Source organism: Bombyx mandarina, chromosome 26 (assembly GCF_030267445.1).
Source record: "Bombyx mandarina strain Sakado chromosome 26, ASM3026744v2".
Taxonomy (NCBI): Eukaryota; Metazoa; Arthropoda; class Insecta; order Lepidoptera; family Bombycidae; genus Bombyx; species Bombyx mandarina.
Window position 1 is genome coordinate 2,360,902 of NC_143232.1, and position 144,179 is coordinate 2,505,080.

Here is a 144,179-nt window from a genome sequence, read left to right on the forward strand (position 1 = left end):
CTGGGGACCGGCGAGGGGGACCTAAGAAAACGTCGTGCAAGCTGCTCTGCACGCGTTTTACGCAAGAGCATCCGGGTGATGGAAGGCCGGCTATCCTCGACCCACGCTGGTTCTGACCCAGCGGGGTATTCCGTAGGATAGCTCACTCTAACCGGCGCCATCTAGGCGGGCTCCGGATAGCCTGCCGACCGAGAGGGCTGGTGGTCGTGGCGCCGACGACCGCCAGTCCGGCGTCCCGAGGGGGAGGGTGATGGGAGAGATGTGCTCCGCACTAAACACTTCACTTTCCCCCCTTTGCCTTTTCATGAGTTCTGTCTCATGTGAGGTTTGGACGTTGGTTGTTGAGCGACAGGAGGTTTTAGTCGGTTCGACTCCGACATGCTCCGCCCGCCGTCCCCAGTGGAGGGCGGAAGTCCGGCGATTTCCTCCTGACCAAAAAAAAAAAAAAAAAAAAAAAAGGGCTATCCAATAAACCTACACATGTTAGTTGCAGAATTTAATAGCAAAAAGTTAAAAAAAACACCTACTTAAACTAAAGTAAAAATATAGGCGAATGTTTCAACAACGGGCTAAACTAAATATATTATTATTCTAACTTATAATTCAGTGCAATTACTGGTGGTAGGACGTCTTGTGAGTCCGCACGGGTAGGTACCACCACCCTGCCTATTTCTGCCGTGAAGCAGTAATGCGTTGCGGCTTGAAGGGTGGGGCAGCCGTTGTAACCATACTGAGACCTTAGAACTTATATCTCAATATGGGTGGTGCATTTACGTTGTAGATGTCTATGGGCTCCAGTAACCACTTAACACTAGGTGGCCTGTGAGCTCATTCACTCATCTAAGCAATATATAAATAAAAAAATAGAATGTAGACTCTAAAACAGGTCGCCTATAAATACTAAATACCTAAGACATTGGATAAATACATTTCGGAGGAAGCCAGGTAAGTTTCCCTCTACCCTATTTATTTACTTTCACCTTTAAAACATTCCTTGTTAAAACCAATACACGATTTGTTCATTTAATTGTTATTTCGGTAGGCAGCGGCTTGGCTCTGCCCCTAGCATTGCTGAAGTCCATGGGCGACGGTAACCACTCACCATCAGGTGGGCCGTGTGCTCGTCTGCCTACAAGGGCAATAAAAACAAAACATTTTGTACGAGAATTCTATTGAATGTTAATTTACAACTTTAAAAAGTGCAACCAAAGCGCTCAGTGAACTTATTTCAGCAGATAGATTAGTTCAATAGCCAAGCTTCCAGCGGTTATTCTTATATATTATATATCTTAGTATATTATGAAAAACTTATGATCACAGGGAAGGCAACAGATCTAGAGGCCGCAGCCATACTCGTTGGTCCGATCAGATCCGCACCGCTTTGGACAGTACAGTGTACAGCGCGCTGCATGACGCCGTGGACAGGGGAAAGTGGAAAAAGATCCTAAGATTGAAGCTCATGGGTGATGGTGGTCACGACCCTCAGACATGAGGAGCACGACTCGAGGAGGAGGAGTATATTAAGTTCTTCGCGGCGGAAATAAGTAATACACACTGGGCGAGAAGATACTAAATGGTTAAGGAAGCTATAGTTCGGTAACCGTACTCGTCGAACTCGACAAAGAGTTCGCCGTGCAACCTAACCCATGAATCAGCTCGCTGAGTTTCTCGCCGGATCTTCTCAGCGGGTCGCGATTCCGATCCGGTAGTAGATTCATTCGCGAAGCAGCTACTCTTGAGCTGTTAGGTCTCCTTCGGAGGCGCTCGGGTAGCTGTTAGCAAATCCCACCCCTCCTGGCTGAGCCTTTGCTCGCCCACCTGTCCTGGTGAAAGTGGAAAGGCCACCGGGCCACCAGTAATCCTTCAATCATAAAAAAAAGGAAGCTATAGCCCCTCCCACTGTTATGTCATATCGATGTGGGATCGGAATTCAAACCCATTTCAACATAAAAGACACATGAAAATTCAAGCGAAACCTGCGGCGAAATATAAACTTTAAGTTACATATAATAAGTGTTACAGACTAATTCCATGAAACTTTCATCTAAACCGCAAATCTGTGTATATTTTTTTTATTCTTTCTTATACAAAACGTCGGAAAGAGAAAGCTACTTTGATTTTTTTTTTTGCTTTTTTACACGTCTAGCACTCCATCACCGTGACCGTGACCCACAAATGAAAGTTTAGTCGTTCTTGAGGCTTGAGATCGACGTCTCAATCGTACTGTACAATCGCTGGGCCAACCCTCTTTTTTTCCCTACATTTTCTAGTTACCTCGAGGGGTTATTATAGATTCACTGAACTAGTAGGTGAGCTCACGGGGCTCAAACCTGACGGCGTTGCTAACACTGGCCCTAGCAAGAGCAGTGCTTCGGAGAATCTACCACCGGATCGAAATCGCGACCCACTGAGAAGATCCGGCGAGAAACTCAGTAGGCTGTGTCTATGGGTTAGTTTACTCGTCGAGCCCTTCGTCGCAAGCGACGGGTTCGGCGAGGACGGTGACCGGTGCTTGAGGTACCTAAAAGCACCGTTAATAGATCGGGAGGATCCGTAATGATGTGTTTAGTTCGACGTCGACGGTTTATCATTCAGTCCAGAGGTTCCGGTATGGGCCAACTCTCACGACGCGACCCACTACACCCATCTTCGCTGCATTAAGAGGCCGGCGAGTAAATTAACCCATAAACACAGCCCACGGAGTTTCTCTCCGGATCTTCTCAGCGGGTCGCGATTCCAATCCGGTAGTATGTAGATTCATTCGCGAAGCAGTCACTCTTGAGTGGTTAGGTCTCCTTTGGAGGCGCTCGGGTAGCTGTTAGCAAATCCCTCCCCACCTGGCTGAGCCCTTGCTGGCCCACCTGCCCTTGTAAAACTGGAAAAGCCTCCGGGCCACCAGTACTCTCTCAAACATAAAAAAGTATAAATATTACTAATAATATTAACGACAATTGCTATGCACTATCGAAACAGGATAACCTTTATTGTAATGTTTATACGTGGACTGGCTCTCGGCCCGCCTAATTTTTACTAGTCATCACAGCATGTTAACAGTAACGTCAATCCCTGGATTGAAAGGATAACCGATAACAATGTAACTGAAAACCTGACGTAATGTTTCGAGATGGATAAATTATTCACATTAAGATATCTATTTATCATCAGGTGAGCTGCGAGCTTACTGATGATAAAAATAAGTTGACAGTATAGTCTCTATACCATTGTGTTAATTTTACATATTTTTTTATCATTATCAATACCAAAATTAGTAACAATATTCCCATTCATTCCAGACTCTAACCAACGCGACCTAGATCAGATAAGACTGTTACTAATAATTAATATAATAAAATGAAAAACCAAACTAATTTATTTTTCACCGTCTCATCATTATACCATCAGTTCTTAATTAAATATCGATACCAAATTACATAATTCGAAACGATTCAACTCGATCAAATATCCGTATCGATTCGAGACACTTTCGACTTTTCACTTGACTCGTTTATTTGTTTGAAAGTTCTACGATTTAACGTCAACAAATCGATTTTTATTTATTTATTTTGTTGTCTTCAAGACTATCTCGTTTTTATTTGAAATCGATCGCTATAAAATAAATCGGGGACCGGCATCCAACATCAGTCCCTTCGAACAATCTGTTCCGTGACTAGTGAAACGAAAATGTTTATAAAATGCATCGTATTAGTGCTGTGCTGTGCTAAAATATCGATAGCCGTTATCGATGAAACGGAAGCTAATATAGTGAGTGAAGATGTCAAGAACCGAACCTCGGACAGGACCTCCAGGTCCGGCCTTAAAGAATGCACTAATCTACTCAGTGCTAAATGCTTGAAAATGCACGCTCTATCTTTCTTAGAAGACTTGAGTTCGCGGGAGGAACTGCATCTTCTACCCGGATTGAGTATCATCAGAGAGAACCAGACTAATGCCACTACGGCCGAGGAAATAGCTGCTGAATTATCGAAGCAGTACCCAGGAAAACCTGAGGAGAAACTAAATAGGTTCTTGCTGTACCGTCTCCAAGACTACCTGGATGGGCACTCGTTGAAGTACAAATTGCTAGATCCTCAGACCACGAAGCAGGCTATGGATATGGCGAAAGGGGACCCGGAATCAATTGGAAGGAAATCCGGTGGTGGTGGTGGTGGGGGTGGCTTTGGAGGTGGTAAAGGCGGTGGCGGCGGAGCTCTTCTGGCTGCTGCTTTGATGATGAAAGGTAACACTATATTTATTGTTTTTTTTTTTCGGTAAATCTAATTTTACTGGTGGTAGGGCCTCTTGTGAGTCCGCACGGGTAGGTATCACCACCCCGCCTATTTCTGCCGTGAAGCAGTAATGCGTTTCGGGTTGAAGGGTAGGGCAGCCGTTGTTACTATACTGAGACCTTAGAACTTATATCTCAAGGTGAGTGGCGCACTTACGTTGTAGATGTCTATGGGCTCCAGTAACCACTTAACACCAGGTGGGCTGTGAGCTCGTCCACCCATCTAAGCAATAAAACAAAATAAAAAACATAGTGGCGACCATGACACAAACAAACAAAAATCTGTTATATTATATGTATCGGAAGCACACATGGGAGACAAGTACATTCCGGAGCGATACAACGGAGATACTATCATGGAAATTCAGACCAGCACCCCATAGTTTCCATGGTAGTCTCGTGTCACAGTTTTATTGATTGCTATTAAATTCTTTCAGGAGTTTTAAATTTACAATAATAATTTTCATTCGTAATTTTTATGTAAAATACACTTAATAGGAGCAAAAACATGTATCAGCGTTTTCAAACAATCTCTTGTAATTTGGTTCTGTCAAATACTACTGTAACTTATTACAATAAACCATTTTACATAGTCTTTTTAGAGGACTGACAAAGCAGGCAGCTGCGTATATGATTTTGATCTTTCGATTATCTCTATATATAAAAATGAATTGCTGTTCGTTAGTCTCGCTAAAACTCGAGAACGGCTCGACCGATTTGGCCAATTTTGGTCTTGAATTATTTGTGGAAGTCCAGAGAAGGTTTAAAAGGTAGATAAACATGAAAATGCTCGGAACTAAATAAAAATATCAATTTTGTTTTTCGTTTGGTGGGTGCCCCGTCGGACGGATTCCTTTTGTTTGTTTTAAGTTTTTTTTATACAAAAGTTTAAGTATTTTATTTGTCGATTGAGGCACTACGAAGTCTGGTCAGCTAGTATGTCATAAAAATATGTCGTAAATTTTAAATCTTAAATGAGTATCTTGAGTTAAAGTGTTTTCACGGGTCGTAGACGTACTAAAAAAAAATAGGTACCCTTAATTTTTTGTCAGATCTGTCAAAATTAGATACCCGCTGAAGAAAATAACTTAACTCCACATATAGCGCGCGAGAGTACTGAAATAAATAAATAAATCAGTGGCCCATCGAAAACTGTTATGTATTCGAAACGAAATTAAATCATAAGAGCAGTTTTAATTATCTTTATTTTAATAAATACACAAATATTACCTGATAAATTATAACAGCAATACATAGTTCAGAAATTTGCAACAATAAATTGTGCAGGTTCAATAAAATCGATGCCTTAATGAAACTTGGACTTATATGAAATATTGAAAGTTTAGGTAGATTACATTAAAGTCAAACAAGATTATAGATCTCCACCATTCATTTTGAAGATTTTTGGAGTTTACTCCTTTAGAATCGATTTACATATATAGGCCCGGGGTATGAAAATTATGGGGACCAAAATCGTACTAGCATGTCACACGAAATGCGTTATGCGCCTAGCATGTCACACGAAATGCGTTATGCGCCTGATTGGCTCCTGATTGCGTGATGCGTGCGCGCGCCAATCAGGAGCCAACGCGCGGCCGCGTTATCGCAGGTGACGCCGGGCTGCTGCGCCGGCAGTCCGCCACAAAGCCTCGTACTGATCGCGCGTTTCTCTCATTATTGTATTTTCATATATTTGTTAGTCGTTTGTTTTGTGTCTCGTTAATTTGTTAATAATCTGTTGTGTATCGTGTTGTCGTAATATAGAACTATTTCTCGTATTGTTTCGTTTAATTTTTTATATCCAGTAAACTCCAGTCGTGCGTCGGAGCGGACACACACACTTTTTTTTTTTTATTGCCTTTGTAGGCAGACGGGCATACGGCCCACCTGATGGTGAGTGGTTACCGTCGCCCATGGACTTCAGCAATGCTAGGGGCAGAGCCAAGCCGCTGCCTACCGCTTAATACTCTCCACAAGCCTCGTTTGAAGAAGGACATGTCATAGCGCTCGGGAAACACCGTGGAGGGGAGCTCATTCCATAGCCGGATGGTACGTGGCAAAAAAGATCTCTGGAAACGCACTGTGGATGACCGCAGTGGCTCCAGGTAGTATGGATGAGCTCTACTCCGGTGGCGGGCGGTGCGATGGTAAAAACGAGATGCTGGTATCATCTCGAACAATTCCTCAGAGCACTCCCCATGGAACATACGGTACAAAATACAGAGAGAACCGAAGTCCCTCCGCAGACCCAGAGGCTCCAAACGATCCGAGAGAATAACCAGATGATCTTCAAATCTTAAATCCTCATTCGCTGTCGCCAAATCTATACTTAATATTACATTGGTAGAGTTAACATTGTTATTTATATTTTGACATTCAACAAGTGTGTCATACTGACATCTAAGTTGAAATAAATGATTTTGAATTTGAATTTTATAAAGCTGAAAAGTTTGTTTGTTTGTTTGAACCCGCTAATCTCAGGAGCTACTGGTTCGATTTGAAAATGTCTTTCAGTGTTAGATAGCCCATTTACTGAGGAAGGCTATAGGCAGTGTGCGGCAAAAAATAATTGTCAAAACAATTAACAACTAACAATTAAATTGCCAGATTTAGTTACGACTAACAATTGGAATAGTTAATTGTAATTGCAATATAACACAATTAACACTTCATCAACTGTGTTTGTTAAGTTTTGCAATTACAATTAATTAATTGTGCTTGTGTAATATAAATCTAATTACTGAATAAGTTGAGTGAATAATTTTCATAAAAATCTAAATATTATTAAATGTTTGTTTAACATAGTAAATCAAATCAAATCAAATCAAATCATAAAAAAAAATATTCAACATAAATGAAAGTACACACTTGTTGAACGTCAAAAGAACTACCGCCAATTCACAAGAACTAGCCTCCGTCCTGAAAAGAATTGGCAAGAAACTCAGCGGGCATGTCTTTTTATTTTTAAATATTAGATTGTTTTTAAATATTCATTTTTACAAGATGTACTATAACGTAACAATTATTACAATATTGAAATGCCCGGAGCGAGCAACTCATTCCCACTTTGTACAATCTTCTAGATAATCATTAACTTTATAATAAGCTTTATTGCACAGATGTTCTTTAATAGTTTTTTTTAAACCTATGTATATGTAGGTTCTGAATATATTGTGGGATTTTGTTGTACAGGCGCACAGACAAACACCCGTCAAATCCAGTTTCAAATTAATTAACTAAAACACATATTAATATCTTCAGGAACCTTAGCTGCAGCAGCGTTGGGAGCCTTAGCGCTGTTGGCGGGCAAGGCATTGATGACAGCACTGATGTCGTTACTGCTCTCGGCTCTGGTCGGTCTCAAGGGACACGGCGGCCACAAGTCCACGACATACGAGATCATCACCAAGCCAGAGGTCTCCCATCATCACTCCCACAGCCACGAGGAGCATCATGAACATGAGCACGGACATCATGGCGGTTATAGAAGAGCATATGATATGGGCTACAATAATTATATGCCGTATGACGTTGCCACTACAAAATAGAAAAAAAAACCGATAGCTTAATTTGTAGGAAGCTCAAATATTTATTCGCAATTTATATTATAAATACATTATCTTAAGTGTTGCTTATTTTTTTACATAATTTATTGTAAGGTCTGGTGGTAGGACCTCTTGTGAGTCCGCGCAAGTAGGTACCACCACTCGGCCTATTTCTGCCGTGAAGCATAATGCGTGTCGGTTTGAAGGATGGGGCAGCCGTTGTAACTATACTGAGATTTTAGAACTTATATCACAAGATGGATAGCGTATTTACGTTGTAGATGTCTATGGGCTCCTGTACCCACTTAACACCAGGTGGGCTGTGAGCTCGTCCACCCATCTAAGCAATAAAAAAAGGTCCTAGTTATGTTACAATCGTATTACCTACAAACTTCTGATTATTTATATTCATGTGTCCTCTTTCGTTATGATTCGATTAAATCAGATAGCTTTGTTTATTAACGCATAGATTGTAAGATATTTATTTAAATTATTTATTAGCAAAAACGAGTACATACATCGTTATAAATATACGCTACATAATTACTTATGAGTATAGTATTTTGCACCATATAAACAATTTTCTAGTGCATATTTTTATATAACACTTTTCTCATATATTACTTTTAATACCCACCGTATTTATTAATTTATTAATAATAATATAATAATTATTATTTTTTTGCTTTATTTTTGTTTGTGTTCGTTGTTGCTCTGCGTTATTATTGTTATTAAATAGCTTACATATAATATATTAATGTTAAATGTATATTTGTTTTTTTCAACGCAAGCAGTATTCGTGAATGTGATAATTTTATTTTGTAAAACCAAAAAGTACTTATAGTGTATTATTTAATTAAATATTTATTTCATGTCTTTATAATATCCGATAGCGATATTTTAGTACATCCGTTGTTTTATTTATCCTATATTTCATACATAAACACATAATTTCACATTTAAAATTAAAATAATAAATATTTTAATTTAAAAGTATAAAAAATTAATAATTAAAATTTTAAGTTTAAAATAAAATAAAATTCTCGAATGGCACGGTTTTTTAATGGTTTTCCGTCCTTATATTAGTTACAAGTTTAATGTTATGTATTTTTTTATGTAGATTCATAGATAACTAGCTGTACCCGTCCGCTTCGCTGGGCATTTAAAATTAACATTATTATTTCTCACCCCCACGAAGATTCTCATCATTAACGCCCCCGCAACTGGTGTAGGGAGTCCAACCCTCATATAAATATATAGCCTATCCATTAAGTACATGTATTTTCTACATGGATACCAAGTTTCAAGTCAATCGGATGCTTGGTTCAGTAGTTATAACGGAACTTCACCACTGTAAATTTATATATTAGTATAGATTTTCGTTAAGCTTGTCTATTTCTGTAGTGTAGCGGTAATGCGTTTCAGTTTGAAGAATTTAAAACTCATGTCTCAAGACGGGTGGCCGTATTAAGGTTGATGATGTCCGTAGGCCCCGGTAATCATTTAACATCAATAGGGCCATGACCTCGACCACCCATGTAAAGTATAAAAAAAAATTAAATAGCCACGATTACGTTTGATAAGGAGATAGCGGGACTTATACACAAAGATACGTATTTGCAGCGACTTTGAGATTAAGAACTTGAAGTATTTATTATGAAGTCGTCGTGGCCTAAAGGATAAGACGTCCAGTGCATTCGTATGTAGCGATGCACCGGTGTTCGAATCCCGCAGGCGGGTACCAATTGTTCTAATGAAATACGTACTTAACAAATGTTCACGATTGACTTCCACGGTGAAGGAATAACATCGTGTAATAAAAATCAAACCTGCAAAGTTATAATTTGCGTAATTACTGGTAGTAGGACGTCTTATGAGTCCGCACGGGTAGGTACCACCACACTGCTTAGTTTCTATCTTGTAGCAGTAATGCGTTTGGGTTCGAAGGGTGGGGCAGCCGTTGTACTGTTAAACTGAGACCTTAGAACTCATATCTCAAGGTGGGTGACTGCATTTACATTGTAGATGTCTATGGGCTGCGGCAACCACTTAACACCAGGTGGGCCGTGAGCTCGTCCACCCGTCTAAGCAATAAAAAACAAGAAATAAAAACTTACGATTTTTTTTATCAAGTTTATTATTTGTTCACCATTTGTATTGCTTCGTAGGATACAAATAGGCAATAGTTTGTATTGTACCGTTACATTGAAAAACAAAATTTTACAATAACTAGTGGTCCCGCAGTAGTCGAGATTCGACTATAATTAATTGAAATTATAGTTTGAACGTTATTATGGTTCTATTGTCAAAGACTATTATACTTCTATGATCACAGATTTCGCCAAGACTACACTATAGACAAATAAACAATATTAACCTATTCTCAATTTGATCACAGACTAACAGAGCAACAAAAGTTTGACAATAAACATAGAGTATTCATATGCGTGTGTGTCAAATACACGGTAGTGTGTGTAACGTTTTTTTTATTGATTTAATGTATTATTAATGCATAATTAAAAAAAAATTACCATTCGCCACTTCTTCGTTATATTCTCTATAAGCGTGGGAAATTTCATACTCCTCCGTCCGCGCAATTTTCGTAAAAAGGGGTACAAAGTTTTTGCTTCACGTATTAATAGATAGTACGAACGTTATCCGATGGTAGATTGAGCACTGCTCTTGTTAGGGCAGATGTTAGCATAGTCTCTCAAGCTGAGCCCATGAGCTGGCCTACAAACCCGGTGAAGTTGGAATAGACCCTCAAAGCTGCTGGCCAATTAGGTGAGAAAAAAATAACTATCATGTTCCGGAATAAAATGAGGCTTTCAAACCATTCGATGATTTGCCTTTAATGTATTTTATTATACGTAGTCTATTCTATTTGGTATTAAAGCTTGGGGTACGCGCTGTCCCAAAAAACATGGTATACTCATACAGTTCTGTGCATCATGAATTACAATTATTCTTATGTTATATGCCCGTCTTGTGAGCCCGGTTGAGTAGCAAGTTACCGAATGGTAAATAGTCGACGCGACGTCGCCCTAAGCACGTCATTACGGATCCTCCCGATCCATTAACGGTGCTTTTAGGTACCACAAGCACCGGTCACCGTCCCCGTCGAACCCGTCGCTTGCGACGAAGGGCTCAACGAGCGAATTAACCCATAGACACAGCCCACTGAGTTTCTCGCCGGATCTTCTCAGTGGGTCGCGATTCCGATCCAGTGGTAGAGTCTACGAAGCACTGCTCTTGCTAGGGCTAGTGTTAGCAAATTCACGCAGGTTGAGCTCGTGAGCTCACGCACCCGTCCGGGCATAGCTGGGCATAGCTTTAGCAGTAGGCAGCGGCTTGGCTCTACCCCTGGCATTGCTGAAATCCATGGGCGACGGTAACCACTCACCATCAGGTGGGCCGTATGCTTGTCTGCCTACAAAGGCTATAAAAAAAAGCCCCTAAGGCTACCTATAGGTAGAAAAAAAATTAAAGATTACAACCTCATGTCTCAAAGCGCTACGATAACATACAATCAATTCGTAAGACTTTCGAGCTAACATCATCTCGATCCGACGAGAAACCGCGAACCAACTAAATTATGAGTTTTCGAATCACCGAGCCGTTACAACCTAAAGCCCTATTAACATAAAGAATAAATACGATGAACAAAACGATAAAAGCTCATTACAACGCGATGGATCTCAAAACGACGCTCGTTCTCTTTGCCGTCGTCTCGACCACAAGTTCGCAGCTTAAAAGCCCCGATAGGATCTTCGAAAGTGCATATTCCGAATGCCTAACGAAATTTTCGTATGTATGCCTGCAGAGGAAGACTCTGTCGTATCTAAAAGTGTTAAATGGACTCAGTGAAGTGTCTGTCTTCGGGGACTATGTGAAGTTCGGTGAGTTCCTGTAGTTGTCACAGAGCTGTAGGGTACTGCAGGCGTGAAGTCTTCATACGTTGCAGTGTGGGCAGTCACACTGCACAGCCCACTGAGTTTCTCGCCGGGTCTCAGTGGGTCGCGATTCCGATCCGGTGGTAGATTCAGCGAAGCACTGCTCTTACTAGGGTTGAGCTGGTGCAGCGAAGCACTGCTCTTGCCAGACCTGGTGCTCCTAGGTTGAGCCCGTGAGCTCATCTACCCGTCAGGGCTGAAATAGCCTTCTAAGCTACCCGCGAATAGATAGAGAAAAAGCCACACTGTTACTACTGGCAGTGGGGGTCATATAAATGCCATCTCGGTTTGAAGGTTGGGACGCCGTGATGTCTAAGGGCTCTAGCAAACATTAACATCAGGTGGAACCTGAGTTAGCTAACCCACCTAGCGCAATAATAGTAATAAAATATCATTGACTGTTTGCATGTTCTTCTAAAGTTAATTTAAAAATGATTCTCTTTAGCGACAATTGGCTACACCCCTATCAGTATGGGGGTCATTAGCGACGGTGACCACTTACCGTCAGTCAGACCATATGCTCGTTGTTAACGTACGAGGAAATAAATCTGCGAACTACTTGTGTTATTGTTAGTTGTCGAATTATGTTGTGAAAGTTCAAGTACCGCTATAATAATGGTAAGACATTCACAGTTTATTAGCACAGCAGATTATACACGCATTACAGAAGCTCTCGGTATAAGTACGTGTGGTTTGCAGAATAGTTAGCGCGCGTAACCAGTGCCTTGGTTTGAATCCGGACAGCTCCTTAGAAATCCTCAATTCGTTAATCCCCAAGGCTGCATTAATATCCGATGTTTATATACTTTTTTTTAATTCATATTTGTTTAATATCTATTCTTCAATCTAACATCGATCGACTTTGTCTACGAGGTGGAGATTACTTAAATGTGTGGACGAGCTCACAGCCCACCTGGTGTTAAGTGGTTACTGGAGCCTATAGACATCTACAACGTAAATGCGCCACCCACCTTGAGATATAAGTTCTAAGGTCTCAGTATAGTTACAACGGCTGCCCCACCCTTCAACCGAAACGCATTACTGCTTCACGGCAGAAATAGGCAGGGTGATGGTACCTACCCGTGCGGACTCACAAGAGGTCCTAGCACCAGTAAACCCATATTGCACTAACAATATAGAATTTTAAGAAGTTTATTTAATGAGATTTTATAAGTACTGATTTGTTTTCAAACAATGTATTGCGGTAATAAGATAAATTGCAAGTTAAGAAGAAAGGAAAAACATTAAATATTTACGGTAAGGTCTTGTTTTTCTTTTTCTTTATTACCGCTTTTGTTTAACTGATGGGACTTCGTTAACGAGATACTTACCGAATTAAAAACACTAGTATTCGTCTAATGATTGAAATTTTATGTATTAAAGTATGACCAGAATCATTTTATGTATTAAATTCTCTCTTACATTGAGATTTTTAAAAAGAAGATATATACAAAGAAATGCATACATAAAAGTCGACAACAATGACATTTTATAATAAAGTAGCTGACCCGGCAGACTTCGTAGTGCCTAAATCGATAAATAAAAGACCTCAACTTTTGTATAAAATAAACTTAAAACAAACAAAAGGAATCCGTCCTACGGGTGACATACCATTGTTATTTTTATTTAATACCGAGCATTTTCTTATTTATCTACCTTTTAAACCTTCTCTGGACTTCCACAAATAATTCGAGAACAAAATTAGCCAAATCGGTCCAGCCGTTCTCGAGTTTTAGCGAGACGAACGAACAGCAATTCATTTTTATAGATATAGATTAAAAGCATGATGAGCACAAGAGAGAGAGAGAGAACTGTTTACTTTTCCTGCTTATATAATAATATGAATTACATAACTCTCATAATAACCATAATAACCATACATAAAAACAGATAAGAAACGGGAAAGCCAAACACCAAAAATCTATATTACGGCTCATGACGTCACTGATGTCTGACGTCACGTATGAGGATGAGCTAGACATGTATACTGCATCCACTCTTCGTTATTCTTTTCAACGTCAATTATAACTAATTTATTAGAAGTAGCGGTATACCGTTTTTGACCGCATTCATGTACCAGTGGCTCATTACTCCACTCTTTGTTTCCAGTGAAGTTCAATTCATTCAAGCTGGAGGAAGATAAACCCCCGGTCAACACTACAGACACAGCCCAATTAGCTTCGCTGATAGATGAAGCAGTTGATGATTTCTTCGCAACCCACACCTTAAGGGTCAAGGCCCTAGGACGCGAGCTCTCCATGACAAGGGGTGGTAAGATGTTTTCACGATTGTAAACTTCATCAGTGGACATCCAGTAGGTCAAGTGACGATGGTGATTCAGTATTGTTCGACAGTGAATGAGTTCGTGGGCAGAAAGAAAAGGAAAGGCGGCGGCGGCGGCGGGGACCACGGCGGCGACCACGACGGCAAGAAGAAAATGATGATGATGGCCATGATGTGTATGAAGATGAAGATGATGATGGTGAGATCATTTATTCATTAAATTAACAAACTTTTGTCAATATTTCGGGTTTTGTTCGCGGTTGGCTGAATGGTTACCGTTGCTCACGAAGACAGACACCATGTAAACGTCCAGTGCTGGACATAGGTCTTCCTTAAAGATAACCACATTAAAGGGCCCCACGTTCCCACGTTCATTCGGTCGTGTGTGAGTGTAAAAGATGTCATGTATCCCTGGAAATCGCGATAACATTTTATAATTTAAGAACTTTCATTCCAGATGATCCCGGCCATGATGGGTATGATGGGGATGATGTCTTTCAAAGGAATGATGTTCAGCATGATGTCATTTATGATTTCAAAGGTAATATTTAATTCGGTTTGGAAAATAGATTGGATACTTTTAATGTATTTGATTAGCCATGCCATTGTGGACTGAGCGTTAGATCTTTATATCCTGTATATGAGTACAGTGTGTGCCTACAGAATGGTCGGAAGATGACCTCACCGAATTCTATACCGAATATATAAAACCTAAAACTAATTTCGCTCGGTGCTTTTTTTTTTTTTTTTTTTTTTTTTTTCCTACCTAAGCTGAGAGCCTTGAGAGGCTATATCAGCGTAACCCTAACTTTAGTAGGTGAGCTCACGGGGCTCAAACCTGACGATGTTGCTAACACGAACCCTAGCAAGAGTCGTGCTTCGCAGAATATACCACCGGATCGGAAACGCGACCCACTGAGAAGATCCGGCGAGAAACTCAGTGGGCTGTGTCTGAGAGTTAATTTACTCGTCGAGCCCTTCGTCGCAAGCGACGGGTTCGACGAGAACGGTGACCGGTGCTTGAATTACCTAAAAGCACCGTTAGTGGATCGGGTGGATCCGAGATGACGTGTTTTGGGCGACGTCGACTGCTTTCCATTCTGTCCGCAGGATCGGGAATGTAGTTACCGGCGGCCACGATGAGAGGGTTCTCGTGTCGTGCCGCTTTATCGAAGTGGCGCATGGACGCCGACTGCAGATACTTACTGATGGACTCTAAGTCCAGGTCGTCATGGAGGTCGACGTTCCTGACGAACCACGGGGCTCCGACGGCTATCCTGCAAAAACGGGATTGAATAATTTGGAATGATTTCAAGTGTATGCGGGCCGCGTGAGCGAACACTACACTTGCATAGGTCATGACGGGGCGTATGCAAGTTTTGTAGAGTGTCACCTTATTTCTAAGGGACATTTTACTTCGCCTACATATCATCGGGTAGAGACGTCCTAGAATGAAGGCGGCACGATCGCGTACCGTCTTGATGTGGGGGCGGAATGTCATCCTACTGTCGAGGGTGACGCCTAAATATTTGACCTTCGGGGCCCACGGTATGGGCTGGTCGAACATCGTGATCGGGCGAACGGCGGGGGCGGGGGTATTGACGCGCCTAGTCGGGAGGGGGATGCTCAGCGTGGTGTTCGGAGGGCGACCCCTTTTGAAGAGCACCGCTGTGCTTTTCGTGGGGTTAATGTCGATGCGCCACTTCCGGAACCACTGTCCCATGGTGGTAGCTGCGGTCTGAAGTCGTCGATGAAGCAACGCCTTCTTCCTACACGAGTAGTAGATGGCGGTGTCATCGGCGAAGAGCGCCAGATGGGTCTCCGGAGACCGGGGTATATCGTTGATATACAAACTGAATAGTAACGGGGAGAGGGCGGAGCCTTGCGGGACTCCGGCTGTGACGTGACGGGGTCGGGAACGCGTTCCCTCGACTCGATATCGGAACGAACGGTTCGACAAGTAGTCTCGTATGATGAGCACGAGTCTGTTTGGCACTCCCATGTTATACAGTTTGAATATCAAACCGTTGTGCCAGACTTTGTCGAACGCCTTCGCTATATCGAAGAAGAGGGCTCCTGTCGGAATGGGTTTCCGCCTGTTCAGCCCTAGTAAGATGTGCTCCGTGAGGCGGTGCACTTGATGGACGCACGAGTGTCTGGCGCGGAATCCAAACTGCTCGTCTATAAGAATTTTATTCGCGGATACGAAATCCCAGAGGCGTTTACGAAGGAGCCGTTCGTATAATTTGCCTATCGCCGGGAGGAGACTGATGGGGCGGTAACTCGCGGTTTCGTTATTCGGTTTGCCCGGCTTGTGTATGCCGATAACGTCCGCTTCTTTCCACGCCGCGGGAAAGATGCAGTTCGTCATAGCAGCATTTAATATCGTGGCCAACATCGTTATCAGTTGGGCTGGTAACAGTTTTAGCGCGCGGTTGCGGATGCCGTCGGAGCCGGGAGCTTTCCGTGGTTGTAGGCTATCGATCGCCTCCTTAACCTCGGAAGTGGTAATGGGGGGTAACGCGTCCGAGGGCGGCAGGGAAGCTCTGCGCTCGACCTCCCTGTCGACGAACTCGGTGTGTTCGGGGTCCGCGTGTTGAGTGCTGGTGGTGCACTGTTCTTGCAGTGCATCGGCCAGCAACTCTGCCTTGTCATCGTCATCGTAAGCCGGTGGTTGGCCTGAGGGGCGTACGAGAGGCGGCATAGTGACGATAGTTTCGGACTTGAGGGTCCTAGCTAGTCGCCAGTATGCTTGGTGAGTGGGCGCGAGTTCTTCTAAATAACTATCCCAGTTTTCGTTTCGGGCGTCGCTCAAGCGGGATTTGACCTCCCGCTGTAAGCGACGCATCCGAGTCCGGTTTGAATCCGTGGGATATCGATCGTAGGCCCGGATTGCCGCGTTCCTAACTCTTACGAGGTCCCTAAGATCGGGGGAAAGTCTGATGCGGTGGAAGCAGTCCTCCACATCGACTTGCTTAGAAGATCTTATGATCGCCGTCGAGACGTGATCAGTGAAGATGTTTATGGATTCGACGGTATCCTCGGGGGATGGAGTTGAATCCGGGCCGCAAGGGAGGATTGGTGGAGCGGTGTCAGCTAAGCACGTGCCCAGCTTCTTCCAATCCACCATGGTCCTCGTATCTGGTTCGCGGTTGAGGGGGCGACCGAGCTGCATGACGACAGGTCGGTGGTCTGAGTCGAGTTCTGACATTGCCTCGATGGAGCGCAAGCGCAGAGTTACGTTCCTCAGCAGTGCCAGATCTATTGTGCTCGGACGACGCGCGGCGTTGTACGGATAGCACGTGGGGGTCGGGGGGTTGAATATCTCGAATGTGAGGTCGTCTATGAACGCGTCGAGACGCCTACCGTTCACATTCGTACGATGGCAGTTCCACCTAGTGTGGTGGCAATTTAAATCGCCTGCCAGAATGACCGCGTCCCCCATACCGAGCAGTGTCTCGAGGTCACTGCTCAGGAGGGGTTTGTCAGGAGGGAGATATACGGATGCGATGACGATCGGCTGGTGTCCCGTCAGCGCGATGCGGCACACTGACGCCTCGATATGTAAGAGCGAGGGAGTATCGAGAGGGACGCAGTGCAGGGCCCTCCTATAGTAAATGACAGTCCCGCCCTTGCGGGTGGAGAGTCTGTCATTCCTAACCATGACGTAATTCGCGACTTTGGGGTCGCGACGCGAGGGCTTTAGGAAGGTCTCCTGCACCAGAAGGATGTCGATGAGATTGTCACGTAGAAACTCATAAACCTGGTCGCGCTGACGCGCGAGTCCGTTAGCATTGTAGAATGCTAACTTCAAAGCATGGGGTTTTAATCTCGCGTTGCACGCCATTGATTACCGGTAATCAAACCAGCGTGCGCTGGACGGACTCGATGACGTCGATGTATTCGAACGTCGCGTTTAGGCGGTCTTCGGCCGTGACCGCTCTGCGCATGGCGTCGGCGAATGCACGCATGCGGTCAATATTTATCGCGGCGATGTAGTCGCGAATAATTGTAAAGTCGTTTGAGTGCGCGGGGCCGGGGCGAGGCGCGGGACCGGGCGCGGGGGCGGGGCGCGGCGCGAGCAGGGGCTGGGGTGCCGGTGGTTTCCCTGCCAACGTGAGCGGCAGCGGTTTTGCCCACGCGGAGACGGTGGGCACCGGTGCCGGCACGAAGGCAGGTTTCGGCGCGCGGGGCGCCGAAGTCTTTGGGCCGACGGTTTTCAGTGGCGCGTTGGCCAGACGCTTCCGCGGGGCCTTGGGGCATCCGCGGTAGTTGGCCGTGTGACCCTGCTTTTGGCAGAGCACACAGCTCGGCGGTTCGGTCGCGGTCTCCTTGACCCGCGAGCAGTCGGCTGTCGCGTGGTCACCGAGGCACTTTACGCACCGCGGACGCGCGTGGCAATTGCGCGCGGAGTGGCCATAAAGTTGGCACCTATGGCACTGCCCGGGAGTGCCTTTTTTGTGTGGGGCCTCGACGGTGACCCCTGATAAACCGCAAACGGTGCGGAGACTTGAGGCGATCCGTTTGCCTTCCGGAGTAGGTTCTAGCGCGACGAGAACCATGTTATACGGGAACTTGTCCCGACCGCTGTGCATACGGTGCACACTTACTATCGGGTACGCCTGCCCGATTAGGTTTTCCTTAATTAGCTCGACGTCGAGCTCCTTTGGTACTCCGCGTATTACTACGCGGAGCTCGCGGTCCTCCTGGAGTGCATAGGTGTGGTAACCTATGCTCTCTTTTCGGAGGTAAGATGTGAGGGCCCTATGGTCGCCCGGCGTTGCGACCTTAATTTGAATCCCGTGCGCGAGATTACGCGCTTGGGAGTAATTTATTTTATTGGCCGTAAGGGCCTGGGATACCCGGTTCCACGCTGATTTTTCCCGTAGGATTACGGGCGGGGGCGCGGTAATTTTATTGACGGGCGCGGGTTTCGGCGACGGGGTTGCGCGGCGAGGGGAGTCGGGTGAGACCACGACTTTAGGTCGCGACGCGTTCGCGGCCTTGGGCTGTTTTGGCGCTGTGGACGGTTCCACGGCACGGGCGCGTTTTTTGCCGCGCGTGACGGTTTTGAACCCATCGGAGGTTCCGGGCTGCGGGCTCGTCGCGGACTCGAAGTCCATCTCCGATCCGGTATCGGAGTCTGAACCGGAGTTGGCGATTGACGACGCGACGGACGAGATCGGTGTAAACGTCGCGGGTGCGTTAGGCGCCTCGCTGGCGCTAGGCGCAAGTAACCCGAGAAACCCTAATAATTCTTCTTCCATGGTTTCTTTTGCCCGGGGGGGGCGTCCCCGGGACTTAAGGCACACTCGCCGAAAGGCGAGTCCCCTGAGTAGGAGTTCACCCCCTGCGCTTTACCAGCTACAAGGGGGGGAGTGCCTATGCCGTGAGAACGGCAGTCAGCTGGGATTGGGGTGGATAGTTGGGAAGGTGGGACTCCACTGGGTTGTGAGAATGCCACAACAAGCGGTGATCTCAGTGGAGTTTTAGTCTCGAAAGAGACTGTTTTTCACGCCGAATAAATAATTAAATTTAATAAATGAGATGAGTGAAATGATAGTGTGAAGTTGTCGTTGCGAGTGCACAATCAACAAGCTCGAATCGCTTTTACGACACAAGGTCGCGACGCCAGCGATAGTGCGTCAAGAATTCGCAACAATGCCGCGATCGGTGCGACAACGACAATGCAACGAAACTCGAGACACAAGATCGCGACGGCAGCGACAATTTTTCGTAAAAACGCGTCCGGACTGTACGGCGATGCAATCGGAACTGTCGCTCGGTGCGTATCTATACTAATATTATAAAGCTGAAGAGTTTGTTTGTAGAACGCGCTAATCTCAGGAACTACTGATCCGATTTGAAAAATTATTTCAGTGTTAGATAGTTCATTTATCGAGGAAGGCTATATAACATCAGCTAAGACCAACGCAAGCGGAGCACCAATAAATAATGTATCAAAATCGGGGTTTTTACCGCAGAAACGGTTAAAGTTTCGCTAAAATAATGTATGACAGAATTGTTCCCCTTTAAAAGATCTAAAAAAAAAAAAAAAGTCCGCCACAGCATATGTCTATATGTTAAGGTTGGCTCACTATAACGTTTTTTATGCTAACCAAATTTGTTCTAAAATAAAGCATTATTTGTGAACTATTCCACGCGAACGAAGTCGCGGGCAAAAGCTAGTTTAGTATATTTCGCTTGGTTACGGAACATGCAATTTTGTCTATATCATGTACATGATCTTTTGTAGTTCTATGGATTAGTGTTGCATGATTTTAAGGTCCTCGTCTATGTTGGTTACAGATGATGCTGATAATGAAACTATTGGAGAAGCGTGGCGGTCTTGGTGGCGGAGGGGCAGGAGGGAACGATGGTGTAAGTATTCACTAGACTCAATATAAATTAACTGTCTTACAATAAAACCGATATTAGGTTTTTCCTTTGATATTAGGTTTTGCCTTTGAAGTTTTTTCTTTTTTCATAGTTTAGATGGATGGACGAGCTCACGACCCACCTAGTATTAAGTGGTTACCGGAACCCATAGATATCTACAACGTAAATGCCGCTACCTACCTTGAGAGATGAGTTTTAAGGTCTCAGTTTCGACTCACAAAGCGTCCTACCACCAGTAATTACGCAATTTATAATTTTACGGGTTTGATTTTTATTACGTGGTGTTATTTTTTCCCCGTGGAAGTCAATCGTGAACATTTGTTAAGTACGTATTTCATTAGAAAAATTGGTACCCGCCTGGGGCGTTCGAACACCATCGCTAAATACGAATGCACCGGACGTCTTATCCTTTAATTGAAGCCCTAAAATCAAACCTGCACGAATTATAATTATAATAATTTGCGTAATTACTTGTGGTAAATCGCCTTGTTGGCCCGCAAGGGCCGGTGCCACCACCCTGACTATTTCTGCACTTGTACTACAGAAAAACTTAGAGCTTATGTGTCAAGGTGGGTGGCGACATTTACGCTATTGATGTCCATGGGCTCCGGTGACCAATTAACACCGTGAGGTCGTTAAACTGTCTAAGATAAAAAGTCATTTTCAATTCAGATAATCTTTCATCATTAATATCCCAAAGCTTTAAACCAAATGTTAAGTTCTCCAAGCTCACCACGGCTCCTCAATATGCGCCAGACTGTAACCTAGTCTTTCAAAATCATGAATGATGAATGTACTAGATTAAAATAAGTGTGTTTTGTTTTTAAATTTCAAATTGTAGTCAATGTTCAAGTGAAATGAATATATTTAGAAAACATTTGTTTTCAACAACCAACGACAACATGAGATAGTCTATCACCATTAGTGTGCTTAGTGCCAGTTTTTTAACGTTCTCGATAGCGTAAAAGTTAACTCAAATTTGTATGCAGTTGGAACAGCGCCCCTAGCGGCAAACGTAGGCAAACATTCCAACTCCATACAAATATGAGTTAACTTTTACGCTATCGAGAACGTTAAAAAACTCGCACTAAAGGTCCATATATACTAAAAAACAATTCCGAAACTATTTAAAATGCTAACTATATATAATTTTGTTATTTATTGTATTTCCTTAACTTTGTGTTCAGGGCTGGGCCACCAGTGGCGGGGGCGGTGGAGCTTGGATGCCGGCAGGTATATTCCCCATATAGACCTCTAATATGGGTATCTCATATGAATACTTAACCAACAAAACCTTCTGAATCCAGGTAGTCAAGACTACGCAGGTGGGGGAGGCTACGACGCTAACGGACAGTGGCAGAGTCGATCCATACTTGAGAAAGAGAAAAGAAAGCCGATCGTAACTTCCATTGCTTCTACTGTAAGAATCAACGGTAAAACTACGAATGTCAATGAGATTAGCAAAGAAAATGGTATGAATGAGATTAAACATAGATTAGCGAAAAGGAATGTAGACGCGCATGAAATTGTGGCTGGTAAAAAAGAAATTGCAGAAGATGTCTCCTCGAAAATTCCAGGAACTGATGATAGAGAAATATTTAAAGTGAAATCCGGAGTCGATACAGATAACCCACAGGTGAACAGATTCGATAATGATATTATCGAAGACATTACACTCGACAATGTTTTTAATATGAAAAATTCCCTATTCATTGGAAAACTTTTGAAAAAATCAGCAGTAAATGAACTGAAAACAGAAAGAAACAGTCGAAATGACGATGCATCTACAGATGATAATGTTAAATGCAATACGCAGTACAACCCTGATGGAAAATCAGCGGTCTGTAGGGAGTATAGGAGGAAGAAAAGGGACATAATAGATATATTTCAAAATTCCTACCGGTATATTCTGAGCAAACTATTCGGTACGAGTATAAACAGGCGAACAGTGGCGAATCCTAAATATAAAATTGTAAACGGTGTTAAATATGTCTATCAACCCTTTAGGGCAAGTCAGAAAGTGAAGGTCAGTAAAGATATGAATAGTAACAAATTAAAAGAGGACACCTTTAAGATAATAGCGGCTGAGGATTTTAATAAGGGTGAGATTATGGAAGGGGCCGTGGAAAGCAGAATGAACAGAAAGAAATTCAATAGAATTAAAGATAATGTTAACGAGACCATGGATGATAATCCGTGAGAATGACTATATTATGTGATGAAGTTTTACGTACTGGACAATATTGTTTCGCCTGATTTCAAATCATTTTTGTTTATGTGATTTGTGGCGTTATACTAATAGAGTGATTATTTAAGTAATTGAAAGTAGGACATAATGTAATTTCGTTTAACATACTTATAGACGTAAATCTTCACATACGTTTTTTTTTGCTATATGTTTTCCATTTAATATGCTTTACATTAGTAAGATTACGGTTGTAGAGTAGATTTTTTTATGAAAACGCCATCTATCTGGTACATATAGAACTACGTTTAAGAGTTTAAGTTTAAACATTTATTGCGCCAAATATTTTAATCTACTATAATTTTTTTACCATGGTAAAAATTATTCATTAAATAAATTAATATTTTTCTAATAATGAAGAATTTACTAAGCTTTTTGCGAAATAGCCCTCTGGTTGCTATAAATGCCACTTGTGGCTTTTTTCTCAATAGATGGCGTTGATCTAGAGTTCAACTCTAGATTTGGAAGTATAATATTATTTATTTCTTACGTCAAAAATACATAACTTCGTTTGTCGATTGAGAAATTGTTGTGTTATCTTGGGCTTAGTCACACGATTTAAATTAATTCAAGATGTCATACCGTAGATTAGGGGGAATCGGGACTCTTTCCAAATCCAACACAAATTTTCAATGGTTTTTCTTAGGGTAATACCAATAAAATTGAAATTAAAATGGTTCCAAAGGCTTAAATTTTTATATACGATGTGTTATTGTTATACATAGCTCATTACAAAATATACATAAAAACTGAAAAAACTAGTTGGACCCGATTCACCTTGACTTTGGGGTGAATCAGGTTACATATGGGGTCAATAGTTTTTTGATAGGGTTGGCACTATTTAGTTGTTTGTTTGGTATTAACTTTTTAATATCTTTGATTAGTTACAACACTTTAAAGACTAAATTAAACTATTTGAAGTCGTCGTGGCCTAAAGGATAAGACGTCCGGTGCATTCGTTGTTGCGATGCATTTGGAAGGTTATAGGCTATTTATAACATCACGCTAAGACCAATACGAGTGGAGCACTAATAACCTCCTCTTTTGAAGTCGGCTAAAAAGCATGATTTTGGTACCTTAAATGGCTCCTTAACATTCTATTATTCAAAAATATACTTACTTCTACGTAAATAAAGTCGTTATACCAAAATAACTATTCCACGCGGACGAAGTTGCGGGCAAGAGCTAGTAAGATTATATTTGAAATATATTAAATAATTCCTTGGTTAGTATTTTTATATCCATTGACTTCAGCTGAATAATTGACGCTTTCAAACTGAAAGTCCAATTAATGCATGTTTGAAGCCGTCCAATTATTTTTAATGTTGTAGGTTTTCCTACCTAAGCTGATGGTGGAGACCATATCAGCGTCACCGGGCATTATTTAATGTGGTTAAGTTATTTGTATTCAACGACAGCGCTGAACTAACTTGATTATCGCTTTCGAATGCACGACGGATTGAGTTAACGATGGTAGTTAACCAATGATCGTAACACAGGCCATTTAACCACTGGTTAAGTACGCGCGTTCTTAAATTTTCACAATTCTAAACTATGTAATAGTCCTTCGTCTATTTTCATGAGCACAAACTTTAAAACTAAATTACCCATTCACTTGGTGTTAAGTGGTAGCAGTGATCACAACATGAAGCAAAGATCGGAATGTTTTTATTTGGTATTGCCTCAAAATATTGGGATAATGATACCAACCGGTATGAGCTCATAGTATTGTATCAATCCTAGTATTGTGCCAGCCAAAAATGTGTTACTCGATATAGGAATGAGAGCTAAAGCATTTAAATGTATTATTATGGTAGTTTATAAGTGCCAACAACTACTCCGGACCCGCCAGGTAAAAGAGCCGGCGAAAACTAACTTCGTAATTTGCACTAAATGTTTTCGTGGTAGTCTAGTAATTCATCCCTATCCAATGTTAGAAAAATATGAAAAAACCGTCGACCTTCCAGGAAGGTGCTGTCTAGCACAAAATTAGTGCGCCGAATTACTTCCACCGCGCGTCAGAAAATTTCTCGACTGAAACAAGCATACAATTTCAGCTTAGACTAATAGTTCAATCACAGCATACAGTTTCAGCTTTGTCTAATATCTTCATCATCTTTGATATAATTAAATCAGTGTCTTGATTCAAATCGCAGTACTGTTTCAATCATACTGATTACTTCCTTTACTTTCCAACCTTCCTCTTAATGGCATATTTCAAAAGAGAGCCTCCCCAGCGCTAACCACAAATTAACATTAGTTTAATTGAACTGTTCGGTTAAATTTGTATTTCAACCAGCCATCCCCGACGGCCACTCGAGTCGGTCAAAGACCCAGATCTTCACCTTGCTCTTGAACGCGGTTTGACAAATCATAGTGTTGTAAGCTACGTTATATCGATGTATTTTTTGTAGTTTAAAATTTATGTTTGACAGATCAATTTTATTAATGGAAACAGAAAGTAAAAAGGTATTTCTTTTTTTTTTGCTTAGATGGGTGGACGAGCTCCCAGCCTACCTGGTCTTAAGTGGTTACTGGAGCCCATAGACATCTACAACGTAAATGAGATATAAGTTCTAAGGTCTCAGTATAAGTTGTAAGTACCACCGCCCTGCCTATTTCTGCCGTGAAGCAGTAATGCGTTTCGGTTTGAAGGGTGGGGCAGCCGTTGTAACTATACTGAGACCTTAGAACTTGTATCTCAAGGTGCGTGACGCGTCTACGTTGTATATGTCTATGAGCTCCGGTAACCACTTGACTCTATGTGGGCTGTGAGCTCGTCCACGATTGATCTCCTATTTTATATCTGCATAAACTATTGTTATGCAAGATCTTTAGCTGAGTTTATCACACCGTAAATATCCAAGACCAAACTATCGACACCCAAAAATTATCGATAAAAAACAATCGACAGCCTCTAAGCTCTAGGGCACGCGCGAAAGAGAAGTTTCGCGCCTCTCACCGGAGCCCAAGTCCTCAATCTTAGTGAGTCTGTGCGATCGCCGCTGAGTACATGTGTGCGTGCCAAAATAGTAAATGTGACGTGACCTTTTTAGCCGATTTCAAAACTACGAAGGTTTTAAATTAAGGACTTATGTTTTTTTTTGTGTTGTCGAAAATTTTTCACTTTTTCTACTCTATATTGAATGGTAAATATATTTTTGTTGCTCATTATTTCCACAACCAAATGCTTTTTTAGCGAACGTGCATGTGTTTATCATTTGTGATTAGCGTTATGGACATTGGCAATGACAGGAACACGGGTGGTTTAATGATAAGGGCTCTTAAACCTCGATTTAAAGTGAAAACTGCATACGTGAGATTTTTTGTTGAAGTCAATAATAAAAATACAGCAATACTATTTATTACACCAAGTATAACAAAAGCCTACGAGATTTAATGAGTTTCCTACACCTTTAGATGCTTCAGGGCTACACTGACTTCAATGACGGGGGTCGTGATGACGGTCCATGCGATGACAAGTATTTATCAGACCTCATAAACACACAGAAGTGAACCCCGCAGTCCAAATAATCTCACACCATACGACTATGAATATACATTTTAGTGTTATTTTGAAGAAAATGTTCATACACATTCCCTTTCAGTGACGGATATCTTAAAAACGAACATGAAGAGTTTTACACAAATATCTAGATCTGTAGGCTCAATGATGTCTTTAGATTATGGAAGGCTCTTCATTGTATTGTATTGTTGTCATAATTGAATCATGAAATAATTGAACCATACCCGAAAACGAAGGTTAAGGATGGTCTAACGTGACTGGTAGGCTGTACATTGCGTGCCACAAATAAACACTTCTTTAACAATAAGTAATTATGCTTAGAAATATCGTTTACCACATTGTTTACACTAGGCAGTAGGCTGGCTCTGTTCTGGCCTTGCTGGCGTCCATGGGCGACGGTAGCCACTCACCATCAGGTGGGGTATGCTCGTCTGCCTGCAATGCTAATAAAAAAATTATAGCGTTTCTTGTGAGCCCGCACGGGTAGGTACCACTACCCTGCCTATTTCTGCGGTAAAGCACTAATTTTGATTTGATGGTACAGTCCGTGTACTGTAAAAAGCTGAGACTTAAGTTTTAAGTCTCAAAGTCGGCGGCCGACATTCGCGTCAGTGATGGCAGAGCATCGACCACCACTTAACAACAGGTGGGCCGTGAGCTCGTCCACCCATCTTAGCAATAAAAAGGGGGCATTACTCTCTTTAGCAACCCATTATCAGCAGCCGAACATGGCTTACATTCCAATGGCCATATACATTATTGAAGTAATTGGTATTCTGGTAACGCGATATAACGTGATTCATTCGCGAAGAATTTTAATCAGTGAAAGTTTAAGGAAAACGCTTTATTGAAGAATAAAAGCGACGTTTTCATGCTTTTTGTATTTTTTTAACAAAATGTTGCAACGTTGTCTTGCTGTGATAAGACGAATGCATGTGAAGGACTCTTAGAAGTAGGAGTAACAGAATATTGATCACACATTCCTAGGTAAATTCCTGTGCTCTATCTTTCTGTCTTTTTCGTATTTTGGATCAAGGGCTTAAGTATGTAAGCGGCCTGGATGGAGATATCAGCACATGACGTCTCGGATAAGCCCTGAATTTTACTGCAACCGTATGGGATCGTGTATACGTATGGCGAACGATGTAGTACTGCATTACTCCATAGGGACACTTTCCGTGTCTATGGGTTACTAGCGGTGGAGCTTGCTCTAATCAGTACAGGGTGCGTACCACCATATGTGGGTGACGATATTCACGATATAATATCCATGGTATCTGACCCAAAACTCGTTCATATAATATTACGCAATAGAAATAAATAATGATATTTAAGTAATTTACTTTCGCAATGATATTCTATTCGATCCTAGAGTGAATACATTACCCTTCTATGGTAATGGACCAGCTGGTGCGGGGTGACGTTTGGATGATTTAAGGACCCAAGTGACATAAGTGTGACATAAGTGAAAGCCACAGCCTAACGCAATGGATTCTGTTTCAACTCTCGATTGAAAAAGACGTGTCTTAGCTAGCTAAATGGCAAAGCAGATCTATAAAGAGACGGTGCTGAATCGATGATGGGTCAATGTGCTGATAAAAAAATGTGAGGACTAGGTCAATCCCTGGGAAATGCGCTTACGTCTCGGTACCAATAACCAATCAATAAATATCTATAAACACACGTATTGCTAGAAAGTTGTGAATCACAAATACAGTCAGACAAAACGAGATGAAAGTCTTATGCCATTGAGAATTTTAATAAAAAAATTGTCGCGTGACTATCGAACGGCATTGCCTGAGACAGACAGGGACGTTAGAGAAAACGAAACGAGCACAATATTGCATGATCGATACATCATGTTATACTGATTGAATTTTCTTTATTCATGTTATGCTAGACGACGTTATGTATTAACTAAAAAAAAACTAAACTACTAAATTAACTATACACTTTTTTTTTTTTTTTTTTTTTATTGCTTAGATGTGTGGACGAGCTCACAGCCCATCTGGTGTTAAGTGGTTACTGGAGCCCATATACATCTACAACGTAAATGCGCCACACACCTTGAGATATAGTTCTAAGGTCTCAGTATAGTCACAACGGCTGCCCCACCCTTCAAACCGAAACGCATTACTGCTTCACGGCAGAAATAGGCGGGGCGGTGGTACCTACCCGTGCGGACTCACAACAGGTCCTACCACCAGTAATTACGCAAATTATAATTTTGCGGGTTTGATTTTTACTGCACGATGTTATTCCTTCACCGTGGAAGTCAATCGTGAACATTTGTTGAGTACGTATTTCATTAGAAAAATTGGTACCCGCCAGCGAGATTCGAACACCGGTGCATCGCTCGATACGAATGCACCGGACGTCTTATCCTTTAGGCCACGACGACTTCTCTTTAGGCCACGACGACTTCTTATACCAAACTAAAAATAATACTAGATTATGTAAAAAATCGACCCCAAATCGTTGCGCTCACACGGTAGGACGCCCATCAGGCTGGCGGCATTTCCCCGTTGAATGGCCAGGCTCAACCTTTGTCCGAAGTGCGCGCCAGCCCTTGGATCCCACGAGGCGTCGATGAGGCGTGCGGAAATCTCCTTGAACAGCTAACGGGCTTCCGCACCTCAATGCCCCAAGGTCCCCACGGCAAAAGGCGCAAATATATACGGCTCTCCTAAGGCCGCATATTTACGCCTTTTATTAGTTTCGACTGTTGCTGCAGCCGCTGCCGGGCGATCGCTCTCACGTGGGATGGGGCAACAGTGTCCACGCATGTGGCATCCCACAAAAGTGACCGCCCGTTTTTCCACGGGATGAGCGCCATACCATGGGCCTCTTGCCATCGTCCCGGGCGATACCAATAGGCTCAAGCACTGCTGGCACCCCGGAAGAGACAAGGGCGCGACGGATGACGTCATTTAAGGCGGCATGGCGCGGAATGAACTGCGACGACATGTTAAACCATGATGACCTATATGGGTGGCGCATTTACGTTGTAGATGTCTATGGGCTCCAGTAACCACTTAACACCAGGTGGGCTGTGAACTCGTCCAACCATCTAAGCAATAAAAAATAAATAAAAAAAACTACAAGTCCGACGTCTACCCCACTACGACGACATTAATATTTGGCACCCACTTGACGTTTAAGTGGGTACCGAAGCCCATAGACATATCAACCTGAAGGACATCTCCCATTCTAAGACATGAGGTCAGAACCTCAAATTTACTAAAAATGGTTCCTTCAGACGGATAGATGCTGATAGGTACACGTGTGGTCAGTGATTATGCAAATTTTACAACTATTTAAAGGACATTTGCTGCAGACCACCAGTACTTTTTTATTTATTTATTCCTACCTAAGCTAAAAGCCTTCAGAGGCTATTTCAGCGTAACCTTAACTAGTAGGTGAGCTCACGAGGCTCAAACCTGAGTGATGTTAACACTGACCCTGGCAAGAGCAGTGCTTCGCTGAATCTACCACCGGATCGGAAACGCGACCCACTGAGAAGATCTGACGAGAAACTCAGTGGGCTGTGTCTATGAGTTAATTCGCTCTATGGGTTATGTCTATGGGTTAATTCATCTTAAACGTCCTCCTTCTCCTTCCCGCGTCGTTTTCTCATTGCTGAGGGTCGTGCGTGACCATCATGCTTAGACAAGATTTTATTTTTGTCATGTCTTTCCAGCGTTTCCGATCATTGGCCGCGTGAACGTCCCCGAGAATAAAATATACGAAGATATAAACACTATTATATAATGGGCCTTTACCACGAGATATAATTTCAATGAGTTCCCGGTATTCCGAGATTGTGGCAAATGCCATGATGACAGGTAGACTGAAGTCAACGATTAGGATCCTAGGAGCTTAATATTTACTATATAGATGGCCGCGAAATTTTAAAATAATTAACAAGATGACTTCTCTTCATGCTTTATTTATGAGCTCACTGTCATTTCCAAGCTCAAACAATACTCTATGTTTTTTTTGTAAGACATGAACCTTATGTTCTAACTTCTCATTCTACAATCTGTTAGTATTACTGTCATCTATACTAATATTATAAAGAGGAAAGATTTGTTTGTTTGTTTGTATTGAATTGGCTCCGAAATTACTGAACCGATTTGAAAAACTCTTTCACTGTTTGGAAGCTACACTATTCCCGAGTGACAAAGGCTATAATCTTTTTTGAAAAAAATTTGGGGTCCTTACTAAAACTCCAGCAATGTAACCCAAGGTGTAAAAAAATCACGTAAAATATTCTTTACATCGCGTGGCTTGTGAAAACTATTGATGATAGAATAAAATAATGTACTACCACATTATTATTTACAAAAAGTGTCGTGACAGCATATTTTATGTCTAACTATTATATTTATGCCGCAATAAGTGTTATTTTATTTAAGAAAATAAAACAACATCGAATATCATTGAAATTTTTGTTAAAGACCCGAGCGGAGCCTGAGCTGGTTGCTTAATAACTTGGTTAGCAATCCTCAAGAACGCCCAAGCCAACATAAGATAATAAATAACAAACATAAAATTTCACTGGCAATGAATGGAAAATTTTACGACGGAGACCGAGTTGTTTCGTGTCGTACATACTTATTGACCTGGAAAACATAAACATTTTAAGGTTCCACTAAAGAAGTCGGGAGTCGATGCAATTCTTATTTGATATTTAGTGCCATTGACTTCCACTGTGAAGGAATAACATCGTGTAATAAAAATCAAAACCCGCAAAATTATAATTTGCGTAATTACTGGTGGTAGGACCTCTTGTGAGTCCGCAAGGGTAGGTACCACGACCATGCCCATTTCTGCCGTGAAGCAGTAATGCGTTTCGGTTTGAAGGGTGGCGCAGCCCTTGCAACTATACTGAGACCTTAGAACTCTCATCTCAAGGTGGGTGGCGGCATTTACGTTTTAGATGTCTATGGGCTTCAGTAACCACTTAACACCAGGTGGGCTGTGAGCTCGTCCACCCATCTAAGCAATAAAATTCTGGTATCGGTATTCTCCGGTTCAAATGGATTAAGTTGGTGACGTTAGCATACTCAGTGCGGACATGCTTATGGACTAACAAGCTAGGGTTTATGAATTCGATTGAAGAAGAACTTTTAAGCTCTCTATCATCTAAACTATCATCATTCAAATCAAATCAAATCAAGTCAAAAAAAAAAAATTCAACATAAATGAAAGTATATACTTGTTGAACGTCAAAAGAACTACCGCCAATTCACAAGAACTAGCCTCCGTCCCGAGAAGAATTGGCAAGAAACTCAGCGGGCATGTCTTTTTTATTTTTTTTATTATTAGATTTTTTTTTAAATATTAGATTGTTTTTAAATATTCATTTTTACAAGATGTACTATAACCTAACAATTATTACAATATTGAAATGCCCGGAGCGAGCAACTCATTCCCACTTTGTGCAATCTTCTAGATAATCATTGACTTTATAGTAAGCTTTATTGCACAGATGTTCTTTAATAGTTTTCTTAAACCTATGTATATGTAGGTTCTGAACATCTTGTGGGATTTTGTTGTACAGGCGCACAGACAAACACCCGAATGAATTTCGTATCCTATGTAACCTAGTCATCGGCACAACAAACTTGTGTTTGTTAAAATCTTCTGTTCATTCTATCGCGACGTAGTCAAAAAATTCGTTAGTTCGTGTTAACCAAACAAACAAAACACAATCTGTTCAAACTTCATGTTTTCCATCACTTCGCTTATCACTTGCCGAATGTGGCGACATGTCAATGTTTGTGAAAGTTTTGTCAAACAGAACCATTCAACTTGTTCAATGAAGATAAATTATTTTGTTTAGAAAACCTATTAGTGTATTTTCGACTCGTGAAATTTACTATTCTATGAACTTAGCTGTGGTTTCTCAATGTGTGGTTTTTTTTATTATGATTTTTAATTACGATTCCGTAGTCAGATATCGTAAAACCTTACTTAATAATGAACAATTTCATCTTTCTGTATGTCACAAACATTTTAGTACCGATATTAGGAGTATTATGTTCTTTGAGCCAAATAACAAATATATATTTGTGGAGTGATACTTTTGAAAACAGGGCAACCATTACAATATTTTGGTGTCGGTTGATCGGAGAGTGGTTAATGTGAGTTCTGTGCACTTAAATTTAGCAGGATGTTGGTGCAAAAGTGAAAATAGCAACTAATTTATACTGATATTATAAAGCTGAAGAGTTTGTTTGTTTGAACGCGCTAACCTCAGGAACTTGTGGTTCGATTTGAAAAATTCTTTCAGTGTTAGATAGCCCAGTTATTGAGGAAGGCTATATAACATATGACGGTAAGGCAAATACAAGTGGACCGCACCAATAAAGAATATTTCAAAATAGGGGTTTAAATAGCTCCTTAACATTCTATAATTCAAAAATATTTTCACTTTCTACATAAATGAAGTGGGGGTAAAATTTAACGTTATGCTAAAATAACTATTCCACGCGGATGGAGTCACGGGCAAATGCTAGTTATACATAATGCGGTAATACATTGAACTGTTCAATAAACACAGAAGATGCATTCCGTTGTTGTTCACGTGGCGGATCTGATGGCGTACCGAGCGCACGTGCTCCAAGTAAATAACAATCATTTTATTGTAAGACCGGATGTGGTTAACCACGCCTTTAAACTAACTTCAAAAACAACAATTCCTTCCTTCCAAAAATTTCTATTATCATCCGCTGAATTATATTCTTTCAATCACATTGCGCAATATTTTAAATAATAAGAGATTGATTATATTACGTTTTATGATTAAATAATGAACTTAAGCATGTGCTTAAGTTGAAATATGGTGGGCTGTGAGTTCGTCCACCCATCTAAACAATAAAAAAATAATTACGAAACAAAGTAGTATGAAAGGTGACCAGTAACATTACTGGTCACCATTTTTCTGAGATAATATTTCCTCCCATATCATCTCATCTCATCTCGTTTCATTTCATTTCATTTGATCCCAGTTGATTAATGTCTCAAATTAATCATCTTCATTTCATTTCATTTATTTCCATATTATCATTTTTCATCAAAATAAGATTATAAATTATAATAAGACATGACTTAAAGGTCTCTGTTACCAGGTCATAAAATCCTTTTAAAAAAAATGTTTTTAAAGGTCAGCTTAGTCATTGAGGAGAATGAAACCTACTTATTACTTTGTTTCGTAATTTTTTTTTTATTGTTTAGATGGGTGGACGAGCTCACAGCCCACCTGGTGTTAAGTGGTAACTGGAGCCCATAGACATCTACAACGTAAATGCGCCACCCACCTTGAGATATAAGCTCTAAGATCTCAGTATAGTTACAACGGCTGCCCTTCCCTTCAGACCGAAACACATTACTGCTTCACGGCAGACATAGGCAGGGTGGTGGTACCTACCCGCGCGGACTCACAAGAGGTCCTACCACCAGTAATAGTGTTTATATCTTCGTATATTTTATTCTCGTGAACGTTCACGCGGCCAGTGATTGGAAAGCCTGGAGAGACATAAAAAAAATTCTGTCCTACCACCAGTAATTATGCAAATTATAATTTTGTGGGTTTTTGATTTGTTATTACACGATGATATTCCTTCACCGTGGAAGTCAATCGTGAACATTTGTTGAGTACGTATTTCATTAGAAAAATTGGTACCCGCCTGCGGGATTCGAGCACCGGTGCATCGCTACATACGAATGCACCGGACGTCTTATCCTTTAGGCCACGACGACTTCAAAGTATTCGTATGAAGTAGCTATTTGAGGAACACAGAATTAGATTAGGAAGAGATACCTAGCCTTGTTCAGTCTTCACCTAGCATCATTTTGACTGCAAACCCAATGGTTTGTAAGCTCAGTAGCTCCGCCCAAAAATTGTCATCACAATTACAATACATTTTTTTTTTCCTACCTAATCTGGTAGCCTGGAGCGGCTATTCCAGCGTAACCGTAACTAGTAGGTGAGCTCACGGGGCTCAAACCTGACGACGTTGCTAACACGAACCCTAACAAGAGTCGTGCTTCGCAGAATCTACCACCGGATCAGAAACGCGACCCACTGAGAAGATCCGGCGAGAAACTCAGTGGGCTGTGTCTGAGAGTTAATTTACTCGTCGAGCACTTCGTCGCAAGCGACGGGTTCGACGAGAACGGTGACCGGTGCTTGAAGTACCTAGAAGCACCGTTAGTGGATCGGGAGGATCCGAGATGACGTGTTTTGGGCGACGTCGACTGCTTTCCATTCTGTCCGAAGGATCGGGATTTCAATACTATAACCAATAGCATAATCACAAAATTTGGTTGTTTCTAGAATTCCATCAGCGCATTTTAAGTGATATACAACTGATATAAATACCGAAATCATTTGTTCATTCAGCAAAACATTCTCGCTCACGACTCGGTCGTGCGCGGACGTGCTTTCCGATCCGTGGCCCGCTTGCGAGCTGCGTCTCTGAACTCACAGCTGTGCTCGACAGTGTAGTGACCGTGAATACATCGTGCTTACAATTCAGTAGTGCGGACGTGCCGATCCGTTGGTCGCTTGCGATCTGCGTATCGAGGTCCATTTTTGTGCGCTAAAGTTTTGTAACCGCGAACCCACCCTTACCAACTGCCTTTTTCAAGGCAAAACCAATCGCTACGTTCAGGCTTCCTGTGGCACTCACAGGCTAGCGATTTCCTAACCCTTCCCAAAAAAACAGTCTTTTTCAAGACTAGACCCCCGCTCGCGATTCTGCCTGCTGTAGCACTATACAGCCCGAGCGGGTTCCTTTCCTTTTCCCCGCCGATTGCCGTTTTCACGGCATAGGCATTCCCCCCCCCTGCTCCTTGCTGTCCTGCAGCACAGGGGGGTTACAAATCCTATCCGGGGCCTCGCCTTTCGGCGAGTTCAACAAAAGTCCCGGGGCCGCCCCCCCGGGCAAGAAGCAAGAAGAAACATGGAAGAAAGTGCAAGTGTTTGTGACAGTGATCTTGTCGGGTTCCTCCGGGATAGGTACCCGACAATTAGGGCCGAATATTTAGCATTTAGGGCCTCTCGTGGCAATCCCTCCCCCCCCGCGTCCGTCGCCGCGTATTTCAACCGTGCCTCGGAGGCACGCCGCGCGCCCCCCGCCGCCGCGTTAAGTTCGAGCGCACGTTCCGACGATGCGACTCACGAAGCGCCTAGCGCCACCCCCACCCCCGCGCCCGCGTCGATTACGTCATCGCTCGTATCGTCCGTCGCGACCTCCGTAGTCTCAAGTTCAGGCTCCGATACGGAATCGGAGATGGACTTTGAATCCGCGTCCAGCCCTCAGCCCGGAACCTCGGATGGTTTCCAAACAGTGACACGTGGAAAGAAGCGTACTCGCGCCGTGGAGTCCCGGAACTCCACGACAAAACAGACGAAATCCGCGTCCGCCTCTCGACCGAAAGTAGTAGTTACACCGGAGTCGGACTCCGCGCGCCGCGTAACCCCACCGCCGCGTCCCAAGCCCGCGCCCGCTCCCAAAGTAGCTGCCCCGCCCCCGCTGATACTTCAAGAGAAGACAGCGTGGAAACGCGTGTCCCAGGCCCTTCAGGCAAATAAAATTAACTACACCCATGCGCGTAACGTCGCGCATGGGATTCAGATCAAGGTCGCAACGCCGGGCGACCATAGGGCCCTCTCAGCATACCTCCGAAAGGAGAACATAGGTTTCCACACCTATGCTCTTCAGGAGGACCGCGAGCTCCGCGTAGTAATACGCGGAGTCCCTAAGGAGCTAGAAATAGACTACGTTAAGGAGGATCTGATCGCTCAGTCACTCCCTATAGTTAGTGTGCATCGGATGCACAGTGGGCGGGGCAAGCAGCCCTATAATATGATTCTTGTCGCGTTGGAGCCAACCCCGGAGGCCAAAAAGAAAATTTCATGCCTCTCGAAAGTTTGCGGCTTATCCGGGGTCTCCATCGAAGCCCCCCATAAACGTGGCACTCCCGGGCAGTGCTACAGATGCCAGCTATATGGCCACTCGGCGCGTAATTGCCACGCGCGTCCCCGCTGCGTGAAGTGCCTCGGCGATCACGCTACGTTAGATTGCGTTAGAGATAGGGAAACCGCGACCGAACCCCCAAGTTGTGTCCTATGCCTTAAGCAAGGGCACCCCGCGAACTACCGTGGATGTCCTAGGGCTCCGCGCAAGCGTTCAACCCTCCCAGCTCCGCGAACCGTCGGCCCAAAGACTTCGGCACCCTCAGTGCCGAAACCTGCCTTCGTGCCGGCTGCAGTTCCCACGGTCTCAGCGTGGAAAAAGCCGCTGCCGTATACGAAGGCGGGAACGCAAACCGCACCCCCGCCCCCGCTCGCGACACGCCCCGCGCCCCAGCCCCTGCTCGCACCTCGCCCCGCGCCCGCGTTCCGCCCCCCGCAACCCTCTGCCGTCAACGACTTCGCGCTCGTGCGCGACTTCGTCACCGCTGTTAACTTCGACCGTCTGCGATCGTTCGCAGACGCGATACGTAGGTCGGTAACCCCCGAACAGAGACTCGCGGCCGCGTTCGATCACATGGACGTATACGAGTCCGTGTCCCGCACTTTATAAAAATCTTTACCGGTAATCAATGGCGCAAAAAGGTAGAGAAAAACCGTATTCCCTTACGTTAGCATTCTACAATGCTAACGGACTCGCGCGGCAACGCGATCAAATTTTCGAATTCCTCCGCGATAATCTTGTAGATATTCTACTAGTGCAGGAAACCTGTCTGAAGCCCTCGCGTCGCGACCCGAAAGTCGCGAATTACGTCATGGTTAGGAATGACAGACTCACCGCCTCCAAAGGCGGGACTGCCATTTACTATAGGCGGGCCCTGCACGTTGTCCCTCTCGATACTCCCTCGCTCTCACATATCGAGGCGTCAGTGTGCCGTATCTCGCTGACGGGACACCAGCCGATCGTCATCGCATCCGTTTATCTCCCCCCGGACAAGCCCCTTCTGAGCAGTGACATCGAGTCACTGTTCGGCATGGGAGACTCCGTCATCCTGGCAGGCGATTTAAATTGCCACCACACTAGGTGGAACTGCCATCGTACTAACGTTAACGGTAGGCGTCTCGACGCGTTTATAGACGACCTCACCTTTGAAATAGTCGGTCCCCCAACTCCAACATGTTATCCGTATAACATCGCGCTCCGTCCGAGCACTATAGACCTGGCATTGCTTAGGAACGTAACTCTGCGCTTGCGTTCCATCGAAGCAATGTCAGAGCTCGACTCAGACCACCGACCTGTCGTTATGCAGCTCGGTCGCCCCCACAACCCAGTCACTGTTACGAGGACCATGGTGGATTGGAATAAGCTGGGCACGTGCCTAGCCGACACCGCTCCGCCAATCCTCCCTTACGGCCCGGATTCGAATCTATCCCCCGAGGACACCGTCGAATCCATAAACATCATTACCGATCACATATCTTCCGCGATCATTAGATCTTCTAAAGAAGTCGATGTGGAGGACAGCTTCCACCGCATCAGACTGTCCCCCGATCTTAGGAATCTCTTAAGAGTTAGGAACGCGGCAATCCGGGCCTACGATCGTCTTCCCACGCATTCAAACCGGATTCGGATGCGTCGTCTACAACGCGAAGTCCACTCCCGCTTAAGCGACGCGCGTAACGATAATTGGCATAGTTATTTAGAACAACTCGCGCCCTCCCACCAAGCATACTGGCGACTAGCTAGGACTCTCAAATCCGAAACTACCGCTACTATGCCTCCCCTCGTACGCCCTTCAGGCCAACCACCGGCATTCGATGACGATGACAAGGCTGAGCTGCTGGCCGATGCACTGCAAGAGCAGTGCACCACCAGCACTCAACACGCGGACCCCGAACACACCGAGTTAGTCGACAGGGAGGTCGAGCGCAGAGCTTCCCTGCCGCCCTCGGACGCGTTACCCCCCATTACCACTGACGAAGTTAGAGACGCGATCCACAACCTACAACCTAGGAAGGCACCCGGCTCCGACGGCATCCACAACCGCGCGCTAAAATTTTTGCCAGTCCAACTGATAGCAATGTTGGCTACAATTTTAAATGCCGCTATGACGCACTGCATCTTTCCCGCGGTGTGGAAAGAAGCGGACGTTATCGGTATACATAAGCCGGGCAAACCGACAAACGAAACTTCGAGTTACCGTCCGATTAGTCTCCTCTCGACGATAGGAAAAATTTACGAACGGCTCCTTAGGAAACGCCTCTGGGATTTTGTTACCGCGAACAAAATTCTCATTGACGAACAGTTCGGATTCCGCTCAAAACACTCGTGCGTACAACAAGTGCACCGCCTCACGGAGCACATTCTGATAGGACTAAATAGGCGTAAACAAATCCCGACCGGCGCCCTCTTCTTCGGCATCGCGAAGGCGTTCGACAAAGTCTGGCACAACGGGTTAATTTATAAACTGTACAACATGGGAGTGCCAGACAGACTCGTGCTCATCATACGAGACTTCTTGTCGAACCGTTCGTTTCGATATCGAGTAGAGGGAACTCGTTCTCGTCCCCGTCAACTGACCGCCGGAGTCCCGCAAGGCTCCGCGCTCTCCCCGTTATTATTTAGTTTGTATATCAATGATATACCCCGGTCTCCGGAGACCCATCTAGCGCTCTTCGCCGATGACACGGCTATCTACTACTCGTGTAGGAAGATGTCGCTGCTTCATCGGCGACTCCAGATCGCAGTAGCCACCCTGGGACAGTGGTTCCGGAAGTGGCGAATAGACATCAACCCCACGAAAAGCGCAGCGGTGCTCTTCAAAAGGGGTCGCCCTCCGAACATCACTTCGAGCATCCCACTCCGTAGTAGGCGCGCAAACACCTCCGCCGTTAGTCCCATCACTCTCTTTGGCCAGCCCATTCCGTGGGTCTCGAAGGTCAAATATCTAGGCGTCACCCTCGACAGAGGGATGACATTCCGTCCCCATATAAAAACGGTACGCGACCGCGCCGCGTTTATTCTAGGACGACTCTATCCAATGCTTTGTAGTCGAAGCAAACTGTCCCTCCGTAATAAGGTAACTCTCTACAAAACTTGTATACGCCCCGTCATGACGTATGCAAGCGTAGTGTTCGCTCACGCAGCCCGCACCAACTTGAAATCCCTTCAGGTTATTCAATCACGATTCTGCAGGATAGCCGTCGGAGCGCCTTGGTTCCTTAGGAATGTGGATCTCCACGACGACCTGGAGCTCGACTCCCTTAGTAAGTATCTACAGTCGGCATCGCTGCGCCATTTTGAGAAGGCGGCACGACATGAGAACCCTCTCATCGTAGCCGCTGGAAATTACATACCCGACCCAGTAGACCGAATGGTAAACCGTCGACGTCGCCCAAAGCACGTCATTACGGATCCTCCTGATCCATTAACGGTGCTTTTAGGCACCACAAGCACCGGTCACCGTCCTCGTCGAACCCGTCACTTGCGACGAAGGGTTCGACGAGTGAACTAACCCATAGACACAGCCCACTGAGTTTCTCGCCGGATCTTCTCAGTGGGTCGCGTTTCCGATCCGGTGGTAGATTCTGCGAAGCACTGCTCTTGCTAGGGTCAGTGTTAGCAACTCTCCGGTTGAGCCCCGCGAGCTCACCTACTAACGTTAGGGCGAAGCTGAAATAGCCTCTCAAGGCTATCAGCATAGGTAGGAAAAAAAAAAAATCATTCAGTATGTTGTTCTGCTTTATTGCTATGTGGGTTAATCTAGCTCAGAAGTACTCGATCTACATAATATTTTAGATTAATCACTTAACTGAGTAGTGGTAATCCTAATCGCGGTGTGGGGTCTGCTTACGTTGGTCGTTTACAATCAGTGTGCTTAGTGCGAGTTTCTTAACGTTCTCGATAGCGTAAAAGTTAACTCAATTTTGTATGCAGTTGGAACAGCGCCCCTAGCGGCAAACTTAGGCAAACGACAATTCCATACAAATATGAGTTAACTTTTACGATATCGACAACGTTAAAAAACTCGCACGAAACACACAGTACAGTTTTTAAAAATAGTTGCCCTTGGAGCCTGTGCTTATGTTCAATTTTCGTATGTGTGACAATGTTTAACTTTTACCTAATGATTAAAGGAAGATGTGGGTATTGAAATTAGGTGAGAACTGTTAAGTAATATTTACTGATTAAGAACTAGACTCACTTTTATCTGATAAGAGCCCAGCAAGGAATGCAACAGGTCGCATGACACAACTGATGAATAACCAAACGCGTATTAAAACACGCAATACATCACGAATGAGAGTGAAACCGTACAAATCTATAAAACCTAATTTCTCAGTCTACAACAACGGCTGTGGCGCGAGCGAGTTACGAGATGGCCCAGTGAAAGCGAACATCATAATGAAACAAAAATAAAAGTTTGACGAAATCAGTGCGGAACTCTCGTCATTTTTACTGGTGGTAGGATCTCTTGTGAGGCCGCGCGGGTGGGTACTACCACTCTGCCTATTTCTGCCGTGAAGCAGTAATGCGTTTCGGCTTGAAGGGTGGGGCAGCCGTTGTAACTATACTTGAGACCTTAAACTTATCTCAAGGTGGGTGGCGCATTTACGCTGTATATGTCTATGGGCTCCAGTAACAACCTAACACCAAGTAGGCTGTGAGCTCGTCCACCCATCTAAGCAATAAAAAAAATCTAGAATGAAACGAGTAGAGTAAGTACACTGCGATATAGTAATAGTTCCAGTAGGATCTATAAGCCACAACACCACCACCACGGCCCATTTCATCATATACCTAGTAACTGTCTTTAGTCTTCAATGCCCTGCCACCTACTAACCTGTTCCAAAAATAAGTGAGTTCCTTCCTACAATGAAAAGCACTTTTACTATTAGATATCTAAGACTCTTCGCTATCAAAACTAATCAAGCAAAAAAGTGTTTGTTCTCATTAGTGCACATTTCGTTTGGTCACATCCGTGCTTTAATAAGTTTTCTATTTGTACACTGCTCGAGTGTTTTGAGTCGTTTTGACCTTGTATCGCTAAAGCGTGTTGGTTTGGCCTTGATTTGTAAAAGCACTCGTCTGACATCTTTTTGTTTGTATGGAAGAATGATGGTGCATTTTAGCGATCAGACGGCACGTGTCTGATTTTTTCAATTCTTCCGGCTTTATCGGGCGTTGAAATTGTTTTGCAGCAAAAGAAGATCAAAATAATATTTAAAAGAATTCAAGTTAAATAATCGTTTGATTAAGAAATTTCGCACAGTACCCAATGAAATGTTACTAAAATATGCTGACGCGCCGAGCTCATTCATATTCGCGCGTGGAAAGCTACCTTCGTATGAGATATCATGTAAACAAAAAAAAACAGTTTCTAAAACATATATTACTATTTTTCCTGGGCTTAGTAAGTCACTTTTTGTTTGTAGTACTGGAGGATCCCTCGAGTGATATTCGAGGTCACACGAAGACTTACATACCTAGATTTTTATAAAAACTAAGTACTCAATACTTATATTCGAAAGAGCCCACTGAGTTTCTCGCCGAATCTTCTCAGTGGGTCGCGATGCCGATTCGGAGGTAGATTAGAGGTACCACCACCCGCCTCTTTCCGCCGTGAAGCAGTAATGCGTTTCGGTTCGAAGGGTGGGATAGCCGTTGTAACTATACTGAGATCTTAGAACTTATATCTCGAGGTGGGTGGCGCATTTACGTCGTAGATGTCTATGGGCTCCAGTAACCACTTAACACCAGGCGGGCTGTGAGCTCGTCCATCCATCGAAGCCATAAAAAAAAAAAAAAAAATTCAGCAAAGCACTGCTCTTACCATGGCTGATGTTATCAAATTCATCAGCTGGTATAACCCCTCGAGGCTACCAGCACAAGGTAGGCAGAAATAATCAAAAGCAGACGTCTATACGGCTTGTCTGATCGTAGATGTATATCGTAGATAAGTCTTCTAGTCGATCCCACGTATTCCACATCATTATTACATCATTTATTATTAGCCTTATAACTTGAATTGAGCTAACTGAAGCCTAGAGACACACCCATTTGACTTGGCATGAGGTCGGAGTCTCCGTTTTATGGAACAACAGCTGCATCGCTTTTGGAACAGCAACGGACGACTGCTTTCCCGGGTTTGCAAAAGACATTTATATTACCACTATTCAAAATAAACTTTATCTTTATCTAACTTTTTTTTATTGCCTTATAGGCAGACGAGCATACGGCCTACTTGATGGTGAGTGGTTACCGTCGCTCATGGACGTCAGCAATGCCAGGGGCAGAGCCAAGCAGCTTGTTTCCAATTTCACTAATCATGAAAAATATATTAGTTCCCAATTAATATTCATAATCTACGTTCTTATTAAAAGAGGTACTTATTCAAATAAATTAAAGAAATTTTGAGGTTTTTAGGTCAAACGACGCGTGTACCAAGCGAAACGAACCCACTTCCGAATGAACGTTTTTTATGAAAACAAAATCGAACAAAACCTAAAAGATTAGTGAAATAGATACATTTTTAAATAAAGATTTGTTGTAATATTTTCTTTCTGAACCACACTAATTTCTGTTAAGTTACTCAGTGTGCTGATGTGGTTAGAACACTTGAGGGTTGAGACTAGTATCTCGTGTCTCAAAGTTGGCTCCAGGTATTCGTTAATTGACCTTGATGGTTGAACGAGGTCATTGTGTGGCTGGCTTGGATTGGTCACTGGAATCCATGGAATCATTAAATTTCAAGACACAATATTACTTCTTCATTTTTTTCCGGCTACCTATTCATTGGTAGCCTCAGAGGCTATTCCAGCTACGACGAGGACGGGTGGGTGAGCTCACGGGTTCAGCCTGAGAGAAATTGCTAACACTAGCCCTAGCAAAAGCAGTGCTTCGCAGAATCTGGGCTGTGTCTATGGGTTAGTTCGTTCGCCGTACACTTCGTCGTAATCGACGAGCTTGGCGAGGACGGTGATCGGTGCTTGAAGGGCCTAAAAGCGAAGAGAGTAAAGCCGGGGGATCCGACAAGACGTGTTTTTTTTTATTGCTTAGATGGGTGGATGAGCTCACAGCCCACCTGGTGTTAAGTGGTTACTGGAGCCTATAAACATCTACAACGTAAATCCGCCACCCACCTTGAGATACGAGCTCTAAGGTCTCAGTATAGTTACAACGGCTGCCCCACCCTTTAAACCGAAACGCATTACTGCTTCACGGCAGAAATAAGCAGGGTGGTGGTACCTACCCGCGCGGACTCACAAGTGGTCCTACCAACAGTGTTTCGGGCGACGCGGCGACGGTAGCTTTGCGTTGCCCGGTCGCCTGGGTTGGATATGTAATTATTTGACGAACGGGATTAGATGATTAAGAGAGTTTATACTCATGCGGGCTGCGTGAGCGAACACTCCAGTCGCACAGGTGACGACGGGACGTATACAAGTGTCACCTTGCTATAAAGACTCCTTTACTTCGTATGTTATCCGTGAACGTCTGCTAAGTACGTGTTTCATTACAAAAATTTGTATCTGTATACGGCATTTGAACAACACATAGTTTTTTACATTTTATCCCACGGTAACATCAAATCGTCTCAAAAAGGGTGGTCGCATTCATGCTGTGATGCTCCGGAAACCCGTTTGATCCAAGCAATCAAAAAAAGTAACAAAAATCAAGTACAACTAATGGAAATGAGTTTCTATGCTCATTCGCGAAGCAGCTACTCTTGAGTTGTTAGGTCTCCTTCGGAGGCGCTCGGGTAGCTGTTAGCAAATCTCACCCCACCTAGCTGAGCCCTTGCTCACCTGCCCTTGTGAAACTGGAAAGGCCTCCGGGCCACCAGTAAGCTCTCAAACATAAAAAAAAAAAAAAGTTCTTACGGTTTATGAATTAAATGTTTAAATGTTTTAATAATTTTGTTAATTTTAATTTTAATTTTACTAACATAGTTATAAGTATTACTCTACTAACAACATAATACGGACTTACAATGGTCTGAATTTAATGATTTTTTTATTTTATTTAAAGTCACCTAATATTATTTCTGAAGTCACGCACAACTGAAGCGTCATTCGTCAATATTTGCATATAGTGATAAATACCATCTTTTTTTTTAAATACCTATAGTGTCCATTAAGTTTTTTTTTTTTTTTTTATTGCCCTTGTAGGCAGACGAGCATACGGCCCACCTGATGGTGAGTGGTTACCGTCGCCCATGGACTTCAGCAATGCCAGGGGCAGAGCCAAGCCGCTGCCTACCGTTTAATACTCTCCACAAGCCTCGTTTGAAGAAGGACATGTCATAGCGCTCGGGAAACACCGTGGAGGGGAGCTCATTCCATAGCCGGATGGTACGTGGCAAAAAAGACCTCTGGAAACGCACTGTGGATGACCGCAGTGGCTCCAGGTAGTATGGATGAACTCTACTCCGGTGGCGGGCGGTGCGATGGTAAAAACGAGATGCCGGTATCATCTCGAACAATTCCTCAGAGCACTCCCCATGGACAGACGGTACAAAATACAGAGGGAACCGAAGTCCCTCCGCAGACCCAGAGGCTCCAAACGATCCGTGAATCGTAAAAGTAGCTTTAATTATGTTTATAGGAGTCGCCAAAACTGAAATAAATATTAGGGTTGAATAAAAATAAGAAGTTCTTATTTCGTTAGATACCATTGAAATCTGGTCTCGCTCCGCTATGACTAACACATGATGTATTGAAACCACTCCAGCGCCACCTACTGTACGTTGATAGTACTATAACATAAACCTTCCATACATGCCTATGACTTATACATACAGACGATGATAATATCTAGGTAGGTTATCCCATACTTCAAAAGAGAACGCATGACTGTCCCGTGGCATTAATAGGCAGGATAATGGTACAACCTACCTATACGGGTCCACGACACTTGTGCCCACCAATAAAGTAACATCCGTGCTGTAGGAATGTTAACGGGCAACCAGTGGTCGTGACGTCACTCCACACTTTCACTACGAAAGTCAATTTCACTGTTTCAACATTAGCGCAGAGTTATTAATGGCATTGTCAATAAATTTAGAAGACTTGTGAGATATCGTGCCTTCGTGTGACGAGTTTGTTTGCTTTTTTTCGATCCTGCAACTTCACGGTCGTTCAGAAGTGGACGTTCAGAGCTTAAGACCAAATAGAAGAGGGATGTGTTCTCGAGTACATTTTGGGATACTTAACTTCGACTGTCAATGACTTGCTTTTATCTGCGAGAATGCGGGAATTGTGGTAGCCGAAGTTCTTGATGCGCTGATGATGAAGTGTGAGGGCTGCAATTGTTCCGTCGCAGATCACCAGTTTGGGAGGCTTTAACGACGAAAGGAAAGATCTTCCACCGAGCGGGTGATATTTGCTCGGTAGACCGACGGTCCAAATATTGTTCTTCGGAACTTGTATATATGCAAGCTTATCTTGAAAATGTCGTAAGCGAGATTCAGGCATCTCTCAAATATCTTGTGTTCTGTGATGGCTACCCGCCACAGCATGATTGGACAAGCTCACGGCCCACCTGGTGCTAAGTCGTTACCGGAGCCCACAGATATTCTACAACGTAAATGTCGCCACTCACCTGGAGTCATGAGTTTGAAGGTCTAAGTTTTACAGTACAACGGCTGCCCCACCCTTCAAGCCGATACGCATTGCTGCTTCACGGCTGAAATAGGCAGGCCGGTGGTACCGGATTCACAAGACGTCCTACCACCTGTAATTACACAAATTATATTTTCTCGGGGTTGATTTTTATTACACAATATTATTCCTTCACCATGGCATTCAATCGTCAACATTTGTTAAGTACGTATTGCATTAAAAAAGTTGGTACCCGCCGGCGGGATTCGAACACCAGTGCATCGCTCAACACGAATGCACCGGACGTCTTATCCTTTAGGCCACGACGACTTCAGTCGAAAAATGTTATTATCCCTCGAACAACATTTCAAATCCAAGATGGCCGTAAAGATGGAAGATATGACGACACGCGTCATCACCGCGCGTGGCAGAAAGCGTGACAGCATTACTCAGATGTGACAGATCCTATATCTCTCATCATTATGGCATTCGTGCCAGCAGAGTAATCAAGTGACAGTGATTAGAAATGTTCTTAATGCGGTTGAGAGAGAAAGAAAGAGTGTTTTTTTTAACGCTTATTTCGTAAATAGTGGAGCGAGATCCATGTGTTTGCTTAGAAAATGACTTGGGATGGTGCGCATGCTGTAGAAATATATTTGGAGACGCTGTTGACAAGTCAAAAGTCACAACCCACCTCATGTTCCTCGTCCTCTTCAGCGGTAGGACTCCTAAAAGGTTTTACGGCACAGAGCCGGTGTGAGAATTGTATAATGTTAAAAGAATCGGCGTAGTGCGAGGGTAGTACAAATAGGCAATGTTAGGATAGGAAATATTGAAATAGGAAACATTGCATTCACGGTTATGTCCATGAGCCGTTAAATACTTAATACACCTTCTAGAGCAAAAAACGACCACTACTTTATTACTGGTGGTAGGACCTCTCGTGAGTCCGCACGGGTAGGCACCGCCACCCTGCCTATTTCTGCCGTGAAGCAGTAATGCGTTTCGGTTTGAAGGGTGGGGCAGCCGTTGTATCTATACTGAGACCTGAACTTATATCTCAAAGTGGGCGGCGCATTTACGTTGTAGATGTCTATGGGCTCCAGTACCACTTAACACCAGGTGGCCTGTGAGCTCGGCCACACACCTAAGATTTAAAAAGAAAAAAAAACTACAAACTAATAAGAGCAACGTTTTTTAAAGTAGATCAAGCAAGGTTTGATTAAAACAAGTGTTCCACATGTCTAGATTAAATCTAGGTGATTCCGGGAAATTATGAAGTTCCCTTTTGATATGAACTGGTAATACACGTTGCACGATGTCCTGGATACCGCATACGTTCTTAGAGTTAGACAGGCTTCCTAATCCAATACCTTCCGATATTTGTAGTACATATTATCTGAGGAAATAGTCACACACACTTGACCTTATTAGGTGGCGAGGTGCGTTTTTTTTGAGCCAGTTTTGCGTGTTTTTTTGTATCTGTCTAATGTGTATATTTCAAGGCTTATATGATGTTGAATGAACATCCTCTGTGTGCATCGATGTCAAACATTGAATATTCTTCTTCGTCAAGCCGCCCAATGCTAAAATCTATCATATGCCTCTATCTCTTTAACTCATCATTGGTTCGTGATGGATGTGAATCTGGTCATGGGCTCGGAAAACTGTCGTGTCATATAGCTTGTCTTGAGAGCCGACCCGTCATTAAAAAAAACCTAAGCTCGTAAGTAAAAAATGTAAGTCTTGGAGCTATTCGCCCCAGTGGATTTTCTCTTCGTCTTAGTCGGACCCTCTTGTCAGAGTGGTCGTGGTTGCGCTGACGATGTACATACACGCAGAAGCATTCGTTAGGTCGGCCATGCTCCCGAGGATTGCCTTCCTGGCGATGCAATTTTTTTTTTATTGCTTAGATAGGTGGACGAGCTCACAGCCCACCTGGTGTTAAGTGGTTACTGGAGCCCAAAGACATCTACGACGTAAATGTGCCACCCACCTTGAGATATAAGTTCTAAGGTCTCAGTATAGTTACGACGGCTGCCTCACCCTTCAAACCGAAACGCATTACTGCTTCACGGCAGAAATAGGCAGGGTGGTGGTACCTACCTACCCGTGCGGACTCACAAGAGGTCCTACCACCAGCTTTAGATCTGGTGGTTCGAAGCGTTTCGAGTACATTGGACGGTGGTGGACTCAGCTGCCTTCTTTATTCCTTTGGCGTTTGAGACATGCTGTCAAACTCGCAATTCTGTTGAATTAACAGCATTCATGGGATGTTCTTCCCTTCAAAATTAAAAGTATCTGTGTCCATGGTAGTAGACCAGTGGTACCAGATGACCAGTGGTATCCAGACAGAAATGCCCTGTTACAATTTACAGCATTTACCACAATGCCCAATTTTATTGACAACATGAATAACACTTATATTTCAAAGTCGATATTCGGTTCCAAGATTTAATTTACAGATAAGCTTTACTCGTATTAAGGTCATCGAACTCTTCAATATTTTAATGCGGAGAAAATAAGCTGCGTCATTCGGTGCACACAGACGCGATATTGACCCTAAAAGCTCTAAATCAAATGAATAGGTGCACAAAAAATAGTAGACAAAATAAAATTTGTAAACATTGTTCCTTTTAATTTTTATGTTAGTTAAGTGAACGAGCTCACGGCTCGTCTGGTGTTAAGTGGCTATATTATTATATGTATGCCATAAAAAATGGATTCTACGACCTACTTCGAGATTTCAGGTCTAAAGGTCAAATCTTAACCAACTTTTGCGGAAGAAATAGGAACAATGATGGTAGATACTGTTACTTTGCAATACCATTACTTACAAAAAATTATAATATTTATCATTGGATTCTTTTCTGACTAGCGACTGGGTACCACCGCCCCGCCTATTTCTGCTGTGAAGCAGTAATGCGTTTCGGTTTGAAGGGTGGGGCAGCCGTTGTAACTATACTGAGACCTTAGAACTTATATCTCAAGGTGTGTGGCGCGTTTACGTTGTAGATGTCTATGGGTTCCAGTAACCACTTAACACCAGGTGGGCTGTGAGCTCGTCCACACATTTAGGCAATAAAAAAAAAAAAGATTTCTGACAAGATTCTTATGTGATAATTATTCATTTCTCGTGGGAGTAATTCGTAAGAAAGTACTAAATTTTTATTAGAAATTTTGGTACTTGCCTACAGGACTTGAGCACCGGCATAGGTAGATTCGACGACACCACGACAAATGATTGAGATGTCTATTCGCTACATGCAATATCATTTATTGAAATACGCAGGTTAAAGGTGACCTTGAGTCAGCTTCTGTTTACCACCGACCATCCAACAGGTCACTAGAACGTCAGCAAAAAATAAACAATTAGTCATCATGATTCAATATCTTTGCACATTTTGTAGAACATAATTGAATTTCAATAGATATTATTTCAGCAAGGGTGAAGTATTCTAAAAAATAATGAATGAAGTGTGTGAATGAGAATAATCAAGAGAATGTTACGAGAGCAGAGATGATGTATGATAGAAATGAATGAAGAAAGGAGACGTACTGTGCCGAGATATTTTTCAGCACATCTCTGTATGACCCCACTTGCGTGAAAGTTCAAATATTGATGCCATTATATTGTCAGCTTAAGATCGATCCATTGGTGAGACGTTCTAAAAACACAGTTTTAGTGTGACATACAGTTTTGTCTAAACTTAATGACTCGGTGAAGTCGTCGTGGCCTAAAGGATAAGACGTCCGGTGCATTAATATCATGCGATGCACTGGTGTTCGAATCCCGCAGGCGGATACCAATTTTTCTAATGAAATACGTACTTAACAAATGTTCACGATTGATTTCCACGGTGAACGAATAACATCGTGTTATAAAAGTCAAACCCGCAAAATTATAATTTGCGTAATTACTGGTGGTAGGACGTGTTGTGAGTCCGCACGGGTAGGTACCGCCACCCTGCCTATTTCTATCGTGAAGTGGTAATGCGTTTCGGTTTGAAGGGCAGGGGAGCCGTTGTACTGTTAAAAGCGAGACCTCACAACTCATGTCTCAAAGTGAGTGGTGAAATTTACGATGTAGATATCTATGAGCTCCAGTAACCACTTAACATCAAGTGGGCCGTGACCTTGTCCACCCATTTAAGCAATTATATATATTAGATATTATAATTTTAGGTTCTTTTTATTGTCATTAATGGTAGCCCACTGCTACGGCCGTGTATGAAGATAATATTATACCTTGATACTTCACATGTCTGTCACTCTAGTTTTGTGACTTTAATTAATTTGTGCTCTAATTTCGTCAATGTTAACACCCATCCATATTGACAGATCAGAGAGCGAAATCTCAATTACATTATACAACAATTTTCTCACATGTCAGAGCGTAACGACTGATGACTTAACAGAATGTTGGTATTTACCCGGGTGGGCTCACGTTAGGCCCATTAATAACGATGTTTTTAAAACTTTAAATGATATACCTTAAAATGGGTACCTGTTGTAGAATTTGAACCACGACATTGACACGTTAATGACACTATTTGTAAATTATGAAGAAATATAGCTGGGTTTGGTCCATTTACAAACATAAAACAAGAATGATTTCCAATTTTAAACTCTACAATGAAAATCCTTCTTCAAACAATCTTTGAAAAGAATGGCAAGTGATTGACAATTCATTCCGAGGAGATACATTTTTTTTTTGTTTTTTTTTATTGCTTACATGGGTGGACGAGCTCACAGCCCACCTGGTGTTAAGTGATTACTGGAGCACATAGAAAGAACTCTACAACGTAAATGCGCCACCCACCTTGAGATATAAGTTCTAAGATCTCAGTATAGTTACAACGGATGCTCCGCCCTTCAAACCGAAACGCATTACTGCTTCACGGTAGAAATAGGCAGGGTGGTGGTGCCTACCCGTGCGGACTCACAACGCGTCCTACCACCAGTAATTACGCAAATTATAATTTTGCGGGTTTGACTTTTATAACACGATGTTATTCCTTCACCGTGGAAATCAATCGTGAACATTTGTTAAGTACGTATTTCATTAGAAAAATTCGAACACCGGTGCATCGCATGATATTAATGCACCGGACGTTTTATCCTTTAGGCCACGACGACTTCGACGACTTTTTAAGTAAAAATATTTCAAAACTCTCTTCCATTATGTAAACTACCAGCTATATACATAGAATTGTGACGAGTAATAGTTTTTGAGTAGCTGAATTTAGGTACGAATTAATAAGTGAAATCGCAGTTTTTGTCATTTTGACGAAATTTATTCAAGAGCAAGAGCAAGTAGCGTTCTGATTTATGTACGAGCGTGTACAACATACGAACAAGAATTTCTTCGACCTGATATTTAACTTTTACTTTTTATTATTCAACTTTACAGCTTTCTTTTGAGTAACCTCAGCTTACGATGAACTTTATATAATAAATATGGTTCGTTTCGATTTGAAATTATCGAAGCATTGTTATGCAAGCTCTCAGTTCGAAAATTCAAATCCTTCTGCAAGATCGCAACATCAGCTAGGATATTTTATTATAATTTAAATAATCTGGTTTTGGCGAATTGTAGAGTAGATAAAACTACTTTTTAAGCTTCACACCATTTGTAAATTGTTGTACATTCGAAATGTGAGCTTTATTAAATATAACAAAAATAAACACAAGATTAAACCATATAATTATTATAATTTTAATTAATTAATATGGTTATTTAGTATCAATTTCCGTGAGTCGTACCGATTACTATTTCAAGAACACTTAAAGAAGCCGATACTAGTATATCTTTGATTTCATATAATACATTAATGTGTTTTTCGATATGATTAATATCAAATCCGGAATAGACCGCCACTGGCTTTCGAAAGAAATATTAGAATTTCGGACTCACCAATTGAAAAACCTGTGAGTCAGATAAACTTAAGCTCGTTTACTATAATCAAAACAATTTTTTACAATTGTTTTAGCTGTCTTCATTCATAGAGGGAACCACACATTACAACTTATCAAAACTACATGCTCTAATCAACAAACACAAACACCATTGTAAATATTAGATTATTAGAATTATCCAACAGTTTCACGGAATCAAAAGTTTCTCCGAGCATCAATCAGTGGTTTCTATCCAAACCGCGTCTGCTCAATGAACTAGCGGTCCTAGGTCACACGACAGTAGGCAGCGGTTTAGCTTTGTTCCTGGAATTGCTGGCTTCTATGAGCCACGCTGACCACTCGTCATCATTGGGCCATATGCCCATTTGCTCATCAATAAAAACTGACTTTGCTAGTGCGATTTGCTCATAATATAGAAATATATAGGCCACCGTGGCTCTACACATATTTTTTTTATTTAGCGATTCCTATACCCGCTATGCAACTAATTTCCGGACCAGGCGTCTGATATGAGTCTATGGTATGCACCCGTACGCCAAGACTTATATAACGCAAGTAATAATAACTTGGTATTCAACACGTGGTATACAATTGGCGATGAAAACAGTCAGCAGGGTTTTCTAAACGCTAAAAATCACAGCTGAATGCATCAGTCGGTTTGTCAAAACTAGCGCTTACTAATTATTGATTTAAATAACCCAGGATACATGGTCGGTCGCAATTTCAATGGGTGAAATTTTGAGAATGAGAGAATCTGTCTGGGTATGGTTACTAGAGCATAATATTTTTTGTTTTATGTTATCACAATACTGAAATGAATGAAATTTCGAATAAGGTATATATTTTTTAAACGTGTAATGTAGGGTACGAATTTCCATAGATAATATCTAAAGATACGACTTTAATTTTAATAAAATGTTTTAAGATCTTAATTAATTGATTATTCACATTAAAAGTTGCGATAACTCAGTAACTTTAAGCTCATTATTAAATTTGATAAATTATTTTCATCTTGATATCAAAAATCGTAAACAAATTTCAATCTACGCAAATGCTTTTTTTATCGCGTCGATTACGAAACTCCATACACATAACCTTGAGTCATGACTTTGAACTCACGAGTTACAAAGCCCAGAATATTCCATTACAGTTAGAATTACAATTGAAATATCAACCTTTGTTTCAGATGACACCACCACAAAGTAGACAAAGACTAATAACCACTAACAGCTGACCACGATTGTAAAATGGCATTGAAGACTTGAAAAGACTCAAGGAACAATGAAGCCGATAAAATTAGACACAATGGTGAAAGTAATTGCGGTGACGACGCTCGTGTTGCTGTCCACGGGCCGGACGGACGCCGAGTCCGCCTACAAAACGGGACTGAGACTTGTCGAGAAGCTTTCCGGGGGATATTTTAATGACGTTTATCGAAACGGGACGTTTAGGACCGGTCACCAACTGTGGGACAACGTACTGAACCAATGCACAGCGGAGCCCAGCGTGAGCTGCTTGCAAAAAAACTTTTTTTGGTACTTAGACGATCGCTTCCGGATGAACAATGATTTGAAAGTGAGTGACAGTGTGTGCTTTAAGCGGAACAATGTGGACCTGGACAGGGTGAGTGCGGATGACGGGGTTGATGGTGCAAGGAGTGCGGACGATAATGAAGTGGAGGAGGATGAACCAGGTAAGTCTATTACAGTTTTGTGTATCAAACCGGGCAATTGTGTGGACGAGCTCACAGCCCACCTGGTGTTAAGTGGTTACTGGAGCCCATAGACATCTACGACGTAAATACGCCACCCACCTTGAGATATAAGTTCCAAGGTCTCAAGTATAGTTACAACGGCTGCCCCGCCCTTCAAACCGAAACGCACTACTGCTTCACGGCAGAAATAGGCAGGGTGGTGGTACCCACCCGCGCGGACTCACAAGAGGTCGATATGAATATACGTGACGCAAAATGAAGATGCTCAAGCAAATAGCAAGCCGGTGTGGGTCGGTACCACCATCCTACCAGAGTGACCATTTTTACATAATTAATTATCTCTAAAAGCTTTTAAAACAAAAAATATATATAACATCAGTAAATTTATATATTTGAGGATTTTTACATTAAAACCCGTAACATAATTTATGCTGGTGAATATAATTTTAATCCTTATGTGGCTATTATATATAACAGTTACACAATAAGCTATTGTATTTTCAAAAGCTTCGCATCCAAATGTAATCTTTAAATCTCACTCGACAAAAACGACATTAGCATATCAAATTAGCTGTTTTGCTTTCTCCGGGCGTATCAATACTTTCCATTTCTAGAATGTAGTTTATATTAAAAACAACAACAACTTGGTAATAAAATTACAATTAATTTTGCAAGACCATTAGTGAGTCAAATCTACAGTTACTGCTCCGTACTAGTCCGTACTGATAGAGGTTTGAAAGCACGGCCGTTATACAATAACAATGGGACGACAACCTCATGTCTCAAGGTCAGTGGCTGCATTCATGTTGCGATGCCCATGGACCCCAACAACAAGTTAACAACGGGCCGGCCGTGAGCTTTTATTATCTTACATCGTTAATATGTAAAGTGGGGGAAGAAAGTCCTCGAATGGAGGCCACGGATGGGTACAAGGAGCGTGGGGCGTCCTCCAACCAGGTGGACTGACGACTTAGTGCGCACGGCGGGAAGTCGTTGGATGCGGAAGGCGGAGGACCGCATTATGTGGAAGGCATTGGGGAAGGCCTGTGTCCAGCAGTGGGCAGATAAAGGCTGATGATGATGATGATGATGATGATGTTAATATCCATTTTCAACATTGATATACATATTATTGTTACCTATACATTTATATTAACTAGTGGTTGTCCAGTGGTCGAAATTTTTACTATAATTAATTAAAATTATTAGTCTGAAGATCATTATAGTTCTATTGTCACATTTCTATAATAATTATTGTTTTTATTATAGCAGTTTTCTAATAATCATCTATAGACAAATAATATCAAAGATAAACAATATTAACAATAGTAATCTATACTCAATTTGATCACATATTGATAAGCAATATAGTGTGTTTAATGTTTTTTTTATTGATTTAACGTATTGTTCATGCATAATTAAAAAAAAAAAAAAAAAAAAAAAAAAAAAAAAAAAAAAAAAACTATTCTGCACTACCTCTTTATATTCTCTATAAGTGTGCGAAATTTCATACTCCTCCGTCCGCGCAATTTTCGTTAAAAGGGGTCAAAGTTTTTACTTCATATATTAAATATATAGATTTTATAATTTTATATAATAGGCCAATCAACAAAAAATATTTGTATGACGTCTATTAGAGCACTATGTTATTACTTATTTGCATCTAAATCTAGTAAAAACTCATGCAACCAAACAAGCCAACTGCTTCCCTTTCGTCCCAAACTCTTCTTCTTCTTTCTTTCCTATTACCCTCTGCTGGGGTGTAGGGCTCGCGTGAATTCCTTCTATTTACATCGGCCTTGGGCAGTCTGTTCTAGCTTTTTTTTTAATTGCTTATATGGTTTCACGAGCTCACCGCCCACCTGGTGTTAAGAGGTTACTGGAGCCCATAGACATCTACGACGTAAATGTGCCACCCGCCTTAACATATAAGTTCTAAGGTCTCAGTATAGTTACAACGGCTACCCCACCCTTCAAACTGAAACGCATTACTGCTTCACGGCAGAAATAGACAGGGTGGTGGTACCTACCCGCGCAGACCCACAAGAGGTCCTACCACGTCATGCCCAAGACGCCTACCTCCTGCTCCACCGAGCGACGCCAAGTCGTCCCAAACTCTAGGCCACTGCTAAATGATCCGGCGAGAATATTTCGTGTATAATACACACATTTGATATGCCCGATCTATTAGAGAGCTTGGCCCTCATGTCCTCCGCATCCTCTCGTCCGCATTCCTCGAGTCTTCGCTTTACCTAAGGTTGACATCGGCCAAACCACAACACATATCGTACGTTCGAAAGCGTCTTACTTGGAACGTCTGACATAAAATATTATTTATGACGGCCCTCGCGTATAATTTATGTGTGGTTTTGCAAGTTGCATTGTTGAAACAGGTTGGCTTACTGGCCTAGAAGTAGAATTGAGGATTTTATTGGTTTTTTTTTCGCAGTAGATGAGTGGAAAACTATAAAGACGTCTGCTGTTGCATACTGTGTACGTCGCAACATTCCCTGAAGCATTACAAATTCTTAATTGTATTCTTTAAAAGTTGTTCCACGACTAAAACCAGAACGCATGACTGTTTTGCGACTTTTGCTCAAGGCAGTTATACCCACCTACCGAACTCACGATACCACCAGTAATTAAACTTAATAATAATTTTATTAATTGTGGACAAACCCCAAACGATGATTTGGCTCTTAGCTAAGATCCTCTATACTACCGAAACCGGAGATTGTTTTATTTTTATTTTATTGTTTGATGTTTGGACGAGCCCACCTGGTGTTAAGTAGCTACCGGAGCCCATAGACATCTACAAAGTAAATGCCGCCACCTACCTTGAGATATACGTTCTAAGGTCTCAGTATAGTTACAACGGCTGCCACATCGAATGAATCGTGTAAGAATGTGAATAGACACAAAAAACATTGATTTTCAATTATATGTAAACGGATATATGAGTCGACTATTATCAAAGCCGGCAATGTGACTTTTGGACAATTATTGGTAAATCAGAAAAACGAATTATTGACTTTGTATTCCATTGGCAGTCACAAAACTCTTCTGAACGACATCTTAGATAAATAACAGGTTAAGTATTAACCTTTATTTAATGCAGGTTTTGAACCGTATTTTTTGAAGGAAACGATTATATTCAAATCAGTCTGTATTGACATATCAATAACATTTTTTTGTCCAAATGCACAGATTGCCACCTTTGATAATAGACGACTCATATAGTAGTGGTAAATAGGAACAATGCGCTCGCGTCGTTTCCGTAACATCAAAGATGCAATATTCTCATAATCATTATAGAAACTGCATGATTTCTCGTAACGTGGGATGCAACGTTGATAAGCAAAAAACACGAAGCCTTATTACTATAATTCTGAAATGCTTCTATGAAATATATCACTACATCTTGCTCTTAGTGAGGCCCAATGCACTAACACAACCAAGAAGCTGCAATAAATCCAGGTTTCTAGAACCTGGAACTCCCTATACAGAATGGGCTGTAATACAGCCATTATACGACACCATTAAAAAGTAGACCTTATGTGTCAATGTGGGTCAATAAGAAAAGGTGATTACTCCTGACATCGGAAGCCAATTTTTTTTATTTATTGCTTAAATGGGTGGACGAGCTCACATCCCACCTGGTGTTAAGTGGTTACTGGAGCCCATAGATATCTACAACGTAAATGCGCCACCCACCTTGAGATATACGTTCTAAGGTCTCAGTATAGTTACAACAGCTGCCCCACCCTTCAAACCGAAACGCATTACTGCTTCACGGCAGAAATAGGCCGTATGTTACCTACGCGTGAGGACTCACAAGAGATCCTACCACAACCGAACCTTTTATGAAAAGTTTAATGTTAAAAGTTTAAAAAAAAAGTTTAATAGTTTTTCATATGACTTATATGATTACTTTTCAATGATGTTGATCATAATGACAACCTGAACTATAATTTTTAAAACGACTTTATTAAAATCAAAAATGTCTCATCCCAAAATGCTCTCATCTATATCAATATTGGAACTGATTAGGTACAATTTGAAATACTGCAATATCACAAGTCTAATGTTGTGAAAGCTACTACAGACTATGTATCAGAGTTCATTAACAATATCAGCACTAATTATCGTGTAGTAATTGAAATTACTCCTCTGCATATTGTCGCTTAGAACAATCGAAAAAGTGGATCGTGAGCACATACGTCACTAAACAGAAAAAAAACAGGTGAGATGTATCGGAAGTCGCAGCGCTATGGTGTCAAATGTATAAGCGCATTGTGCCACTTCGCTTTGGAAAGTGAGTGGATATATGCGATAAAAATTCACGCTGAGACGCTCTCACTGTTTTTAATTTCCCAAAAAAACCGGGAAAGAAGCTTCCTTACTCTAATAAGTCATATTATTATGGTGAGACCTTGTCTTAGCAATAGTTCTATTTATTATACTATATGTGTACTGATTTAAAGACGTTATATGGTACATATTTGTAATGTAAATAACGTGCTCACTATACTTGAATTTTTTTTAAGACAAACCCTAAACATCTTGGTGGTTCTTCTCAGTAGTTAAACTGCATTCCGAATCGGTGGCAAAGTCATGACGATTCAAAAGCAGCTGCGAAGCTTTCACAGGCGTTTTTAAAGTTTGAATAAAAAACTTATTTATTTATATCGTGAACTGATACTGATTTGAACCGGTTCTAAATCAGGATAAGTTTATTTAATGTTTGTTACGTCTGAACTTGGAAATTACTCCGTCACTTGGAAAATTTCGGGGGATGCGCGATATATCGGCCATCAGAGTCTTTCTCGGAGCGTGGTGCAAGAGAGACGATCAAAACTTGTGTCTGAAGTGGAGAACTCTCTGGGGCGAGTCTCCGAATGGGGTGAATTGAACTTGGTTCAATTCAACCCGATAAAGACACAAGTTTGCGCGTTCACTGCGAAGAAGGACCCCTTTGTCATGGCGCCGCAATTCCAAGGAGTATCCCTGCAACCTTCCGAGAGTATCGGGATACTTGGGGTCGACATTTCGAGCGATGTCCAGTTTCGGAGTCATTTGGAAGGCAAAGCCAAGTTGGCGTCCAAAATGCTGGGAGTTCTCAACAGAGCGAAGCGGTACTTCACGCCTGGACAAAGACTTTTGCTTTATAAACCACAAGTCCGGCCTCGCGTGGAGTACTGCTCCCATCTCTGGGCCGGGGCTCCCAAATACCAGCTTTTTCCATTTGACTCCATACAGAGGAGGGCCGTTCGGATTGTCGATAATCCCATTCTCTCGGATCGTTTGGAGCCTCTGGGTCTGCGGAGGGACTTCGGTTCCCTCTGTATTTTGTACCGTATGTTCCATGGGGAGTGCTCTGAGGAATTGTTCGAGATGATACCAGCATCTCGTTTTTACCATCGCACCGCCCGCCACCGGAGTAGAGTTCATCCATACTACCTGGAGCCACTGCGGTCATCCACAGTGCGTTTCCAGAGATCTTTTTTGCCACGTACCATCCGGCTATGGAATGAGCTCCCCTCCACGGTGTTTCCCGAGCGCTATGACATGTCCTTCTTCAAACGAGGCTTATGGAGAGTATTAAGCGGTAGGCAGCGGCTTGGCTCTGCCCCTGGCATTGCTGAAGTCCATGGGCGACGGTAACCACTCACCATCAGGTGGGCCGTATGCCCGTCTGCCTACAAAGGCAATAAAAAAAAAAAAAAATTTTTTATTTGAAAATGGATACTTTCAGTATTGGTCCTTATGAAATAATAATATATATTTCAAATAAATGCACACTTTGGTTTTCAGTGACTTCATTGATGTATTTTACTGTCGAATAGGGTTTTAAAAATTTTTCATTATTCTAAACATATATATAATATGTGTACATTTAAATTTAAGAAATTAGCACCATTTAAGACTATCACATCCATACCGTTATTGCATTAAGTGCAATTGATTTGTTAGTTTTTTATTTGCAAAGCTTTACATGGGTGAAAGACTGTAGAGCCCATTGGCATCATAAGAAGACAAACAAAGATGTTTCAATTAACACAAATTCTCGTTGGAAATGGCGAACTTGATTATTTATGAGGTCTGTCTCATGGATATTGAAACTTCGACTTCGTGTCTCAAGGTGAGATGCGGCACACGTGCGTGATATGTATCGCTTTAGGTAATCACTTATAATAAGATAGGTCGTGAGCTCGATCAACTTTTATTAATACTGTTATTTCAATTCACAGATTCTCCATTCGAAGAAGTCACAAATGGCTTATACGATAAAGGAGTCAACTTTTTCATGACTCACGACATGACCTTGACCTTACCGGAGTACTTCTTCCAAGGGGCTACATTAAAGATAGCCCCCAGAGCTTTGACCAAGTCTGGGGCTCTAATCCATGTAGATTTAGAGCCGAGAGAAAACAAGAATGGCGAGGGAAGGATATTCTTGCAGAAGATCAGTAAGTAAAAGTTTTTGCTGGGCATTGACGGATGATTCCACGGCTCGGCCGCCAATTGCGGTAGGCAGCGGCTTGGCTCTGCCCCTGGCATTGCAGAAGTCCATGGGCGACGGTATCCACTCACGAAGCCTACAGGGGCAATAAAAAAAAATTGGTCTACCATAGACATAAAATAGATGATTAAAGGTGGTATAAGCTGTACTTACTCTGAAGGTATCATCAGAAGACACACAATCGCGGTTCATAAGAAAGAAACACGTTTAATAAAGAATCAAATGTGTTTTTATTTATTTAAAGCACAGTATAGACTAGTCTTTACGAAGTTATTTATTTTAGTTCATTAGTTCGAAACGACCTCTTTCAATTGTAATCCAATTTTGGTGGACAGTTTTACTTAATTAAAAAACTTTTTTTTTTCTTAATTTTTTTATAAGTTAGAATCTCAAAGCTTTCCAGATTTTTATGTTGATTCCCCACTTATATCCTGAACTGTTACAACTACAAAAAAATAATAAATAAGTTCAATGACATATTTTGGCTCAATTTTTATTTTTTAACATATTTCATAGATTTTATAAGATCCCAAAATTTTCAGTACACCGTTTTTTTTTTCAACAATATTTTTTGAGCCTTGGAAAAGAAAATAATCGTCACGTTAAGTAAAACCTAGCAATTATGCAAGTTTGAACAGTAAAAATTTCGATTAATCATAAAAAAATTAAAAACAAAATCCAGTTTTTTTTTTAGTCAGGTTTAAATTAGCATATTACATTTTAGAGAAAATAGCTCCATTAGAATTTCAAGGAATGTTATGAATGTAACTAAAGAGAAAAAAATAATTACAGAAAAAGCAATTAAGAAGAAACTACTGACAGCCCTGATAGCCATAGTGCTAGTGGTCAAGCTGATAGCATTGAAATTAGTGTTTGTCCTACCTCTGATACTGGGAGTGACCACAGCCAAAAAGATGTTCCTGAAGCTTCTGCTATTCCTGTTTCCTGCCCTAAGTCACATCTTCAAATTGTGCTCGTGGTATCACCAAAACTACCACACTACGAAATATCATCACCACCATCATTTGATCACGCATCATCACAAGGTAAGGCTTTTTGTTGCCTATTTTCAATACTCAATATATATTTTTCAAATAGGTAGTGTTTTTTATGGATTGTTGTCGCTAAGCATAACCTAATAGAGTGATACAAGATAACACAGCCATTTCAGAGTGACATACTCGGCAGTCGCGTTTTTTTATATTATAATAGTTCGGAATTGGGTAGCAACTCATAAAAAGGTAATTGTTTGAAAGTGGTGTTTAAAAGTCCGTAAGAACGACGCTCTTGTCTTCGACGAAAGACTTCATAATATCAGTAGATACTATTGAAGAAAATTGGTGCGAGGATTTTGTCGTACAGAGAACATTCGCAATCTCCACTCATGTTGGGCGATTGCGCATTGTTTTTTTAGTTGAAGATTCTATTGCTTCCATGCCTGCCGAGCACACAATTCTCCTCTCAAGGTAGTTCCAATTAAGTAAAGTCTGCTATTGAACACTGGACCACTGGTTGTCTAGTGTGTCCCTGTCCTCATACGACGTAGAGATGCCGGTGCCATATAATACGGTCACGCTCCACGGCATTTTAATTGCTGCCACATTTTCTTTTCATTATCATATGGAACGAACGTTGCGTGATTAACATAAGCATGCCGATCTGTGATTTGTTGCGTATTCCTCATTACTAACTTTCTTGTTAATCTTACAATAATGTACTCGGAGTATATTTACTTTCTGGTGATAATGAATACTGTGAACGAGCATGAGAAGCTTCGAAATGGTTTTACAATCAAAGCAAAATAGAAAAAGGTCAATGCCAATTGTTTTGTCATTTTTTTTTACTGGTGTTAGGACGTCTTGTGAGTCCGCATGGGTCGGTACCACCACCCTGCCTATCTCTGCCGTGAAGCAGTAATGCGTTTCGGTTTGAAGGGTGGGGCAGCCGTTGTAACTATACTGAGACCTTAAAACTCATATCTCAAGGTGGCTGGTGACATTTACGTTGTGGATGTCTATGGGCTCCGGTAACCACTTACTTAATTTTTTTGGTTTTAGGTACATCTACAATATTTCAGTAGTTCTGCGTTACGGCTCCAGCTTCGTTCATCTGCTTAGCTTGTCATTACGGATAAAGCTAGTCGCCTGATAGATTTTCATATTTACTTCATATCAGCCATTGCCTTACTTACTTGTTACAACTTAAATAAAAAATATTTAATACGTTTTACAGGTACCACATGCTCCAGTTTATGGCCATCAAACCCACGGGTCAGTGCTGGTGAAGAATCATGGGCAGAATAGCGCGCCTGGCTTCGAGCACTACCCACAGGACTGGGAACTGTCTGGACCAGGGCTCGGCAGCGAGTAAGTGCGCTCAAATTCACTGTAATATACATGTGGAGTTTTCTATTCGCGTTGGGCCAGTTAAATAGTTGATGACTTCACACAAACTTGGTTTCTATTACGTCTTTCTTAATTGATGTAAGTAAAAAACAAACGTCTTACGTCTTCAAAGTTACACCACGTTTGTCCGCCGTCACGTCCAGTAACTAGACTCCTCTCGAATAAAAAATTAAGCTATGTGTTCAGCATTCATTCGCAGTATTCTTCTTACTTCCTAACACGACATCTCCTATCTCTCTCACTCAGTCATGCTCTATATCTGTCATTCATCCATACCGTTCCGTGCCATTCCCACATACATATTGGGGCGTCGCGTCGTAACTCCGGGTCATATTTACGAGATATTAGTGATAATTATCTGTTCGACTATTGATTAGAAGAGACGAGTACTCCACCCCGGCTTCTTCAAGCTACTACTGACCTTTCATCATCATCATTTCGCCTCATTAGTACTCTTATCATCTACCTATAATTCCTAAGCCTACGATCCTACCATCATTACAATCCAACACAGCGGTGCTACCTATTTCTGCGCCATATCTGTATTATGTTCAAGTTTACATAGTAATAGAGATACAGCCTCTCTGACACTGCCTCTAAAGCGTCAGTTTTTGGTTTCCAAATAGTCACCATCAGTCGTGGGCGACCTACGTGGGCTCGACTGCTTGTGTTATTCATCGCCGACGTCACCGATGAATCTATATTTATTATATATAAATTTACGAGTACGTCTGTTCGATCTGAACCCAGCCCCCTTGTAGCAGCCTAGGGCTCCAGCACGAGGGGCCAGTCGAAAACTTGCCGCAATCCGCGATGCCATATGTATTTTCTTAACAAAATATTGGCTTATCACTCACGAGAATCGATGATCTCGTCGAATCATGCCGTATCAGTTAGGATAGGAGGCTTCAGGGTGTAGATGTGGTAGGAAAAAGATGGGATGGCAAAAACCGTAGCGAGACCGACCCGCGCATGTTTCTTTCCGTCCGAAAAGAAGTGACAGATGTCAAGTCGCGAATGCTCCGTCACATCGCGATCAGTGTTGCCATGGTAAAAACTCAAAACCCCCAGATTGGTTTCGAACAACATCAATGTGAATATTTATTATCTTACTTTGACAGACAACGAACGATTACTTGATGCCTTTAAACAACAATATAATAACTACGATGTCAACAATTTGTACACAGTAAGCATTACGAGTAAGCAAACTTTACAAAACTTACCGTTAGTACGGTACGGCACGTGTCCCGCCTGTGGCTACATTGTGTGTGAGTGATTGTATTCACAATAGCTCACGGCTATGACGGGCTTGTTCACGAACGTGGTATAATATTTGAGAGTAGCTATTACGTTATGTCATTTGTTTCAAAGCGATCGAAATATTCCACACTAGCTTTTGCCCGCGACTCCGTCCGCGTGGAATAGTTACTTTGGCATAACGCTAAATTTTACCCCCACTTCATTTACGTAGAAAGTGATAATATTTTTGAATTATAGAATGCTAAGTAGTTATTTAAACCCCTATTTTGAAACATTCTTTATTGGTGCTTCACTTGTATTGGCCTTACCGTGATGTTATAAAATATAGCCTATAACCTTCCTCATTAAATGGGTTATCTAACACTGAAAGAATTTTTCAAATCGGACCAGTAGTTCCTGAGATTAGCGCGTTCAAACAAACAAACTCTTCAGCTTTATAATATTAGTATAGATGTATAGCCCCGGATAAGTACGTTAGAAGACTAAAATGCTACGTGAAAAAACACAATAGGCCTTAGTTCTTGGCTGCTTTCCCAATAATCAACATAAAACTATTTTGGATTTCAATTCCCAATTTGGATTTCATTTCCAATTCTCCAATCTGGGGTCGTATTGTCAATATTTCGACACACTTCAACGCGTTAACGTCAGCCATTGAATTTTCAACCGCGTCATCTAGAATCAGTAAGGGGAAACTGGTTGATACCATCAGCACCTTATATTGTTAACGGTTCTAAGTATTAACGCGATCAAAACTGCGATCTGTTGAGCACAAGCAGGATCACACAGCAGCTCCTAGACATTGAAAATTAGCTGAGTTTAATTATAGCTTTTGTTTTTAGGTATCTCGGATCGGATATACACCGCAATGCCATAGCCAGCTTTAAACCTCACGTGAACGACGCTAATGATATCAATGCGTGGGGCCTCGGACTCCCTCCAGGTGAAGTACTCATTGGTTTATTATTGTAACATCGCCATGTCTTCACAAGACTGCGCAAGTTCGAACAAAAAACCAAATGCCCAACCGCGTAAGCACCTAATTAAGAAAGAGGTCAAATATTCCATAGATATCCAAAGTGGTTTATAAGAAGGGCTTCTGGTTTTTAGTACCATGGGTTTTAATGAGATCTTGTCATTTCAAGACCATTGGAACTACGATTTTAAGATTAGCAGCAACCAGTTCTGACGTATATTTGCTAGCCTCTTCAGTAACAAAAACAAATCACGTTAAATCTCCAGGTCAATCAATGAATGTTGGTGAATACAGCAGCAGCAACCTGATGCCGAAAGTGGTGGCTCCAAATATACCGCAGAAAGTGCCAATCGCTAATATTGGAAATGTCGCTAGGTAAGGTAACTCGCACAGTTATTAAATTAATACAACTAATTAATCTATATATATAAAAATGAATTGCTGTTCGTTAGTCTGGACCAATTTGACTAATTTTGGTCTTAAATTATTTGTGGAAGTCCAGAGAAAGTTTAAAATGTAGATAAATATGAAAATGCTCGGAATTAAATAAAAATAACAATTTTGTTTTTCCTTTGATGTGTCCCCGTCGGACGGATTCCTTTTGTTTGTTTTAAGTTTATTTTATACAAAAACTTAGGTATTTTATGTATCGATCGAGGTACTACGAAGTTTGCCGGGTCAGCTAGTAATCTATTAAAATTTTAGCTTGGGCCAATGTTTGACAAGTTTCTTTCACAATTATTTGTTAGCTAAAAGCATATATTGGCCGCTACTTCAGTCGTACCGTTTAATCGTCGTAAGATATTTAATATAAACAGCCAATCAAATAAATTTCTGATAGAATACGTTACCGTCACACCAACTGTGTGCTTAGTGTGAGTTTTTCCACGTTCTCGAAATCGTAATAGTTAGCTCATATTTGTATTGAATAGGATCGTTTGCGTACGTTTGCCGCTAGGGGCGCTGTTCCAACTGCATACAAAATTGGGTTAACTTTTACGCTATCGTGAACGTTAAAAAACACGCACTAAGCACACTGAAGTATATCTAAGTGAAACAAAGGAATTTGTAGAATTTCGTATAAATTCTGACGAGTGTAATGTTATATGAGTGACTCACGTGTCATTTCGACAAATGCCCTTGTTCCACTACACTGCACTACTACGAATATAATTATCATTGATTACCGGTAAAATCACGGAATAGATAAATAAGGTAGGAATAAGGTAGGTAAAATAGTAGCGTACAGAACTAACGAAATAACATTTATTCCATTAATCTAAAGAAACTTTATCGCTTAAACACGATTTCATACCATAATAAATCTTTTTTATTGGTCCTTACGTATCACTTTTGCCCGAGAGTGCGACAGTCTAGTAGTACAGCGGTAGGCAGCGGCTTGGCTCTGCCCCTGGCATTGCTGCAGTCCATGGGCGACGTTAACCACTCACCATCAGGTGGGCCGTATGCTCGTTTTTTACTGGTGGTAGGACCTCTTGTGAGTCCGCACGGGTAGGTACCACCACCCCGCCTATTTCTGCCGTGAAGTAGTAATGCGTTTCGGTTTGAAGGGTGGGGCAGCCGTTGTAACTATACTGAGACCTTAGAACTTATATCTCAAGATGTGTGGCGCATTTACGTTGTAGATGTCTATGGGCTCCAGTAACCACTTAACACCAGGTGGGCTGTGAGCTCGTCCACAAATCTAAGCAATAAAAAATAAAAAAATCGTCTGCCTACATGGGCAATAAAAAAAAAACTTAAAAAAGTTATAAATTTGATAATTCACTCAGCTTATTTCCCATGTTTCAGGCCGGTGGGACCGCCAAACATAAACCCGTACAATCGAAATAAGAAAACCACAACGAAAGACCCATTCCAAGCGGAAAAGGAAGCTTTGGTATGAACTTATTTTATAAATCTTTTAACCGGGTAAGGACTAGAAGGCTAAATATTCCGTTTCTTCAAATCCAGATGTCACTGATCTATCAATCTTTTAAAATTATATTGGTAAAGAAAAATGAACTGAAAGTCCTCTCTAAAATGATCTCCAGATACGAGCAGCCGCCCTTGCAGCTAGAGCTCCACCATCGCCAGTCAGAGACGAGCTACTCAGAGTCTCGGCGGTGAAGCTGAAAGAGACCAATAGAGTGCAGACTGAAACTGACTTGGTGAAGCAACAACAGCAGATCTTGGCTGCGAATGATCCGGTAAATTCATTAACGTACCCTACGAAACGAGCTGAATAGGCTGTAAAGTGCTGACGGCACTATAGATATATGCCAACAAACCGTCCAGGACGTGGTGAACTTTTAAAAGTCTGTGTTCTTAATGAGGCGGCGCCGCGGTGCCTGGTGAATCACTAGTCTCGGATGATCCACTCTTAAACTTCCTAGTACATTTTTTTTATTGCTTAGATGGGTGGACGAGCTCACAGCCAACCTGGTGTAAAGTGTTTACTGGAGCCCTACACATAGACATCTACAACGTAAATGCCGCCACCCATCTTGAGATATAAGTTCTAAGGTCTCAGTATAGTTACAACGGCTGCCCCACCCTTCAAGCCGAAATGCATTACGCAGAAATAGGCAGGGCGGTGGTACCTACCGGTGCGGACTCTCAAGAGGTCCTACCACCAGTAAAAGAGACTCACAAGAGCTCCGGTGATGGCTTAGCACCAGATGTCCTGACACCTCGAAATAAATAAATAAATAAATAACGACCTTTTCTGTCTAACCTTTCATTAGATCGACAGCAAAAGCTACAGAGATCATCTGTGACTAAATCATTCTGATTTATCGAGCGCAACCCTGTGTTTTGATTTAATATCTTATTTATTACAGGATACCATAGCAGCAGAGAAGTTCTACGGCTTCCTTTTGGACCGAGTGGATGCCGTCCTTGCCACGATTGGAGCAAGCGAAACTGCGTGTAAGGAAAGAGCTGTTTGTACTCTCTACGGGGACCCGTTCAAGCACGCCCCGTTCAGTAACTTGGTGTCGAATGAACTCAGCAAGTAGGTATCTCTTGTTACCACGTTTACTTTATGGCGGCGCACTGTGAGCTCGAACCTGCGGAAACTAAAACCTGATGCTGCATTCGAAGCTGTCATGTACTCCGTTTTGAAGAGTAGGACAGCTGTGGCACTTTATAAATCGGACTTCGAATCATTTCCATGATTCAGTGTAGGCAACGTAATTCACACTTTTTTTTTCTTTCCTATGCTGATTGCCTTGAGCAGCTATTTTAGCTTCTCCTTGACGTGTAGGTGAGATCACAGGGCTCAAACCGGAGTGTTGCTACTGGCCCTAGCAAAAGTAGTGCTTCGCAGAATCTACCAGATCGGAAACGCGACCCAATGAGAAGATCCGGCCAGAAACTCAGTGGGCTATGTCTATGAGTTAATTTTCTAGTCGAGCCCTTCGTCGCAAAGACGGGTTCGACAAGGACGGTGAACGGTGCTTGAGGTACCTAAAAGCGCCGTTAATGGATTCGGAGGATCCGTAATGATGTGTTTAGGGCAAATTCACACAATGGGCTGTTTGAGCTTTGTAAATGAATTAATATCAAAGGGGCCGTGGGTTCGTTTACCAATCTAAACGCTCTGACTGAATGTGTAGTGGCCATGAGATTTGCACGTTTAGACAAAGTGGATAGGCTTATGGACAGCAGGCACACAGTGAAATATATCATTTAGCAGTATATACCTACATTTTAGTAACCAGTATTATTATCAAATAGGTAAACCGGCAGTGGTAATTTTGCAAAAAAAACCCTTCGACATAATATCTTTAATAGCATAGCCTCAAAGCAAATGTGACAAGTGCATTATTTAACAGGGACTCCAACGAACTCCTCCCCGCGGCAGACAGCAAGCAGGCCCTGCGCTACTACCGCTACGTGCAGGCAGCTAGAGACGGGCAGGAACAGAAGGACTGCAATACGGAGTATCCTCACTGCGATATAGATTACAATATCGAATAATACCTGCAAAAACAAGCTGTTGGATTTAAAAGAAATCTCTGTAGAGAAGGACAAAAATGAAACAAAGCTTCATCCTGGAAGCTTTGCAAATTTCCACAACAGTCAAATTTCAACACTGTCCGCCGCATCTCTGACTTAACTAAACTACATCCCTCAACTAATTTGACACCGATTGTCAATTTATTTACTAAAAAAAATTGATTTGTTCTCTGTCAATAATGCGAGAGAAAAATATTGGAAGAATAAGGAAGCACGGCATCAATTGCTCTTCCGACCACATCCCGAGTCCTTCTAGAACGAACCAGGCACGGTCTGGTCACTTCACATAAGACTATATATAATGCATTTACTAAATTACGATCCTCGTATCATTTAAAAGCGTTTCCCAAAACATAGGATTAAATAATTTATTTGTTTAGTTTTAAATTTGCACCTATTTCTAACGAGACTCTCTTTGATTGATTCATGTTTGTGTATTTCGCCAGTAACAAATCGAGTACATTTTGTTTTTACTGTTTCGCGTTACGTGTTTAAGGCAAATTATTAACGTACTTGACAAATGTTCACGATTGACTTCCGCGGTGAAGGAATAACATCGTGTAATAAAAATCAAACCCGCAAAATTATAATTTGCGTAATTATTGGTGGTAGGACCTCTTGTGAGTCCGCGCGGGTAGGTACCACCGCCCTGCCGATTTCTGCCGTGAAGCAGTAAAGTGTTTCGGCTTGAAGGGTGTGACAGCCGTTGTAACTATACTGAGACCTTAGAACTTATATCTTCATAGATGTAAATGGGCTCCAGTAACCACTCAACACCAGGTGGGCTGTGAGCTAGTCCACCCATGTAAGCAATAAAAAAATATATTACATTCGAAAAAAATGCAAATCATGAAAAACTTGAAGTCAGTCATATTAAGCACAAATAAATGAGGTAAATTAAATTTGTTTATTATATTTTATTATTTGCTAATTGTAATTACTTTCACTATAGGAATTCTAAGGGTTAATATTTAATTGTGAAATCGTTAAGTATTTATTGTTAAATTAACAATTTAGTTGTAAAACGTCAAGTCACTAGGACGCTAGTTTTATTTTTATTTTAACTTTTATTGTTTACTATTTTAAATTAAATCAACCCCAGTTTATAGTTAATTTATTTGAAACCATATTAATTTATTTTGTATTTTTTTGTAAATTGACATTGTAAATGTGTTTATAAAATAAAATCGAAAAATATATACTTTTTGGATTTTTGTTGAAATTAACATGAAGGTTTGAAGTTATTCGATCGCTTCGTTTGTCTGTTGTTTAGCGATCCTGACCGTTGTACCATTGGATCCGGGATCGGTTCCCGGCTATAATCACTGTTTAGAAAAAATGGTTCGTGTGAAAGAAGTGTGTTTTTTTTTTTCATTTTTCATCTTTAAATCAAATTTCTCTTGTAATATGGAATGCTGTGTATAAGAGAAACGATCTGGCTCGCTTTTTCCTTTCCCTTTCTCTAGGGTCGAGTGGTTCGCGAGACGCCCTATCTATTTTCTTACTCTCGCTCGTGCAAAACTGTATATTTTCTCTCTAGCCGTAACAAGTCTGTCGCGAGTTAAATTCTACTCTCAAGGCTCTTAAAGAAGTTTCACTTAAAAAATATAAATTTGGTCATAATTGTTATTGATGTCCTACCCTTCAAACTGCAGATAATGATTACATACGATTTATTTTTATACATAACCTCCAAAACAATACTGCCGTTCTTGCCAAACACAAGGTTAAGTCGGTTGGAATCTTTTACTAGAGGTACTTTTAGACGAAGCAAAAATGATACTTCGTTTACTAAAAAGCTCCTGATTGTTGAGTATTCGTTACCTGAATAGTACAGTCTGTAAGTTATTGAATTTTTTTCCTCAATAATCAAATCGTGCCCAACCACTTGATAAATGAACAATAACATCCTGACTTACGGTGATTATAGACAACTTTTTATATTACTATAGATATTACTTAAATTTTAATACAACTATTAAGTCTGTGTGAAGAAGCAGATCCGGCCGCGGTCTCGTGGCTGATACACCAGCTGAACTCCGAGTAACGTGACTATACCCTAGATCGAATATTGGAGGTGCTCTATCTGTCTGTAATTAAAATAGTCTGCAATCACAATGCAGCCCAAAAACATTACCACTTACACCTCCATCGAAGTACTCACACGTTCCGAGGTTAAGTCTAAAACAGCTGTAATTACAATGCAAATGAGTCTTCCAATTCCAGTTATCAAGGTTGTAGGTAACTTTACACATCAGACCATCTCAAAGTGGGTGGTGCATTTACGCCGTAGATGTCTATGGGCTCCGGTAACCACTTAACACCAGGTGGACTGTGAACTCATCCACCCATCTAAACAATAAAAATAAAAAAGGGAATTAGAAGAAACAATACCTGGACTGTATTGAAATTGTCAATATCACAGTACAACTTTATCGCACCTCTCATACCAAAGCGTCAATCATACGCAACGTTCCGATTTCTGTGGATGTCTCCAACGTGCTACGAATATAATTGCATACAGAATGTATTGGAAAAGTTTAATAGATGGTTCCGTGAATATTGAGTGGATACTACTTAGTAATATTTATATTTAACCGACGCCGAAGAGTAGGTATTGCGATGTCATTAAGCCCACCGAAAGGTTTCTTCTAATTTCGCTAAAACTGACTGTATTATTTTAGGCTAGTTTTTTATTTTCATTGATAGTAGACAAGCCTATTCTCTCGTGGACAAAAAGGACAGAACACAGTCTGAATGTCAGCGTCAGAGGACTGGCGGGGACTCCAGTAACCGTATTCGTCGAACTCGACAAAGAGGTCGACGTGCAACCTAACCCATGCATCAGCTCGTTGAGTTTCTCGTCGGATCTTCTCAGCGGGTAGCAATTCCGATCCGGTGGTAGATTCATTTGCGAAGCAGTTGCTCTTGAGTTCTCGTTTGAGGTCTCCTTTGGAGGCGCTCGGGCAATTGTTAGCAAATACCACCTCTCCTGGCTGAATCTTTGCTCGCCTACCTATGCTGGTGATACAGGAAAGGCCTCTTCGCCATCAGTAATCCCTCATTCATAAAAAAAGGACTGGCGCCTAAGGAGTCAATTGCCAATCCAAGAGGTTCAATAGAATTTCGTCCAAATTGTAAATAAGTGCTTATTGATTGCACCAGCCAGTACACACCATACAACCTTAAAATTTATTGTAAAAGAAAACCAAAAAATAATGACGACATTCCCTGAACCTATCCAAAGACATTACCTTAAACAGCATAACACTTACAAAAATCCACGTTGCAATCTTGTAGGAATCAAAATAAGCAACATCCATTGAAAGAACAGTTGTAGCCACAGCTACGGGGATACTCAAAAGTCAGCATGAATTAAAATAAAAAGAAGGAAGTCATAATTCAAACCTAATTACAGTTAAGGCAGGTCCTAATGCAGTTTCACTAACCTACTGTAGATTCACTTTCTATATGAGTGGCTACGACTTTTCTTCTAGTAATAGATCGACAAACGCCTATGCGTTTGTCGATTTTTTTATATATTTATTGATGCACAAAACAAATTACAATCATTACAGTACATATTAGCTAAATCGTACAAGTAGTACCTAGATCTAACCTGGATTGCAATCTAAATAGTATGTGCACTCAGCAAAACCATATTAATGTGCATAGCTTTGGCTATTGAAAACACAATTGAAATTACAAATATTAATAACTAGCCATTGTTAAATAGGATATCCTTCACACATTTGACAAATCCCCTGAGTCTAGGTTCAAAGATATCAAGGTTACCGTGACATTTAGCCAAATCATTATACTGCCTGACCATTCTTACCATAGGATTATAGTATGATATATTATTTTTATATGTCCAATGGCAATTCGCCATATGTAGCTACAGTGTACTAAAATTCTTCTATTATAAGTTGGCAGATAGTAGGCAGCACAAAGTAACCTATTTGCATTTTAATTAAAGCTTTTGACGTTAGAATTGATACTGTCTATTGACTTTTGGCACTTTATGTAAATATGATCTACGACAGAGAGCCCACGACGCTTATTAATGAATAAGTGTGCTTCATAAATTTAGAATCTCAGCGAAGAGTGCTCGGAATTCATAACTTACTTATAAAAATAGAATTACCGCAAAATAGAATAGAATAAAAGTGTGACATATATAATGCGTTATACATGTCGACGGTTTGTGAGTCCGCACGGGTAGGTACCACCACCCTGCCTATTTCTGCCGTGAAGCAGTAATGCGTTTCGGTTTGAAGGGTGGGGCAGCCGTTGTAACTATACTGAGACCTTAGAACTTATATCTCAAGGTGGCTGGCGCATTTACATTGTAGATGTATATGGGCTCCAGTAACCACTTAACACCAGGTGGGCTGTGAGCTCGTCCACCCATCTAAGCAATAAAAAAAAAAACCTACGTACAAAGCGTCATGTCAAAAATAGTGGTTTACAGTTTTACAGGAGAGCGTTTTAAAGTTTCAATCTGGTCTGTAATTAAATCTTAAAAGTAGCTTCTATATTTTAGTATTGATTTAAAGTATGCAATTTAGGCGGGTTCTAATGGTATAATAATTATTTATAATTTCATAGATTTTCCCGGAAAAGTATTTATCTGACTGTGTCCACCACAAATATGAAATAGGATCATGAGCGAAATCTTTATACACTTACGAAATTAAATCAGGACTATCTAAACGGAAGCAATTTTTTTTTGCAACAAATTGTATATTGATCTTCCCGATTTTCACCAAGGTACCAAGTATCTCTTCTTCTTTTTTCTCTTGTCCAACCAGGTAGAACTAATTCAGAATGTTAACGGGATATTATCGTTTCATATTTCATTTCATATGCCAAACTTTTGACTTCCTGAATTCAAGCCTCCTTCAGAAGTTGTAAATTCGATGTGAATGCTGTTAGTACCATCACGACGTTCTCGTCTGTTAAGATACTACCCAGAGCAAATGTTGGAAAGTATCAATGGTAACTCAAGGAGGCCCTAAACATCTGTCATAAGGCAAGATCTTCTGATCACTATGCATGTACGCCAATAGAAAGTTGACTATTTAAAAAAACCCAACTCACAACTCGTGACCACTGCAGTTGTTTAGTAAACACAATGTGATAACGTTCCCTTCACGTCGGAAAGAACAATGCATTACGGTTTCTGGGCAGTCGCCGTGCTTCTGGTGAGTTGAGAACTCACTCACTACTCACACATACTTTTGTATTATAACTATACGAAAAGCTAAAAAACCAAATAATTCATAACCTTCACCAACATAACTTAGCTTCAATAATATGTTCAAAAACGTACTACGTACATCTAAATTCAAAGCAAAGAAATTTAGGTGGTATGTTTTACTGTTTTTTTAACGTAAGTAATGTCTTTTTTTCAATTTTAGTTGAGCGAAAATGCATCCGGCAACAGAGTCAAGCGAACCAACGCAGAAAATTTCAACGCACTTTTAAACTTATACAAGATAAATCCTTTAAAGAAATCTAAAATATTCCGTACCTACGCCGATCAAATTCTATTGTCAAACAAACAAGACACTCAAAGTGGCGTCTTGAATATTGATTCGAATGAAAGCACAAGAATGAAACAAGCGAAAACCGATTTGCATATGAAAGAAATCGACGAATACATCCACGTGACGAACTTCACTAAGACGGCAATTGCGAATCCTGATTTCGATGTACAAGATGTCGGAGCAGAAAAATTCAATTTAAGCTTTGATGGAAATCAAATATTTGAAGCTAAGAACGAAGTGAAAGCCAAAGAAAATAGTTTAGATAACATATTAGGGCATTTAAATAGCGGTGAAATAAACGCACGTCCTGTTGCAGCATTGGATGTCGTCACTCAAGCTAATGATTTGAGTGATCTTAGAAATGAGAAAGGTTCATTTAAGTACGAAGATATAAAAGCTAAAGATGACTTAAGTAACGAAGTGCACAGTTATCCTAATAGTGAAGTGATAGTATTCAGGTAAAAGGGGTCTTAATAAAGCAACTTTTTAAATTTGAAACTTATTTTTAAATGATTTTATTTACAACATAACAATAAATAAATTAATAATTTAAATAAATTAATCAGAGGTCCGTCGTTTTAAAGCTATTTTTTTTTGTGTTTTTATATTTGTGCGGAGTATGCGATTTCGTAAGCGTCTTCGTAGGATCTCGCTTGGTAGGGGCCGTGTGCGTCCCAGGCAGGGGCGTGGTGGTCTACGTGGTGCTCCACATGGTGTTGAGGATAGTGGATTACTTCGTAGTTCACGACCTTGGGCTTCGTGAATTTGAAGATGACCATGGCACCTAAAATAAATAACAAAGACCGATTAGCAAATGTTTTAATGTAGTTTTCTTTGTTCGTCAAAATTTTAAAATACGTACCAGATAAAACAAGGGAAATGAGACCAAGAGTAAGAGCCTTCCAGGTCTTCAGAGCGATGAGGGCTAGCGCCAAGGGAACGAGAACAGAAGCTTTGAATTTAAGACCCAGCAGGAAAGGCAGGATAACCTTCTTGATGAAACCGTGTTCTGAAAACCAAAGAAAATTAGAATCCAAATTTTACATGTATTACACTAAGAAGCTAATTCTGCTACTGACTGCTCTTGATCCTCAAAGGCTTAGGGAGCTTGATCTTCTTCTTCCTGCCCTCAACGACTTCAGCCTCATCTTCTCCATCTAAGGGCATGTCCAGCTCAGAAGGTAAGTCAGTCAAGAGAGACCTTGGCACGTACTCTGAAGCAGCACTTTTCGTTATCTCCTCTGGAACTTTCACCCTAAGAGTATGACTTTGGAGAAACTTGTCCACTTTGTCGAACATTTCGTAGGCCGGATCCTTGGCCAGTCTAGGGTCGGTAGATTCATCATCCTCAACTGTTCCGGTCTTCACGATAGAAAGATCTTCAGTGATCTTAATTTCGTCGTCGTTGGCAACCGATGACATCCACTGCAGGGTCCTCGGCTTCACGCATTCCACCGAATACTGGCTAAGGCATTCGTTATAAATGTTCTTGACTAGTTTCGATGCCGGATACGTGGCACTTGCGAAGGCGACGATCGATAACAACACTATTATTCTGGCCATTTTCACTGTTGCTCACTGTTCCTGTTTTGTTTGACGGCAGAGGCGACTGACTGCCGTCGGATGCACTACCACACTGTACTTCTACCGAACCGAAGGTATGGTTTATATACGAGCATTAAGACGTGACCGTTATCAGAATGCGAAACGCGGCTATCTTTGGCTGTACAGGCGCGAAGCTACATTTTAATTAAATGAGCTGCGCGTTGGAAAATCGTCGCTGCGTTGCGAAGTGGTGGCCCTTTGTACGAGGGAGCGCCTCAACCATTAATGCTTAACAGTTTAAGAGTTAGATGTTAAACATTAATATCAAAAATGTTACTTTGGCCATTGAAGTTTTGTTCGATTATTATTAATCAAGTTACACAGAATTAAGCAAGTTATAAGATCGAATTTTCCTGATAAGCTGTGCAACTGTGCCAGTTATTGAGATAGGTACCGAAACGCAGGGAAATCGCAACGTGGCATAATATCCATGCAAAATTGTCGGAATAACACTTATTTAAGCAACAGCAGTATAAATACACGAAAAAAATTCACAAAGTTTGGGTTTGAAGGGTGGGGCAGCCGTTGTGACTATACTGAGACCTTAGAACTCATATCTCAAGGTGGGTGTCGGTATTTACGTTGCAGATGTCTCCGGTAACCGCTTAACACTAGGTAGGCTGTGAGCTCGTCCATAAATCTATGAAAAAAAAAAAAAAAAACCGGGCCTCGACTTTATGATTCTTATTTCTTAAAATATTAATAAAATAATAACAGACGTTATAATATGTTATCGGTAATGGAACACACACATAGAAACTGGTCTATAGAGCAGTCGGTCACTAGCTAAAAGACCAAACAGCCGAGTTTATGGTTTTTTTTTTTTTTTTTCTATAAAGAAAATTATACGAGGTGTCTGACGTTCGCGCATTACACAAAAATTATATTTAAATAACTACTTTTTTTTCATGTTTATTCCGTAGACTCTCAGTGGTGCAGTAGCTATCCCCATGAACACAGCCCACTGAGTTTCTCACCGGATCTTCTCAGTGGATCGCCTTTCCGGTGGTAGATTCTGCGAAGCACTGTTCTTGCTAAGGCCAGTGTTAGCAATACTTTCCGATTTGAGCCCCGAGAGCTCAGCTACACATTAGGGTTACGCTGACATAGCCTCTCAAGGCTACCAGAATAGGTAAAAAAAAGGTCACCATGAATAAAGCACAGTTAGGTTCTGACTTAAGTACTATTTTTTCTGACCACAGCTAGCTCTGTTGGCAAGGAACCTCTACTTTGAACGAGCAATATTATGCCATTCTTGGCAAATTTTCGTACTAAACAATAATGCGTTCCAGTTTGAAAAGTAACGATTACTTATCTATATATTAATACGTGAAGCAAAAACTTTGTATCCCTTTTTACGAAAATTGCGCGGACGGGGGAATATGAATTTTCCACACTTATAGAGAATATAGAGAAGAAGTGCACAATGCTAATATATTTTTTAAATAATGCATAAAAGATACATTAAATCAATAAAGAAAACATTACACACACTACATACCATGTATTTGACGCACACACGCATGCATACTATTTATTGTCAAACTTTTGTTCTTGACGTCTGTTGTCAAATTGAGAATAGATTAATTAATATTGATTGTCTTTATTAATATTTTTTTATAGTATAGTTTTGGCGAAATTTGTGATTATAGAAGTATAAAATACAATCATAATAGTGTACAAACTTACAAATTCCAATTAATTATTATAGTCGAATTTCGACTACTGCGGGACCTCTAGTCTAATAAAATGAGCCTCGTGTTTTTGAGTGGATTCATTTCGTAATGGTTTCCATAGGTATTCTAGTTAGATGTTACGCACATTTAAAAAATCAATCAGTCGTTCTTTACACATAATAAATAATAATAAATATAAATATTTACTAACAATCACGCCACGTTAACTGGTCCCGTGGTAAGTTCGTAAAGAACTTGTGTCACAGGTACCAGATAACGGAAATAAATGTAAGATTTTTACTATACACATAAATATATTTAATATACATCCATAACCCTGGAAAAGACATTTATATTTATCATACATTTTCCCTTGGCGGGATTCGAACCCGCGACCCCCTTATGTAGTAACTATGTCACTGACCACTACACCAGACGGCCGCTATACACACATAATAACCAATACTAATTAGTTTGCATTGAAGAGTGCCAGTTACATTTACAGCCGTGCTCAAAAACTACAACATGAACAAGAGTTGGTAAACCTAGGAAAGGAGATTATACAAACAAAGCGATTTGTAATTTTTTTTATGCTTAGATGGGTGGACGAGCTCACAGCCCACCTGGCGTTAAGTGGTTACTGGAGCCCATAGACATCTACAACGTAAATGCGCCACCCACTTTGAGATATAAGTTCTAAGGTCTCAGTATAGTTACAACGGCTACCCCATCCTTCAAACCGTAACGCATTACTGCTTCACGGCAGAAAATTACGACCAGTCAACTGAACCGGGGGAACTAGTAGAACTAGAGTTCATTCAGTCAGCCGATTGCAATTGGAATTTCGGGTTCACTAAACATGAAACTATGATCAATGAATGCATTCACGCTCGATCTAATAAATGTATTTTTTTCTCTTTACTTTAGATAAAGAAATTTAATTCTGTTTTATGATTCGGCAATGATCTCATTCACTTCTGTCATGTACGCCGCCTTATTATGCTAATGTGGAAGGTAAAATTTTCTGTGAAATTATTGTAGTGTGTAAGCATTCAAGTATGTATACAGCCTTATTTAAAGTGCTTTTTCAGCACTACTGTCTTACTGTCTTTAAACTAAGCACACCTTTTACACAATAAGCCGGACTTACAAACTGAATGGACGTATTATTTACTCTCTTCTAATCCATCGTGACCAGACCACACCACATTATACTTAGTGTTGAAATCTGGATGTATAGAAATCCTGATATAAGAAAAACCCTCGCAGAGCTCAGTATCAGGATACACCTGCCGATAGCGGCTTGCTATTAAAGCATCACTCAAACCCGGATTCGCAGCGTCGTTAATATAATTTAATTAATTATTATACGTTTATAATTCCGCACGTGACCGTCACAACAAAACGTTGGAAGACGAAAGTTTACGAATCGGGTCAGTGGATGGGCGCGTATCATCGCGACTCTTACTCCTTATAGGGCAGACAGACACATCACTTTTATATCTAGTTCAATAGTTAGAGTATTCAGTCAGAACACATTAACAGACATCCTCACAGCATCCTGAAGGCTTTAACAGACCGTTATGACTGTCAGTACTTGAACCATTGTACCATGATTCACTTGCGGACTAAACAATAATAATAATAATGGTTGGTTCGAAGTAAGTATCAGTTGAATGGAATATTTTAGTAATGTACGCAACTGATAATTATTTTTAATAAATCTATCTTTTTTATTTGATTGGTTTTGTTAATTTTAAGTATGTTTCAATGATACTATGTACACATATGGACTTATTGTTGTCTGAAATAAAATAAATCATTCATTCATTAGATTTGCCAGTTCATACGCAGTCTCTATCTTATTTTTCCGAAGAAAGCGTTTTATTCGATGTACTTTTTCTTCCAAATACGATAATCCGCGGAAATACGAAACATAGGTCAACTAGAATTCCTTTGACCCAGAATTGAGTTCCAAGACCTCGTAAAGTCAGACAGACAAAGACTTCAGGTTAAATCGATGCAACCATTATGTCTAACCTTGACAATAACGATCTCTTTCAGAATAGAAATAGTGCTGTTCAAGCGATCGTTATATAAAAGAAAGTGACGGACACAGTCCGTACATGTCCTTACGTAACGCCGCGGTATTTTATTGTGTTTTTCATTCCTGGCGCGGTCAACAGTGAAAGATATCGGTGCAAAACGGATGCGAGGTGTAGTGACTTGAATTGAAATTAGTGTGGACTTTGTCCAAGAGCTGGAAATGTTGTTAGCAACGTTCGTAAAAAACTCACTGGGCATTCAATAATCGCTGGGTCTCATAGACAACACAACGCGAATGTTGTTACCCACCTTGAGACCCGCAGTCGAAATTCCAATTGATTTATATAGCGACTGCGTGCTCTAACTTGCCGTCAGTCTGACCGATTTGTAAAAAAAGTAAAATGGTTCTTATTAATCCTGAAATGAACGTCCATAATGCCCCATCGCTAGTTACTACTAAATTATCTATGTTACTATTATTATTACTAGCGGTCCCCCGGTAGTCGAAATTCGACATATTTAATTAAAATTATAAGTTTGAACATCAACATGGTTCTATTGTCAAAAACTATTATGAAAAACATATTATACCTCTATTATCACAGATTTCGCCAAGACTACACTATAGACAAATAATATTAAAGACAAAAATTACATATTAAGCTATTCTCAATTTGACCAGACTTTAAACAATAACAAAAGTTTGACAGTAAATATATGCGTGTGTGTATGCATGTGTGTGAAATACACGGTAGTGTGTGTAATGTTTCATTAATGATTTAATGTATTTTTTACGCATAATTTGGAAAAATATTATACATTCTACACTCCTTCTCTATATTCTCTATAAGTGTGGGAAATTTCACACACTTTCGTCCGCCCAATTTTCGTAAAAAGGGATACAAAGTTTTTGCTTCATGTATTAACATATAGATATTGCTATATTACTAATTAATTGATCTTCTTTATTTGAAATTCTCCTACCGAATGGATTTGAACTCCGGCATAGTGATCAAGCGATGGGAATGATGCGGGGTTTTAGTGGAATTATCGGCTATCATAGTTAGGCTATAATTCGTTTTACACATGGGTGTTTTAAATAGGAAATCATGATTAAGCGGATAAACACTGATGCTGTCAGTCCGTATCTGCACTCAAAAATCTGCACTCTTTACGTAGTGGTAGTAAAATTAGCAGTGCCTTTGTACATAATTTTCCTATTACTCTGTACTGTATCTTGTTTTCTGTGTGTACATAAATAAATAAATAAAATTAATGTTCTGGGCATTTGAGTACTTTGAGTAAATGTTTAGGACGAGTCCGTCATTTTCTTTTGTCATCGCAGTAACTGCACCAGCACCTCTTAGCAAAACTCAACCACAATCCGTTCTAGAATTAATTTTTGACACGTACGTATCATTAGACTCCGCATTGAACTTCCTACCAAAGTTTAACACGCTTGTTGAAACCTGCCACTTTAAAAACTTCGTTCCCTGCGCTCAACAGCCTGACGGCGTCTGTGGAATTGCTGATGTCCATTAGTTACAAGGACCACTTATTATAAGGGCGTACGCCTTCGTATTCGTTTAACTTTGAAAATTATCAGATATACAGACGTTTTCGAATTTTCATCTTAACATCACTATGAGCTACTTAATGTCACTGGACACACAACGGGAATAAATGCATTCCCAGCTCTCCGACTACTAAGGCAGTGGGTTACTATCTAGCATTATAATTTGTTCATGTTCGAATTCATAGTAAAGAACAGCTGACCGTAAGGCGCATTTGACTGGTTTCATTATGACACTTGTTTTGTATTAACATATATGTATAATGTAGAACCTACTTTGTTGCGTGGTGATAAGGTGCAAACTTAGAATGATGCAATTTCACACTTCAAAATTAAGTTTTACATTATCGAGACATTTTACATTATGAAGTCGTCGTGGCCTAAAGGATAAGACGTCCGGTGCATTCGTGTTGAGCGATGCACCGATGTTCGAATCCCGCAGGCGGGTACCAATTTTTCTAATGAAATATGTACTCGACAAATGTTCACGATTCACTTCCACGGTGAAGGAATAACATCGTGTAATAAAAATGAAACCCGCAAAATTATAATTTGCGTAATTACTGGTGGTAGGACCTCTTGTGAGTCCGCGCGGATAGGTACCACCGCCCTGCTTATTTCTGCCGTGAAGCAGTAATGCGTTTCGGTTTGAAGGGCGGGGCAGCCGTTGTAACTATACTGAGACTTTAGAACTTGTATCTCAAGGTGGGTGGCGCGTCTACGTTGTAGATGTCTATGGGCTCCAGTAACCACTTAACATCAGGTGGGCTGTGAGCTCGTTCACCCATATAAGCAATAAAAAAAAAAGTTATCGAGACTACTTTTACGGACCAGTATCTACTTCCGCGTCTTCGTTTTAAAGTTTTGGACTTTCGAGTACAATATACAGATGCCTACATACTAACAATTTGTATATTTACTATGAGCATTTCAGACAAGGCCTAATGACACCTAACAACAACAACAAGTCATGGTCATATTTTTTAATTGGATTTTCTATAAAAGCGTATTTTGTTAGTTTTTTTAAACTATTACTTATTTAATACGTTATTTCATTATTGTCAGCATATTGCAAAGCGTATTTCATTTAAAATATTTATGTATTGTCAAGATAGGTTTTACTACTGCAATTTGAAATTATAATCTCGCTGAAATCCAATAATAATGTATTTATAATTTATCTCTCAATTCCAGACTAATCCAATGGTTGAATGCGGGTTTAAGTATGATATCTAATTTGGCTTCCATCCTGGTGATATCAGCGGTCACCCGGTACTTGCGCAGCAGATGCGCGAGGGTCGTCTTCATAGACATCATGGCGAAGGTCTTACCTGGACGCACAAGAGAAAAAACAAAGCCATGTCATTTAACGCATTGAAACATGAAAAATAGAACAGAATGTTGCTTCATCGCCAAAATAGTAGCAACACACTTTGGATATGTTCGACGGTTTTGGAACGACGTTCCTTATGAGACGATGCGAAGGGGTACCCTAACCGGGAAAAAAACGTCCGTAACGTAAGATTTTTCTATTTTATTTGTTATCAACAGATGTCGCAGCACGTAAATTCAACAATTCCTGAATCGCGGTGACGAGATGTTACACAGTTGATAGACGTTCTCGTATTTATCTTGCTAAATCACACTTACCTGGCGTTGGGGATACCGTAATCATGCAGGCGGTTCCCCCAGGGCGAGGCTGCTCCATTGCACTGCGGAGTGGTTGACCCTTGCGATTATTTTTATTTTTATCAATAAAAAAATCAAAATAAAAAACGTATACCCGAATAATTATTTTCTTTATACCTCGAATAGAACTTAAAATTAATATTTTTATAATAAGGAACTTCGTTCTTATCCGGTGTCCCACGACACCACACGTCTTTTTTACTAGACTGGAGTGAGCTTACACTAATCTTCATTTAATATTCATGACCTACCTATGCAATTTCTTTTTCCCGTACTGAAGCCAGCAAAAGCATTTTCAGGTAACGTGGTCGGATCCAACCATCGTTCAGGTTTGAAGTGCTCCACGTCGGAGCCCCACGCAGCGTGGTGGTGGAGACCCCAATAGCACAGAGCGACACTGGCCCCTGATGGTATTGTGTAATTTCCTGTGAATTAAAAATGGAAATCAATATTTGAATATTTTTAACCGACTTAAAAAAAGGAGAAGATTCTCAATTCAACTGTATTTTTTTATGTTTGTTACCTCATAACTTTTGACTGCGTGAATCGATTTTGATGATTTTTTTTTTTTTAGATTTTAGTCCAGTTCTGATAATGGTATCCATGAGAAAACCATATAAGTCTTAAATTTGATGTTAAGTATGATGAAGATATGTAATCATCCAATGGTACGAATCCAAAAAACCTTAATAGGAGTTGAGAAGCGCGCAGTTGATGAGGAAGTAGCAGAAATAGGTCGAGGAGGTTGGATTATTTTTTTGATGAACAGTTTATCATTTAAATTCTTCATCTTTCAAATGTTTTGTTCTAGCGCGTAAGATAACTAGTGGTGGTAGGGCGCGCGGGTAAGTACCACCACCCCCCCTATTTCTGGTGTGAAGCAGTAATGTGTTTCGGTTTGAAGGGTAGGGCAGCCATTGTAACTATACGGAGACCTTAGAACTCGTATCTCAAGGTGGGTGGCCGCATTTACGTTGTAGATGTCTATGGCCTCCAGTAACAGTAACCACTTAACACCAGGTGGGCTGTGAGTTTGTCCAACCGTCTATGCAATAAATAAAAATTAAAAAACCATATTTACTAAGTTTAACATCGCAGTCGGTGACCCGTGACACCACTGGAGCGATTGGATAAAGCCTCATGGTCTCCTTGATCGTCGCCTCCAAGTATACCAAGCTCGAGAGGTTCTGTTTCGTGACGTCATCAGAACCTAGCACCTGCTGTAGCCTAGAATACAATAACTGCATTGACCAAGTTTGTTTAATGCTCTAAAATATAGGGCGGTTTGGTTGTGTACCAACTATGACGACCATCAATTGGATTTCACCAGTGTCTCCTACGATGAAGGATTGACATGAAAACAGCTGATGAGAAGAGTTATTGAACAGATTTTGTGATGCGTATGTGGAACATTAGTGTCGACGCCACTGCAAACAACCATGCATGCTGATTTAATAAGGTCTGCTATTCCAGGACTTTTTGGCGGGAAGGCGAGGAGTAGACTTGTGTGATTTGTTTTATTTTGCCTATTTAGTGTTTCATCAGGTTCAAATGTGTAATAACGGTGGTTTTATTAACTGTTTAATATCTGAGAAAGTGCACGAATGTGGGAAAATGAAACAAAGCCGCTGGAAGAAGCCGTACCTTCTCGGGATCCTCCAAAAAGTCCACTGAACAAGTCTCAGTAAATGACCGCAATTTTACTAAGATTATATTTCATCTTATATCATCTCATCTCATTTCGATTAATCAACTTCATTTCGTTTCATTTCATATTATCATTTTCCATAAAAATAAAAATTTATATTAAAATAAGTCTTGACCTAAAGGTACTACTTACTAGGTCATAAAATCCCTTTAAAAAAATCTGCTATTCCAACACATTTGAAATTAGAAATGAGTGAATTATAATGGGCAGCGAAGTCTTCTTACATACACGTTGTTAGAATATAGCTCTTCCTACTTTTATCTGTTCCGCGATGAGTTTTGATGAGACATGAATGTGAAATCTCATTAGTATTCTTTTTTTTTTATTGCTTAGAAGGGTGGACGAGCTCACAGCTCACCTGGTGTTAAGTGGTTACTGGAGCCCATAGACATCTACAACGTAAATGCGCCAGACACCTTGAGATATAAGTTCTAAGGTCTCAGTATAGTTACAACGGGCTACCCCACCCTTCAAACCGAAACGCATTACTGCTTCACGGCAGAAATAGGCGGGGCGGTGGTACCTACCCGCGCGGACTCACAAGAGGTCCTACCACCAGTAAACTATTGTGTATAAAAAAAATAACTATTGTGTTTCTTTATTGCGAGTTGCAAACGCCATGAGCACTGGTAGATCGTGTGAATAGGTAAATTACAACGTGTGCAGCATACATAGAGCCGGTTTTAAATGCTGTATATGTATAACTTTTATTTTAAGTAAATAACGATCTATTTCCAGTTCCAACAATACCTACTCCTCATAAATTCGTTGTTGCACCGGAGGATGCGACCCGACACACATAAGCGTATAGAGAAGCGTGTATGGTACTGTGTCGTGGCCGGCCGCTATGAACGTGGCGAGCTCGTGTATTACCTCCATATCTGAAAGCCCTTTTTCTTCTGCTATTTCTATTAGCAGATCTATGAAGGGCTTTTGCTCTCCTGCAACCATAAAAGCACTATTAAAATATATTACCATAACACTACTTAGTAGAATCAGTCTGTAGGTACTCGGTTGAGAACCACAATTGTTAATAAGCTCCTAGAGTCACTGAGTTCCTAGTAACCCTAATCACCTCGATTTATGTTACTACCATACTACTTATACCACTGTCTGTTAGCTGTGGCCACAATCCAACCATACTTTTTCCTTTTCCTCAATGTTTCTTCTTCTTCGACTACTTTTTCCTTCATTCCTGATCTAGAGTTAGCTGATATAGGCATTCGTAGCTCTCTTTAAAGTCACCACGTGCCATGAGGTTAGAGCCTCAAATTATATTGTTACGCCGGTAAGAGTAACGCCATCTATCGCCGAATAGTCGAACGAATATCAAAGGATCTAGTAGTACCTAGAACGCTCGAGAAGTACAACGCCATCTATTGTCAGATAGCGGAAACAATACTAGAGATGTGCGGAATATTCTCGATAATTCTAGGGATGGGGTATCGGCTATAAAAGCGTTGCAGAGATGGCATGCAGTCAGTTAGTAATCGAAACTACTCGAAGCGAAACAGCGAACGGATCACCTGAAGCGAAGCGAAAGAAACGAATTGAGAGTTTTAAAGTGTTTGTGAAGTCTTTTAAGTGTTATAGTGTTGAATACAGTTTTTAATTTGTAATTCGGTAGAATTTTATTTATCCCGAACCCCAGCGCGTAACAATATTATGTATAACGGCTGTCCCACTCTTCATACAGAAATGTATAGCCGCTTCACAACAGAAAGAAGCGCGGTGGTAGTACCTATTGGCGGACTCTCAGTATGCACTGACAAAAATTAATGGTGGACTCAATGGACTCTGGTACCGTTTATCATCAGGCTCACGTCGAATTCGTTTACTAGCCCTATACCTTTTTCGTAGCAGATATCTACAGTCAAGCCTTCTGTGGATCTTTTGCTTATTGTTATTAGTTTTTTTTTATATAATTCCGGTTTAAGAATAGAAAACAAATTAATATCTCGTGTAAGTATTCAAGATTAGCACCCCACCAGCATACGAAGTTGTATCGGAACCGTCAAGGTCTATATATTTGCGGACATTAAATAATTAGATAAATTCAATTAGTCGTAGTTACCCGAACAATCCTGCGTCCCATTTTCCAAATTCAATCTTCTTATTTCTTTTCTGTTCTGGAGCACCTAATAACATTAATACATTTTATTTCGATAATCGCACAGCATCCTGACGGTGATGGTACACTACCATTGAAACTATTTCAGTTGAACAGCCGTAAACTTATAGTATCTATATTTCAATAATGCGGAGTTTACGTTACGAAATTAGTGTCATGCATGTTGAACTCAGTTTCACGAAAGTAGTTTCGCTTCAAGCGTTGAAAATGGCAAACCAATGATGGAGTACAGAAAAAAATATAGATCTTATTAATGAATATCAATGACAAGGGTCCCGAAACACCTATAGTAAAAAATCAAAATTATCTTCACTCATTCGAAAATAGTTTTTATAACTCTCAGGATCTTCATCTGCTAATTCAGAGACTAACTTCATTGCACCTAAATGCCTTCTTGTTGACCATCCTCGAATCTACCAACTTTTTTTTTCTTGAGTCTTTTTTTAATTTTATAGGTATATAAACATTTCTTTAGCTACATTGAATATAGCAAATTATAGCTTTGATGCTGAAGGCGCCATGGTTACTGCGATACTGTTGATTTCGCGACACTAATTTTTTAACGAAATTACTTTCGCATATATCGAAACTACTTTCGTGAAACTGAGCTCAACATGCATGACACTAATTTCGTAATGTAAACTCGGCATTAATGTAAATTCGGCTTAATGCTTTGATAGGACCGCGGTAACTCTTCGAATTCCGCAAAGAGTTCGCCGTGCAACCTAACCCAAACATCGCTCGGAGAGAAAAAAAAAACTCATCTCTACAGGCTGGCTAAGCCATTGTACTCGCCCACCCGTCCTGATTAAACCGGAAAGGCCTCTGGACCACTATAATCCAGCTCGCGACACATTCGATGTTTCGAGAACCCATAGAGAAACCAACTTGGATCTCGATTGTGTCCTAAACGGCTTGCCCATCCTTCAAACTGCTTAGCGACGGGATTAGCCGAGATGGGACGACCTATACAGCTCGCATGTCTGGGATAATGTTGTTAAATGCGCACCATGGCATTAACCCCATGAAGCACAGCCACAGCATAATCCTGTTCGATCTTCAACTTTGTCCTGTTGAAGACGATGTCGGAATGCAGCCAGAACTTCTGAAACCTCTTTGTGAAGATATTATGCAGGATATTATTTGTCTCCAAATAACTGTTGAATTTTTCAGGAGTTACTTCTTGATCGGATACTCCGAGTATTGTTTCTGGAATTTTAAGTTTAAGTGGTTAATCCACTTAAATTAATTAAACATTTAAAAATGTTTTGATTATCTAGCTAATTACCCAAAACTGACTGTAAATTCTGTTTCTCTAAATGTAGTGAGTAAAATAATACCTTTCACCAAAATTTACAGTTTTTTAGATTACTACAAAAGAATGTGATATGATGATACTTACTAAACACCAAACGTAAAGAATGCAACGAAAGCTTATTTAATATATAAAATTTTTCAAGGTCTGCTTCTGCTGCAAGTTCATCCACCAGACTCCTGGCTTGATTATTGAAAACGTCAACAAAGCCATCCAAAATGGTGTGCTTAAAGGCTTGATTCAGAAGTCTTCTGTTGTTTCTCCATGTCAGAACTACGAACGATTGTTTAGTTTAGGCATTACTTCAAAAAAAATGTGTTGAAAGTTTTTGCGGATTCAGCTATATTCTCCTTTATTATTGACACTAAACATGAACTCACATGCCAAAACACACTATTAATATTCAAGATCCTCCCCTTACTATACCAATGATTGGTCACGGTATCCCCTACGCCAAGTAAGTAAGAAAAAAAATGTATGGAGGAGAGAAGCCACAAGATAAAAGAAGAGAAGAAAAGAAGAGAAAAGTCGGTCTAACCCACACAACCAAGCCTGCTACTCTCAATCCTGCACTTCATCACCCCTGCCTCAATAGTCAAGGGGACGCGACGACCTCACGGAGACCGCTAAGTCAATTTCTACTTATATTTATTGCATCAGTTAATCGGACCGACTGACGGGGAGCTGTACAAATTCTTAAATATTTTATTATTCAAATGAAAATTACCTTAGTCAAAGCTGGAATGTTTAGGTTCGTTAATGTTTTAATTTGAATCAATACATTTCTTTACTAGCTTCCATTCTTTGACGATCAGTTTTAGTTCTTTCTGGTTTAATTATTCAAAACTACAAATGTTTTCGACACAATTTAGCTTACCATCTGCAGTGAACAGACCGTCACCCAACCAAGGCCTCGAGAAGCCATAGATGTAACTTTTTTCCATAGACAAATTAGCCACGGTGTTGATATCCTCTGGATCAGTCACAGCTGTAAAAACATGACACGACGTAACATTTACGCTAGCCAGAAATTCAAGAACCAAATAAATTCAAGGAAGGTATTTTACTGGTAGGCAGCGGCTTGCTCACGTCAATGAGCAACGGCAACCATCCACCATCCGATGGGCCGGAAGCTTGTCTACCCGCATTGGCAATAAATAAATTTGTTTTCATGCGAAGTTCTCGGGATCAGTGTGCTTAGTGCGAGTTTTTTAAAGTTCTCGAATAATTTTTTTTAAGTGGTACCAATAGCTTTAATTTTTGTTTCTCTTTATAGAGCAACTCAGTTTGTGCTATAGTTTCACTGCGCTAAACTTTATTTTGATGTGAATAAAATAACACATCTATACTAATATATAAATCTACAGTGGTATTTACGGATGGTCCGTTATAACTACTGAACCATGCATTTGATTGACTTGAAATTTGATATCCATGTAGAAAATATATGTACTTAATGGATAGGCTAATATTTATATGAGGGTTGGACTCCCTACACTAGTTGCGGGGGTGTTAATGATGAGAATCTTTGTGGGGGTGAGAAATAATAATTTAAATTTAAATGCCCAGCGAAGCGGACGGGTACAGCTAGTTATATAAATGGCAAATGCAATGCCTATAAATGGCAAAGATTTATCAAGTAATCAGAACACACGAATCTGTTACGGCACGACGCACTAATTACTAACAATTTCATTGTTGTCGATAAAATTTCCAGGAAACTTAATTTTTTTTCTTCGTGTAAAAAACAAATTAGCATTTACGTCAACCATTTGTTAATTGCAGATTGGCCAGGTCAGTTTCTTCATACATAAGTACGTGTATGTGTTTCGTTGGCAACAAATATACATTTCGCTGGCATAATTTTTTGTTTGATTGGCGTCACGTATAAAATTATATGATTAACTTTTTTTATTGCTTAGATGGGTGGACGGGCTCACAGCCCACCTTAATGATAAAAAAAAAAAAGTTAAATTATAATTTTGCTGGTTTGATTTTTATTACACGATGTTTTTCCTTCACCGTGGAAGTCAATCGTGAACATTTGTTAAGTACGTATTTCATTAAAAAAAATTGGTACCCGCCTGCGGGATTCGAACGCCGGTGCATCGCTACATACGAATGCACCGGACGTCTTATCCTTTAGGCCACGACGACTTCTACGACTACGAATGTCGTAACATTACGACGCCAAGATACGACGCGTTGCTTGTGAAAAATAATAACAAAATTCGTTTACCATAAACTTTCTTCGGTCCAAAAGAAACGGTGACCAGTCCGCCGTTCTGAAGACTCTCCCTTGATATCCGCTGAGCTATTTTCCACAGATCTGCAAGGTATGTTTATTTATTTATTTTATTCAGAGCCTTATTATATACCGAATGAATTAAGAAAGGAAGACATATAAGAATAAAAGTCAAATCCTCTAATATTAGAATTTGCGTAATTAGTGGTGATGGGTGGCGTTTTGTGAACCTCCACGAATAGGTAATTTCACTCTGCCTATTTTTACCGTAAAGCAGTAATTCATTCCAGTTCCAGCATTACAGTTAGAAGGGCGGACAGCCAGCCGGGCGAGTCTACAAGAGTTAGAACTGAGACTCACCTCACCCATCATTTGTTGTTTTACGTCTCAAATATATTAAGTGTATAATCTATGGTTTTACGTGTATAACTGACTCGTTGTTACTTGATATTATATTGACAATTCTTCTTTTCTTTTTGATATGACATGACATTTGTTAGACATCTATATATTAATACGTGAAGCAAAAACTTTGTATCCCTTTTTACGAAAATTGCGCGGACGGAGGAGTATGAAATTTTCCACACTTATAGAGAATATAGAGAAGAAGTGCACAATGCTAATATTTTTTAAAATAATGCATAAAAGATACATTATATCAATAAAGAAAACATTACACACACTAAATACCATGTATTTGACGCACACACGCATGCATACTATTTATTGTCAAACTTTTGTCCTTGACGTCTGTTATCAAATTGAGATTAAATATTGTTTGTCTTTGATAATATTTTTTATAGTGTAGTCTTGGCGAAATTTGTGATTATAGAAGTATAAAATACAATCATAATAGTGTACAAACTTACAATTCCAAATAATTATAGTTGAATTTCGACTACTGCGGGACCTCTAGTTCATATTAATATTCCAACAATTAATACTGTATTACTTGTTAAAGAATTTCAAAGTATGTTATCATTAGGTATTCTTTTTTTCTTTAATTATTGTATTCCATCTTCGAGCCGATGAATTGCCAATGTTATGTACGCCATTATTGTAACATACATCAGGCCATAAATTAAATAGTTTATGTTATTTTCAATGTTAAGTGCACATCACAAACATTTACTTTTAGTAGTAACTAAGTAGTAGCAGTACTTTTTTTAAATAAATAAATATTAAATACCCTAAGGTGGGTTTTTTACACTGATGTCTATGGATCCTGGTGTCCACTTGGCTCAGGTGGGTCATTAACTCCTTCACCCGTCTCAGTATTAATGTATGCACTCGAAGAAACAAAATCTATAACAAAATGAAATTGTTAATGAGCATAACGATCGTGTCTGGAGCTGCACCTCTTACCGCCCGGCCTGATATCTTATCCTTTTTTCCTGACCGGCTAACCTATACACAATAACACAATTACTGTTTGCAAGCCTTATCATATACCTACAGCCGAAGTTATTTTATGCAAACGACACGTTTCCGGCGTAAACATGATGACATTCTGTCTGCACGTTCACAACTTCATTCACTATTATTTCTCATTTATTTTGAGAAGGAAGCTTTTTTATTGCTTAGATGTGTGGACGAGCTTACAGCCTACCTTGTGTTAAATGGTTACTGGAGCTGATAGATGTTTATTCTAATTGTCTCACAACTTACAGGAAAATATGTCGCGGATCATTTCCCAATTAAATATAAATTAATCTTAAGCAATCAATCAAATGTAATCAAATCTTAGTTATATATATATATATATATTTTATGTTAATGCACTGTCGACTACACCTATATATAATTGAGGTGACATCTGCCATGAACTTTTGTCTATTGTTCAATGTTTTGTATTGATGATCACTTTGTTGGTGCAACTTAATAAATAAATAAATTAATTAAATTAAAAAAAAAGGCAAAAGAAGGTGGTTCAGTTAACACTGTTCATATGCATCCAGCATCGAACAACGCTGATTTTAAGTCACCCTCCGATCTCTTTTGATTTATTGCGAGATTTAAAGCTAGGCACAGACTTAAAACGTGGTATAAACTGCAACTTAGACAACTATTTTGGTTTTCCGTACCTATTCTCTGATAGCCTAAGGGGATATTCCAGTAACGCTCTGGCGGCAGCGTTACTTGCGAGAAATTGCTAACACTAGCCCTAGCAAGAGCAGTGCTTCGCAGAATCTACCACCTTATCGGAATCGCAACCAGCTGAGATCCAGCGAGAAACTCAGTGGACTGACATACAACTACACAACGATCTTCTATAAGCGTAAATGAATACTAATGAATACTCACGAACACTGTCTCCAACAAACAAGTGCGCATGTCCAATAAAAGGTAGCCTTCTAGACAGTTCCGGAAGTTTCGCATTACGTCTCAGACTTTTCTCGAAATAGACGATGCAGACAATAATTACGAACAAGTATACCGCTATAAACATGTTGAGGCTTCAGCTGAAATTTAGAGGTTGCATAGCATTAGCACAAGTGAGTTCATCTTCCGTAAGAACAAGATGAACGTCAGTAAATTTCACGGAAATTGTTAGCGAGCAGACTCGACCTTGAAAATGTATAAGAATGCACACACAATAGCGACGTCATTTAGCGACATTTAACTTTACTTATCGAATACGATTATGCAGACTTCTTCAGCTCAGAGGCGACAGACCCTACTAGACTTTCTTTTTTATATGCTTTTATTAGCTTCAGAGGTATGTATGTTAATATGTAACGGAATCTTTGAAAATGATTTTGACCCTCTCAAAAAGTCGGTGTAATTCGAAATTTGGTATGCTTATTAACGACCGATGACAATTCAATATTTAAAAAAAAATTGAAAAAATTTAAATTCAACTAAAAAATGAAAAATAAATAATAGTTTAAAAAAACTAACAAAATACGCTTTCATAAAAATCCACCTAAAAACTTGAAAATAAATTTAAATTAAAAATAGACAAAGGAAAAATGATTTTATTATAAACAAAAGCGTGGGGTGCATGGTATCAGTAGTTATAAATATTTTATGAACACATATGCGTAGAAGGGTTTTTTTTTCATTATTTAATTGTCTATAAAAGCGTATTCTGTTAGTTTTTTAAGCTATTATTTTCTAATTATTACCTTTTTTGTGGTTGACAAAAATATGTATAATCTTATTGCCACACCTGAGAGAGCTGCGACAGACTCACGAACTGTGTAAAGAATGGAAACTATAGTGCAGCACGTCGAAATTAAATTCGTAACAGTTGTAGAATACACTAGCGGCCCGCTCCGGCTCCGCTCGGGTCCTTAACAAAAATTGCAACGATATTTGACGTTGTTTTATTTTTTTAAATAAAAGAACACTTATTGCGGCTTTACTACAATAGTTAGACATATGCTGTTGCGACACTTTTTGTAATTAATAATGTGTTCTACAAAGTCGTAGTACTTACATTATTCTATCATCAATTGTTTTCGCAGGGCAAGCGATGTAAAGAATACTTTAGGTAATTTTTTTAACTCTTGGGTTACATTATTGGAGTTTTAGTAAAGCTCTCAATTTTTTTTCAAAAAAGATTATGCCTATGTCACTCGGGAATAGTGTAGCTTCCAAACAGTGAAAGAATATCTCAAGTCGGTTCAGTAGTTTCGGAGCCTATTCAATACAAACAAGTAAACAAATCTTTCCTCTTTATAATATTATAAGTATAGATTACTCACTACACTGAATACAATGTCAAGGACATGAATTTAATCAGTAAACATTTTCCTCGATCACACGAATTCAACAGCAGAACTTGAACTGATTTTACGAACACATACCTGGTAATAAGTATCGTGAAAACGTGAGTGGGGATAAAAATTGGTAAATAAGTAAAAAAAGGACGAAGTGTGTGACCTTCTCCACTGTAGGGTTCCGCGGCCAAGAAAATGTTACAAGTTCGATTTTAAAGTTATTCAATACAATAAAGTATGATTTTATACCAGAAGGAAAGTTTCAAAGCTACAGTTTTTACTGGTGGTAGGACCTCTTGTGAGTCCCCGCGAGTAGGTACCACCACCCTGCCTATTTCTGCCGTAAAGCAGTAATGCGTTTCGGCCCGGTCATCGTTCTCTTCCGGTCATCGTTCTCGTCGAACCCGTCGATTGAGACGAAGGGCTCGACGAGTAAATTAACCCTCAGACACAGCCCACTGAGTTTCTCGCCGGATCTTCTCAGTGGGTCGCGTTTCCGATCCGGTGGTAGATTCTGCGAAGCACGGCTCTTGCTAGGGTTCGTGTTAGCAACGTCATCAGGTTTTACCCCGTGAGCTCACCTACTAGTTAAGGCGACGCTGATATAGCCTTCAAGGCTATCAGCTTAGGTAGGAAAAAAAAGCGTTTCGGTTTGAAGGGTGGGGCAGCCGTTGTAACTATACTGAAACCTTAGAACTTATATCTCAAGGTGAATGGCGCATTTACGTTGTAAGTGTCCAGTAACCAGTTAACACCAGGTGGGCTGTGAGCTCGTCCAAGCCATTTAAGCAATAAAAAATAAATAAAAAGGAGACTTTTACTTAATTTACCGGTTTTTGGAAACAACTACCACACTAGCTCTACTGTTCACATTGTATGGTACGTACCGTGCTACTTGGGTATACAACTGTGAGTAGAAAACTACGCATTTTTTTATTGCCCTTTTAGGCAGACGAGCACACGGCCCACCTGATGGTGAGTGGCTACCGTCGCCCATGGACTTCAGCAATGCCAGGGGCAGAGCCAAGCCGCTGCCTACCGAAATATGTTACAAATATTTTAACAAATATGTTCTTCTTCTTCGGATTACATCACGGCACTTTAATAATTCACACACCGGCAGCCCTTCCTAACACGCTCACAATGTAATTTAACTGGTCTCAGAATTTCACGAAAGCGGTGGTTTAATCTCGAACGACTACATGACTTTCGGCAGATCGCTGTTATTTTCTCAAAGATCAATTTGGTGAAATTATATATCCCCGTGCCGCTTTTTGCGATGAAACCCTAAAAGATATTAAACTCTGACGCTAATCCGGCACACCAAAGGTCTGTCGTAAATTTTAACTAATATTATAAAGCTGAAGAGTTTGTTTGTTTGTTTGAACGCGCTAATCTCAGGAGCTACCGGTCCGATTTGAAAAAAAAAATTCAGTGTTAGATAGCCCATTTATTGAAGAAGGCTATAGGCTATATAGCATCACGCTAAGACCAATACAAACGGAGCACCAATAAAGAATGTTTCAAAATTCTATTATTCAAAAATATTTTCACTTTCTTCGTAAATAAAGTCGCGGTTAAAATGTAGCGTTATGCTAAAGTAACTATTCCACGCCGACGAAGTCGCGGGCAAAAGCTAGTATATAAATAAAACTCGTAATGAGGCTGACCTTATGGTTTCATTTTGATTTTTTTCCAGATTTATTGTCCTAGTGGAACTTTTTTCTTTTTAATAAATGTATCCTTATAACAAATCGAAAGGAAGAAGTAATGTACAAGTATGTTGAGTTATCGAATGTTATAATGAAATGTAAACTTTGAGATATTTAATATAAGGAGGAAATTGACTTGGAGAGCTTATCACAACGGCACCATTATTCCTGCTTATTTATAGCTTTATTTCTGTTATTTCCCCACCATTCACTCCCACCGCTGTGACGAGTATCTTGGTAGATCAGCCCTCACTGGTAGGTACCATATTTTTACCTAATTCTGCGATTTATTCTTAATGTTTGCTGAAGCATATTTCGGTATAATGGATGGAAAAGCCGTTATAGAATACAATCGAGCCTGATCCCCAGTGTCCATTTTTTTTTTTTATTGCTGATATGGGTGGACGAGCTCACAGCCCACTTGGTGTTAAGTGGTTACTGGAGCCCATAGACATCTACAACGTAAATGCGCCACCCAGCTTGAGATATAAGTTCTCAAGTATAGTTACAACGGCTGCCCCATCCTTCTAACCGAAATGTATTACTGCTTCACGGCAGAAATAGGCGGGGCGGTGGTACCCATCCGCGCGGCCTCACAAGAGACAGTTTGGTCATGAACCGGTATTTATGGTATTAGAAACGAAAAACTATTTTTAGCTGACGACGAACTTAAGTAGAGAACAATAATTTGGAAGCGAGGTAATGGATTTTTCGATTTCATGGTCGACAGTGAGTGCTAAGATGACGCTCAACAAGAGTCAAGACCAGTGCGATTGGTGCGAATTTTTTAACGTAATCGATAGCGTAAAAGTTAACTCAAAGTTGTATGCAGTTGGAACAGCGCCCCTAGCGGCAAACGCAGGCAAACGTTCCCAGTCCATACTTGAGTTAACGTTTACGCTATCGAGAACGTTAAAAAGCTCGCATTAAGCACACAGACACACAATGACAGGTTAGTGTAAACTTAAAAGGCAGTTTTGGAATTATCCTTGATATTTCGTACCTGAATATGACTGTCGATTCGTAACAAAATTATCCTTTCCAAATTTCTCGATGTAGATGCCATATATAAAAAGCACTGTTTAAAAAAATTACAATGTAGATAACGTTGTTTTATAACGCAACCTCGAAAGTTTTGAGCAGCCAGTATACACTAACTAATATTCAATGGCAATAATTTAACATGGAGTCATTGCAGGGAGGCTAAGTGTGATGATACTTACACTCAAATGCAACATGATGTGGAGAGTGCATGAGAATGCGTGTGCGAGTCTATCTGTGTATTTTGTGGAATGTAACAACCTACTCACGTGTAATATTTACAAAGTAGTGTTTAAAAAGGCCAGTTCTAGCCTCTATGCCAGATCATATAGGGTCGACGTAGCATGTCCTCTTTTTTTTATTTTTTTATTGCTTGGATGGGTGGACGATCTCACAGCCCACCTGCTGGTGTTAAGTGGTTACTGGAGCCCATAGACATCTACAACGTAAACGCGCCACCCAGCTCGAAATATAAGTTCTAAGGTCTCAGTATAGTTACAACGGCTACCCCACCCTTCGAACCGAAACGCATTACTGCTTCACGGCGGAAATAGACGGGGTGGTGGTACCTACCCGTGCGGACTTCCAAAAGGTCCTACCATCAGTGAAATGTCATGTCATGTTATATAGGGACTTAGCATGAATTTTAGGACTGGCCTCCAGCCTGTCAATGTCAACCCTTGTGCTATATCTCCAGTTGCAACGTGCCATAGGGAAGGACTTTTTTGTTTCTTCTCTTGGCGTTTCATTTACTTCATCCGTTTTTTGGTTCTATGATTTGCATCTTGTTACTGTGAGCATTTATTCGTTAAAATATCGCAGTTTATTCAATGATCTGTATTTTCCTCACAATGATCGAAATAAAATTACGATCATTTATTTACTTTATGTTTTTTTATTATGGTTTTTATTGCTGCTCTGGCTGGCGGGAGAAATAACAATAAAACCAATAGCAACTAGTCAGAACAACCAGTTTATTATTAATTACTTTTTCAAGTACATTCACATTCAAATCGTAAAGCTTAAGTTGATAAACATCTGTTTCATTGTAATTTCATTGTACAGATTGGGTATCCAAATTTAAAAAAAAGATATTCTTCTTCTTCTTCTCCATCGCTCCCTCATTGCTGAGGATCGTGACTCCGTTTTAGCTTGTCGACTGTCAGCCTCCATCGGTTCCGGTCAGTTGCCTGGTGTAGTGCAGCGCTAAGTGGTCCGCTGGTTTGCTCGGAGATCTGGTCGGATATATAACTATATAAATAATATTTTAATTCAATTTGAGAATGTTGTGTTCAGAAATAATTTATTAACGCATTAATTCATATATATATAGACGCAAGGTTTTTCATGAAAATGGGTGGGTACACCTTGAACAGCCTCCTGGTCAAGTGGGTATCGATGCTTTTAGACATGAGACTGTAACTGCTGCCTTATTTTTTGCATTACTTCTGGTTATTCTTCTAATGCATTAATGCAATTAAATTAACGCCCTTGTGCTAATCGTAAGATATTCTGATAGTAATATTACAAAATTGTTTTCCTAACAGTATTATTACATCATTACAGTAGAAGTCGTCGTGTCCTAAAGGATAAGACGTCCGGCGCATTCGCGTTGAGCGATGCACCGGTGTTCGATTCCCGCAGGCGCGTACCAATTTTTCTAATGAAATACGTACTCACCAAATGTTCACGATTGACTTCCACGGTGAAGGAATAACATCGTGTAATAAAAATCAAACCCGCAAAATAATTTGCGTAATTACTGGTGGTAGGACCTCTTGTGAGTCCGCGCGGGTAGGTACCACAACCCTGCCTATTTCTGCCGTGAAGCAGAAATGCGTTTCGGTTTGAAGGGCGGGGTAGCCGTTGTAACTATACTGAGACCTTAGAACTGATATCTCAAGGTGGGTGGCGCATTTACGTCGTAAATGTCTATGGGCTCCAGTAACCACTTAACACCAGGTGGGCTGTGAGCTCGTCCACCTATCTAAGCAATAAAAAAAGTAAATGTGTAAATTTATTTTATGTTACGTTATGATTGTCTTCATCGAATTCAAACTTCGATACCTATACGCGTTATCTATTTTACATAAATTCACTGTTTCCGACGCCGGGCTTATTAACATCACAGGTCCGCTGGCTGCAGGCTAACATTTATTTGTCCTTGACAGTCGCCGGAGACGCAGTGCTGATTCTATATTCTATTCTATCAGCTCACAGACGTCCACTTCTGGACATAGGCCTCCCCACAAAGATCGGTCCTGCGCTGCCTGCATCCAACGGATCCCCGCGAACCACAATAGATCGTCGGTTCATCTTGTGGGAGGCCTATCCACGCTACGTCTTCCGGTACGCGGTCGCTACTCCAGAACTTTTCGGCCCCAACACACATCTAATAACGATCTTTATCACCGGCTCCCGTCCAGTCCTGAGAAGAACAACATAACTTTATAATATTTTCTGCGAAAATGTTCCTTGATACTCCTTTACTTAAAGCCTGTTTCTAAGCTAACTTCCTAGTGAACTTGAAGTTTTAATCAAGATAAGAACTGTAATTTTAAAGTTTGTTCGAGCTTACTTCTCAATAATTCATTTCATTTAAAGACTACGGTCCTATCTCGGCAGTCCGTGCTGGAGTCATGATCCAGACGGCTAGCTAATCCTTCGGCTGGTCGTAGGACCGTCGAGGCGATTCGTCCGGTTCTTGTGGATTGGGTGAATCGTGACAGAGGACGCCTCACTTTCCGGCTCACGCAGGTGCTCACTGGGCATGGTTCTTTCGGTGAGTTCCTGCACCGGATCACAGCCGAGCCGACGGCAGAGTGCCACCAGTGTGGTTGCGACTTGGACACGGCAGAGCATACGCTCGTCGGCTGCCCCGGATGGGAGGGGTGGTGCCGTGTCCTCGTGCCGGCGACGAAATGTCAAATGTTGTGGCATCGATGCTCGGCGACGACGAGTCGTGGAGAGTGATACTCGACGTCTGCGAGTGCATCATCTCGCAGAAATAGGTGGCGGGGCGCGTAAGAGACGCATAAGCCCGCCGCCGCCGTCGAGCGGGGGCCAGGGAGGCGTATGTCGCCCAAGCCCTGGCCCTCTAAATGTTTTGGGTCCCCCTCACATGTCGTTCTGGGGACCGGCGAGTGGAGCCTAAGAAGACGACGTGCAAGCTCCTCTGCACGCGTTTTACGCCAGAGCGTCCGGGTGATGGAAGGCCGGCAATCCTTGACCCACACTGGTTCTGACCCAGCGGGGTATTCCGTAGCTCACTCTAACCGGTGCCATCTAGGCGGAATTCCGATAGCCCGCCGACCGAGAGGGCTGGTGTTCGTGGCGCCGACGACCACCGGTCCGGCGTCCCGAGGGGGAGGGTGATGGGAGAGATGTGCTCCGCACTAAACGCTTCACTTTCCCCCCTTTGACTTTTCATGACTTCTGTGTCATGCGAGGTTCGAGCGTGGGTTCTTGAGTGACAGGAGGCTTTAGTCAGTTCGACTCCGACATGCCCCACCCTCTATCATCATGGAAATCAATCGTGCAGGGTGTGAACACCAGCATAGTCCCATCACTCGGTGATGCGCGGGATGTGTTATCCTTAGATCACAATGGCTTTTATTATTCTTTTTCTATCTTAAGTCTAGTTTAAGAGGTGGATCTGATAGAATAGCGCTACTAAATCGTAAATTTGGAAATTATATCACATTTCTGTGATTATAAAAATATAATAAATAGCCTTTGACAATAGAACCATGATAATATTCGAACGAATAGGAGGGTAGGCGCTAGTGCCACGGTAAACATCGGCTCCGCTAAATAATATTAAAGAAGCTTATAAAAGTGACTAATAATAAACCTAAACTAGTGGACAATGTGTCAAAAATACCTAGCAAATTGGTGAAATAAAAAGACTGTGAAATCAACGTTTCAGTAAACTAAATTGTGAAACAAACATAGTGCAAACAACTTTTACAAACTTTGATCATTTTCGGAATCCTTTGAATAATGTATAACTTAAAGCTGGACTATATATGTGCGGAAAAAGATGAGTATAATCAGTAATAGTGAAAATAATAACATTTTTATTACATAATATAATCATCCCATTATAATCCCATTCTCTCGGATCGTTTGGAGCCTCTGGGTCTGCGGGGGGACTTCGGTTCCCTCTGTATTTTGTACCGTGTGTTCCATGGGGAGTGCTCTGAGGAATTGTTCGAGATGATACCAGCATCTCGTTTTTACCATCGCACCGCCCGCCACCGGAGTAGAGTTCATCCATACTACCTGGAGCCACTGCGGTCATCCACAGTGCGTTTCCAGAGATCTTTTTTGCCACGTACCATCCGGCTATGGAATGAGCTCCCCTCTACGGTGTTTCCCGAGCGCTATGACATGTCCTTCTTCAAACGAGGCTTATGGAGAGTATTAAGCGGTAGGCAGCGGCTTGGCTCTGCCCCTGGCATTGCTGAAGTCCATGGGCGACGGTAACCACTCACCATCAGGTGGGCCGTATGCCCGTCTGCCTACAAAGGCAATAAAAAAAAAAAAAAAACAAAAATTGCAAATTGCTTACCTACCTACCAAGTTTATTAACTCAAAGCAAGCTACTTTTATAATAGCACCATCTACAATAATAAAGTTGCACTAATACACCACCTGCCGCGCTTTGCCAGAACGTTACGAAAAGATCGACTCGCAGGCAATATCATTAACAATTACAAATAGTACAAACACGGATCGCTAGAGGGCCAATAATAAATAATTAAAGCACGACTACCAACGAATCATCGAAGAAATTTTGATTGCGCTCAAAGAAATAAAGAAAGACCTGGACGAGCAGAGACAAGAAATCCGAGCAACTGGAATTAATGTTACGGATAAAGTATCAAAAAATGTAAACAAAATGCTCGAAGAAAAATTCCTAGTATGGGAAGAAAAGTATGAAAACTTGAAAAAAATAACGGAAAACCAAGAAAAGAGAATCTATTTTCTAGAAAAAGAGGCAAGAAAAAGAAATATAGTATTTTTTGGCATCGAAGAGTCAGAAAAATCGTATGAAAATCTAGAAAATACTAATATTAATTGGATAAGCCAATATCTTCATATTCAGCTAAAGCACTGCGACATACAAGAAGTCAGGAGAGTGGGAAAGAAAGAGGAACGACCACGCCCTATAGTAGTGACCTTCACAACACTGGGTACTAAAATTAAAAGCTGAAAACGAAGAAATACACTAAAAGATACCTATTTCTACATGAAAGAAGATTACCCGAAGTACGTGCTAGAAAAGAGGAAGAGCTTACAAGAGCAGCTACGTATAGAAAGAGAGAAGGGAAATACAGCGTTATTGAAGTATGATAAATTGATCATCCTGCCCAAAACCAATACGAAAAGAAAATTACCCACCTCGCCAAACAGCGGCACAACTGCAAAAGTAAACGAGACCTCACAAAAAAACAAGAAGAACAAGATTCAAAAACCTGGTACCCCGTGATAAGATCCAACAGCATCTCCGAGGGAGTTGTGAAACCAGGCATGCTGAACTTCTTGGTGAATAAAAACACCATAACGGCTAGAAATCATAATCCAGGAAAATCAACATAGCAATTGCCACCCTCCTCCAATTCAAATTCAAATTTAGTACTGAAAAACAATCAGACTAAACATCTTCCAAAACGGCTGGTCAACGAGGAAGGACGACTACAACCCTCCAAGTGTAAACATTAACAGACAGCTTATAAGTAAAACAAATAAAGATAATGAACAAATACTTTATATACATAATAACTTTCAACGTGAAAACACTATCTTCTTATGAAAAACTAATAGAATTACAGAATCACTAAAATCAATAAAATCAGACATTATTGGAATGGCAGAAGTGAGACGTCTTGGGGAAAAAATAGAGGAATATGAGGATTTTATTCTTTACTACATGGGCCAGACACCTGGACAGTTTGGCGTGGGCTTTTTGGTGAGAAAAAATATTAAAGTAAACATAGAGAACTTCACGGCCTTATCAGAACGAGTCGCTATATTAAACTTACAATTCCAAGGGCAAAAACTATCAATCATTCAAGTCTACGCACCCACAGAAGCAGCAAATGAAGAAGATATTTCTTATTTTTATGAGAAAGTCAGAAGGGCTAGGGAGTCAGCGCATAAAGACTATATCATAATGGGCGACTTCAATGCTAAGATAGGTAAACCAAGACACGAAGAATTCTTGGTTACAACACCATTTGGTCTTGGTATAAGAAATGACAGAGGCCAAAAATTTATAGATTTCGCTCTAGAAACTAAGACGGCAATAATGAACACATACTATCATAAGAAACCAAACCGCAGATGGAAATGGCGCTCACCAGGTGGCGCATATACAAATGAGATCGATTACATTCTATCTAACATACCGCAGAAGTTTCATAATGTGGAATTTCTAAATATCAACTACCCATCAGACCAACCAATCACGGAATCTGAACTTATTGCAGCAATAAAAAACCTGAAAACCGACAAAAGCCCAGGCCCAGATGGCATTTCAAACGAAGCTTTAAAGGCAGCTGACAGAATATTAGCGCCACCTGTTTCAAAATTGTTTAACCAGATATTAGAAAGTGCTGAGATCCCCATCCAATGGACAGAATCAAATATAATTTTAATCTATAAAAAAGGAGATCCAAAAGACATAACAAATTACAGGCCTATTAGTTTACTGTCTTGTTTCTATAAACTCTTTTCGTCGATTATAAACAACAGAATCAGTGATTCGCTAGAGAAAAATCAACCAATTGAACAAGCAGGATTCAGAAAAGGTTTTTCTACAGTGGACCACATTCACACCTTGGAACTTTTGATAGAAAAATACCGAGAAAAACAGAGAACACTATACATTGCATAGGTACATAGACTACCAAAAGGCATTTGACACTGTGTCATATGATAGTGTATGGAAGTCGTTTTTTTTTTTTTTTATGATTGAAGGATTACTGGTGGCCCGGAGGCCTTTCCAGTTTCACCAGGACACGTGGGCGAGCAAAGGCTCAGCCAGGAGGGGTGGGATTTGCTAACAGCTACCCGAGCGCCCCCGAAGGAGACCTAACAGCTCAAGAGCAGCTGCTTCGCGAATGAATCTACTACCGGATCGGAATCGCGACCCGCTGAGAAGATCCGGCGAGAAACTCAGCGAGCTGATTCATGGGTTAGGTTGCACGGCGAACTCTTTGTCGAGTTCGACGAGTACGGTTACCGAGGTCCCTAAGCCTGCTCCTAGTGTTAGAGCTGAAGGCGTCTAATGCAAAAGTTATTGGATCTGATGGATCCGTAAGGACGTGTCTAGGGCGTCGACGGTGACTGAATCCTGCGTGATCAGGATTCGGGGAGTAGTCAGCGGCGGCAACGATAAGGCGATTATCATGACGCATAGCCTTATCGAAGTATCGTTCCGACGCTGACTTCATGTATTTCTGGATAGATTCGAGGCCCAGGTCGTCGTGTAGGTCAACGTTCCTCACGAACCACGGAGCTCCGATGGCCAACCTGCAAAAACGGGATTGTAGAGATTGGAGGGTGTCTATGTGTGTGCGGGCCGCGTGAGCGAACACCACACTCGCGTAAGTCATGACGGGCCTTATGCAAGTTTTATAAAGTGTCACCTTGTTCCGAAGGGACATTTTACTCCGCTTACAGATCATGGGGTGGAGTCTACCGAGAATAAACGCGGCACGGTCACGGACTGATTTTATATGTGGGCGGAATGTCATCGATGCATCCAGGGTAACGCCCAGGTACTTGACCTTCCTGGCCCAGGGTATGGGTTGTCTAAAGAGAGTAATCGGGGGTGTGAGATTCCTCCTCCTAATCCGGGAGGAAATCCGTGTGGAGCTTCCCTCTGAAATAGCACCGCAGTACTTTTCGCTGGGTTGATGTCTATGCGCCATTTTCGGAACCACTGTCCTAGGGCTAGGGCTGCGCTCTGAAGCTTCTTCGCGATTAGGGACTTGTTTCTACTGGAATAGTAAGCAGTTGTGTCGTCGGCGAATAAAGCTAACTGGGTCGGCGGCGACCGGGGAATATCGTTGACGAATAAGCTAAATAGGAGGGGTGAGAGGACAGAGCCTTGCGTGACTCCAGCTGTGAGAAACCGCGGGGAGGAGCGGGTTCCCTCGACTCGATATCGAAAAGAGCGGTTCGACAAGAAGTCCCGTATAATGAGCACGAGACTATCCGGCACCCACATGTTGAATAGTTTGAAAATCAAACCGTTGTGCCAGACTTTGTCGAACGCTTTTGCGACGTCGAAGAAGAGAGCTCCCGTGTATAATGGTTTTGGTCGATTAAGCCCCACAAGAATGTGCTCCGTGAGGCGGTACACCTGTTGAACGCATGAGTGATTTGTACGGAATCCGAATTGTTCATCGATGAGAATGCCCTTGGATGAGACGAAGTCTCTGAGGCGTTTGTAGAGCAGACGCTCATACAGTTTGCCTAGAGACATGAGGAGGCTAATCGGGTGGTAGCTCGTCGGATGATTTATTGGTTTACCGGGTTTATGTATGTCGATAACGTCCGCTTCTTTCCACACCGCGGGAAAGATACAGTTCACCATAGCGGCATTGAAAATAGATGCCAACATCACGATGAGTTGGACGGGTAGAAGTTTAATAACGCGGTTGGATATACCGTCGGAACCGGGAGCCTTGTGAGGACGTAGGTCTTTGTCAAGTCTTTAACTTCCATCGGGGTGACGGGTGGTAACGCATCCGAGGGTGGCAAGGAGGCTCTGCGTTCTACCTCACTGTCCACTAATTCTACATGAACAGGGTCCACGGATTGAGTGCTGGGCGTGCACTGGGTTTGCAATGTATCGGCCAGCAGCTCTGCTTTTTCGTCATCATCGAACGCCGCGAGTCGGCCTGAGGGGCCTACGAGGGGGGGCATAGTTACTACCGTATCCGATTTGAGAGTACGAGCTAAGCGGTAGTAAGACCTTTGGGAGGGCGCGAGTCCTTCTAAGAAATCAGACCATCTGGCATCTCGGACTTCGGCGATGCGAGACTTCACGTCGCGTTGTAGGGCACGCATTCGAATACGATTTTCCGCGGTGGGATACCTATCGTAGGCGCGTATTGAAGCGTTCTTAGCTCTAAGGAGTTCCCTAATATCGTCGGACAATTTGAAGCGGTGAAGGAAGTCCTCCGCTGCAACTTGTTTCGATAACCTATGGAAGTCGTTAAAAAACCAAGGGGTGAATGATAAATATATACAGATAATTAAAAACATTTATAAAACTAATACAAGTAGAATAAAACTAGAATCTATAGGCCCAAGATTTCCTATCAAAAGAGGTGTAAGACAGGGAGACCCCATGTCTCCAAAATTTTTCATTGCCATACTTGAATCAATATTTAGACAGCTAGATTGGAAAAACCTCGGCTTAAATATTGAAGGTAAATATCTGACTCATCTCCGCTTTGCAGACGGCTTAGCAGTGCTGGCAGAATCAAGTTCAGAACTTCAATACATGGTTGAGTCTCTCCACAGAGCCAGCATTAAAGTAGGCTTAGAAATGAATACAACAAAAACAATGGTAATGACAAATAGTGCTAGAAAGAAAATAACAGTCGGAAATGAACTATTGAAATACACAGACCACTATATTTACTTAGGAAAACAGATCAGCTTTGAAAGAAAAAGCAATGAGATGGAGATTGGAAGAAGAATCCAACACACCTGGAACAAGTACTGGAATTTACGTGAAGTATTTAAAAGTACGTTGCCAATATACTTAAAAACCAAGGTTCTAAATTCCTGCATTCTACCATGCTTGACCTATGGCTGCCAAACTTGGAAGTTTACATCAAAGGCCAATAATCTAATAGTAAGCTGCCAACGAGGAATGGAGCGAAGTCTGCTGAATATAAGAAAGATTCAAAAATCAGACACACAAAAATCAGAGAAAAAACAAAATCTATAGACGTTCTTGAATATGCCAGAAACTTGAAGTGGAAGTGGGCTGGTCATGTAGCCAGACTTAAGGACCAGAGATGGACTGTAAGAATAACTGCATGGGAAGGGCCACAAGGGAAAAGAAAAAAGGGTCGCCCGATATCAAAATGGGAGGATGATATAAAAGCTATTGCTGGCCCTCGATGAATACAGGTAGCCCAAAATAGAACCAAATGGAAGGACTTGGAGGAGGCCTTCACCACGTTTAATGGTTTCCTGCCAAACATAAGTGAAGAAAATTAAAATTATTATATACCTATTTACTTTGTATTTTAGCAGGAAATAAAAGGCTTTTTATTTTATTTTTATTTTATTTATTTATTATCACATTTCTGATCCGCTGACTTGCACCCACATTAAATGCAAGCCCAGTGTTATAATATTAGTTGACATCTACATATTATTATGTATTCTAACTATGTTATGCTAATTTATATTTATGAGTTTAAATTAATTCTATTAGCTTATTAAATATAAATAAAATATTTCAAAATTAAGTACCAAAAAAATATTTACGTAGCTAATAATAGATTGAACATTGAACATGAGGAGGCTAAAGAAAAAAATGCAAATTTTAATAAAATTATACAATACTAGCGACCCGCCCTCGCTTCGCTTCGGAAACATTAAAACACACATGAAACCAAAAAAATAAAATAAAAAAAATTAAAAAAAAGTAGCCTATGTTCATCAGGGACAATGTCGGCTTCTAATGGAAAAAGAATTTTTCAAATCGGTCCAGTAGTTTCGGAGCCTATTCGAAACAAACAAACAAACAAATCTTTCCTCTTTATAATATTAGTATAGATATTCTGTACTGATTTACAACAATGGTAATTAAAAAAAAGGCAATTGTGCGTCGGTCGCTTCAGTGAAGGGATCCGCGTTGGGCCCTAGGACTCGGCAAATGAAATGATTTCCCTATTACCCAACGACGTGTAACCCGGACTTAATATATCGACGCTTGCAAGGCAAACATGACTAAGCGACAATAACTGCTTTGTACTTGTACATTAATGATAGGCAATAACCATAGTCGATACGCAAAATATATATATATTTCTAGGTCTATTAAAATAATTTCAATCCTACAGCTACTAGCTAGATACTACTACAACTAGATTCGTTAAAATAAATTTTTTTTTCAGGTATTTCAAGTTTAATTTAGTCTACTGTAAAGTTCACGCAATGTCGCTTAGTCACGTTTGCCTTTCAAGCGTCGATATACATACTTGAATATGTCATAACTGGGAAACTGCTTGTATTTAAAGAACTGTTATTTTTAAAGTACTATGTATTTTAATATTATCTTCGGTTTCCGCGAGACGTGGATATAATTATAACCGCTCTTATTTCTCGCGTTTAATCTCCTTTTTATCCGATTTTATTATTTTCTTTGTTTCGAATATTTCATTGTTTTACCAGTCACGGACGACTGAGGTGTTTATTCGTTGATATTTGAATATTGTGCAATTGCCGTCAAATTTCCTATAAAAAGCATTTTCATTTAAAAAAGCATTTCTTGACATTCTATGTTTCCTTTCCCATAAAAAGAACGAACACACCATCTTTTTCATCTTTACGATAAATTGATTACAGGTATTTGATAAGCGTCAACCATATCTATATATATAAAAATGAATTGCTGTTCGCTAGTCTCGCTAAAACTCGAGAACGGCTGGACCGATTTGGCTAATTTTGGTCTTGAATTATTTGTGGAAGTCCAGAGAAGGTTTAAAAGGTAGATAAATATGAAAATGTTCGGAATTAAATAAAAGTCACAATTTTGTTTTTCCTTTGATGTGTCCCGTCGGACGGATTCCTTTTGTTTGTTTTAAGTTTATTTTATACAAAAGTTTAGGTATTTTATTTATCGATTGAAGCACTACGAAGTTGTGATAAAATTAGGGTGTTTCTTTATTTTAATGGCGCCCTGTACGTGTAGTTGGTTTGTTTCCTTTAGCGGCGAACATTTGGATTTTATCAAATCTTAACAATCCCACTATGTAGAGATCTTTTCTATCCACAAAGTGCTCCTTAGCTCTAAGCGAAATGTGTCTCTTCGTTTGTCCAATGTATGAGAACCTACAGCCACAGTCCAGGACGTGGACGCCAGAACCTGGCGAAGATATTTACACTTACAGAGCTTAGGTTTTAGTTACTTGTTAGCCTATAAAATTAATTTATAGATGCTAGTCTAAATACGGTGCCAATCTTGTCTGCAACCCCCTTGGTTTATGTCTGGTGTATGGTATACTGGAATGATCAGAAGTTGCTACCATTAAAACGTTTAAGTTTTTTTTTCTTTTCTTAAGTCGAACAGAGATACCTATTTTACGGTTTCAGAAATCCATATTGGTTGTTGACTTAATAAACGTCACTTAGAAACATTTTAAAACTTCTCTAACTATGCACACTCATGTGCAATTCGTATTTTTCACCAATTCTATTATGTTTTTGACACCTTGAGTTCTCAAATTATTTATAGCAACTTAGTAATCGCAAAACAGAACATCTCCTTACGGATCCTTCCGATCTACTTACGCTATTATTAGACGCCTTCAGCTAGGGGCAGGCTTAGGGACCTTGATAACCGTGCAACCCAACCCACGCATCAGCCCGCTGAGTTTATCGCCGGATCTTCACAGCGGGTCGCGATTCCGATCCGGTAGTGGACGTATTCGCGAAGCAGCTGCTCTCTAGCTGTGATGTCCTTTGGAGGCGCTCGGGCTGTTAGCAAACCCCACCCCTCCTGCTTGAGTCCGTGCTCGCCCACCTGTCCTAGTGAAACTGAAAAGATCTCCAGGTCACCAGTAATCCTTTCTTCATAAAAAAGCAACACATTTTTTATTAATTTCTTTGCGATTTGGCCATAGAACCCTAACAAAACATTATTTCCAACAATTCATGACTGACATCATCAACTATTATAATTATATTCATAGATTCGTCAATGACTCGCTATAAAGCGGAACTAGCTTCGCATTCCTCTAATACAAAGTTTTTAGAGGTTTTTAAACGAAATCGTCACAGAGTGACTATTGAATTCCTCGTTTTTGATTTATAAATTCTACTTCGCAAGAAGGTTCCTGAGTGGCATCAGGATGCTCGTCCTCCTCTTGCTCGGCGTGTTGTTGTGTTTATTCGTGTGGTCGATGAGGCTACCGGGAACGGGGATCCCGGAGCTGCCGGGGAAGTTACCGATCATTGGACACGGCTTAATGTTTTTCGGCGACGGCAAACGTAAGTTTCAACTTTTCTCCGTCTCAAGGATAGCAAGCACGGTTCACGCAAGTCGGGTATCTATCTTATCTGCTGGGTTCTACGGACGTTTTTGAAGCATTTTACCTAAACTAATACCTCCCTCCGTGCGTCGTATTCCTCAGTGCTGAGGGTCGTGACCTTTACGGAGCACTTTTGTCAGGACTATTCATTCCTGTACTCCGCGCAGTGGATAGCGACATTGATGATGGAGTGCCAAGTTTTTTTTTATTGCTTAGACGGGTGGACGAGCTCACAGCCGACCCGGTGTTAAGTGGTTACTGGAGCCCATAGACATCTACAACGTAAATGCTATACCCACCTTGAGATATGAGTTCTAAAGTCTCAGTATTGTTACACCGGCTGCACCCTTCAAACCGAAACGCATTCACGGCAGAATAGGCTGGTGGTGGTACCTACCCGTGCGAACTCACAAGAGATCCTACAACCAGTATGTTGTTATGTTTGGTATGGTATGTTATATTATTTTCCAGACATCCACAAAACATTTAAATGGATAGGAGAAGAAGCCATTAAACTAGGTGGGGTTGTTTCAGTGAACTTTGGACCTATAAAGGCTTACGGTAAGTCTCAGAGAACAATTGCTTAGTTTTACTTGGAAAATTGAAGCATGTATAATTGCTAAAGCATCTGAATGTCATTCCCATCACCCGACATCAGCGTGAGTCTCAGCCGTCAGGACACTGAGCATTTGAGCGTTCTTTCTACTCGACTAACCAAGTAGAGCAATTCATTTCAAGCATACGTTTACCGCCTAAGCCCTCTGACGGAATTCTATTCTATTATATCAGCCACAGACGTCCACTGCTAGACATAGGCCTCCCCCGAGCCTCGCCACAAAGATCGGTCCTGCCTTTCTGGCGGAATACAACATGGGAAACGTCATTCGATTCGTCTCGACCGTGGAAGTGACTTATTATTCCAGTGGGCTATTTCAGGCAATAAATAACAATATATTAATAATTATTATATATTTATATATATGTAATTCAAACGGACCGGTCCACAATATTGACCTTGGTTACAATTCAAACTCTAATTAGATTCAATTATATTCATTATTTATTGTACATTCGGGTTATGTAGGTACTTTGAAACATTTTTTCTCTAGCGAATGCCACAAGATTTAAATCAATTAAATCTAAATATCCAACAAGCCGGCTACAAAGATGGCCGCGGGATATCTGCGAGAAACACCTAAAAATATTCAAAGATAATTTTTTTTACCCTTAGCTGTTGCTGACCCGGATGACAGCGCTGTTGTCGCCACCAACTGCTTAGCAAAAGGATTCTTCTATGATTTCTCAAACGCTTACATAGGAAATGCAATACTTTGTGCGAAGCGTAAGTTTTTGTTTAATGAACTCTTCTTTATGATTACACTGGCTGACCCGGCAGACTTCGTAGTGCCTCAATTGATAAATAAAAGACCTAAACTTTTGTATAAAATAAACTGTTCTCGAGTTTTAGCGAGACCAACGAACAGCAGTTAATTTTTATATATATATAGATAATAATGAATTTGTCGCCAGTTCCACTTTGGAAACAGCAAAGGAAGGCGTTAAATCCGGCTTTCAAACAACAAATCCTCAACAACTTCATGGATATCTTCAACAACCAGGGAAGGAGACTGATCATGCAGCTCGCGGCGCACGGGCCGGGCTCGTTTGACCACCACCATCCCATTTTGATAAACAATTTGGAATCCTCACTGCGTAAGTTATTTTGGCTACGGGGAGCCGTCTCGATGTTACTTTGGAATTATTTTTTACCTTGTCATCGTGGCCTAAAGGATAAGACGTCCGGTGCATTCGTATCGAGCGACGCAACGGTGATCGAATCCCGCAGGCGGCTACCAATTTTTCTAATGAAATACGTACTTAACAAATGTTCTCGATTGACTTCCACGGTGAAGGAATAACTTGTGTGATAAAAATCAAACCCGCAAAATTAGAATTTGTGTAATTACTGGTGGTAGGACCTCTTTTCAGTCCGCGCGGATAGGTACCACTACCCTGCTTATTTCAGCCGTGAAGCAGTAATGCGTTTCGGTTTGAAGGGTGGGGCAGCCGTTGTAGCTATACTGAGACTTTAGAACTCACATCTCAAGGTGGGTAGCGGCATTTACGCTGTAGATGTCTATGGGCTCCGGTAACCACTTAATACCAGGTGGGCTGTGAGCTCGTTCACCTATCTATGCAATAAATAAATAAAACCTTACCAATATTTAACATTAACAAACCCCCAGTGATATTCTATTCTAACATAAGAATTTCTGGCTTCAGAAACCCTAGCAGGATACCATATAGATGAAATAGCCGATAAATGTGAGACATATGTTCAAAACGTTGAAGAATTCATTGACATTATTACTGAAAGATTCTCCAAAATATGGTGGTACAGCGACTATTTATTTAGCTTCTCAGATTTGAAGAAACGACTAGATAAATGTACAAATATCATACACAGCTATAGTCTAAATGTAAGTTTTAACATAGGAACACGCATAAGAAACTACTAACCTAACTCGCTTATAACAAATATATCTATACCTAGTCTTGCCATAAATACTGAGACAAAGGAAAAAAAAATCTATTGCAAATAACATTTATTACTTTTACAGTGTGTTAGTTCAATACATTAATATAAAACAATTTAAAGTATAAAAAGCTTATTCGAAGTGGTCTCCAATACAGTCCTTTAAACGTTGAGGCCAGTTATCAATAGAAGCACGCACTCTTTCCATGGGAAAAATTTTCACTGTCAATCGTACGGATTGTTTTAGGGACTCCAAATTATCATGGCGTTTAGAGCAAGCCGTACTCTCTAAAACTGACCATAAATCATAATCCAGCGGATTAAGATCGGGACTAGACGACGGTCAGTCTTCAGCTCTGATGAAGTCCGAAACGTTCGTTTCCAACCAAGACTGCGTAGATCGAGTTTTATGACCTGGCGCCGAGTCTTGCTGGAAGGACCATTCTTGATTATTAAACATGGTGTTGTTAAGGGGCTTCACTACTTTCTCAAGAATGGTATCTTGATACACTTGTGCCGATGTTTTGATACCTTTTTCACAAAAGTATGGCTCAGTCACTCCTTCATAGCTAATGCCCCACCAAACCATCACTGAAGTCTGATAGTGCCCACGTTGCACTCTGTCGACTAATTGGGAAGCTTCCTTAGAGCTTTGAGCATAAATACAGTCATTTTGTTTGTTAAAATGTTGCTCAATTGTAAAAAATTTCTTGCGTACCGGTTCAGTACTTGTTTCGATTTTACCACCCTATTCTCTTTTAAATTATCAGTTAAGAAATGACCAGTACGTCTCTTATAGGCTGCAAGTCCTAAGTCATCTTTTAAAATACGCGACATGGTTCTAGGTGCTATCTTCATGTCCCGAGATAAAATATTTTGCTTTCGGACAGAATTTCTTCGAATTCTTTCCCTTACTGCTTTGACCACCTTTTTCACCTTTTTCGTACGAACACTGCGTGGACGGCCAGATCTTTTTCTGTCACAAACAGAGGGGTCTCATTGCACCTATTAGTAGCCCGGTACCCAAACATTTTACTAATACCAAGCGTATGGAGAGTTTTAAAAATTGCATTTGGCTCCATACCTAATTTGCGTAATGCAAGCACCGCGATTCGGTTCTTTTTATCAATCACCTGGAGGTGGACTCCATTTTAATATCGCAAAATATTGTACAATGGATTGGCGCCAAAATGAAAAAACTCAATGAGCAATCATATAAAAATGACAGATTCCAAATTCAAATGTAATATTTTGTTTATTTTTAATTGTAACAGTATTTATGGCCAGACTAAGTATATATAAAAATGAATTGCTGTTCGTTAGTCTCGCTAAAACTCGAGAACAGCTGGACCGATTTGGCTAATTTTGGTCTTGAATTATTTGTGGAAGTCCAGAGAAAGTTTAAAAAGGTAGGTAAATATGAAAATGCTCGGAATTATATAAAAAATAACAATTTTGTTTTTCCTTTTATGTGTCCCCCGTCGGACGGATTCCTTTTGTATGTTTTAAGTTTATTTTATACAAAAGTTTAGGTCTTTTATTTATCGATTGAGGCACTACGAAGTCTGCCGGGTCAGCTAGTAACAAATAAAAATTGTATCGCCTTCATAGGAAAACAAGCGTACCAACCCAACCTCTCTCAAAACAATAATTAGTTCGACTTTGAAGGGAAACTTAAATCTTACATCTCTTGGACAGCAGCATTTAGGCAATCTTATCTACAGCCTGAATTGCCGCTGAGTTGTCTTAGCGAATAAAAATGTATTGCTCAAAGATATTTCGAATTCATCATTTTTCCCTTTGGCAGGCAATTAAGAAAAAAAGATTAGAAAAGAAATTGAATTCTACTTCTGAAAAGGATTTCAACTGTAGAACCGGTGAGTAACATACGTAGAGTTCTTGGTTATTCGCATTATTACCTTATTTTTTCAAGCTGTCCACTTTTATTTTCTCTGAAGTAATGATCGATATTCGCTAACTTCTTATAGAGCAGGAGTTTAAAGAGACAGTTTATAAGTATTCGAGACAGCTGCAGAGAGACCTTCATTAAGTACTGCTGTCGATGAAGTGACGGGCTTAACCAGTTACGCTGCAGAGATAGGCCGGCTAGTGGCTCCTATCCGTGCCTAATTCACGACAAGGCTCACCCTACGTGGCATAATCATGCATTTTACAAAAACCGTTTTAATTGTTTGTTAGCCTGTGTTATACCAACGATTTTAAAGAATACCTTAATTGAATTTATTTAAAATAATTAATATGAAAACTTATTTAATGAACGAACATAATTTGAAAACCAAATTAAAATGATTCGTTGTTGTTTTGAAACAATTGTAACTAAATTAAGCGAATTAAGTATTTTTTTTATGATTGAATGATTACTGGTGGCCCGGAGGCCTTTCCAGTTTCACCAGGACATGTGGGCGAGCAAAGGCTCAGCCAGGAGGGGTGGGATTTGCTAACAGTTACCCGAGCGCCTCCGAAGGAGACCTAACAACTCAAGAGCAGCTGCTTCGCGAATGAATCTACTACCGGATCGGAATCGCGACCCGCTGAGAAGATCCGGCGAGAAACTCAGCGAGCTGATTCATGGGTTAGGTTGCACGGCGAACTCTACTCTTCGACGAGTACGGTTACCGGGGTCCCTAAGCCTGCTCCTAGTGTTGGAGCTGAAGGCGTTTAATGCAAAGGTTATTGGATCTGATGTATCCGTAAGGACGTGTCTAGGGCGTCGACGGTGACTGGCTCCTACGTGATCAGGATTCGGGAAGTAGTCAGCGGCGGCAACGATAAGGCGATTATCATGACGCATACCCTTATCGAAGTACCGTTCCGACGCTGACTTCATGTATTTCTGGATAGATTCGAGGCCCAGGTCGTCGTGTAGGTCAACGTTCCTCACGAACCACGGAGCTCCGACGGCTAACCTGCAAAAGCGGGATTGCAGGGATTGTAGGGTGTCTACGTGTGTGCGGGCCGCATGAGCGAACACCACACTCGCGTAAGTCATGACGGGCCTTATGCAATTTTTGGAAACTGCCACCTTGTTCCGAAGGGACATTTTACTCCGCTTACAGATCATGGGGTAGAGTCTACCGAGAATAAGCGCGGCACGGTCACGCGAATTAAGTAAACAAGTTAACTAAACTAGAGGACTCGCAGTAGTCGAAATTCGACTATAATTAATTGGAATTGTAAGTTTGTACACTATTATGATTGTTTTTTATACTTCTACTAGCTAACCCGGCAAACGTTGTGTTGCCTTAAATAAGATTTCTACGGAAATTCTAATTTAGAAAAAAAAACCTCATACAACCACATAATACCTCATTATAACAAAAAATAAATTATCCAAAAAATAAAAAATAAAAATTAATGTTTGGGGTGGACAACCCTTATCACTTAGGGGTATGAAAAATAGATAGTAGCCGATTCTCAGACCTACTGAACATACTATTCATACACAAATAAAACCAAAAAAACATGGCTGAAAAATGTATAGTATGGTATAGCTCTCAAATATATTAAGTGTGTCGGCTCACGTCAGGGATAGCTGGGCGGTAGTTTCCGTCATCACTCGTATTCGATTGAACTCAGTTTAGTCAATAAAACTTTTCAATAATAATTATTGAAACTCAACACACACAACTTTCACAATGACAGGATAAACCGACAGTTTCGTTGCACATACCGACAGACCGACTGACTGACTGACTGACTGCCAGAAACTCACTGACTGAGACGGACGGAATGACTGTCTGACACGGAATGCCACGACTCTGTCCACGTACCGCCATTTTATACTGTGGCGTTACAGAGTCTACCCTTCATTTTGTGATATTTATCAAAACAACATTTCATCATTTAAAATAATAATCAAAACCACCGTCTTAATATTACTAAAAGTCGTTATCCACGACAAGTGTATAATCTATGATGTATAGTGAGTAAGTAAGACAGGAGACCGGCTTCGTCCTCATCCTTATTACGTGATGTTTGCTGGATGAGTGGTGACATCTGGCGAGGATAACTGATCGATTGATAGTTGATCAGTAGTCGACCGGCGAGGGCGGGAGATCAAATTGAATTTAAAAAAATCATAATTTAAGGAACTTGAAATTATAAACTCTGAATAAGAATTTATCGTACTACAATTATAATATTTGATTGCCATCTTGCAACCTTATTGCGGATCTGTGCATAAAAAAAAAATGGGATGGAAAAATAGGGGTTGATCGTATAAGAGTGAAAATTGAGAGTAATTTGATTTTTTTTATTTTAATTCATGACAAAATAAAAATTAAAATTAAAATCTTGCCAAAAAAATTAAAGATTTTAATTAGCAAATAAAGATAAGGGTTGATCGTAGAGGAGTAAAAATTTAGGGTTGTATGTATTTTTATATGCTGTATCATAAAAAAATAAAAACAAAACTTTTTGGCGAAAAAATAAAAATTAAATTTAGGGGTGGACCACCCTTAACATTTAGGGGTATGAAAAATAGATAGTAGCCGATTCTCAGGCTTACTGAATATGCATAAAAAATTTCATGAGAATCGGTCAAGCGGTTTCGGAGGAGTATGGGAACGAACATTGTGACACGAGAATTTTATATATTAGATTAGATTAGATAATCACAAATTTCGCCAAGGCTACACTATAAAAAATATTAACAAAGACAAACAATATTTAATGTATTCTCAATTTGACAATAGACGTCAAGAACAAAAGTTTGACAATAAATAGTAAGCATACGTGTGTGCGTCAAATACATGGTATATAGTGTTTTGAATTTAGATGTTTTTGGGACTGAGAAAAGGATAAGATTTAGGACTCACTCTGTATTTCGTTGATGCACTATTAAATTTTCTCACTGGCGAGAGTTATATGTGCTGATCGATCAACAAATCACAATTTTATTGTGTTTGCACCAGCACCATGTTTTAGTTTTTTTTACACACTTCGCGCCATTTTCATACGCGCGTAGTTTTTCTTGTAGTGTCAACAGATGGCGTGGATAGGGGATTGAGGGAGGAATAAGGAAAAGGAAGTCCCAACATTTCCCCCACTTGAAATCATTGGAGGATTTCAAAAGATTTTAATAAGATAATAAGCTGTGGTAACTAATGCACCTAGTGAATTAGAGATAATAATATGATAAGAATAAAGTAATAGTTAAGATAAAAATAATAATTATGTAAATAAATAAGATATTATAAGCACTATTAAATTAGATAATAGTATAAAGTACAATAAAGGTTACAAGTTTTCGTGAATTGGCAAAGGACACAACTTTGTAACTGGTCGGCGCAGCAGACCGTGAGCTGTTTGGACAGTGACAACCCGTACTACGCCATCAGAACCGGGATGAATTATGCTAATTCTGCCGATACGCCATTCCAACGGTGGAAGGTTTTGATCCACGATCATAACTATATCTCCCAGCTTAACGTTACCGTGTTGTTTAAACCATTTAGCGCGTTGCTGTAATGTATGAAGATAATCCAAATGCCAGACACGCCAAAAACTTTCAGTTAGCTTTTGTAGCATCTGCCACCTAGAACGAACTGACATTTGTATATCTGCAAGGCTCGGGTAAGCTTACCAGAGGGCTCCCTGTGAAGAAATGTCCAGGTGTCAATACGTCTACCTCGTTGGGGTCAGAAGATACCGAAATGAATGGTCGTGAATTGAGAATAGCTTCAATCTTGGTAAGAATTGTTGTTAACTCTTCAAAGGTTAGGATTTGACTTCCGATTACACGTTTCAGGTGATACTTCATCGATTTTACCCCACTTTCAAATATACCTTCAAAATGACTTCCGGTTGGCGGGTTTAGTTTCCATTGTATTTATCAAAATAGATTCAACTTTAAGATTCTTGCTTAGCATTAATTGACGCATCTCGCTAAGATAGCGTTTAGCACCCAAGAAATTCGAACCACAGTCCGAAATTATGGTACTACATAAACCACGACGAGACACAAACCTATCTAGAGCAGCAATAAAGGCCGAAATGGAGAGCTCAGTTACCAATTCAATATGAATCGCCTTAACCGCTAGACAGACAAATATACAGGCATAAGTTTTATATGTTTTTGCATTTCGTCTGCGACTTTCTTTCACGATAAAAGGTCCTGCAAAGTCGACACCTATATTTTGAAAGCAACGAGCTGCTTGAACTCGGACAGAGGGAAGATAACCCATTACAGGTTGAAAGGGTACAGGATTTACTTTGAAACAAGTGACGCATTTTGAAAGCCGTGATCTAATAAGATTACGAATACTTAGGATCCAAAATTTTCTTTGAATTAAAGGTTGTAACGCACGAGGAGGTCCACAGTAGAAATAAATGATGGTAATAGTCAATAATAATCCGAGAAAGATGGGAGGTTTTTGGCAATAATAACGGATTTATAGCTGATTGTGGCAAGTTTGCATTTTTTAATCGTCCCCCCACTCGTAACAGACCCCGTTGATCAAGAATTGGCGCTAACTTTATTATAGTGCGAGAACAATATTTTCCACTTTTAATTGCACTAATTTCGCTAGCGAATGTAAGAGATTCAACATGTTTTACAATAGTAAAGAGAGAGTCTTCGAGTTCTGTAAAAGTTAAAAAAGATTTAATACGTTTTTCTGGCGGACGAGTTGCGTTTGCAATAAAATGTCGACACCAGGCAAAGATGCGTTGTAGCCTCAACAATGAAGAGTACTTCTCTATTAACTGAGTTAGAATACTATAGTCGGAAGACTCCAAAAGGACATGGCACAAGAAGCTGGATTTTACTTCAGCTAATTCCTTTAGATAAGGTAATTTTTCAGACACCGGCCATGTAAAAGAATTTGAGATTATCCATTTGGGTCCTGTCCACCAAGTGGAACAAGCCACAAGCTGAGAACAGGTAAAACCACGACTGCAGTAATCTGCTGGATTATCATACGTTGGCCCATGATACCAATTTTCGGCAGACAAATTATCTAACAGCTTCACGACACGGTGTGCCACGAAAGTTTTAAGACGATGAGGTTCTGTTTGCAGCCATAATAGTACAGTCGAGCTATCAGTGAATGCCCATATCTTTGAAATTTTTATGTTTGAGGTTTGAGTTTAATTTAGTAAATTACTAATATGCTTCAATATCTTTGCTAGCAATACGGCACTACATAGCTCCAATCGGTTGACAGTGAGAACTTTTAATGGAGCTACTTTAGATTTTGCAATAAGCAAGTGAGATGTAATTTCACTGTCTGTAGTGATGCGTAAGTACACAGAAAAATCATAAGCCTTGGTAGATCCTTCACAAAAACCTACAAGTTCGTATGATTTTGAATGAAGAGGTACAATTAGTCGAGGAATTTTAATATCCTTCAGATAGTGAAACTCGGATGTAAATAGATGCCATTGAGATATCATATCTGACGGTACAGTTTCATCCCAGTCAAGCTGAAGGCGCCTTAGTTCTTGTAAGGTAAGCTTAGCTATTAGAACCATTGGGGCCAACCATCCGAGTGGATCATAAATTCTGGCGACGTTTGATAGAATAGCACGTTTTGTATTCCCTGGAGCGAGTTCTGATAAAGCATAAGTGAAGTTATCATCAGCTGGATCCCATTGGACTCCAAGAATCTTGGGACTTTGTTTTTGTTTTTCATCACAAAATGTTTTTGGAACTTGACAATGTTCCGTTGGTATCTGAGTGAGGAATTCGGGTGAGTTGCTACTCCATTTACGTAATTCGAACTTAGCCCGCGCTAACATTAGTATTAACTCTTCTTTATGTTTCAGTGCAGTTTCAATAGATGTAGCACCAACGGTGACGTCATCCATGTAGTATCATGACGAAGACTAGCAGCGGCTAAGGGCCACTCTTTTTCGTAGTCAGAGGCTAATTGATGCAGAGAAGGTATTGCCAGATAAGGGGAACTCGTAACCCCGTAGGTTACCGTTTTTAGCTCGTACTCAATTACAGGATCAGAAGGAGAATCGCGCCAAAATATATGCTGCCATTTTCGGTCTTCTGGCCTGAGTTCAATGTTTCGATACATCTCACTGATGTCGGCAGTAAAAACAACAGCATGCAACCGAAATTTTGTGAGTATATCATCTTTGTCATTTTGAAGTTTTGGGCCGGTATATACAAGATCGTTGAGAGACTTGCCATTGGTAGTTTTTGCGCTAGCATCGAATACAACCCTAAGTTTAGTCGTTGTACTTTCCGGGCGTATGACACAATGATGAGGAATTATATACTGCCCGATTTTATTCGAGTCCGTGCTACGCTCCATATGCCCTAACAACTTGTATTCGCGCATAAAGGCGGTGTACTCTTTTTTCAACTCTAAGTTTCGATCAAGGCGTCGTTCTAGGTTAACGAGCCGAGAGAAAGGTTGGTTGAAAGAATCGCCTAGTTGACTAATAGGTTGTTTGAGAAGCATAGGTACAACATATCTGCCGTCGGGATTACGATACGTTAGATTTGAGTACATTTGTTCACATTTAATATCTTCAGAGTTTAAGATAACCTGGCTTGGAGGTTCTTCGATCTCCCAGAATCGCTTGAGTCCCTCGTCTAGAGAACGTGTGGATGCTAAGAGAGAAGATATTGTTGGCGGAGGTAAATGGTTTGTATCAAGTTTGCCGGTGATGACCCAACCAAATACGCTGTATAAAGCTACCGGTAGATCATGACCGGGCTGAACGCGTTGACCGTCATAAATACTATGGAACAGTTCTGCGCCGAGTAGTAAATCTACATTTGATGGTTTATCAAAATGCTCATCTGCGAGGACCAAATGTTTAAAAGATTCACGAAGATTACTAGGTAAGTTTGTAGCAGCCATTTTACTCGTTATAGTATTGACTACGACAGGTTTAATGTTGAAATGAGGATTTTCTGAAGTACGAGAAAGTACAGTGCAAGAAAGAACTCCAGTCACGTGATGTACAGCATTTTGACCTAGACCAACTACGGCTAATGGACAGCGACGTAATGGAAAGCCCATACGTTGACAACATGACTTGGTAATGAAACAATTTTTAGCACCACTATCAATCAAAGCACGTACAAGAAATGATTGATTAGTACTGCGAGGATGACGAACGCGAACTACACAAGTACCCAAAAGAACCACCGAGCCACTGTAGCCCACATAGGCATTAGTGGAGGCTGCAGTGCTAGACTCGAAGGTAGGATTACGTGTGATATCGTCCGGGCGTACGGCAACTGGGAACGTGCCACTCACAGCTGTATTTACCTCATGGAGAAGCGTATGATGTCGTTGTCCACAAGTAAAACAATTTAATTTTGAATAACACTTATTAATGTTATGATTTGGGCGTAAACAGTTTTTACATAAAGATTTTGATGTCACTAAATGAAGCCGGTCTTGTATGCCTAAAACTTGAAATTTAGGACACTTATATAGATTATGTTGTTGTTCACAACAGCTACACGGTGCGCCGGTGTTAACACTTGAAGATATATTTGAATTAACGGGCAATGATGTTGATTTCAAATAAGTTTTTTTAGAAAAACATTCATTGCGAGGTGCACTTTTATAATTTGTGAGTTGTTTATTAGTTTGTTGTATACGTACAACAGATGACGAGCTTGGTTCACTAACCTCTAATATCTTAACATAGTTTTGTAAAAAACTTAGTAAGTCGTTTATAGTAGGTAGGTTTTTTTGACTTTTCCTGTAACTGTGATTCAAATATTTTACGAGTGTCACTGTCTAAAGTACGGGACGCCAAATAGAATAATATAAATTCACCAAGATTGGGAATGTTTACTGCCTTGAGGGCATTGACACTTTCGTATAATAAATTATTATTTAATGTCAATAAATCATTAATGTTAGAACTTTTCAATTGCTGAAATTGTATAATTTTGTCTGAATAAGATGTAGCTAATAATCTTTTATTTTCAAATCGACCCACTAGTGCGTCGAAAACTATTTTATAATTATCAGATGTAACAGGTACCCCTTTGGCAATCGATGAGGCGGCACCCGATAGACACGATATTAAATAATGAAATTTCTCAATTGCTGTAATATTCTCATTCTCGTGCACAAGCGACGCAAATGTATCATAAAAAGTCCGCCATTGCTCAATTCTACCATCAAACTTGATTAAATTAATTTTTGGTAAACATACTTGCTGACCAAACGGCCGCGGCGGGTGCGCCGGCGTTGCCGGGGTCGGCGTTACACGCTTCCGATATCGCGTAATACATGTCGTCAAATGCCTTAACAACTTGCATATCGATTTTGTCTTTAGGATTAATTTCAAGTTTTAACGCATTTATTTGATTAGTTAGGTCTAAATATTCCTGCCGTAAAACATCCATACGTTTGTATCGAACATTGAATTGAGATAATTTTGACGAATCTGATGGAATTTGTTGTGATAAGTTATAAAGTATTTGTATGTCCTTAAAAACTTCACGTTGACTTGTTAGCAGTTTTAATTTGAGTTCTGACATTATAGAATACGTAAATTATAGTATCAATACAAACATAATTAGAATTTGAATAAAAAAATTACGTTGCAAATGAATGCTATTTTTACAACCGAGAAATTTATTGAACTACCTACGTCACTTGAGATTTATAAGAATATATTATTATTTTATGCTTTAAATAGTAAAATAATATTACAAAATAATAGTTATATTGTTATTAAGATAAATTAAAGCGAAATAAAATGTATAACTAGAGTTTTCTAACGAATATGCCCCTAGTTACCATAGGTTATTCGCGCTCGAAACGGACCACTAAATATGTTTTGAATTTAGATGTTTTTGGGACTGAGAAAAAGATAATATTTAGGACTCACTCTGTATTTCGTTGATGCACTATTAAATTTTCTCACTGGCGAGAGTTATATGTCCTGATTGATCAACAAATCACAATTTTATTGTTTTTGCACCGGCACCATGTTTTAGTTTTTTTTTACACACTTCGCGCCATTTTCATACGCGCGTAGTTTTTCTTGTAGTGTCAACAGATGGCGTGGATAGGGGATTGAGGAAGGAATAAGGAAAAGGAACTAAATTAGGTGACGCCGATAAATTAAATTCAACATTGCTGTATTTATTCTATCAACAATGAATCTTATTTGCTTTTTACAGAAACAACTATATCCTTGTTAGATTTTATTCTCGATCAAGACAAATCAAAGCAATTTTTAACTGACGAAGAAATACGAGAACAAATAGACATATTCCTTATAGGCTCCTTTGATACTTCTGCCACCGCATTAATTTACTTGTTAACAGTAGTGGGGTCATATCCCGAGGTGCAGCAAAAAATATATGATGAGTAAGTTTAAAACTATTAATTATTATTATTTTATCTATTGAGAATCGCAAGATGATGATGATGATCAAGTTTCAAATAAACGTGTTCTTAATGGTGGTAGACTTTATTTTTAATTGCCATTATATACAGACAGAATACGGTCGGTTGGATGCCGATATTCATAAAGCTAGTGAAGCGATACCTCTATGATATTTATGAATTATTGTCTCTAGTGGCTAACGGCTTCTTAGACGTTACACATGTAAAGTATGCCCAATATTTACTGCAGGCGACAGTAAATTGGAGTGCTCTGTGGAATGATTTAAGAAAATCCCCAAACGCGGTTTATCATTGCACCATGAAACTCTGAAATTTACTTCCTAACAGTTTCCTAAGGGCCATAACATGTAATCTTATAATATACTATACTACGAGTATAATCATATTACTTATATCTTCAAACGTATGTAGGTGCCGACCAGTCCTCAGCATTAGGCAGCGGCCTGGCTGTGCCCCTGACAATAAAAAATAATAAATACGTCGACCAGAAGCATCACTTTTGGTTGCAGATTTTGCCAAATGAACACTGTTCACAAATATGAAAAGATTTCACGATCACCTGAATTACGCCCACGGTTCTTCTCAGTGGGTCGCGTTTCCGATCCGGTGGTAGATTCTGCGAAGCACGGCTCTTGCTAGGGCCAGTGTTAGCATCACCCCAGTTTGAGCCCCGTGAGCTCACCTACATGTTAGGGCAAAGGTGATATAGCCTCTCAAGGCTATCAGGATAAGTAGGAAAAAAAAACTGAATTACTTCAGATCAACCCTTGTTTCGTTATAAGCGACAACACTCAGAAGCTTTGGTTACCGTTTAGTATCTGGTTAAGTGCACAAATGAGGAAAAAATGAAAAAAAATTAGTTCGATGTTATTTGTCGCGTTCCGTCGAGAAGCTGCCCAATATTGATGTTTATAACTTCCAAAACTTATAAAATATTGTTAATCTTGCAAGTGTCATTCGCGAGACTTAGGTTTCAGTTACGTTGCCAATGCTAAGCGGTAATACAGTTCACGACATTGTGACTTCAATTATAATTCAATTAAAAAATCTTTCTGCTTGTTAATCAAATGTAGTCAAACTTAAAGAAACAAATATATTTATGTTCAGGATATTAGCCGAAGTAGGTGATAGCAAAGATGTAACGAAGGATGTCCTACCAAAACTCGTTTATTTGGAAGCGGTGATCAAGGAGACTCTGAGGATGTACACTGTCATACCTGTGATAGCAAGAAAAACTGATATTGACTTAAAACTCAGTAAGTATTTGCAATGCATGCTCTATAAGAATTCTTGACATTAGAGACCTTGAAAGGCGATTGCATGCAGCAGAGATGCGAATGTTGCGATGGATGTGTGAAGTAACGAGAATAGATAGAACACGAAATGAATGTGTTACAGGAAATCTGAAAGTGGCACCTGTGACAGAGAAGTTGAGAAGTGCGCGTTTGGGATAGTATGGACATGTGATGAGATGAAATGAAAATGAGGTTGGTAAGAGAGTGTTAACTATGAATGTGGAAGGATATAGAAGAAAAGGTAGACCTAAGAAGAAATGGATGAACTGCGTGAAAGACGATATAAGAGGGGAGCGAACGAAGAAATGGTATATGATAGAGGAGTATAGAAGGAGAAAACATGTTGCGCCGACCCCAGGTAACTGGGAGAAGGGCAGGAAAATGATGATGATTCGAGACCTTGGATCAGTAACTGTATCTGTGTAAATATTATGAAGAAGTAGGGGAGAATGTACTTTCCCCACAATAGTTTAACCATCAAAGACCCTTCTACTAGCGGAGTTTGATTAGTATTTATTCTCTTAGCCCGCGCTTTCGTCCGTCGTCTTACTGTGGTAAATATATGTAAAGGTAATCTGAGTAAAAATAAAAACCATAACAGCAAGTGAGGGCTTCTACAAGTATCCTCTTGCTGAATATGACAGAGGAAACAACGGTGGAACTTCGGAGCTTTCTTTAAACGTATAAGACAACCAACTCTAAGAGTGAAAGGTTTCCGAAGCCTAATTGACATTCGAACAGACATTTTTTGACATTACTGAAGTCCATGGGCGACGGTAACCACTCACTATCAGGTTGGCTCGTCTGCCTAAAAGGGCAATAACAAAAAGAACAGAACTTTGTTAAAACAAATTTATTTTCTCAGGCCGACCAAACACAGTGTCGTTGTTATAAGTTCATGTGCACGTCCCTCTCCGCTCAAATAGCGATGTCACTCTGCGCACATGGCGGTATCTGGGTTCCCGCTTAGCCGGAGTGGAGGAGCTCGATGGGATATAGCCGGCAGTCATTCTGTGGGGTGGGTCTCGCGCGCTATTATCAAGGCCTAGTCTCCTAGAATCATTCGGTAGAGGGCGAGGGCTTCTGTACGTGAGCTCTCCCTCTTGTTCTTTGGAGGTGCTGGAGTCTGACATAACTTGGCCCGCTACTCCCCGTAACCGGATATCCGTAAAGCTTGATTCCCAGCGTTAAAAAAAGTGTCATTCTTACCCAACTGACTTTAAAATAGTCCAGTTTTTTATGTCTGCTACTATTGTTCAGTGGTGTTAACATTGCCGTAATCACCAGCACCCCCACTTGTAACGTCGGTAGTGGTAACGATGCGGCCCCTCGACATGCGGTGATGAGGCCGCCGGGACACGGTACAGAGAGCTTTCCACTACGAAAGTTGCAGAGTGGAATTTGCTCTAGACGATCGTCTTTATCCGTCGCCGTTTTTCCGATGACATTTTTTTATCAAATTGCAGGAAATTGTACAATACCCAAAGGAAGCTCTATAGGTATTTTGTTGGGGACCCTGCACCAGCATCCGCAGTGGGGACCGGACGCCCATCAATTCAAGCCCGAACGATGGTTCACTGAAAACCTTAATGTCTTTGCTCCCTTCAGCATGGGGAAACGAAATTGCATTGGTTAGTAGGCTTCGAATCCTAATACTACATATATTTTTATATTCTTCTAGCTCCAATGTAAGTATCCATTATTCTACATCAGCATTATAAGTGGTTGGGCACAAGTTCCTGCACATTTCTTGCGCGAAGCAGTCGTGCATTCCGCTTTGAATGAATGGAGCAGCTGTTTTACAAAAAAAGATGTGTGGTATCGTGGGACACCGGATAGGAACGAAGTCCCATATTATAAAAATATTAATTTTAAGTTCTATTTGAGGTATAAAGAAAATAATTATTCGAGGATACATTTTTGTATTAAGATTTTTTTATTGGTAAAAAAATAATGATAATGGAGCAGCCTCGCCCTGGGAGAACCGCCTGCATGATCATGTTATCCCCTACGCCAGGTAATTATGATTTGGCAAGAGAAATACGAGAACGTCTATCAACTGTGTAACATCTCGTCACCGCGATTCAGGAATAGTTGTATTTACGTGCAGCGACATCTGTTGATAACAAACTAAAGAGACAAAAATCTTACGTTACGGACGTTTTTTCTCAGTTAGGGTACCCCTCCGCATCGTCCCATAAGGAACTTCGTTCCAATAATTGAGACTAAAACCTCATATTTCAAGGTGGACGCCGACATTCCCTTCCGATGTCAGCAGGCTTCGATAACCATTTTGAAACAAGAAGACCGTGGATTCCACGGTGTGTGATGCCACCGGTTGACTCGTTGTATCGTCAGCTCGGAGATTGAAGTGGATCCTAAACTCCTCGAAAGTCAATATCCGATTCCCATAAATTTCTGTGCAGGAAAGGTCTACGCTATGATGTCCATGAAAGTACTGCTAGTCCACGTGTTCCGTCATTACAAAGTCACAGGAGACATCTCGAACACCGAGCATCGGCTGGGCATCATGTTGAAGCCGGCAACTGGTCATCATATTAAATTGGACAAAAGGAATAAGACGTGATAATATTAATTCGAACACACATTAAAAGTCTACTATATTTATAATTACTTATTTTGTCTTAAACTATCACTTAATTCAAGAATTGTACACAACAATATAAACGGTCATAATTATTTAATTAATAGGTTGGGGAAAAAGTATTTTCGCGTTATATATAGTATGTATGAACTTGTAATAAAATCTCTTTGGCTATACTATTTGTAGCTGGCTAGTTTTGGTACCATTAAAAGTTTAAATTTTAAAGAAGATAATTCGAAATTCAAATTAGAAAAGCGTGTGATTGTTAATTATTTTTCGTACTGTCAAGATGAATGAATCTAATGAAGAAATTCGATACATTTTTAAAAAAATCTACAAAAAACGCAAAAATGCAACGCAAGCCGCGAAAAAAAAAAGCGATGTTTATGGACCTAGTGTTGTGACTGTGAGAGGAGCACGAATTTGGTTTAAGCGTTTTCAGTCCGGAAATTTTGATGTCAAAGATGCACGTCGCTCTGGTCGCCCTATTACGGATAAAATGGATGCCATTTTTGAAAAAGTGGAGCAAGATCGGGACATCAGTAGTTACGACGTAGCTGAAGAACTGAGAATTGACCATAAAACAGTTTATTTACAGTAATCACAGTCTGTACAGTTATTGATTGTTTTTTTATCTTATTACTAGCCTTTGCCCGCGACATCGTCCGCGTGGAATAGTCACTTTACTTAATAGAATGTGAAAATATTTTTGAATAATAGAATGTTGAGGAGATATTAAAGGTACCAAATTTACGACCACCATTTTTTTGTCTATAAGACGTATCGCCGTCGAAACCCCACACAAGACAGGCACACCTAGCCAGTGCCATAACTGTCAATTATACGGGCATACTTCCCGTAACTGTCACGCGCGCCCCCGATGCGTCAAGTGTTTAGGCGATCACGCCACGGCCCTATGCACTCGCGATCAAAAAACCGCGACGGAACCGCCTAGCTGCGTCCTGTGTCGAACACAGGGTCACCCCGCAAATTACCGCGAATGCCCCCGAGCCCCGAAAATAAATCGCCGCGTCGCCCGCCAAAACCGCCTCCGAGCTTCCGGCCCAGACATCAAAGCCTCGGCACCCTCTGTGTCGCAGGCTAAGCCAGCTTTCGTTCCGGCGCCGATGCCCAGTGTCTCGGCTTGGGTGAAACCGCTGCCGTACACGAACACGGCTACAACTCCCTCCTCCGCGATTCGTCCATACTTAAGCCCGCGCGCCGTGACCCTAAAATCGCGAAATATAACATGGTCAGGAACGACAGGCTCTCTGCTCGTGGTGGTAGTACCGTCATTTACTATAGAAGAGCCCTGCATTGCGTCCCGTTCGATCCTCCCGCGCTATCTAATATCGAAGCATCAGTGTGCCGAATCTCACTGAGGGGCACGCGCCGATCGTTATCGCGTCCGTTTATCTTCCACCGGATAAGATTGTTCTAAGCAGTAATATCGAGGCGCTGCTCGGCATAGTAAGCTCTGTCATTCGGGCCGGCGACCTAAATTGTAAACACATCAGGTGGAACTCACACACCACAACCCCGAATAGCAGGCGGCTTGACGCGTTAGTCGATGATCTCGCCTTCGATATCGTCGCTCCGCTAACCCCGACTCACTACCCGCTAAATATCGCGCATCGCCCAGATATACTCGACATAGCGTTATTAAAAAACGTAACTCTGCGCTTACACTCGATCGAAGTAGTTTCAGAGTTAGATTCAGACCACCGTCCCGTCGTTATGAAGCTCGGTCGCGCTCCCGATTCCGTTCCCGTCACGAGAACTGTGGTGGATTGGCATACGCTGGGCATCAGCCTGGCTGAATCTGATCCACCATCGCTCCCGTTTAGCCCGGACTCTACCCCGTCTCCTCAGGATACCGCTGAAGCCATAGACATCTTAACGTCACACATCACCTCGACATTAGATAGGTCATCGAAACAAGTTGTAGCGGAGGACTTCCTTCACCGCTTCAAATTGCCCGACAATATTACGGAACTTCTTAGAGCTAATAACGCTTCGATACGTGCCTACGATAGGTATAGATAGGATAATCGTATTCGAATGCGTGCCCTACAACGCGACGTAAAGTCTCGCATCGCCGAAGTCCGAGATGCCAGATGGTCTGATTTTTTAGAAGGACTCGCGCCTTCCCTAAGGTCTTACTACCACTTAGCTCTTACTCTCAAATCGGATACGGTAGTAACTATGCCCCCCCTCGTAGGCCCCTCAAGCCGACTCGGCGTTCGATGATGACGAAAAAACAGAGCTGCTGGCCGATACATTGCAAACCCAGTGCACGCCCAGCACTCAGTCCGTGGACCCTGTTCATGTAGAATTAGTGGACAGTGAGGTAGAACGCAGAGCCTCCTTGCCACCCTCGGATGCGTTACCACCCGTCACCCCGATGGAAGTTAAAGACTTGACAAAGACCTACGTCCTCGCAAGGCTCCCGGTTCCGACGGTATATCCAACCGCGTTATTAAACTTCTACCCGTCCAACTCATCGTGATGTTGGCATCTATTTTCAATGCCGCTATGGTGAACTGTATCTTTCCCGCGGTGTGGAAAGAAGCGGACGTTATCGACATACATAAACCCGGTAAACCAATAAATCATCCGACGAGCTACCGCCCGATTAGCCTCCTCATGTCTCTAGGCAAACTGTATGAGCGTCTGCTCTACAAACGCCTCAGAGACTTCGTCTCATCCAAGGGCATTCTCATCGATGAACAATTCGGATTCCGTACAAATCACTCATGCGTTCAACAGGTGTACCGCCTCACGGAGCACATTCTTGTGGGGCTTAATCGACCAAAACCATTATACACGGGAGCTCTATTCTTCGACGTCGCAAAAGCGTTCGACAAAGTCTGGCACAACGGTTTGATTTTCAAACTATTCAACATGTGGGTGCCGGATAGTCTCGTGCTCATGATACGGGACTTCTTGTCGAACCGCTCTTTTCGATATCGAGTCGAGGGAACCCGCTCCTCCCCGCGGTTTCTCACAGCTGGAGTCACGCAAGGCTCTGTCCTCTCACCCCTCCTATTTAGCTTATTCGTCAACGATATTCCCCGGTCGCCGCCGACCCAGTTAGCTTTATTCGCCGACGACACGACTGCTTACTATTCCAGTAGAAACAAGTCCCTAATCGCGAAGAAGCTTCAGAAGCTTCCGAAAATGGCGCATAGGACATCAACCCAGCGAAAGGTACTGCGGTGCTATTTCAGAGGGGAAGTTCCACACGGATTTCCTCCCGGATTATGAGGAGGGATCTCATACCCCCGATTACTCTCTTTAGACAACCCATACCCTGGGCCAGGAAGATCAAGTACCAAGATCAAGTGGTTGTATGAGGTTTTTTTTTCTAAATTAGAATTTCCGTAGAAATCTTATTTAAGGCAACACAACGTTTGCCGGGTTAGTTAGTAGAAGTATAAAAAACAATCATAATAGTGTACAAACTTACAATTCCAATTAATTATAGTCGAATTTCGACTACTGCGAGTCCTCTAGTTTAGTTGGTCACGCTTATTCTCGATAGACTTTACCCCATGATCTGTAAGCGGAGTAAAATGTCCCTTCGGAACAAGGTGACACTTTACAAAACTTGCATAAGGCCCGTCATGACTTACGCGAGTGTGGTGTTCGCTCACGCGGCCCGCACACACATAGACGCCCTTTTTTTTTCGGTTAGTGGGCCGAACCTCCTACGAGGTCCCCGCGCAAAAGGGGCGCGCGGGGTATGTGAGACTCAACGATCTGCATGGTGTTGTGAGCAGACCGCGGGCCCAAGGATTTTAGGGCCCACCCACTAAACGACTCCCCTGCACTCGGTGCCGCTGGTGTCCCGGAATACCCCGCTGGACCAGAACCAGCCTGCCGGGTCGGGACGCGATACACCGTCGACCGGTCGCTCTATTCACTCCACGGCAGCGCGCTAGAGTGCTGGTAGCCCGCCGCGCGGCCTCACCCCCTCAGGTCGCCCCTTGACCTTCAACCGGGGGAGGCCGCTACCTACAGGGGCCGGGACGTACGGGCGTATTCCCGCCTCCGGCCCCCGGCTCGACGGCGACGGATCGGTGCGGAAAGGGAAGAGCTCTCCCTCTCTCGCTCCGCCGCCTACTTGGGCGAGATGTTGGACTCGCAGAAGTCGAGCATCGCCTTCCAGGACGCGTCGCTGCCGAGCATCGTAGCTACGACGCGCGGCAGCGAGAGGTCCTCTCCTATGACCGCGACGAGGGCGGCGCGTTGCTCGTCGAATCCAGAGCAACGCGCCAGTGTGTGTTCCGCTGTGTCATCCTCGTCGCGGTCCGCGCAGTGGTGGCACTGCGCCGTCGGTTCCCTTCCGGCTATTTTGAAAAGGTACCGGCCAGAACAACCATGGCCGGTCAACATTTGCGTCAGCCGGAAGGTGAGGCATCCGCGGTCGCGGCCCACCCAGTCCACGAGAACCGGGCGGACCGCCTCGACGGCACGGAGGCCGGCCGATGGGTCCGCCAAGCGGCGAGACCACGCCTCCAGTACGGACCGCCGAGATTGGAGCCTCCGCGCTCGAACTATTCCTTCACCTGGGCACCCTTCCCCCCTAGAGCGAAGGTCGTTACGCCACCGGTAATCGGCAGCGAGCGCCTCCGCCTCCAGGTCCCAGGGTGGCGCCCCGGCGAGCAAGCACGCCGCCTCGAAGGAGACGGTGCGGTATCCTCGGATGGATCTGACCGCGATCGCGCGCTGCGGACGTCGCAGCGCGGCGACGTTCTGGCGGGTCAGGGCCTGGCACCATACGGGCGCGCCGTCTAGTGCCATCGACCTCACCACCCCCATGTAGAGGCGGCGCGCCACCTGATCGGGACCCCCAACCTTTGGAAGAAGCCGGCTCAAAGAGCCGGCCGTCGCCATCAGCCGAGGGTCCAATTTCTTAAAGTGAGCGCGGAAGCTCCATCGACCATCCAGTTCAAGGCCGAGGTACCTGAGACACACATAGACGCCCTCCAATCTCTACAATCCCGCTTTTGCAGGTTAGCCGTCGAAGCTCCGTGGTTCGTGAGGAACGTTGCCTACACGACGACCTGGGCCTCGAATCTATCCAGAAATACATGAAGTCAGCGTCGGAACGGAGACTATGCGTCATGATAATCGCCTTATCGTTGCCGCCGCTGACTACTCCCCGAATCCTGATTACGCAGGAGCCAGTTACCGTCGACGCCCTAGACACATCCTTACGGATCCATCAGATCCAATAACCTTTGCATTAGACGCCTTCAGCTCTAACACTAGGAGCAGGCTTAGGGACCCCGGTAACCGTACTCGTCGAACTCGACAAAGAGTTCGCCGTGCAACCTAACCCATGAATCAGCTCGCTGAGTTTCTCGCCGGATCTTCTCAGCGGGTCGCGATTCTGATCCGGTAGTAGATTCATTCGCGAAGCAGCTGCTCTTGAGCTGTTAGGTCTCCTTCGGGGGCGCTCGGGTAGCTGTTAGCAAATCCCACCCCTCCTGGCTGAGCCTTTGCTCGCCCACCTGTCTTAGGAGAAACTGGAAAGGCCAAAAAAAAAAAACAAGTGAGCTCATCTTCGTCAACTCGGCAAAACCAGATGAATGTTAGTACATTTCACGGCAATTGTGAGTGAGCAGACTCGACCTTGAAAATGTATAAGAATGCACACACAATAGAGACGTAGCCTAGCGACATTTAACTTTACTTATCGAATACGATTATTAACTTCTTCAGCTCAGAGGCGACAGACCCTACTAGACTTTCTTTTTAATACACTTTTAATAGCTTTAGAGGTATGTATGTTAGTATGTAACAGAATATTTGAACATGATTTTGACCCTCTACAAAAAGTCGGATTAACTTGAAAGGGGAATGCCCATTTCAGGCCCAAAGCGGACAATAGATTAGAGAAAAAATACTTAGTGCATTAATTTTGTCATAAATAAATATGCATTTACTTTCTTCCAAATAAGCGCCACTACCTTTTACAATAAATAGTTTAAAAAAAGTAACTCTATTGAAAAAACAAGGATTTTGATTTTTGCGGGAAAAATATTGCCAGCATCAAAAACTTTTACGTATTAAGTAAACATTTTAAGTATATAAATAAAGCATATAAATAGATCATTTTAAGTATTATCATTAATCAATCGATTTAATTCGATTATAAGCACATAAAATAACATCAAAGACATACCCATTGGACTTTAACTTGTAACTATACTTGAGACCTTAGAACTTATATCTCAAGGTGGGTGGCGCATTTACGTTGTAGATGTCTGTGGGCTTCAGTAACCACTTAACACCAGGGTGGCTGTGAGCTCGTCCACCCATCTAAGCAATAAAAAAAAACTTTACTAGTATTGTTATTTAAATATGTACAACTAAAACAAAAACTTTAAAAATAAAAAATTATGTGTACTCGTAAAAAAAGATTAAGAAATAAATCAATTATCGGTTATTTAAAAAAATAATCGATATATGAATTTAATGTAATTATTTTTCTTTATACTGACAACACTGAATTTAATCTGACTGACTGAAGTGACTGACACTTCGCTTGCTGCTTGTGCTTACGTTCAAAATGGATGTGTTTTGATTTTTCTTCGATTGATTTTACTTTTACCAATAACGTTTCATGCTACGACTGAAAAACATTGTGTGAATTGTAGTTTTAACGTAGCCGAGATTTAAAGCCGTGTATAATATGTAGACTCATTTTTTTTTTTTTTTCCTACCTAAACTGATAGCCTTGAGAGGCTATTTCAGCGTAACCGTGGCTAGTAGGTGAGCTCACGGGGCTCAAACCTGACGACGATGCAAACACGAACCCTAGCAAGAGCCGTGCTTCGCAGAATCTACCACCGGATCGGAAACGCGACCCACTGAAAAGATCCGGCGAGAAACTCAGTGGGCTGTGTCTGAGAGTTAATTTACTCGTCGAGCCCTTCGTCGCAAGCGACGGGTTCGACGAGAACGGTGACCGGTGCTTGAAGTACCTAAAAGCACCGTTAGTGGATCGGGAGGATCCGAGATGACGTGTTTTGGGCGACGTCGACTGCTTTCCATTCTGTCCGCAGGATCGGGAATGTAGTTACCGGCGGCCACGATGAGAGGGTTCTCGTGTCGTGCCGCTTTATCGAAGTGGCGCATCGACGCCGACTGCATATACTTACTGGTGGACTCTAAGTCCAGGTCGTCGTGGAGGTCGACGTTCCTTTTTTTTTTTTTTTTTTTTCGGGTAGAGGGCCGAACCTCCTACGAGGTCCCCGCGCAAAAGGGGCGCGCGGGGTATGTGAGACTCAACGATCTGCATGCATGGTGTTGTGAGCAGACCGCGGGCCCAAGGATTTTAGGACCCACCCACTAAACGACTCCCCTGCACTCTTACACCCGACGTCCGATCCCCTCCGAGGTCTGAACCCGGATGAGGTAGGGAGGCTACCGCGGTCAACACTACAACCAGACGGCGCGGCTCACCCCAAGGACGCCCAGCCGACGGAGCCTTCGAGGCGAATCGAAGGCTCTGAAACGTCGGCCGTCTCGGTACGGCAGCCCGTCGGGCCGCCCAGACGGTGCCGCTGGTGTCCCGGAATACCCCGCTGGACCAGAACCAGCCTGCCGGGTCGGGACGCGATACACCGTCGACTGGTCGCTCTATTCACTCCACGGCAGCGCGCTAGAGTGCTGGTAGCGCGCCGCGCGGCCTCACCCCCTCAGGTCGCCCCTTGACCTTCACCGGGGGGAGGGAGGTCGACGTTCCTGACGAACCACGGGGCTCCGACGGCTATCCTGCAAAAACGGGATTGAATGATTTGGAAGGATTTTAAGTGAGTGCGGGCCGCGTGCGCGAACACTACATTTGCATAGGTCATGACGGGGCGTATGCAAGTTTTGTAGAGTGTCACCTTATTTCTAAGGGACATTTTACTTCGCCTACATATCATCGGGTAGAGACGTCCTAGAATGAAGGCGGCACGGTCGCGTACCGTCTTGATGTGAGGGCGGAATGTCATCCTACTGTCGAGGGTGACGCCTAAATATTTGACCTTCGGGGCCCACGGTATGGGCTGGTCGAACATCGTGATTGGGCGAATGGCGGAGGCGGAGGTGTTGACGCGCCTAGTCGGGAGAGGGATGCTCAGCGTGGTGTTCGGAGGGCGACCCCTTTTGAATAGTACCGCTGTGCTTTTCGTGGGGTTGATGTCGATGTACTATCTCACAATCCGACACTTACTTATATAGAAAATTAACCTGAAAACGAATTTTTATTTTTATTAATTTTTTTATAATATGTAGTGGCGTCAATTTCAATATATTTTTTAGATATACAATACATTTAAGAATTTGAATCAGTCCATTTTTATAGTACATACTTGCATCACGGCTTTGTCGGGAAAGATTCGATCGTCTTGGTCGCGGCATTATTAATTAAACTTCACTTCACCTAAAAACTTAAATTTTCAACCATACCGAGTTTTATAGTTCACTTCACTGTTTATACGAATGGGCAATTGGGCAATAATGTGAATTATTTATTTAATAGAAATAGTTTTATTATTGATTTCTTACAAATATCAAATTGTCATCCATACGTCATTACATAGCTGTCATTATACGTCAATTTTGTTATTCCAAGTCTGATTCTTTTTTGTTATACCACGTTTTATAGTGACTGACGTTAAATGTCAAGTCACACGGTAATGATGTCGAACGGGATAAAAAGTATCCTATGTCCTTCTCCTGACTCTAAACTACCTCCCTGCCAATTTTCAGCTAAATCGGTTCAGCCGTTCTTGAGTTATAAGTGAAGTAACTAACACGACTTTCTTTTATATATATAGATTTGATGTCCGTCTTGGGCCCAGCACACTATGGAGAGTGGGCATTCCCCTTTGGTATGCTTATTAACGACCGATGACAATTCAATATTTAAAAAAATATGAAAAAAAATTATTGAAAAAACTGAAAATTCAACTAAAAATGAAAAATAAATAATAGTTTAAAAAAACTAACAAAATAAGCTTTCATAGAAAATCCACCTAAAAACTAGAAATAAATTTGATTTTTTTTTTATTGCTTAGGTGCATGGACGAGCTCACAGCCCACCTGATATTAAGTGGTTACTGGAGCCCATAGACATTTACAACGTAAATGCGCCAACCACCTTGAGATATAAGTTCTAAGGTCTCAGTATAGTTACAACGGCTGCCCCACCCTTCAAACCGAAACGCATTAGTGCTTCACGGCAGAAATAGGCAGGGCGGTGGTGCCTACCCGCCCGAACTCACAAGAGGTCCTACCACCAGTAATTACGCAAATTATAATTTTTGCGGGTTTCATTTTTATTACACCGTGAAAATTCCTTCCTTCACCGTGGTGATATTCCTTCACCGTGGAAATCAATCGTGAACAGTTGTTGAGTACGTATTTCATTAGAAAAATTGGTACCCGCCTGAGATTCGAACCCGGTGCATCGCTCAACACGAAAACACCGGACGTCTTATCCGGTAGGCCACGACGACTTCAAGTTGTTGAGTACGTATTTCATTAGAAAAATTGGTACCCGCCTGATGAATTAAAAATAGACAAATATATGTATATGTACAATATATGTATAATCTTATTGCCACACCTGAGAGAGCCGCGACAGACTCACGAGCTGTGTAAAGAATGGAAACTATAGTGCAGCACGTCGAAATTAAATTCGTAACAGTTATAGAATACACTAGCGGCCCGCTCCGGCTCCGCTCGGGTCCTTAACAAAAATTTCAACGATATTTGACGTTGTTTTATTGTTTTAAATAAAAGAACACTTATTGCGGCTTTACTACAATAGTTAGACAAATGCTGTTGCGACACTTTTTGTAATTAATAATGTGTTCTACAAAGTCGTAGTACTTACATTATTTTATTCTATCGTCTGTGGCGAGTGAGCAAGTCAACTCGCACATCTCAACGAAGCACCAAAATCATACGATTTTACGTCACATCAGGTGATCCGAGTGCCGTGTGCAAAGACTGTTAAACCACGCCCCCTGCAACATGTCGCCGGCGCATCTTATTTGTCGGAGTGGTAAAGACACAAGATGGCCACGCTTTCATCTATTGTTCTTCAGGCGGAGGACATGTTGAAAGGGGCGGCAACTCCTGCGCAAATTATTATGGACTATAAGTTATAGTTATAGATATAGTTTTGGTTTTTACTATAAATACGATTGTGCCGTAATTTTAACACTAGTATACATACAGACTATCTGGAATACTTCACTGGTGACCTATCGACAATTCTATAAACACGCAACATGCAGTCCGAAGCTACCGACGATGTGCTACTGGGAGGAACCTACCGTGTAGGAGTGAAGACGCCTAAGTTCAACCCCGAAGACCCAGAACTGTGGTTTGCTCAGCTGGAAGGGCAGTTCACCTTGTCCAATATAAGCGCAGACGCCACGAAGTTCTACTACGTGTTGTCGCAACTGGAACCGCAGCATGCAGCAGAAATCCGGGAGTTGATCGTGTCACCTCCAGCCTCCAACAAATATGAGACGATCAAAAATGAACTCATACGGAGATTATCAGCTTCGCAAGAAAAGAAGATCAAGCAATTGTTGATGCATGAGGAGATGGGAGATCGCAAACCTACACAGTTCCTTCGACACCTGCAGCTTCTGGCCGGAGAAAATGTCCCGAGCGACTTCATCCGCACCATCTGGGCAAGTCGCTTACCTACTCATCTGCAGACATGCATAGCAGCGCAGCAAACTAAGATGTCGCTAGAAGATTTAGCCGAACTTGCAGATCGTGTCAATGATGTCGTTCCAGTAACCATGCAAGTAGCAAGTCAAGTAGCCAGTTTGTCAACATCTGCTGTCATACCAAGCACCATTGACGCGTTGACCCGTAAAGTGGAGGAACTCAGTCGAAAACTCGAGACTATGAGTATGGATCTACGCAGACGCCCACGGTCTCGCTTTAAAGGAAGTAGGAACTCAAGAAGTCGCTCACGTTCCCGTTCTCGTCCAAGCGATCATCCATACTGCTTCTTCCACTACCGCTTTGGAGAGCGAGCAAGAAGATGCACCCAGCCATGTACCTACCAGAAGGCGGGAAACTCCCAAGGCAGCCAATAGTGGCGGTTAACGACTGCCTTTCCTTAACGAGCCGCCTGTTCATAACGGACCGCAAAACGAAGGTGCAATATCTGGTAGATACGGGTTCAGACCTGTGCGTCTTTCCGCGTTCCGCTGTTCGGGAGCCACGCATCAAAACTCAATACGAGCTATTTGCAGCCAATGGATCAATCATATCCACCTACGGTGACCTGCCTCTTACGCTGGACTTAGGACTACGACGTAGTTTCACTTGGCGTTTCGTCGTAGCAGATGTGACGAAGCCTATCATCGGTGTCGACTTCCTAGGTTACTATAGCCTACTAGTCGATTGCCGCAATCAACGCTTGATCGATGGCATTACAGCACTTACTGTTGCCGCACCAACAAAGAATTCAACAGAGGCAATTTCATCCGTTCGCACCACTACGGACAACTCAGTATACCATCAACTGCTGAGAGAGTATCCAGATGTCACCCGTCCTGCTGGTAGACAGTGCAATATCGTGCAGCATTCGACTGTCCACCACATACGAACTACCGCAGGCCCGCCAGTTTCCAGTCGTCCTCGGCGCTTAGATCCGGAGCGTCTGAAAATTGCAAAAAAGGAATTTGATCAAATGCTGCAGGATGGAACAGCACGCAGATCCGACAGCCCGTGGTCCTCGCCTCTTCACTTAGTCCGCAAGAAAGACGATGGTTGGCGTCCATGTGGAGACTATAGGATGTTGAACGCACGCACGATACCTGATCAATATCCCGTGAGGCACTTGCAAGACTTCACGCAGCAACTCACAGGCAGCGCCATCTATTCAACAATTGACCTCGTCAAGGCCTACAACCAAATTCCGGTTTTTGAAGAGGACATACCGAAAACTGCCATAACAACGCCATTTGGCTTATACGAATTCCCATTCATGACGTTTGGTCTTCGTAACGCCGCTCAAACGTTCCAGCGTTTTATGGATGAAGTTCTGCGAGGATTGAATTTCTGCTATGCTTATCTTGATGATATTTTAGTCAGTAGCAGCAGCAGCCACCAACATCAAGACCACCTTAAGCAGCTTTTCAAAAGACTGTCAGATTATGGAGTTCTGATAAACACCAACAAGTGTGTATTTGGCCAAGCAGAGGTGCAGTTCCTGGGATACAAAGTTTCTGCAGCAGGCGTTAAGCCACTAGAAAGCAAGGTCCAAGCTATCAAGGATTTTCCTACCCCCAGAACTGTCAAAGAATTGAGACGCTTTTTGGGCATGTTGAATTTTTATCACCGCTTCGTGCCAGCCGCAGCTTCCATTCAAGCGCCTCTCAACAGCTTACTTGCTGGTCCTAAAATCAAAGGATCTCATCCTATAACCTTGACAGCGGAACATTTAGAAGCTTTCGAAAACTGCAAAAGGAGTTTGTCGGAAGCCACACTATTAGTACACCCAGATCCGAAGGCTGAGCTATCGATCCATACTGATGCGTCAGACACCGCCATCGGAGGTGTATTACAACAGCTGAACGGTCAAGAATGGCAACCTCTGGCTTTCTTTTCTAAAAAGCTGAGCCCTTCGCAAAAGAAGTATAGCCCATACGACCGGGAACTTTTAGCTATCTATGAGGCTATACGTTACTTCAGATTCATGGTGGAAGCACGAGTTTTTTCTGTCGTAACAGATCATAAGCCGCTAACCTTCGCCTTCGCAACCGATCGCAAAAACTGCTCTCCACGGCAATTTTGTTACCTTGATTATATCAACCAATTCACCACGGATATACGGTATATCAAGGGAGAGGAAAATGTGGTAGCAGACACTCTTTCGAGGATTGAAGAGCTTACCCTGCCGTTAGACTATGAGTCACTGGCCAAAGAGCAAGAAACAGACGCCGAACTCCACGACTTACTGAGCAATGGATCCTCTCTGAAGCTGAAGAAACTCAAATTACCAGAGTCCACCACAGAAGTCTACTGCGACGTTACTGCGACACCACGACCTTTCATAACGCAGTCATTTCGCAAGCAAGTTTTTTTAGCACTGCATAACCTGAGTCATCCAGGAGCGAAAGCTAGTGTCCAATTAATAACACAAAGATTTGTCTGGCCTGGAGTAAGGCGAGATTGTCGAAACTGGGCTAAGCAGTGTGAAGCTTGTCAACGAAGTAAAGTGAGCCGCCATACCTCCGCTCCTTTACGTGCTTTCAAACCACCATCAGCACGCTTCAGCCACATTCACCTCGACTTAATTGGACCACTGCCGGTATCCTGCAACTACCAGTACTGTCTCACCGTCATCGACCGCGCTACGCGTTGGCCTGAGGCATACCCGCTGCAGAACATCACCGCAGAAACGTGCGCTTCCGCTCTCACCACTGGATGGATATCACGTTTTGGTTGTCCTGAGCACATCACTACAGACCGTGGAAGGCAATTTGACTCCCAAACCTTCAGGGATTTAGCCGCCCTCATAGGTGCTACGCATCACCTCACCACGGCGTACCATCCCGCAGCCAACGGTCTCGTTGAGCGACTTCACCGCCAGCTAAAAGCCGCAATTATGTGCCACGCAGATTCCAGCTGGACGGAGGCACTTCCGTGGGTAATGCTGGGAATACGCAGCGCCTGGAAAGAAGACCTAGGAGCATCCACAGCAGAACTTGTTTACGGTGAACCGCTCCGGTTGCCTGGACAGTTTTTCACGTCAACGTCAGGAGATGTTGCAGACATGGGCAACCTAGTCAGCAGGTTGCGCACGCATATGTCGAAGCTGACGCCGCAACCCACATCATGGCATACAAGCTCGAACCGACCCTTTTATGTCCCTAAAGACCTGAGAACAGCGACCCACGTCTTTCTGCGCCAAGGTCCAGCACGAAGATCGCTGCAAGCTCCATACTTGGGCCCATACAAAGTGCTAAGTCGCGACGAAAAGACAGTGGACATCGAGGTTCAGGGAAAGACGCAGAAAGTCACAATTGACCGAGTCAAACCAGCTTATGTGGCACGAGAAAACCTCAACGCTAGTCAATCTAGGATCCAGAGTCCAAATCCGGTGACGCCTAAAGAACCAGTCAGGAAGACTAGGAGTGGGAGGACAGTCCGATTCCCAATATACTATCGCCCGTAGTCACGGTCTCGCCGGGGGAGTAGTGTGGCGAGTGAGCAAGTCAACTCGCACATCTCAACGAAGCACCAAAATCATACGATTTTACGGCACATCAGGTGATCCGAGTGCCGTGTGCAAAGACTGTTAAACCACGCCCCCTGCAACATGTCGCCGGCGCATCTTATTTGTAAAGACACAAGATGGCCACGCTTTCATCTATTGTTCTTCAGGCGGAGGACATGTTGAAAGGGGCGGCAACTCCTGCGCAAATTATTATGGACTATAAGTTATAGTTATAGATATAGTTTTGGTTTTTACTATAAATACGATTGTGCCGTAATTTTAACACTAGTATACATACAGACTATCTGGAATACTTCACGTCAATTGTTTTCGCAGGGCAAGCGATGTAAAGAATATTTTAGGTAATTTTTTTAACTCTTGGGTTACATTATTGGAGTTTTAGTAAAGCTCTCAAATTTTTTCCAAAAAAGATTATGCCTATGTCACTCGGGAATAGTGTAGCTTCCAAACAGTGAAAGAATATCTCAAGTTGGTTCAGTAGTTTCGGAGCCTATTCAATACAAACAAGCAAACAAATCTTTCCTCTTTATAATATTATAAGTATAGATTACTCACTACACTGAATAGAATGTCAAGGACATGAATTTATTCAGTAAACATTTTCCTCGATCACACGAATTCAACAGCAGAACTTGAACTGATTTTACGAACACATACACCTGGTAATAAGTATCGTGAAAACGTGAGTGGGGATAAAAATTGGTAAATAAGTAAAAAAAGGACGAAGTGTGTGCGGACCTTCTCCACTATGGGGTTCCGCGGTCAAGAAAAATGTTACAAGCTAGATTTTAAAGTTATTCAATACAATAAAGTATGATTTCATACCAGAAGGAAAGTTTCAAAGCTACAGTTTTTACTGGTGGTAGGACCTCTTGTGAGTCCCCGCGATTAGGTACCACCACCCTGCCTATTTCTGCCGTAAAGCAGTAATGCGTTTCGGCCCGGTCATCGTTCTCTTCCGGTCATCGTTCTCGTCGAACCCGTCGATTGAGACGAAGGGCTCGACGAGTAAATTAACCCTCAGACACAGCCCACTGAGTTTCTCGCCGGATCTTCTCAGTGGGTCGCGTTTCCGATCCGGTGGTAGATTCTGCGAAGCACGGCTCTTGCTAGGGTTCGTGTTAGCAACGTCATCAGGTTTTACCCCCTGAGCTGACCTACTAGTTAAGGCGACGCTGATATAGCCTTCAAGGCTATCAGCTTAGGTAGGAAAAAAAAGCATTTCGGTTTGAAGGGCGGGGCAGCCGTTGTAACTATACTGAGACCTTAGAACTTATATCTCAAGGTGAATGGCGCATTTACGTTGTAAGTGTCCAGTAACCACTTAACACCAGGTGGGCTGTGAGCTCGTCCAAGCCATCTAAGCAATAAAAAAGAAATAAAGAAGAAGACTTTTACTTAATTTACCGGTTTTTATAAACAACTACCACACTAGCTCTACTGTCCACATTGAATGGTACGTACCGTGCTACTTGGGTATACATCTGTGAGTAGCAAACTACGCATTTTTTTATTGCCCTAGTAGGCAGAGGAGCACACGGCCCACCTGATGGTGAGTGGATACCGTCGCCCATGGACTTCAGCAATGCCGGGGGCAGAGTTAAGCCGTTGCCTACCGAAATATGTTACAAATATTTTAACAAATATGTTCTTCTTCTTCGGATAACATCACGGCACTTTAGTAATTCACACACCGCCAGCCCTTCCTAACACGCTCAGAATGTAATTTAACTGGTCTCAGAATTTCACGAAAGCGGTTAAACCACATCTCGAACGACTACATGACTTTCGGCAGATCTGTGTTATTTTCTCGAAGATCAATTTGGTGAAATTATCCCCGTGCCGCTTTTTGCGATGAAACCCTAAAAGATATTAAACTCTGACGCTAATCCGGCATACCAAAGGTCTGTCGTAAATTTTAACTAATATTATAAAGCTGAAGAGTTTGTTTGTTTGTTTGAACGCGCTAATCTCAGGAACTACTAATCCGATTTGAAAAATTCAGTGCTAGATAGCCCATTTATTGAAGAAAGCGACAGGCTATATAACATCACGCTGAGACCAATACAAACGGAGCACCAATAAAGAATATTTCTAAATTCTATTATTCAAAAATATTTTCACTTTCTATGTAAATGA

The 144,179-nt window shown here is 41.4% G+C and overlaps 7 protein-coding genes across 7 annotated transcripts; 5 read left to right on the top strand and 2 right to left on the bottom strand.

Moving 5' to 3' along the window:
- The first annotated feature begins 3,855 nt into the window (after positions 1-3,855).
- Positions 3,856-7,939, top strand: LOC114253116 (uncharacterized). Its single transcript, XM_028187877.2, has 2 exons — positions 3,856-4,237; positions 7,547-7,939. The coding sequence occupies exons 1-2, from the start codon at positions 3,856-3,858 to the stop codon at positions 7,831-7,833; spliced, it is 669 nt and encodes a 222-aa protein (XP_028043678.1). The 3' UTR covers positions 7,834-7,939.
- A 5,987-nt stretch (positions 7,940-13,926) lies between these two features.
- On the top strand, positions 13,927-22,847 carry LOC149499766 (uncharacterized). The gene is made up of 5 exons (XM_089738791.1): positions 13,927-14,265; positions 14,524-14,607; positions 20,376-20,447; positions 21,653-21,698; positions 21,773-22,847. Exons 1-5 carry the CDS (start codon positions 14,113-14,115, stop codon positions 22,663-22,665), a joined length of 1,248 nt encoding a protein of 415 aa, XP_089594917.1. The 5' UTR covers positions 13,927-14,112; the 3' UTR covers positions 22,666-22,847.
- Positions 22,848-25,678: 2,831 nt separating this feature from the next.
- Positions 25,679-69,846, top strand: Osi17 (DUF1676 domain-containing protein Osi17). The gene is made up of 11 exons (XM_028187749.2): positions 25,679-25,859; positions 52,930-53,436; positions 59,709-59,927; positions 60,773-61,026; positions 62,213-62,346; positions 64,491-64,591; positions 64,891-64,999; positions 66,437-66,524; positions 66,679-66,834; positions 67,468-67,640; positions 68,464-69,846. Exons 2-11 carry the CDS (start codon positions 53,025-53,027, stop codon positions 68,606-68,608), a joined length of 1,791 nt encoding a protein of 596 aa, XP_028043550.2. The 5' UTR covers positions 25,679-25,859; positions 52,930-53,024; the 3' UTR covers positions 68,609-69,846.
- A 3,912-nt stretch (positions 69,847-73,758) lies between these two features.
- On the top strand, positions 73,759-74,689 carry LOC114252961 (uncharacterized). The gene is made up of 2 exons (XM_028187662.2): positions 73,759-73,854; positions 74,071-74,689. Exons 1-2 carry the CDS (start codon positions 73,819-73,821, stop codon positions 74,659-74,661), a joined length of 627 nt encoding a protein of 208 aa, XP_028043463.2. The 5' UTR covers positions 73,759-73,818; the 3' UTR covers positions 74,662-74,689.
- A 4-nt stretch (positions 74,690-74,693) lies between these two features.
- Osi18 (DUF1676 domain-containing protein Osi18) lies at positions 74,694-76,032 on the bottom strand. Its single transcript, XM_028187791.2, has 3 exons — positions 75,279-76,032; positions 75,062-75,208; positions 74,694-74,983 (listed from the first exon to the last, which is right to left on the bottom strand). The coding sequence occupies exons 1-3, from the start codon at positions 75,760-75,762 to the stop codon at positions 74,802-74,804; spliced, it is 813 nt and encodes a 270-aa protein (XP_028043592.2). The 5' UTR covers positions 75,763-76,032; the 3' UTR covers positions 74,694-74,801.
- A 6,216-nt stretch (positions 76,033-82,248) lies between these two features.
- LOC114253007 (cytochrome P450 4C1) lies at positions 82,249-93,987 on the bottom strand. The gene is made up of 12 exons (XM_089738784.1): positions 93,898-93,987; positions 93,316-93,386; positions 92,492-92,649; positions 90,182-90,271; positions 88,820-88,930; positions 88,030-88,215; positions 87,637-87,836; positions 86,571-86,634; positions 85,251-85,437; positions 83,870-84,015; positions 83,040-83,213; positions 82,249-82,430 (listed from the first exon to the last, which is right to left on the bottom strand). The coding sequence occupies exons 3-12, from the start codon at positions 92,634-92,636 to the stop codon at positions 82,270-82,272; spliced, it is 1,464 nt and encodes a 487-aa protein (XP_089594910.1). The 5' UTR covers positions 92,637-92,649; positions 93,316-93,386; positions 93,898-93,987; the 3' UTR covers positions 82,249-82,269.
- A 15,702-nt stretch (positions 93,988-109,689) lies between these two features.
- On the top strand, positions 109,690-127,741 carry LOC114253008 (cytochrome P450 4V2-like). The gene is made up of 10 exons (XM_089738786.1): positions 109,690-109,916; positions 110,429-110,518; positions 111,189-111,299; positions 111,488-111,670; positions 112,241-112,437; positions 114,301-114,370; positions 123,631-123,820; positions 124,967-125,115; positions 126,621-126,785; positions 127,581-127,741. Exons 1-10 carry the CDS (start codon positions 109,778-109,780, stop codon positions 127,739-127,741), a joined length of 1,455 nt encoding a protein of 484 aa, XP_089594912.1. The 5' UTR covers positions 109,690-109,777.
- Positions 127,742-144,179: the final 16,438 nt, after the last annotated feature.

Coding starts and splice junctions, on each gene's coding strand:
- LOC114253116 (XM_028187877.2), top strand. CDS start 3,856: ATGCACGCTCTATCTTTCTTAGAAGACTTGAGTTCGCGGGAGGAACTG. Junction 4,238..7,546: donor TGCTGCTTTGATGATGAAAG/GTAACACTATAT, acceptor TAATATCTTCAG/GAACCTTAGCTGCAGCAGCG.
- LOC149499766 (XM_089738791.1), top strand. CDS start 14,113: ATGGTGATTCAGTATTGTTCGACAGTGAATGAGTTCGTGGGCAGAAAG. Junction 14,266..14,523: donor TGAAGATGAAGATGATGATG/GTGAGATCATTT, acceptor CTTTCATTCCAG/ATGATCCCGGCCATGATGGG. Junction 20,448..21,652: donor GGGCAGGAGGGAACGATGGT/GTAAGTATTCAC, acceptor CTTTGTGTTCAG/GGCTGGGCCACCAGTGGCGG.
- Osi17 (XM_028187749.2), top strand. CDS start 53,025: ATGAAGCCGATAAAATTAGACACAATGGTGAAAGTAATTGCGGTGACG. Junction 59,928..60,772: donor GATATTCTTGCAGAAGATCA/GTAAGTAAAAGT, acceptor AAATAATTACAG/AAAAAGCAATTAAGAAGAAA. Junction 67,641..68,463: donor GTGTCGAATGAACTCAGCAA/GTAGGTATCTCT, acceptor ATTATTTAACAG/GGACTCCAACGAACTCCTCC.
- LOC114252961 (XM_028187662.2), top strand. CDS start 73,819: ATGCATTACGGTTTCTGGGCAGTCGCCGTGCTTCTG. Junction 73,855..74,070: donor GGGCAGTCGCCGTGCTTCTG/GTGAGTTGAGAA, acceptor TTTCAATTTTAG/TTGAGCGAAAATGCATCCGG.
- Osi18 (XM_028187791.2), bottom strand. CDS start 75,762: ATGGCCAGAATAATAGTGTTGTTATCGATCGTCGCCTTCGCAAGTGCC. Junction 75,209..75,278: donor GCCTTTGAGGATCAAGAGCA/GTCAGTAGCAGA, acceptor TTTGGTTTTCAG/AACACGGTTTCATCAAGAAG. Junction 74,984..75,061: donor CATTTCCCTTGTTTTATCTG/GTACGTATTTTA, acceptor TATTTATTTTAG/GTGCCATGGTCATCTTCAAA.
- LOC114253007 (XM_089738784.1), bottom strand. CDS start 92,636: ATGTTTATAGCGGTATACTTGTTCGTAATTATTGTCTGCATCGTCTAT. Junction 88,216..88,819: donor CGGTCTGTTCACTGCAGATG/GTAAGCTAAATT, acceptor AATCGTTCGTAG/TTCTGACATGGAGAAACAAC. Junction 82,431..83,039: donor GGGAAAAAGAAATTGCATAG/GTAGGTCATGAA, acceptor TTGTGCGTCCAG/GTAAGACCTTCGCCATGATG.
- LOC114253008 (XM_089738786.1), top strand. CDS start 109,778: ATGCTCGTCCTCCTCTTGCTCGGCGTGTTGTTGTGTTTATTCGTGTGG. Junction 111,300..111,487: donor TGCAATACTTTGTGCGAAGC/GTAAGTTTTTGT, acceptor ATTTGTCGCCAG/TTCCACTTTGGAAACAGCAA. Junction 114,371..123,630: donor GGATTTCAACTGTAGAACCG/GTGAGTAACATA, acceptor TGCTTTTTACAG/AAACAACTATATCCTTGTTA.